Genomic DNA, 121,896 nt, shown 5'->3' on the forward strand with positions numbered 1-121,896 from the left:
CTTGGTAATAAACACACATAATGTAAAGGTTAAAGGTTAGGTTATAACTATTACCACAGTCTCATTCTTGCCTGGAACACATGTATTTCAGTGCAATCATCCATGAAGTGTCCTTGTATAGATGTTGCTTTAAAATCACATGCACCTTCCAGTCATATATAACTATGACCTCACTAAAACAGCTTGGCGATCCATATAAATAGATTTAGTTCATCCTCTACACTCTTAACTCTGCATCATTTTGCTTCAGCCACTGCCTGCTTCCCAGCAGTTTAAGGATTTAGATTTATGTGAACTCAGCATGTTTGTCAATTCAGTATAAGATTATATCCATTTAACTGTACTGGATCTCTGCCATAGGTGTATTTAGCTTAGAGGAAAGTGTGTGTGCAGACTTTTCCTGGAGTAAGAAACAAATGTATGTTATTGTTGCAAAGAAAAATTGATGATGGTGTCTTGACTCAAATGTGTTTTTTTACAACTAAAGTGGCGATTCCAGCTGAACTTGACGGACATGTATGTTCTCTTGGCCTTAATTCAGTCCTTCTCTGCCTTCAAATTAATCACTAAGCTTTTTATATGTGTACCATTTGTCTACATGTCTCTCCTCCTAACATTTGAGTTATTCATTATTTTATGGAGGGTCAATATTGATTCATTGTTCATGGGTTATATGAAGCCCTTCGAGAATGCGTCTGTGATAAAGGGCCCCACAAACAAACTGACATTATCTGTGCTTGTGTTTGCATGCAGTCAAGTGTAGTTGAATATAACAGGTTTTTCCCCCTCAGAAGAAGATGTTTCCAAACATTTTTTTACGAACTTACGAAAATCAAGTTTCACAGAGTGGAATAATTTATTAATTTTAATAGGAAGCCTTTGTTTGGCTTTGCCAGTGTTTCTGTGTCCTTGTGAACTGTGTTCACTGTCTATCATTGTACACATCATTACACAATCATATGCTGTTATTTTACTGAAACTCAAGATGCAGCCTCCACCAGAAAATGATCCCTCAAAACTTGTTGTATAATACTTCACACACATTCATATTTCTATTTTTAGGGCATTTGTTGCTAAGACAGCAGTTAATCCCAAGCTGTTTTGACAGTGTAAAGTTTGTATTTTGAAAAGCAAAAAATAGAAACAACATTTATATATATATATTTATATAAATAATATGGTGTGTAACCCACTGTACTTCAGTCCAAACTGTGATCTGCTCTCATTCATTGTTATATTAACCTTTTAACATACAGTATATTTTCAGAAAGGGGATTTTATTTTAATTTTTTTATGTTATTCTCTAAAACCTGATATGAAAAAGCTGGGGTCTTTTCGCAACAGATACCGAAAAGTTTGCCTTGTGTTCCGGCTCAACAAGATATCCAACCGAGAGCTCTAGACGCTCAGATCCAAAGCAATAATATGAGATCACGTCGAATAATATCAAGCAAAACCAAATAAATGAAGAAGCCCTACTGAGGAACCCTGGCCAGAAAACACAATGAGCTAATGAGAGTAAATGTTAATTTACTAGTACATTTAAGTTTTTTTTTCCATGTTATGCTCCTTTAGGCCCCAATCAGCACTCTCAGACAGACTTTAAGCAGTTACAGCACCTAGAAACTTTTTTTTTAATTTATTTTTTACAGTTATCATCAAACCATTTAATCAAAACATAGACAACTTTTGTTTAAGTTCATTTATTGTTTATTGTTTGCTGGAGTAATAGGCTTCCTTTGTTCTACATACGCACCATGATTTCCTGTAGATAAAAGTGGAGGAAACTAAACACTTGTTGCCTTTGGGCTGTTAGTGGCATCAATAATAAAGTCATGTATTAAACAAAGTATTGGGGGAGGTGGGGGGGTGTTGAGTAACATGTTAGGTTGGTGTTTGTCAGTCCAGAGAGAATGACGCCTTTGTAGCTGTGTGCACGTGATGTCCTGCTTGACTTTAGTTTTTCCCATTTAAGCCTAGTTTCTTATTTCATAGTTTGTTGTTGACTTTTGTTGCAGGTCGGATTGGTTGAAGGACTATCCAATTGTGAACAGAGTCATTTGAACTATGCCTGTTGGTCACGCCTCTTGTGCAGAGAAAATACAGAGCAGACTCCCCAGACCAACGCTCAATCTCAAATCTATTGAGCTTGGCTTGGTCTGGTGATAGCCAGAGAACATGACACCATCTTCTTTCTAATAAAGCCCTGAAAAAAGCATAGACAAAAATACAGAAATCTTTCATGGGAAATACCAGTATAGGTTTAACATTAGCTGATTATTGTGTGTGCTTGCAGGACCCCATTGCTTATAATATAAAGCTGATTAAGACAATGGGGTTTTAGGGCCTTTAAAGCTTACCTCCACCTGGACGAGCTGCAAAATTAAGCTGCTGTTTACACGTTAAGGCATCAATTATTTAACACTCTGACTGCAGCCATTATTCACAAGGCATGCTTGAAGTACAACACTTTAGTACACTTTGCTGCAAATACTGTTACAAAAAACTAAATGCAAGGCTTTAACTTGTAATGCAGTATTGCTACTTTAGCTCACGCTAAACGTCTGAATACTTCCTCACCACACAGGTCTGGAGGTGAACTCACTGGCAGGGAATAGGATCCAGCTGCAGCAGCATGAGCCGGGAGTGAGCTGTTGACTCCCACACTTCAGGAGCTGAAATTACTGCAATGTTCACTTCTCAGGTATGCGCACAGGTATTTCCACTCTGCTGCCTTCCATCTATTGTGTGTGACAAGTGCTCAGGCGCTGGATTATGATGACATTGATGTGGAGCCTGAGCAAGTGACAGAGCATGACGCCCAATCTATCGCTCATCTCTACCCCCCCCCACATTTACACAAACACATGCACACGTATCCTCTTCATTGTCTTCCTCACCTAATCATCTGAAGTATACCACACCCTCATTTTTATCCCCAAATGGTGCCTTTTCCTCCATCTCCTCCTGTCACAACCAACCAGGCTCCCAGGTGGCTGCTGGATTGGCCTCTTGATTATGCTTTATGGCTCATGAATCAGGAAGAATATTACAATAAAATGCGTAGAGTCTTGTAAGTAATTTCACATCGGAGGGATTTATAACACAGTGGTGGATTGAGACAGATACCTGAAGTTTGCATTGGATATGTAAATATAGAGTCGCAAAGTTGGAGGAGACAATTGTCCCTGAATTATCCCTACTGTAAAGCATTTTGAAGATTTTCAATCGACACATGATGCTATTTTTCATGGATGTTGCTAGTTAGATACAGTAGCTTTCTATGTAGAAAAATGATGTCCGCATTCAGGATACTACGACTTGACTGACTACGTTCTAATTGAGTGTTTCCAACCAGACGTTGCAACAGTCAGTGGGCACAAGACCAGACCTATTTGAATCATTGAACAAATCATAAATGGGGGGGCAGCAATTCAGAGGTCTGGACCTGGCTATGAACTACCTGCCACCTAAAATTGTCTATGCAGGAAATGAATGTGACCTTTACATTTTTCCTCCCACGTTGTTACGGATACGGAAAACTTTTTTTAAACTTTTGTTTTACATTTGATGAAGATGTATTTCTACGAGTTAGAATCCAACATATTTTCTGACTAGTATTTGTGTGCAATGGGCATCAATGCCTGCTTGTGTGTGTTCTTGTGAGTCAACAAAAGCAGCTTCAAAGGAACTCCCTGTTCTCATCATCCTTCATGGCCTGAGTACAAATCCTGAATGAAGCTGGCTCTAACCCCGGCATACATCAGCTCGGCCAGACTTTGATCCTCCTGTACGATGTTGACGTGTTAAACGCTTTCCTATCAGATTGTGAACATGGGCCAGAACTACAGATCACTTTTCATATTCCAAACAGAGATGTCCTGGATGCCGGCATTACAGTTTTTTCCAATTGCTAACACACCAAAAGGAAATGCATGGCACAAATATTTAAAGTGACACACAGAGAGCAAACCCTCTTCTCAAGTCTCCAAAAGTCAAAACACATTTTCTGCTTTACAAACATTTTGCAATTCAAAATGACACTTTTTAAATGCACAGACCACGGTTCTCTGCATAAGACACAACAATCTGATATAAAGTCACGTTTGCCATTTCAAAGCACTGCCATTCAATTCAATGACACTATGTGAGCTAATTTGCCAATATATGTACCACCTGGCCAAACAGCTCAATGGGTAATTGTTACCACTTCAATCAGGAAGTAAGCACTATGAAAAGACCACAGGTGAGCATCTTTTTTTACAACAACCATGGAAGATGTTGCAGAGAGAAGAATAAGAAGAGGGAGGGTGAGAATGAGAGGCGGGGGGGGGAAGAGTGAGAGGTAGGGTCAGAGCTGGCAGAGGAGTTCACGGCCAAAGAAGACAAGAACTTTCAAATGAAATCTGAGCAACTTCTTTTTTTTATAATTATCAATTTATTTGTCAGGGACAATGCAGCGCACATTGTTACATACATAATTATTACAGTCAAGGCCATAACAAAATGTGTAGATGTGTTGCATAAAAGGTTTCTAGCCAATAGGCTAATTTCCAACCCCAGTCCCTGGTCAGGCCTTTCTAAAAAGATTATCCAAATATGATTATGAAAGAACCACATTGTGTGAGTTACACAGTCATGCAGCAAATACATTGTATACTAATATAGTTCAATAGCATTTTGTGTTTGTTTGTGTAGCTGCAAATATTTCTGTGCATGTGAACAATCTGAAGAATTTGAACCATTTTAGTATTATGGCAAAACATACTAAAGATGAGAGTGCTTTTCATTATGCCGAACAGTGTGTAGTTGGTTAGACAAAAATCCGGTAATATGAGTGAAGTGTGTGCCATTTGGTGCAAAAGTTAGATTTTGATAATGCTGTATGTAGTTTTGGTTGCAGTGCTTCATTTTCCAGAATATACGAGGTATTTTGCTGTTTGGGTGTGGTTTTGTGAATTGTGTTAAGTAGTTTGATAAAAACCAGCCTAGTTTGCAAAATTGTGTTTTAGAAATTAGAACAAATTGTAAGAACATTGTTTGCTGTCAAACCTCGCAAAGTTATAGCTAAGGGTGGAAAGTAAAAAGCCCTCATAAATTCCTAAATGAAAAGGTAGGGCGCCCTTAGAGATGACCAATGCTTGGGCGAATAGAGGTTTCTTGTGCTTTGGTGTTTCATCCCAAGTAATGAAAATTAGGTCCCTTAACACAGAAATGACCCCAAAGATGAGACAACCCTTTATCTCCTCCTTTCATCCGACAAGGATTATTGGTTCATGAATGTAAATGATCGTTCAGGGTTTGATGTGCCCTTGAAGGTAGTCTCTCTCTCTCTCCTTTGAATCTTTTATCCAGTCCTATGTTAGCTGCCATTAGGGGGGTATTCTTCCTATCCTGCAATATTCATACCGTACTATTTTAGCTTTTTTTCCCACCTCAATGGGAAATCCACATTTGTGAGCTGGCTCCTTCCCTTGCAGCTCTGCAATGTTGAAGGACATCAATGAATCGGATTAATTTTTTTTTTGTGCATCCATTGACTAATCTCCTAATAATAAGGTCCTATCTGCGGCAGTGGCAATAAGAACAGCACCGTCACTTTAATACTTGATCTTGGTTGACACAGACAGCCACATTCTAAGACTAATCCACTGTCCGATGTCACGGCATCATAATCTAATTTACCATTCCCTTTGGGGCCCAGATATTGCTGTTGCCAGTACACCTGTTGATCGCTAACACTGTTCTCCTCGTGCACCTGCCTGACGGTACACAACACACACATACACACACCCCTGTACACACTGCTCACTCTCCCTAAAATGGTTTCTCCCACATAGTTTCCATAGCAACAGTCCAGTTTTAGTGTTCTGTTGTTTTTCCACAGACGGAGAGTGGCTAATTTTTCAAAATGAGGGTCTTTGATGATAAAGAAAGCTAGGTTGTGAGATTTACATAATGAATGGATGCCACGCTAGATCAGTCACCACCTAGCACTGATGATTGCTTTTTGATGAATTTCTTTCCTCCATGTCCTCAGGTAGCTCAGCTGCAGCAGCCCTTTGTGTCCTAAAAGAGCAATACAACCATCCATCTATTTAGGTCAGTCTGTGTCTCTTTGTGCCATTGTAGCCTTACAATTGTAGTCAAATTGCACATACCCTTAGGGTAAATGTCAATGTGTCATTTGGTGCCATACACCAGAGTCTTTACAAGAGAAAATGGCCTATGAGTTTCTCTTTTATGATGTGAAGTTGGGCTTTTGAGGTCACACATACTGACTTTTTACCTTGGGGTAAACATAACACTTCCAGCTAACCTTTTCTCAGGCCTTGAACATTTCTTTTTTCTCATCTGCCTCCTGCCAAGCGCAAAGAGTGTGTTTAAGTGCATTTCTGTGTGTGTTAATATGTATGCGTTCATATATGTTTTGGGTGGGTGATGTCAAGGGAATGGGAGAATTTAATCACACCCTGACACATGTGTGCAGTGTTGATTTGTGGCTTTTGTGAGCACTGCTCCGGGCCCTGTGGGAGGGACACAAACCCCTCACTCAAAGCAACCTCCCCTCATGGTTTGCATCGCACAAACACCACGCTTTCCATTTATGTGTGTAAGCGCATGTGCGTGTGTTTTTTGGGGGGAGTTCAGAGGTGAACCCGAGGTTCTTGTTAAACCACTTCAGCACTCACAGGGGAAATGTATAGTTCTCTAGATGGAAAAGGTTGATTCTTCCCTCAGACAAAGCAAACCCTTCTAAATAACCAAAATTGGGATTAGGTACATGTTTCAGGGCACAACATATTACAGCAGCAGCTAGGGCTCACTGAAAGAATTCCGAATGGTAAGTGTTAATTGCGTGCATGTGTGTGCGTGTGTGTCTGTACGTGTGTGTGTGTGGTTTGTTCGCTACGTCACCTTCGCACCTGTGTGTATGTGGGCTAATCAGACGTTAGAAAGGGAATCATAGGTGAGAAGGGGATGAAGGAATTAGGATCTGGGAAGCCACACAGTTTTTCAACCTCAGCTTTGTGCGAGGGAGGTTTTTAGATCTCGTCTGCTTGTTTTTAATCTTTCACAGTCAGTCTTTTTGTATGCATTTATAAAATAAAAGGTTAACCTTTAGCCGATTGCGGACCTCATTATTTGCACCAGCAAGCATCCTGAGTATTTAGCCTGGTTAGTGCTGGCTTTTCCCTTATGATGACTGAAATTTCATGACCTCTAATGTGAACTGATGCCAGTGTGATTTGACTCTTCCTGTCTCTTCTGCATTTGTCTTTTCCATCTCACCACCCCATCATCCACACCCAAACACACTATTACTCTCTAGTGGTGCTCGCCTCAGCAGCCAGGGGGGCCAGAAATAAAAGCAAAAAGTGAGACCCTCCCTTCACCTCCTTGCTGCCAAATGGATCGGAGAACGGTACTGTGTTTACTACCGTGGCAAATATCCTCGTTAACACTAATCTATGGGGAGTGAGTAAAATGGAGAAAAGGAGGGATGCTGTTCAAAAGAGAGAATGAGAAGGGTGGTAAGGATGGAGAGTGAAAAGGAGTTTGGGTAAAGAGTAGAAGGAAGAACCAGACCGAGTGAAGGACCAGTGGACTCATCTTGTCACTTGATAACTTTCCTGATGGACTGTGATTGGCTCATTAACCCCTCCTCTTCAGGCTGGGTATACTGCATGCTCCCCTCATATATATTCAATACACACTCAATACAACACAGCTTCCCACATACATGCAAACAAATATGCTCATTAGCAAGCCAATGAAGTGGGCAAGCATCCACACATGATCTATTTCTTTATAAGACACACACACACACACACAGATTCAATGGATCATTACGCTAAGTATGTTCTCGGTCAAGCCTGAACCTTGAACAACAACGATCCCTGAGTTGTGCAGTGCCATGCAAAGTTCAGATTTCTACTCTCAAAAGATGGCCTCCGGGTAAGGTCTGTGGTCAGAAATTAAAGTAGGAGCTGTAGTCTGTGCAACAGCGAACGTTTTTTAACTTATCAGAGTGTAAAGACGCATCTGACAACTAGGATTTAGTAGGAAGTAGTAAAGAAAAAAGGCCTTTTAATTTGACTGAGCTTTGTTGATTTCAGAAATTGTCCATTTTGGTACAACACTCTATTTGTGTTGAATGTGTCAAATTCAAAGATGTTGAATAGCTTATAAATGCACACCTTTGATGGCTACAACTGTTCAATTTGATAAATAACACATGAACTTAAAATCACCACATTATGGTGCAAGTGTTTTGTAGCAATTGCAGACTGTCATGACTCATTGCTCGATTAAAATGATAAATGGCATAAACTGAATTGCTTGATCCTTAAAGGTCCCATGGCATGGAATTTTAACCTTATGAGGTTTTTTAACATTAATATGATTTCCCCCAATCTGGCTATGGTCCCCCAGTGGCTAGAAATGGCGATAGGTGTAATCCGAGCCCTGGGTATCCTGCTCTGCCTTTGAGAAAATGAAAGCTCAGATGGGCCAATCTGGAATCTTGCCCCTTTCTCTGCTTTGCCCACCAAGAGAATTTGGCTCACCAATGAGAGAGCGAGACATCATGGCTTTCAAATGAGCAAAGTGGCAGTTGGTCAAGGCCACACCCCCACCCTCCACCTTACTGCCCCCCCTCTCCTCTTCAGAAGCTACAGACTTAGAAATGGCACATACTAAGGAAAGCTCAGTGTGGGACTGGCTCTAGTGGCTGTAATTCTGCACCGAGGCTGAATTTTGGGAAAGAGACTTCTGTATTAGGGGACCCTTAAGGTCTATAGAAAAGAGACTTCAGATACAGTTTTAGGGGACCACTAAGGTCTATAGAAAAGAGACTTCAGATACAGTATTAGGGGACCACTAAGGTCTATATAAAAGAGACTTCAGATACAGTATTAGGGACCACTAAGGTCTATATAAAAGAGACTTCAGATACAGTATTAGGGGACCACTAAGGTCTATAGAAAAGAGACTTCAGAGACAGTATTAGGGGACCACTAAGGTCTATATAAAAACATCCAAAGAGCACCATGTCATGGGACCTTATAAAACTACTCCAAACGCATATGGAACTGTATAGACCCAGAATTATAATTTCATGACACTCTGCAATACTCAAACTTGTCCTAAGAGTCAAAGTGTGCATCTGCACGGAGGCACAAATGTCAGCGAGGAACACTGTCAACTTGACTGGTCCTCCGTTGTCAACCATTTCTCAAACACAGCCAAACATTTTGTTTTCCTTGTCTCTCCATCCTGATCGCATCTGTCCTGTCAAGACAGACAGCTATTATTCTTTCAGCTATGAATCATCCCTGCAGATCTCTGTCACTATTTCAAATAATAAATTGAAGTCTCGGACAGAAAATGTCCCCATGCAACCGTGCGCAATCATAACGTCAACATGACTGCGCCCATCTAGAGCATCATTTACTGTAAAATTCCCAAGCACGTTCTTACAAACTGGATACGTTACTAATGGCTCAAACTTAAACTTTGACTGCATGTTCAGTGATAAAATACACGTGCGAACATTAGTCACGCACATAGTCTATGGTCACGGATCACCACCAGAGCCTGCTCGTTTGCTTTGTTATGTTATTGTTGTTGATATTTTTGAGTGGCAAAAGTGTAACGAACAAGGGGTTAACATGGAAATCTGGTTGTGTTTTATGGTCACATTGATGTCAGATTTCTATTGTTCTGCACTTCAGATCGTGTGTGATCAATTACAAGGACAAGGGTGAAAATGTGGTTGCTATGTTGTAAACACTTTGCTGTGCTTTTTCTTCGGTTTGTTGATGAAGGGTCAGGTGGAGGGAAAGGGGTGCAAGTGCTACACATAATGTAGCTTACTAATTAGGCTGTGACATTTTAGGCTGTGACATTTTGAATTTTAGCTTCTTTTTTTTTCAGGCCATATACAAGACATTTGATATAGCTGTAATGCAGGAAACACAACTACCCACTGCTAGACTGCTACTAAAAACTTGAGTCATGATCTGTATTAGCCTTAATTGCTTGTTAACAACTTAATGAAGCATGTAAAACATTTGGTTTATTTAAGAATTTAGACATCAGAAACAGCTGTGTCTTGAGAAGTACAATTGGCCGTTGGCTAAACCTCTTTCCTCTTTAGCGATTGTACAGTCATAGCTTTGTTACCGTGAACTAACAGGTGATACGCTTTGGAGTCTTCTCAACATCCTAAATTGTATGTATAAGGCACTGAGGATGTTGTAATTTCTTGGCCTTACCACAACCACAAGAGCAAAAGTTTAAAGAATGGAGTAAACTATCTGCTCTACGGTAATCTTCACCTTATCATGTAGCTTTCAAAGTTGGCTAAGCCAACAAAACAAGGGAAAAGTTCATTAAATAGATAAAACAGACTATTTTTCTTCTAAAATTGTCTTGCTAACTTGCTGACAGCTGTAACTGTACCAGTAGTAGCCAAGTTTTACTAAGGTGGCCAAGGTGGAGAATTTACTTGTACATTCTGTATGTTATTGACAGATTACGTAACATCCACTTTTTTCTTTTCATTATATTTGGGGAGGGACCAATTGTTTCAAAATTACCATGAATTGTGAGCTACAAATCTGCCACCTAGCTTCACAGTTGTAGCAACCCGGTAACAACTGGAGAAAGGAGTAGGTCATTGTTTACTTGTGCATCTTGTTGGTGAATTAATAGCCTTTGTCATGAGCTTACCCTTTTAAAAGATTCACCAACATCTTCTTTGATCTTGACACTTGTTTCTTTTTCCTACCAGCACATTTACATTAGCGAGTTAGTCAATAAATCCATGGATATAGATTCAAATGTCACCCTGCTATGAGCTCCATTTACTCTTCATTTATTTCATATTCACTTGTTATTTTTATCTCATGTGGATCATTCGATTTCATGTCTCTCACTGATTTCTATTTAATGAACGGCATTGATTTGCCCTCATCAAATCTTCATTAATCACCATGAAACTGACTGTCTTGTGTGTTTATCATGATTACTCCACTAGAAAGCCTGCACACATTTTGGTCAACCGAGCAAATGGATAAAGAATATTTGAATAAATCTTGTGGCATCTCCTTTATTAGTCATTCACTGTATTTTTTTCCTTTCTGGCCAACCGCCTATGGATTTAAAACATAAGCATGTCCAGCTGTGTGCACATGCATGCATATTAGCATACATGCATGGCAGGGAATAAGCCTATGTCTTATTTAAGGCATGTGGGTGCATGCATACTGTGGCTGAAAAGCTTGCAAAACACAATTACTCTTAACAGTGTTTCTCATGCAGCTTTTCTGGGGGTAAAAGGCACTAGCAGAATGTATATTAAGCTTCATCTTTCATACTTTCACGCATGCTCCAACACCTGGAGAATCGGCCAAGCATCAGCTACAGGGCTCTGAGTCAATATTAATCTGCCAATATGAAAGACTGGATTATCACTGGGGTTGATTGCTCAGGCCTCATGTAAGAGCAGCATATAATGGGAGGGAGAGTTGGAAGGATGGAGAACGAAATGTACGGGCTGGAGGAAGGCAGGGGGAGAGATAGTACTTCCAGTGCTTCTGCATGGTAAACCTGGTTGCATGTCTCACAAGTGGAGCACCCTGAAATTGATTTGAATCAAAAGGAAAGAGTTACAGCAGAGGGCAAAATTACAGGAGGGGGAGGGGGGATATGAGCAGGGAGCCAAGGACACTGCAAAGGTGGCTGTCATCGCATGCATAGCATGAGCCCATCTGCTGTGTGTGTGTGTGTGTGTGTGTGTGTGTGTGTGTGTGTGTGTGTGTGTGTGTGTGTGTGTGGTGTGTGTGTGTGTGTGTGCGTGCGTACGTGCGTGCGTGCGTGCGTGCGTGCGTGCGTGCATGCCTGTGCGCGGAGAAGAAATGTTGTGTGGAGAAGGTTGAGGGAGGGGACAAAATATGATGTTGGCCTCAAGCCTTTGAGGAAAACATGCAGTCATTTAATTGCAATCGCCAAAGAAAAATCTAGAGGTTAAAACAAAGTTTCAGTACCATTTAAAGTTTTAAAAAAACAATTAAGAAATAACTAATGCTGATCTTGAAACCAATCACATGTTCATATAGCTCCACACCACCTTTGTGTTACAGTTAGTTAGTAGTTTAAAAAGTGTGCCTTTCCAGTTTGAATTGACTTAGTCTACATTCACGACGTTGCGCGATTGCTCCGGTGTTGCCAGAAATTCTGCCTGATGTCCCTCTTTTTGGCTGGATGTTCATTACCTTCTGCTTTGTTTGTGTTGGAATTTTAAACTACTGTCAATTTCTGAGGACTAGGGTTAACTGCTCGGATCTCTGCAGGGTAACTCCAGAGAGCTAGCTAGACTATCTGTCCAATCTGAGGCTATTTTGCAGCGGCACCGGGACTACAGGTAAGTCCCGGCTTGCCATTGGTTTAAAGACATGCCAATAAACTAGAGCATGTTTTTCTCTCATTCCGGGATGCTGTGTGGACTAGCCAGACCCTCGTAGGCAGCGCTGTGGAGGAAGGTCTGGCAATGCAAGACTAGAATGGACCTATTACGTAGGGCTTCTAGCAGGTCAACAAAAACAAAAACTATAAACCTTAAATTGCCCCTAACAACAATTGTTATGTTCCTTGGTCAGAATAAACATGTTTGTGCCTTAAAAAAATATGACTTAGATTTTTCAGTATGACTTGTATAAAATGTGATAGGGCTTGCTCGTGATTAACCCACAGAGAATTATTACCATTGCATGCAACTCCTCTCAGCTCTATCAAGTGTTTTAGCATCACTGTTTTGGCTTTCCTGGCATATTTACAATCCGACCTGATCTACCTTCCCGGCACCAAACAGCAGACAGATAAAGTTAGCGACCAGCTGTTGAACATAGTGGAGTATTTAGCAGCTATTGAGCAAGATATTTCCCTCAGGAGTTGGTGGAAAGCAACAATGGGGAAAGCTAAAAGGAGAGTGGATGTTGGACTTACATTTATCAGGTGGCCAGAGATAATACTTCAAGTGAATGCTAATTCAGCTCCATATCTGCTAGATGTGTAAATAGCCAACAGTAAATAGTAAATTGCCATAACTACTTAAAAGGTTATTATGTGTTAATGATTTTCTTTCTTCTCTAAAGTTCTCTTTCAAGCTCTTTTTTTCATTCATCACATCACCACTTCCAACACTTTACAACATATGTTCAACTGAGTACAGTGCTATCAATGCCTTTGAGAGATACTGTCCAAAAGTGTGAGCTGTATTTAAACAATTATCAAATCTAATCTCACATTATGAATGCTGATTTAATTTTTTTCCCACCATTTGGAACAGGTTTAAACGCTTTTGACGTGGTCACACAACATTTAGTATGAAGTGGTTTGTGTTAAGTACACGCTGGCCTTTAGCATGTGGAGAGAAAAAGGATGGACCAAAAAAATTCAATATTTATTCAATGTTTAGTTTGGCAGTTGGTGCTTATTTATTGCCTGCATGTGCACATCTGGGTCTGTTTGTGTGTCATCCCATTGTGCAGTAGTGGCTCTAAAGAGCAGTAAAACATTCAGCAGCACAGGCCGTATTGTGGCCTCCTTCCAGGCCTTTATGTCTCCACATCTCATTTCCCACAGAGATCACTTCTGACACTTTGTCCTCCTTGACCTGCTGCTGAACGACCCTTCCCATTATCCTTGTCCTACAGCACCCTTCCCCTCACATGCACACACTCCACACCACAGGCTGTGGTTCCCCCATCCCAGTCCCAGTTCTGCCCCGCCTCCCCCCCTCACACCTCTTCTGGGCCACAGATCCAGCTCTAGCTCCTCAACATCCCTCTCTGCACTGCGACACTTAGTTCCTGTACGTTGCCTGCTCGCCGCCTGCTAATCGGGATTGGTGGGGAGGAACGGATCGCTGTGAGACATGGCTGTCCTCTGGAGCCCACGAAACCAGGCCAAGGTCACTCACATCACTCTTGCATTACCGCTGCCCACAGCAAACAGGGAGAAGGAGAGAGCGAGGGATGCAGGAGTTAAAGGAAACAGTGATAAGACTGCTGCTGAGCAGTGCTTCGCAGTTGAATGAGGTCTCGTGAATTGAAGTGAACAGAAGTCAATAGCAAGGCAGGGGTTCATATTATCTTTCAAATTAGCGTTTAGAATGAAATCTTTGGAACATTATCATCATATCACATGCCTATTTACCCCTTTTGATTAAATATTCAGGCATGTCACTGTGTCTGAGGGTGAGCTTATAGGTAACCTATTTTCTGCTCTCCTTGATCAACACTCATCAATAATTCACTCTTGGCCCATTAGTTTTGAGAGAAATGCCGGGGAGCAACTTAAACTCGTCAGGAATTCATTTCTTATTTATTGTGCGCAGAAACATATGGCGCGAGCAGTTCTCACTGAGGATGTTTAGAGAAGCTGCGATGGGCAGAACCGTTACACTGCACACTTAAGGCAAAACAGCTTGCAGTTGACCCTTGACATAATATTTACATAAATTATAATCCAGTGCCACATCAGATTGTTGGGAGTGAGCAATAGAGCCCCACCCTGCTCTTTTTCACATATTTACAAGACACACTTACAAAACGTATCTCCTAAGATCTCGTGAGGAGTTGTTATGGTGTGCTGTCATTCAGTGGCCCATTTCCCCTTAGAGCTGACGATGAGTTTTATAGAATAAGTTGAGAGATGGATACTAAAGTGAGGGCCTATGTCACAAAAGCACACAGTGCTGTCATCAACAAGGCTGTTCTTTTTTTCCAGCCCATTGCCTTTGCTGTAATTTGCACTCTCTAGCATTCTCCCCTCCCTCTGCCACCATTATTTTAGACAATATTTTAGAAATCACAGCCGGTTTCCCGGCCAGTGTTCACACATTTGTCATTACATGTCAGCTGAGCCTGGGGATTTTGCTGCTTCACTTGGCAAAAAGCAATTGTGTGCGTCAAGCAGCGGCTCTGTCCTGAAAGCTGACACAAACCTGGAATGAAAAGGGCTTGTCGGTAAAGATGCTTCGGATGTTATTAGGCTGCGTCCTTGGTTGTGGAGTCCAGGCCATTTTACATGTTCCACCTGTGAGTGTGTCTTTTTTTGGCTGGCTTTTATCCACACATTTGTCTCTAAGCCCTCTCAAGGCCCGAGCATCCCCTCTTCTTTCTCAGCTAAAGCTCAAACCTTAACACGCTCTGGCTCTTTGCCGAGCCCTCAGCGCTGTTTCAGAAGCCCAGCTCCCAGGTCCTGTGATCTCCCTCTGGCTGTACACACTGAATTGTCAGAATGATTTCTGATTAGGTGCTTAAAATGATTGTATTTTACTGCTTAAAGAGAGTAGTGTTACATAATTAAGTACCACTGGACAGGAACCAAGGCAGCAAAATCTCTTATGTCAGAAGTTATGTCAGAGTTTAAAAGGAAAATTCTAGTTTTTTAAAACATTTTTTGCTTAGTTTTGTCATTTATTTTGGTTATGATAACAATGTCTTCACCAATGTAATTGATGCAATATGGGGACAAGGCCACATCTAACATCTCTAATATGGGCAATCAGAACTCAGATTCTTTACTTAAGCGGAGTAGCAATCCCATCATTTGAAAAAACTCTCTTACAAGTAAAAGTCCTGAAATCAAAACTCAAATGGTTTTTGTTTCATGGGATGAGTTTTGTTCACTTTTCTGGTTAATTTTAGTAAGGCTATACTGAGGAAGGCGGTTGTATATATCCATAATTAGGAATCAGTTGTGGGGAAATGCTGCAAAGTGCCAGTCTAGTTTGGACACAAGGCCTTGACATTTTGGAGCACTTCGTTTTGTAGCCTGAAAGTGTTCTTTAATTGAATAGTTTTATCATCATCGTCGTCATCATCATGATGTCATTTTTTTCTATTATTTATTTGAAGATGATTAGCAAAAAAGCAAATAGAGGCCATTATTCCTAAGTTGATCTTTTCACCACTCGTACTGTATGCAACCTGTAAGGTGTAATCGGCAATGTAAAACACATTTATATACAGTATGTAATATTAATATTATGTGCTGTGTGGTACAATTTGGGTTACAAGTATGCCAATGCCTAGGGGCAAACTTGATAATAGGGTGCCAAAAAAATCCAAACAAATATGTCAACAACACTACGTGGTACAACACGACTCTACTGGACTTGACTCACTCTTTTTTTTAGGTTTTCTATGTGCAAAAGTTGTGTCAAATAGAAATGTCACTAGCAGGACATGGGACATCCTGCACAAACTCACCATTTTTAAATAGCGGCCTCAAATATTTTGTATGTAAATGGAAGCGCTGCCAAACTGACTACACGTACACTACTGCGTACAATAGACAGAGTGCATACATCGTTGCCGATGACATGATCAAGGGAGTGTCACGTTGTAGGTGATGTCAAGCTAGTTTCCTGTGGAGTCGCTATGGCGATCAGCTACGAATCCTGCCTACACTGGGGGGTTACCATCTGGAATAGAAAACTAAATAGAGAAAAGCACCTGGTACCAAAAGTGAGTTGAGTCGAGCCGAACCATACAGTACATAATGAAGCAGAAATAGTTCATTGTTGACGTTTGTGAGAAGAGTAAGAGCCACACTCCCATCACTGAGACTGGTGCAGCAGTGAAGGCAGTGAACAGTTTAAAGAGCCCCTACATGGTGGGATTTCACAGCAGCCTCCCTTCTTGCTATTTTTTATACAACGCAGCTGTCAAATGGGCTGGATGAAAACTCTGTAGATCGCACGTAGGGGAGCAATCTGTTCCACTTTGCTATTAAATGCAGATCTAATCCATTACTGCTACTGAAAGAAATACCAGAGTAGTCTGATAACAAATGGAGCTGATTATTTGTAGAGTTACTCAGAATATGTTTGGTGGAGAAAATTGTATTTTAAATTGCGAGCACTTGGACGCGAACACAATCGTACACATCTTGAAACAATTGCTGCAGATAAGACTAATGAAGTTGCAGGTTGAAAATGGAAATAAATTGCTTTTCTGCTCTTCTGCTGTCTCAGGCAAAGAAACCCAAACATGAGTGAAAATGACCACATCTTGCCAGCAAGAAATTACAATTTTCAGCAGGTGATATTAGTCATGATTCTTAGTTGCCTCCCATGATGACACAAGCTTTCAAAGAGCAGGACCATGAGGCAGATCACAGACATGTCAGATCTTCAGAGTTAATTAGAGGCTTGGATCTTGCGTTGGTAGTGGACATCACTCCACCTACTTGTGGCTAAGGCAACACATTAATTGGGTCAGTAAAGGACTTGTTGTTGGCAGGGTGCCGCAGCAAACACTTTCATGTTCATCAAAGATCAAACTGTCAAAATAGAGTCTGTTCACACTACTGGCACCACACATTCACCTCTACAGAACCCAGACTGAGGCTGTTATCTACAGGTTGAAACCTTTACTTTATCAGCGGTCACTGACATACGCTCAAAGTCCACTTAACAAACCAACAGGAAGATAAGTGATGACTATTTAATGTAAAATGTCTTGTTTAATTTAGCGCCAGACAAGTACAAATTAAAATGGAATGGTATTAGTCACTTCACACACACATACATACATGAACATACGCAATACATATTTATATGCTCCAACCTCAGCACGATCAGCGGCCGGCGCCATTTACATTCCCTCGGATTTCCATGCACATGGGCATAAAAATACTGCCATTAACATCATTACCGCCATGGAAATATATCAACAAGTCATGTTGAATTAGTGTTAATGTGCCCGCTGACAGGGCGTGTGCACCCCTCCGCTCAGCTGAAATGCCAGCATGCTGTTTTCTGCTCAGCCTGGCTGGAGGCCTGCTTTGGCTGCCCACTCATGACCCTCAAACACTTGCTGTTGTCAGGGAAATGGATCAGCCTTTCTGGTGCGCTAAGTTCTTTTTTTTCAAATTGGATTAATTGGAGTAATAGGAGGTTGTCTTACCCTCCCTGCCATGCTTTTTATCTCTTGCTAATTGCTCTCTACTTTCCTGCCTCCTTCTGTCTCTCTACCTCCAGATAATATTCGTGCTTGGTGTCTCTTCTCCCCTTTCTTCAACTCTCTCCCGTCATCTCTTTGTCTTCCCTCTATCTGCTTTTTTTTAATTTATTTTTATTCTCTCTGGCCATTGTTTGCTCCTGAATGACTGCTCATTTTATGCTGGAAACTGGGCTTTTCAAATACTGGTATTCAAAGAGGTGCTTATCTCAAATCCCGTGCAGAGTGCTGCTCTGCCTCTGCTCTTCCAGCTCGGTGTGTTAACACAGTTCAGAATGACATGTGGACATTCAGAGCGAGACAGAAAGTACAACCTTACATACCTGCACACACTGTACAATACACAAAAACAAGACAGACACATGAGAACAATTCACACCCATAGTTTGATCCACAGGATGTGAAGAACTTGTTGCCATGGTGAATGCATGGATGTGTTAATCAGTGTTTGACAGTGGCATTTTCTTGTTACTGGTTTACATCCACAGAGAACCATCTTCATGTTCTTGTCTATCTGTCAATCTATTTACGTGAAGATTTAATATCCAGCAGTGTGTATTTCTGTTGAGATAATTAAAGTAACAGATGTCATACTCATGATTAGAATGGTCTGCATAAGCACACTACTGTACTTGTGCAAATCAAAAAATGAATCTGCAACAATTGTGATAATTGATTTAAATAAATTGTTGGGCAACAATGCCATTAAGTTGCTGGTTTCTGCTTAACCTGCACGGCTGTATTCTCGTAATATCACAAGATCAAAACAGCAATGGCATACCTGATAGATATACAGTTTAACCAATCACCTGCCAGGTATTAGTTTTGGACATTTCTTTGCTTTTTGCTTGTAGGTTTCTCTTTAGAGCTCCCCCTACAGCTTTGGAATAGATATTTGGCAGCTCTTATGTTTACTTGTGTCTGACTCCTTGCTCGGTCAGTCTTCCGTTTCCTCTTTCTCTTTTCCTCCGGCAATGCTTTTCAATCTTTCTCCTTCTTTTTTGCTGGCTCAGCCACGAAGATAGTGTGAAAAACTCCATTGCTACGTTGTTAGCCGCTTCCTGAATGGGCGTGTGTGTGCAGTGCCATGAAGCAATTTGTTACACCGCAAGACCTGATATCACGCTCTCCGGCCCAAAGTTGCAAGGGTGGTTTTTCCGCTCACAGGCGCAAGGGGGGAGCGAAACTACCGAAAAAAAGTCTTATAACCATTCCAATGACTCCAAAGCTTTTCAGTTAAGGCTAATTAAGCTAAAAAAAAATTGCATAGTTCCCCTTTAAAGGACTGCCCTTTCTCAAACAGTTTGTAATGATGGCTTCTCAGATGGTTCTGCGTAACAACCCATCTGGCGTGTCAGGTCAGGTTTCTGCCTATTAAGCAAATACTTTTAGTTTTAAGACATTTTGGGAAATGTGCTTGCTGAAAGTAAGATAAGAAAATCAATACCACTGTCACATCTGTCTAAAGAATAATAAGATACAGCCAGCAGTTGATAATCTTAGTTTAGGATTAAAACTGGAAACAGTTTGCCTGGCCCTGTACAACGGTAAACAAAAATCAGTCGACCACGTAAATATCTGCTATTAAAATTAAAATGCTTGCATTTTGGCGCCCCTGCAGTTTTGAAGTGGTACATACAAAAATGGTTGTAAATACAAATAGAGAATACTGAGCTAGCTTCTTCCTATAGTTAACTGGTGGTTTGTGACATAGTCCCAAAAAGCGTCATGCAATTTTCCACGTCACTGTGTCATCAGAATGATTTAGAAGCTGTTAATTTAAAGTTAGAAAGTTGTATAATGTTACTTTAATACATAGAAAAACAGCAAAGGAAAAATCACAATTTGTGGTTATGGTTAGCTAATCAGCTGCTGCCTCTGGATTTATACTTATTGGACAGACACGGGAGTAATATTTATCTTGTCATATAACTCTTGGCAAAAAAGTCAGTGAGCTTATGTCCCAAAATATCAAAATGTCTCTGTGAATGAGGATTGTTTTTGTTTCTCTTTGCCACATATGATAGTTCTTGGATCTATTTGGACTGCTGGTTGAACAAAACAGTAAATTTGAAGGTGCACTAAATAGAGTTTTACCAAGCTTTGAGTTAACCTACCAACCAAGGTCACAGTGACTTTTACGAGCACCGAGCCTTATCATTTAACCAAATTACTCGGCTAATTATGTTAACATGGAACTTTTCTGTGTGTAGCCACTGGCAACAAACGACAAAGTCCACGCAAGAACAGTTTAATGTTTCCATGTGCAGTATAACCTGCCGCAAGAGACAGGAGCATATAACAGAATAGTAAAACTCAAATCTAGTGGATAATATTACGGTGTCACTTCCACTCTCCCCTTGTTGCTTGGCTCTGTGTGCAGTGTGCTCTTATCCTATGTGTCTGGAGGTGGGAGGGGGGAAGTGCTTTATGACTTTAAAGTTTTTTTTTTTGCACACACACACACACACACACACACACACACACACACACACCACACACACACACACACACACACACACACACACACACACACACACACACACAGTCTCACTCACTTGCCACAGCTTGTGGGACAAAATTCATGTCCTGAGTATCCGTCACTTGGGATGGTTAAAAATGAGTTATACTAAATGAGTTCTAAGATGCTTACGTGCCAGACGGTCCATAAATCTCGGACTAGGCCATGTCACACTGTCCAGCCAAGCCTGCTCTTGCTTATTAATAGCAATTTACCCACCTTGTGTTTGATGCAGTGCGGCTCTGGCTGGCCAGTCCGCTGCAGGCCGCTCCCCTCTGTACTCCACTCAAGGTTCAATCCCCATTTCAGTCCGCTCCAGTCGGGCTTGAGGGCTACACTGACACCTGCTGGTTACTAGTGGTACTTTTGATGTAAAACTGCCTCTATCCCCATTAACCCATGCAGTGATCCTCATATAGGAGTGATGAGGAAAATGTTAAACAGCTAAAATTGCACGCCACGTAGGCCGCATTCATATATAGGTTTGACCATTAGTCTAGGACTTTGGATAAATGGCAGCCCATGATTAAGACATTAAATCACGTCCTACTTTCTCTGATTTTCTTTTGAATTACAGCATTGCCTTTCATGATTTACAAGTCGCGGGCAGTCCTCAGTGAGGTGTCCTACTCTGGTTATAATACACTTTGCTTTCTCTCTTTTTTAAACAAGCACTGGGTACTAGCTCACTGTTAAATATGGAGAATTGTATCATGACTGAGCTGCTTTCTCTTACTCTTACTTTCCTTGCTCTCCCTCTTTCCAATATCAGTAGTGTGTGTGTGTGTGTGATTGGGGGGTAATGTAGTAATGTAGGTACCAAAGTAGTTCAGACATATTTCGCCCCTAGGCGCTTTTCATCATTAAAATGTATTTTGCCCTCCCCATGCACCTCACCTAACACTAATTTCTCTTTCCCTTACACACACACACACACACACACACACACACACACACACACACACACACACACACACACACACACACACACACATACACAGACAGACAGACAGACAGGCAGACAGACAGACAGTCTCAATAACTCACTCACTCACTCACTCTCCAGGTAAATTAAAGTAATTGACTCTGAGGCAAAATAGTAATATCAGTGTTTGTAATAATATCAACAGGATTATATTGACGGAAAGGATTAAATTGTTTTACTCAGAAGATTATAAATCCTCGTAGGGGATGTGGCATTTTAAGTTGCTATTAACACTTAATGTAATCCCATCTCGCACTTAATGCATAGCACTGTCACCTCAGCAGACATTAATATACTGTAATGGTCCAGTGGTTGGAAAAATCCCCTTTCACAACAATTTCAAAGAAATTAATAATGAACATGCTGCATTGATCTTTCCATTGGGCCACCTTAAGCCACATTTGCGGTTTGCAGTTATATGAACAGGTTCAGGCCCTAATGCATGGATGCATAGTGCATGTAGTGTAGTTTATTGTTTATTAATAGGACATGCTCACCTTACATTGTTATTGACTTCATCCCATTGATTTATTTAGAACTGCAGAATGATCACTTAGTCTTGGCTTCATATTGATCTCCCTAATTACACTGCAGAATATCCATTTGAACAAGTGATTAATGTAGAACTTAGTATTAAAATCCACATCTATTCTTGGTGAAGCTCCTTTTCTGAATTGATTGAATTCAACAGGCAGATTTCCATCATTAGAGTAAATGACATTTCTTCCTAAAGAGCTTTGGTACCTTTTTCTGCAGCTGCAGCTTTTGTGGTTTGAGGTTTATTGGACATAACAAGATACTGACTATTTATTTCCACGTAATTGTTGCAATAAGGAAATTGTTGAGTCAGTTGTCTTCATACAGCTGTATGACCAGACTGCAAGTCAAGGCTGGGTCTGGTGCCTTTATGAAATATTAACACAAGGTGGTGCTCTTGTCCTCTGAAACGGTGCCTTTTCAACCTGATGCTGGTATTGTATGCCTGTTGGGAATGGGAACATTAACTGGCTTTTTTAAAAATTAAATAATTTAATTTAAATCTTGAAGTGGAACGTGAAAGTCAAGTGGTGATGCATACCAAATACTGACAATGTTGCCGGTTCGACTCTCTCTAGTTGGGGGAGTTTGTTGCACATTTCCCACCTTTTTATGTCTGTTTCTCTACCGTCACTATCAAAAGTAAAGACAACAACCCCAATCATTACAAAATATGAAAATATTATTATATGGTTGAAATTTCACAGAATAACCACAAATTCTTGATTTAGATAATCACATGACAAACAATATACCTGCAGTGATAACTGAGGTGTACTATTCTCCTGAGAGACGTTATTCTGCTACTGTTAATGCCCCTGGGAAATTGATTTCAAACCTTTGCTATTTCTTGTAACATTAAAATAGCCATTACTAAATAAACAACAATCAAATTTAAAGTGAGGAAAAACCACCCCACAAGTCAGCACAGTGTGGGTGTGTTTGATCAAAAATTCTGGTTGGTGTTCAAAAGTAGGTGGCATTACATTTTTCCAAGTGTTTTCCAAGTGCCCAAGCAATTATTTAAACATACCATGTGAGTTTATTTTTGGCAGAAAACTGTGTTCATGAAGCACCCCATCATTCATAAGAAGCTGATTGATAAAATTGGTTTTAAGGCCTTTAAGTAATAAACCTAGTTATTGCAGATGATTGTTATGATGTGGTAACTTGATAATTAAAGGAAATGTTAATATAGCTTTAAACCTAATCAGTGTAATGTAAATGTAAAGTTCTTACAGTACATTGACTTAAGTATTGTTTGATGAACTCATTCCAATAAAGTCACTGACTACAAATCCAATGACTGTGGCAGAATAACAATATATATTCAAAGCCCCAGAAGAAAATAATAATTATTGAATGCTATGACAATATTAGCTTAATAATACATTTCCAATTAGGTTAGGATAAATAAAGTGTTTGCATTCATTTCCATTAGGCTGGCAAAGCTCAATATTAGGACCCTGTGCATTATACGTCTCAGTCGGAACAGCCCTCGTTGAATTGTTTCGAAAATTGCACAGGGTGTAGTTGGAGAACAGAGGGAGGGGAGATGCTGTGCAGAGCTCCCTGCATCATCAAATTGAACTTGTGTGTGTGTGTGTGTGTGTGTGTGTGTGTGTGTGTGTGTGTGTGTGTGGGGTGTGTGTGTGTGTGTTTTGAAGAGGGCAAGCAAAGCGGGAGCATCCTATAGCTGTGAGTAAAGCAAAGACACACCCCTGCCCTTCTCCCCTTGCATCTCTCTTCCTTTCTGTGGCCCTCTGTGGTCTCCTGGCCATCCCCAAGTCATTTCAATCTAAATGCAAATTTCATCAACCTCCCTCTAAAAAGACTGATATTAGTATCAAAGCCAATGTGTTACGGCTGTGTCCTATGAACGTGTCACTCTCAATAGCATCTCCAGTGCGCAAACCTGCCAATCTTCCTCCACTACTGAGAATAGATCTCAGCTTTCTTTCTCTCTTTTCCTCTTTCTCTCTGTTTGTGCTTCTTTTTTCCTCTCCACCTCCCTCTCCATCCTCTCTCAGCCGCCCTTTCTACGGCTTAATTTTTTTTTTCTGGCCAATTTGATACCTCGGTTTTCTCTTAACTCCGCCCTCTTGCATGCCCTTATATTCAGCCTCATCTAACCTTTCTTCGAGAAGCCCTCCAAATAGAACCTCATTAGTCCTCCATATGTTGTGTTCCGCCTCCCAGAGCCCTCTTGCCCCTGCTTTGCACTAAGCAGCTCACTGGGACTCTGCACATGCTTGCAGACCAACAGAGAAACACAGCAGAAATTCACTCAGCTCCTCTCTGCAGTCACACACACACACACACACACACACACACACACACACGTGTCTCTCTTCTCCACCTTCCATTTCTTTCCCCTCTCCTTGTCTGAAAACATCCATCCTCCATTTTCCTCTCCTTTCTGTCCTCTCTCTGTGTTTGCAGTCAGGTTAAAGGTGGAGTTGCGTGATGGAGAGATGGGTGGAGAGGAGGTCTGCGGAGCGAGGAAGAGGATGGATACATGGAGAGGAGGGAGGTGGGAAAGCTGAGAGAGGAGGCAGAGCACCCCGGGGAGGCTGCGCTCCAGGGGTTGTTAACATGCAGGTTGCATATTTCTGAATTGCAGAGCAGCCTTATCTCACAGTGCTGGGTCACTGAAGCACTTCCTTTCTCACTGTTGTGAGCACTGTATTCCCGTGCAAGTTAGTCTTGCATGCATGTCTGCATTTTAGAGAGAGCATGTGTGTGTGTGTGTGTGTACGTGCGCATGCCTTCATGTGAATATGTGCATATGTGTATGCAACTGTGCTGGAAACAGCAGGAAATGTGAAGCTCTGATGGAGAGGGATTCTCTCCTCCCTCTCTTTCTCTCTCCCTTTTCTCGCACTGCAGCAAGAAACACTCATCAAACTGCAACACACATCTCGCAGAAGCCCTCAGATACAGCAGCAGCAGCACAGCCTGGGCCTCTTGTTAACACACAGACATGACACAGCGACAGCCAACAGCTTAACACTCTGCTCCCCAGCTGGCTCTGCTCTCAGGTGGGCCACCAAGGTCTGCCAGATAAAAGCTTGCACTGCAGGGTATTAGGCATTCTAGCCAAGGGGGTGACTCTCTGTGTTGCTGCCGGCCCCCCTTTAATATCCCGGTGTCCCTGCCAGCCTGGTGTAAGTTAAGGATTCTGTATGTCCTTGGGAGGTCAAGCTCTGTTTAAGGTTGTGTTGAATGCTGGTCCCATACATCTCCAACATGTACCGCGCTCTAAATGAGCCTCCCTTCTTAACATCTTTGTCACGATCCTCTCCATTTGTCACAGCGTGGCAGCAACACTATTTTCATACACGTAGCTGTCGCCATTATCCAATAATGGAGTGTCGTGCAGATATCAGAGTTTAGACTGCGAGTTGTGTGTAAAAGGAGGATCACGTAATTGTATGACGGAGATTGTGTGACTTCTGCTGAATGCACAATTAGCTCATTAGTTTCTATTTTAGCATTAGTAAAGTGTGTTTTAGTGCAACAGAGGGACAGTGTCAGGTAGAAGTATGCATGTAATAATGCCTTCATATTTGCAGATACCAGTTACCAGAGATACATTTCATCACAGGTTGCAGGTGTCTGTGAGCCCTCTTTCAGTCATTTTTAAACACCCGAAGAGTTAAAGCTATCCTGAATTTCTCATTTTATTCCATTTTTTTCTTCTTCCTTGTCAAATCCTGGGGCCTACATTACCCACAATGTAACTCAATTGCCAAGAGTTCAGACAGAGATGTAGGTGTGTTATGCTAGTAACAGCAGCTGATGTAGATGAGGAGCGGGTTGCAGAGGTTTGGTAAGCTTACTCCTTTCTAGCTCCACACCCCCAGATTTCTTTTCATTTTTAAATTTGCAGTTTGCAGTCCCAGCTGGCTGACTCCAATCACAATTATCAGATTTTTCACAGCTACCTCTGGAGCCACAACCTTTTTCACATGTGAAGTAGTACTCCCCAAGACCTGTAAACAGATTTAGATGTGTAAACCGGTGGAGTTCCCCATTGACTTGTTAATAATCGTTTGACCTTTCAGACATACAGCTTGAGACCTCTTGGAGAGTCCCAAACCCCATGTTGAGATAAATGATATGGACAAATCAAGTGATATAGAATATCATTGCTCTGTGGTTCCAACAAATACTGAACATCCAAAATTCATCTCTGTCAAAACAAGTCTCCGTCTGCGCTCATGCATGTGTGTCCAAGTGTGTGTGTGTGTCTGTGTGTCCGTGTGTGTGTGGGTGTGTGTGTCCGTGTGTGTGTGTGTGTGTGTGTGTGTGATGTATTTGCGTGAAGAGACATGATCAGGACGAATGCTGTGACCCGTCCCCTGGGGTCTCCGTTCATGACTGAGTGGACTTGCACTTTGCAGATTCAGGTTCAAAACCATTGCTTATAATAGACACACTTAAGATTTTAGCAATGACATTGCTCTTGCTTTCGATGCAGCTCAAGGTTGAATAGAGCATGTACTTGTTGAGAAATAACATGTCTGTGCTAAACTATGACATGTGCATCCTGGGTCCTTGAGGAGCACTCTACCAGAGGTAAAGCTCTCTACTCCTGCCTCAGCTGGCTCCATTGTTGATCTCTGGCCCCTGCAAACACAAATGCATTACAGAAATATGTTTGCCACATCCAGGCCAGTGTATTTTCTCAGAGGAGTCCTTTTCAGCTGCTGATATGGCTTAGCTTAAATCCCCTGGCTCTGTGACGACACACCAACGCAAATGGGCCAGACAGAGAAGGGTTCAGGGTTTGGAAAGCAAGGGATGAGTAAAGCTGTTAATTATTCTTGCCTCTTTTCTTTCTTGTCAAATAAAAAAGCTGTATCTTTAAATCACAAGCTTGAAGTGATTAGATTTGAACCAAACAAAAAATCTAAATTGGTACGTAATATTGGTGTCAGCATCTGTGTATCCATTACCCAGTATATCCAGTATCCATTCACATACTGGATAGCATTTATTCTTGCATGTTTGGGAAAGCTGACTCTTTTAGGATTAAATAATTTTAAAAATGATGTTTGCAAACTGTTATGTCAAATCTTTGATGCTCAATATCTCAGCATTTCACCTAGATTTTTGTATTGAAGCACATAAGAGATAATTGATCTCAAGAATTTCTTAAATGTTACAGATAAGGTCTCCAACAGAGGATAAAGAAACACTGTGAACCAAATGGGCAGATTGCACCTTTAAACTCTACTCTAAGTGTATTGTTAGGCAAATATTAAATGTGTCATGTATTTCACATCATCTTCTACCTCTAGATTTCCCTCTTTATCACCTTACTTTGAATTATGTGTTTTTATTGGTTGTGTGCCTTCCCCCTCTGCATCTTATCTCTTCTGCATGGCTGGCTCATTTTTCCAACTGGCCTGGGTGTGAGTCAGGGTTCCTGCGGTGAAATGGGAGACCATGCAGGGGGGCACCATGGGTGATAGCCAAGGGTCTGCATGCAAGCCGAACAGGAAGAGAGGAGCTGGTTGAAGAGTGGACCCTGAGGCCTCTCAAGTTATAGGAGCAGAAGATGAAAGGTGGGAGTACCTTGGCCAGAGAGCGATGGGGAACTGCATGGCTGATTTAGTGAGTGACAGACTGGCTAGCTGGCTGGCTGGCTGATTGGCAAGCTAACAGGCAGAACAAAGAGAGTGTGGGTTCACAACTCCAAGCTACTGCCAGCAGGCATCGATGCGGCTCTGAGGTCCACCAAAGGCCTGGATGAGTAATAAGTCATGTAGTGCTCACCCCCAGCCTCCCACCCTACCCTGCAGCACCTTCACTTGGGTGATGGAGAGAGGATGAGGAAGAGGAGGATGAAGGCAAGCGTGACCATAGGAGAGAGAAGATAGATTAAGAGAGAAGAGGGTACTGTGAGGGAAAGGAGGGAAGTAAGGAGCATATGTACTATACACTCATTTGTGTGTGTGTGTGTGTGTGTGTGTGTGTGTGTGTGTGTGTGTGTGTGTGTGTGTGTGGTGTTGCGCGCACATTGTTGAGGAGAGAGCTCTCTGCAGGAAATTGTCCGATCCAGTCAGGCTATGCCACTGATCCCATGCCGCCGTCTCTGCTCCCAGGCCCTGTCAGGTCCAGCTTCTCTCTCTCTCTCTCTCTCTCTCTCGCTCTCTCTCTCTCTCTCTCTCTCTCTCTCTCTCTCTCTCTCTCTCGCTCTCTCTTTCCCTCTCCTCCTCCGAGTTTCCTACCAACCTCCGACTCTGCCACGGAGCTGACAGCTTGGCCCCAACAGTGCGCTAACCACATTACCTGAACTCACCACAGTCATTATCTTGCACTGGACCCACTGGAGCTTGAAAGTCATTCTAACTTCTCTGCTGGTAGAGGTTAATAGGTGTGTGGGTGTGCGATTATATCCCAAAGGCTACGTAGCGCCCAGGCAAATCCAGGAATTCAATTCTTTCCTAGGGACAGCTCGGAAGGCGAGGTGCCAGAGTTTTATTTTCCTCTTTTCTTTTTTAATTCAGTTCATGCTTCCTGACTGCATGTCAGATTTGATGACAAGAGACAGCCACAAGTGTCTGGAACATTTCTGTGCATCTGAAAGCATAAATGCATCAGCAGTACACCTCCACTCTTGGAGGAGATGGTTCTTCATGGACTAGACCTTAAACAGCTCTTTACCTGTTTTTGAAAATTGATTATTGGTTTTGTATAGAACTGCATTTTTCTAGTTTCCATAAGATAATGCTACTTTTTATAGCAAGGAATGTACACCTGTACCTAGAACAAGTCAAGAAAAATGTGTTTTTCTAAGTATGCTGTTGCTACTATTTATAAATCAGTTTAATAGCTGCTATTTTGTGCACATCGCCATATCTTTGTATTGGACCATTTTCTTGCCAAACTGTTACAATTTGTTTAGTGTTTCTTGTCAGGGTGGAAAATGACTTAAACAGACCATAAAGAGACACATTAAACACTAACAAATAACATGTTAGATAGGTTAGCAGCTCCTTCACATAGGGCACACCACCATGGTTTTTAATGAAGTATCTATTGAAGCTTCTGTATATGTATATGAGCAAACAGTTTTTATGTAGTTTTAGTTAGTTATTAGTTATATTGGCAACATAACTGGCTGGTATCCAGTATTTCATAAAAAGAATTTAGTAGAGGTCTGATAAATTGGCAGAGCAATATGTTGGTTGAACCCCATTAGCCAGCTGATTAATAAAGTTTGAACTCTGGTTGGACTCGCATAGTCTGTATAAAACTAAATCAGTCAATTCAGCAAAACCTTAATTTTAATAATTGGTCCAAAAAGTTCAATGAAAGACATTGAAGACTTTTATTTATAGCAATTTCCCTGTATGGCTCAATAAAGAAACTGTAAAAAAAAATTGTTCTTGTACTATAGTGCCAAGAAAGGTTGTACAAATGAAACCCTCACTGGCTGGGTATCAGCTGTGGTGCTGCCTTACATACATTTCCATTCTCTATACTGCCAATTTGCTCGAGAATGCATGTAGCTGTCAAATGAGATGTGCTTGGGACGTAGCGCAGACATGATGTGCGAAGCCAGCTATGTAGCTACAGAGAGTATGGTTGCTTACACAAACATTACATCAGACATGTCACTATGAATAGGCAGAGAGGCAGAGATGGACGGACGTGTTACCTTCACTCCACTACAGTGCAGCTCAGACAAAATGAAGGCCAGGCTTGCCAGAAACACTGCACAAAACGAGACTCGATCTTCATTTAAAACACTTAAGTGGCCTTAGTTGAATTTGAAGGATGTGTCACGTTGCAGACATGCATACGCGAGAGAGAATTTGATGGATTTAAAAGGGGAATATCTATGCTTTCTGAAAGCCATAATTTAGTGATGGTCCTTTCCTAAACTTCCAAAAGTCCAAGCTGACTGATAGTCACCGGCAGGAATCCGGGAGTGCTGAGCCCATTAACAAGAGGAGATTTTTTTTGCTTTAAGGGCAGAAAATCTCTATGTTTAACTCCTCTGCATTAGGAGCCAATTACACGGCTGAAAAAAATGACCCGGGGTAGTTTGGTGTCCAAGGTTGTTTGTGCTGACATTCTGCTTTTCAAATGCCAGTCTGTTAATTATGCAAATGGACTACAAGACCCCTGTATAAACATATACATAAGTCCCTTTATGTGCACACGGGCCCATATATCCTGTGAGTTATTAGAGACAGCAAGCCCTTGTTTCAATATAATAATAAAAAAGTGAAATATGAAATGACCCCTCCAGCTGCAGCGCGCCTGCCTCTCCAGTATCCCTCTCAGACTCTCAGGCCCTCACTCTCCTCCTCCCCTGTCCTCTTTTTCCTTGTGGTGCAAGTCTTTGCGCAGCGATGCTATGCGACACTGGCCAGCTTCAGAGAAGGCGAGTCCACATTGCATTAATTCTGAGCACAGAGAAATCCAGTATCAGATGTAATGGGTTTGATTCCAAAGCCCTGGGGCGATGTTCTGCGTTGCTGTAATGGTGGTGGGAGTCGGCAGAGATCCTGCACTCACCAGAAAGCTGCCTAACATACACACACACGCTCTCTTTCCTCTAATGTCTGCTCTCTTACTCTTACCCTTCTTGTCTACTCTCTTCGTCTCTCTCCCTCCATTTTTCTCTCTCCTTGGATGACCAGAGGTGTACTCCACCCCGCTTTCGACTCTTTACCAACCTCCTCGCCACGCTGTTGCCTAATTACTGTCTCTAAACAAGGGGGCTTTGTCCCCAGCAGTCCCGAATTAAGTGTCTGCAGCTCATTCGCAGATGGATAATTGTTTTTTTTTCTTCCTCACTGACTTCTCCTCTTCAGCTGAGGCCAGATTTAGTCAGGTATTCTGGAGAAGCCATCATTGGATATTGTCGAATAAGCCCCAGGGTAAGTTTCCCTTCTATTTGTTTTTGCTGTTTGTTTTTTTCTTATTTTAATTAAAGAGCAATCTGTCATTGGGAGCAGGGCGCCCCTCCAAGACAACATATGATTGGTTAAAGGAGTGGCAGACCTAATTGTTTGCTCCAATCATTGCCATCACACTGTAGATGTCAGGAACCCTTGCACTCCATCACTTGAACAAACTGATATACTGTTGGTTAATCAAACACACTGAAATATTTGACTATTATAAAATGATGAGGTACAAACTTGAAGCCATAAAGAGATGTTTAACTTAGTGGAACCCTTTGAAACTTGCAGCTGCATGCTTTATCATGCATTTAATAACATTAGCCTGGTGTTTTCTTTTGAAGAATGGGGACAGGCTGGGGCTCATTTGGGTGGAAGTAAAGCTTTATGGCTCTTTGGTGACCATGTCCGGCATGCTTTATGACAATGAATGAATGTGCACCCTTTTCCCCTTTTACCCTCTTCACAAGTCCAGAAATATGAGACACAAGTAATAAAACCGCATCCAAAAAATATGTCCTGTAATCTCTGTTGTTGAATAACGTATGCTCCTTCTATTGTTTTTGTCTTGAGGATGACTACAGCCTGTCCTCGTTTCCATATAGTTTTGGGGGAGATTCCACCCTCTGCCACATGTTAAGCACCTCTAATGTTGCATAACACAAACACCCAGAACAAGTTGCTGTCCTTAGGCCGCCCCACCTCTGCTGCATCTGGACCCTTGGGGGAAAACGACGGGCTTCCCTGGGCACACCACAGAAACAGTGAAGCATATGTTTACAGCTCCCTCTGTCTGCTGGGGATCCCCTTATTATTGTGATGGATGGTGAGGGAAAAGAGGAGAGCGATGGCCCTTGCCTCCTCATCACCTATCCATGAACAGAGAGCCGCTCGACCGGCGGTGAGGTAATTACACCGTCATTATAATGTGCACAAGCATATACACTCTCACACTACATAAACACAGTCCTCTACACACCAGATGGGGTCCCCGATGTCTTCCGCCTTGTGCATCCCTCCCTTCCTCCTCCATCCATCTCTGCTCTACTATCTTCTCTCTTCAGCTCTGCCTTTCTGCACCAGCAAGGGAATTCCAGCCTTCCAGGAAAGCTTGCCAATTCTGGACCGGGGAGTGTGCCTGTGTGTGTATGAGTGTCCGTTTGCATTGTGTGTTTGTGCATGTATGTGCACATGCTCACATGCATATACAATACCCCTGTTCATGCTCAACATTAACACAGCCTGTTTAACATTGGGCCCTCACCATCATTGACAGGCTGACAGATGTGGATGCTGTTGTGGTGCTCCCCAAATGCCTTGCTTCGGGGAGCAAGATCTCGTCACATGCTGGGGTATCTTTCCACAGACATGGCAAACCTAAGTCCACTTTAAGAACAGTAGTAAGTTGACCATACACATTTTCTAATGATAAAAACATCTATCTTCTGATTGACTTTTAAAGAACAACTAAACAGCAGTTGAAAATGTTGTGACGTCCAGTGCTGCAGTGATGTAGAAGTGAACTGCAGGTTTGGTATGTAAGTACACAGTGACATCACTGCTGGGTGTGGTTACAGGTCTGAACCCTCCAAACCACTTCAGGTGCTACAGACTTGAAACATCCAATCAAAGAGAACACAAACGCATTACATTTCAACCTATATGGTATTAAAGGAAAAGTTCAATGTTTTGGGAGACACTTGTTTTTTTCATTGCCAAGCGTTAGACAAGAAGATTGACACGTTAAATATAAAGCTACAGCCCGGAGATTGTTAGGCTGGATAATGGCAAACGTTTCCTTTAAGTTACTCTTTAATTAATTCAGCCAATATTTGTAAGACCCATGGGTGTCCATGCAAGTGTGTGCATATATTTGTGTGGATATAGACATCCAATGAAATAGTTTGAATCAAGTTTTTTGAATGTGTGTATGTTTTTATGCAGATAAAAACATGTTTTTAATTAAACCCAGCGGGACGACCGGTACATAGCCTATAGGTTAAGAAACCAGTGTTATTTAAGCACAGGTGTAGATTCGAGGTATAGCATATACTGTACCACAAAAACTACAACGAGTGCTTCAATTAGCTAACCAGACCAGACTTTTCATGGTAAATAATAGGCCAAAACTTGATTGAAGGATTGTCTAACTACTGCTGTTTATATGATGTGCAGTATAACAATAGGCCATAGATACTGTAGGTTGTACTGGAGCTTATAGAAGGAAAATAAGATAAATTAAGTCAAAATGCATCTCAGGTTAAGACATCAGATAAACTTTGAAGGTCTATTTCATATCTTTGGCTGACTCACACCTCCTGTAGTTAATTGAAACACGATAGAAGAGGGAATTGGCTACTAGGCCTCTATAAAGTGTGGAAATTGTGTCAGTTCTTTTGGTTATGTCATTGGATACAGACATGTTGAAGCAAACCAGCCATGCTGGAAGCGTTGCCCCAGTTCTTGCCACGGCTACTGTGCTCATGTACGTGTGTTAATGAAATATGTATATTGATAGATTCCCAACAGTAGCTGGAGGATGGACATATTCTTTCCATGAGAATGAATAAGAGAAATGATACACCATAGAAGTGGGAATACGGTCTAGAAATAAAAGCTGTGTTGTTGTTTTTTGCCTGGGGATGTTGCATTTGTACAGGTCAGACTGTGATCTTCTTTTAGGCCTCTGCATTGGGACGTTGTTCTTAGAGGGGTAGGCTACTTTAATCTCTGAAAGCAAGGGGGCATCTAATGGAGATCAAATTAGTGGGAGGGGGAAGGACTTTTTATTATTATTTCAGATTAAAGAACTGATACTCTTATTTATTAGTGCAGGGGTCAAATGTGAAGTCCTCCGGGATCTAAAATTCCAGCTTCAAAGGTGGTATCAAATGACATGGGAAAAGTGAGTGGCGTCTGCAGACGTAGGCTACTGCTCGTCAGTCTCCCCTAAAAGCCTTCACAGGAAATCAATAATGGTCTCCATAAGACTTAATCTGGGATCCACACTACTACCGTGGCAGGCGGCCAGCTGACTGATGTGTGCGGTTTTAACGGCCCCCGCATCCTGCCCGCTTATCTGTAGGTGTCCTGATGACCGCTCGACTTTCTACTCATCTCGTCTGACTGTTTTTTTTTTTTTTTTGCTGTATCCCAGTCCTCCTCCATCTCTTCCTCCTCCTCTTCCTCCTCCTCCCCTCCCTTTCCCCACTAAGTTCGATGCGATCGGCTCTGGGCCCTGCCGTGAGTTCTCGGTGCGGGCGACAGCGCTGCTGAACATGGCGTCAGACGGGATGATTTTAACGAACCACGACCACCAAATCCGGGTCGGTGTATTGACAGGTAAACGCAGAAATTCTCATCGGCTCACTCACATTCTGCCCATATTTCCATGAATTCATTTCCGCTGGCTGTCCGCTCGGATCTTCATACATGTCGGCTGGCTTTTGCGTGGCGGCGGCTCTCGGTCTCTCACTGGCGTTTGCAGCCCCTTGAAGGCGACGCTGATTTAAAGCGGTTTATTTATTTATTTTCATTTTACCGGTATGCATTCCTGTCCATGCTCTATTTCATCCAGTGCTTATGCGGTGGAAGCGCTCGGCTAAATGTGGGCTCTGCATTGGTTTGTGCACGCTCATGTAGATTTCTTGTCGAGCCGTTTTTCTTACTGAAGAACAAGAGCTCAGTTTATGTGTATTGAATAATTCATGTCCTTATCTGCTTGTCAGAGCTGAAAATTACAGCTGACCGTGTGTTGCCTCGCTGCTAAAGATGCTCGGGATATAGATTGCATTATTGACACCCAGCTGACCACAGCGATTTTTGAAGTGTTGCTCACGACAGTTGCTGAAGGTGGATGTGGTGATGAGCGCATCCTTGGCCTATTAAGAGCAGTGGGTGATCTGAAAAAAAAAAATCAGTAAAAATGCGTGTAGATGTCAGATGTGGCTTATTTTGTGAATGATAGTGCCGGCCGAGGAGTTTACATGCCACATGATAACGGCTCTGGCTTGGTTTGGTGGGGTTGAACACACGGGTAAAAGCTGACATTCCTCTGAATGCAACGCGATGACGGCGCTTCTCTCACTTACCAACACTGGAAACGTTTTATGCGCTTGGATGCAATGTGCATGCGGCTATGAGGCGGCGGATGGTGTTAGATCTGATCGCCGCCGGCCTTCATTTTTTTCGTGTGTGTCTGTGTGTGTGCGTGCGTGCGCGCAGCCTATTGCTTTGTCATGTTTCTGGTCGTCAAGCACCGAGCGAGGCAAATCCAGCGGTTGTTGGCATGATCGGAAAGTAATTTTTGGACGATGTGAAGAGGGAGGGAGGGAGGGAGGGAGGTGGTAGGGCAGATGCACGATAAAAGCTATCCAGAGGAATACCCCCCACCCCCTTCCCTCTCTCTATCTCTCTTTTTTTTTCTCTCCTCTCTCTCTCTCTCTCTGTCCATCCTGTGTGAGGCTGGGTCGATCAATATTTCATGAAAGCCATGATCTCACACATACGGTATTCCTCCGTATGGAAATCCGGTACGGAGGAGGTGGTATGCGATGTGTAGCGATGGAGGAATGACTGTGTAGACCCTCTCCTGCAATCTGCCAGGGAAATCCCCAACACCAACAACACCACAGCCACCCGTCGTCTCCTTCTCCATCCCTTCTCTTCCTCCCCTGGAGCTGGAGAGAGAGGCAGAGCCAGTGGCAGAGCGCTGTCCGTGGTGCTGAAATCCAGCGTCACTCACAAATCAGTGCGGTACTGACCTTACCACGGTAATAAATACTGCATCAGATAGATGCACCCAGGGATGTAGAGGAGGAAAACCCCATCTCACGTCAGTTATTCAAAAACACTTTTTACTGTATGATGAGGAATTTTGAGTTTATGCGAAAGGAAATAGTCACAAACTGATGAGGATTTGGTGTTTTAAGCGGAAACAAATTGTCTTCAGATTTGTGGTGCTTGTCCATAGTCACCAACAAGAAGTCAGAATACAGCCATCATTTTTCATCAATGCCCACACCACATCAGAGGGGGTTCATTTCTCTATATGTCATCGGTCACTTGAATCCCCAACTGTATCTCTAGTGTAGTGACAGATTGCAAGATTGATCTAGCTTGGCAGTATTGACAATTCATGCATACATATGTCAATGTTGAGACGTGCCGGGACTCAACCGACAGCCTCATTTGTCTTTTTGATGTATTTGTGTGTGTGGAGTATGAGGGCTTGCACTGTCAGGGAAACAAAGCATCAAAGGAGAGAGAGAAAAAAAACGGGGAGGAAAGAGTGCACTGTGGCATTAAGTTGCCATGTTTTACCTGACCCTCGGCCTTTTAAGAATGTAATCGTGGCAGGATTACTCACGGCTACAAAGACCGCTGTGTGATTTTCTTTTTTTATGACATGATGCATTTTGACGGCAAAATGTCCCCTGTTGTGCTGCCACAAGGTAGCAAAGCTCCAAATATTAAGGTTGGAGCTCTTCTATAACGCAGAATCTTTGTCGCCACACCTCAGTCTTAAACATCCACTGTGTTCATACCGTTAGTCTGCTGTGTTATAGAACCTGTGTGAGGAGAATGCTAATAGAGTTTAGAGCAGTGCTCAATATCCCTCCTGCGAGGGTCAAAGGTCAGCTGTCCACTCCTGCATTCAGTCACCAGGGAGGAGATGAGACCTTGGCTCACTCCATCACTTAGCCCCACATCCCTCTGGACAGGTGACAGTGTCCAGGGGACATCTCTGTTTAGACACTGGACACACAGTGCATGGGACATGAGGCTGACATGGTCAACTGTGTGTGTGTGTGTGTCTGTGTGTGTGCGTGAGTGTGAAATGATTTATGTATTTTGTGAAATGTTTGAGTATGAGGTGGAGTTTATTTGCAAGGAAAGGGAGGTAGGCAACTTGAAACAGGATAATTGGGCTAAACATGCTGTCACTTGTCAAAGATGTCACACTGAAAATGTGACCTTTGTAAGAAGAGGATGAAAGCTTCTCATGCTGTGCTCAGCCTATTGTGATAAATGTATTTGTGAGGGGTTTTCTGTCTACCTGTTTGTACATGATTGTGTGCGTGTGTGTGTATTTTGAAGCATGGCTGCTCAGTGCCCAGTTTCTAGCTGTCAGTGTTTCTTCCTGTTGAGCATGAGTTTTAATTGTCCTGTGTCTCTCTCCCTGGGCCTGCCTCAGGGTCTGGACACACAGCTACACACTCACTCACTTCAGCTGAATATGTGTGCCTTAATTGCTTGATTTGTGTATGCGGAGACACAGTCGTAAATGAAGATGTGGTGAGTTGTGGCCTCAGGTTTGTGACAGGCAAAGGACTACACACTCCAAAGATAAATTGTGTGTTAAGACACATTCTGTTACTTTGTTGTAGATATGCTAGTCTGGTAGTCTGGCTTAGTATGATGCATGGTGTAAATAAAATAAAATGCAAACATCTCTCTTGCCTTAAAAAGGTGTGTTTCATATAGATGTTTCAAGATTTTTCTAGGAAACCCCCTACATGAGAACCAGGCAGAGTTGTACCACACATTGGGCGCACACCAGCTGAGCTTTTATGCATATGTATGTATGTATGTGTGTGTTTGTGTTTGTGTGTGTGCGTATGTGTGTGTGTGCCCTTTACATGTGTGGTATGTGCATATTCATGTGACTCTGCTCTGCTCTTTGTCTTTCTGCACTAATTCTCTGCTCTGTCTGGAAAACACAGCTTAGCAAATCCCTCCAGCCCCAAATATAGAGCTGTATGCATACCTTCTATGATCACACACTGAGAGAGAGAGGGAGAGAGAGGCTGGCAAAGAGAGAGAGCCCTATAAAAGACATTCAGTTTAATCTGTATAAAGCCAGTGTATATGTGTGTGACCATACGGTATTATTATACGGCAACTCCCCATGCACGAGCCGCAGATGCTCTTGGATGCGTGGCTTGATTTACAGCCCGTAGAAAGTCCCATTGATGCTGGCTGCTGAGAGTGTGTGGGTTAACTCCAGTCCTTCCTCAAAGAGATGTGGACACACACTCAGCACCGGGCTTCCAATGAGGAGGCATGGCAGAAAAGCTTGACTTTGCGACAGACAGCACACGTTTCCCTCTTCTCTCTCTCTATTTCTATATAAATCTCTCTCTCTATCTTCTATTTTTTAGCCTCAGTTGTAACAACTGAGAGAGGCTCAGGGATGTGTGGGCGGCTTTCTAAACTCACATGTCTATCAGAAAGACATGAATCGACAGCAGGCAGGCTACCCCAAACAAACACATTTAGATTGCTCTCTGAACCCCTTCTGGAACTAATTCTGCAACTCCCTGCAGAACGGATGTAAGTTTTTACTTTGGCGGAGTGTTGGCCCATTTCTTAATCACTTGTGGTCTGCATTTTGTTGGTCTCATAAAGAGGTGAAGGGTTTTCCCATAAAGCGGTCAGAGAAAAGAGTTTGGTACATCAATATGTCTAGTTTGAGACAACACACAAAAAAACGTATTGATATTATGAAAGAACTTGCGTTAAACAGTAACACAAACTATGCAACCCCAAACTAAATATGTGAATTTGTTGAAAACGATTCATCCGTGTGTGTGTGTGTGTGTGTGTGTGTGTGTGTGTGTGTGTATACATATGTGTATATGTGTGTATATATATATTGCCTTTCTTTGTTATGTGTTTGTGTGGGTTTGCAAACATGTATGTGTGCCTGCTCATGTGTGTACGTGTCTTGGCTGCCGATAGGATAATAACTATTTAATCTGCTTTTCCACATAACTTTAATCTCTGGAGTTTGTCCCAAGCTCACTTTTACAGTTCAGGCACTAAAGAGGCTCACTAGAGAAACAAGAGTCAAGTCAGCAAGAGGCGACCTAAGCGTGCCAGAGCACCTTGACCAAAAGTAGGAGACGCCGTCATCTGTCACCAAATGGCGTTGGTAGCTGTCAGGTTATGGAACAATCTCCTCTCGCCGTCTCTTTCTGAATTACTCAATCTACTGTCTGCAATGCAAGCCAATGGTTTCACATCATCAGACTGGGACATTTAGTATTGCAGAAGCCCCCCCCATCCTGCTATGTCTAGCATTTCCGCTTTGTGTTTCACATGTTGTGAGACTTGATGGCAGAGCTATTGCACTGGATGACAATGGATGCAAAATGCAATACTAATGCTATGATTCTCTTTATTTTATTTTTATTGCAAAGTACACCAAAGTGAGATATGGTGCAGAGTTTTATATGATTAAAATTGTTTTTAAATTTCTCTGCTTTGGTACCATTAACTCGATTGTTCATTCGAACTAACACACTTGGCCATTTTTGCTGGTGGGAAGCTGTTTAGGGACCATGTTCCTGTGTTGAACTCCTACTTGTTGGCTTAGGTGCCTACTTAGGGGATAGCATGAACAAGGGCTTGATGATAATTCAATATTGTTGTTTACTGACTTTATGTGAAAAAATGTGGTATAGTTTGATACGGTTCTGTTATCCAAGTTAATTATTAAAAGCATATTGTAATTTTAAAGCCAACAAAATCAGGTTTTTTTATGTTTCAGTTAGAGAGTTCATAAATTTAGAGTGGTTTCACAGTGGATTGGGTTAATTGTGATAAACATAAAGTTTAATTATATCATAAATATGTAACTTTGCTTATTATTACTTTACAGTGATTATATATATTATATATATATATATATATATATTATATATAATATATATATATATATAGCGAGAGAGGGATCAGAAAAATATGTTTTGTTAATATTGTGTTCTTAGCGTAAACTGCACATGTATTGAGCTCCTCACTTTTGTGAAATGAAGAGCTGACTACAATTACTGGCTACCAAGCGCATAGCTGTGTACAGGCTCTTTTAGCCAACTGCATTTAGATTTGACAGGGAAACATAGTAAAGAAACTTTCAAAATTGGGAGAAAAAACTGAAAAATCTCTCAAACTCAAATTGTTGTACTGGTAACATCACGTTGTCTACATTTTGCCGGTTATCCATGGGGAAAGACAAAAATACACCATCAGACTATAAAGCAGACCCTGAAATGAACATCGAGTAGATGTTATTTTGACAGCGTTCAAGTGTTTTACTCGCTAATCCGACAGGATCTAGAAAGATGTTGAATGAAAGATCAGATAGGAGTGTCACACCCCAATGTGCAGATTTGAGTCGCGCTTGCTCAGATTTAAAAGGTTTACGGCATAACGTGTCATAGTGAAATTTGTGAAATCTATGGAACAAAACGGTTTAGCTATCTATGGTTGTTTGATTGCTAACGTTAGCTCAAAACGCCATTTAACTGACAACCTTGTTGTGTTTGATTGCTTAACTTGTAGCCAGCAGTGAACAACCTTTGTTATGTAGGTCCATTTTTACTATATTGACATTACAGAAGTCTCTCGTTAGCATCTTGTATGCTACTTGTCGCAAAGTGATGCATGCGCAACTTAAATCTGTACTCGTCTAACATGGGGGAGTGACAATGAGTTTAAAGATACTTCAGCATTGAAATGACCAGAATCAACAACCAGGGCCGTGCCACCACTCAGCCTAGTGTGAAAGCATTGCTAACTCCCTCTTAGCCATTAGTCTGTCTGTGCTTTCATTAGCATTACAACTTTATTATTCCTGCCCCTTTTCCCCTCAACGCTGAGACAGCCAGACGTAATATCCTGACATAGCTGACATCATGACTGGATAACAAAAAACACAAAATAGATGTTAACATTCGGTTCACTGAAGATATAAAGATACGTGGCTTGGATAGGAATCAAAGAGCCCCAGGCGCGTGTCTACCCAGTAGCATGATTTTTATTCCTCCTTTTTCCTGCTTTGACCCAACTCTTTCTGTGTCTGTCTATGGTTGAATCATCTCTAAGCTGCTACTGGGGTATTCCCTTGCAACAATATGTGGGCATCTGCTCAACAAAATGCTAGTTTGAAAGGGATACACTTGGAACAGAAGAGCTAAACAGCACGCACACACATTGGGCATTGACTTGTTCCTGCCTCCTTTTTGTATCCAATTCCCATATTTTTAGAACATCTTTACATTTGAAGAAGTATTTAATACAGACTGTCATAAATGTTGCCTGTATTAACCTTGATATGTCTGGTTTTCAACAGACTCTGAAATCAGAAATATTGATAACATTGCAATACCACGGGCCATGAAGACAACATTGTAGCATTTTTAGAGATTAAGCAAGCACCTGGATGATTTGTATGCTGTTAGTTTGACTAGAAATATAATTGAACTTTAGGTTTGCATGTGGTCAGCCAAGGATTTATCTTTCGTTTGGGTGCGGCTTATACTGTAGCAGCTGATGAAACACAGACTGACCCTTCACTTGCTTGTTCTTTCTCTCTCTTTTGCTCTCTCTCTGCATCACACACACACGCACGCACGCACGCACGCACACACACACACACACACAAACACACACACACACAGTTGGGACAGTGGACAGCAGTAAGGCAGGTGGACTACATGACCAGACTAGACAATATTGGATCAGGGACACGAACACAGAATGAGAATTAAGTCTTCACTGCAAAGAAGTTATTTTCAGCGTTGAGTAGTGGAGAGTGCATTGTATGCCAGGGCGGGACGGGGGTGGCTCTCCCCTTTTGCTCACAACCCTCTTTCTCTCTCTTCTTTCATAGCTCATGGAAATTATCCTCCCTTACTGTAAATGGTCTTTAATTGTGATGCGAGGAAGAACAAGAGGCAGACATTGGACAAGGAGCCTCCACACTTGTAGGCTCTTGTCAGCTCTCCAGAGAAGGGCTCCATTGGGCTTGCCTGGAAAGCTATTCCCAGACTGCATGCGTAGGTGTCGGAGAGTTGGTCCATTCCCACTCCCTCCTGGCCTAAAGCAGAGTTACAATCTGTCATTCATTTGAGGTGATGATCACATAAGGCTAGCATAGCCAGAAAATAAACAAAGGGAGATTTTGCTTGATGTTTTTGGGAGTTAGCAAAAGAGATGCTGAAGCATTTTAGTGTCAGCACTTATCTTGTTGTGACAGAAAAACTTGCATCCGACATGCAGAGCTTCAAGCTATTGTTTTATATTTTTGTAAGCCTATATGGTGATAAACAGGAAAGGCTGTTCTGAAGTGAGTTGTAACACCTTCCGGCAAGTGTTTAAATGGTGGTAACGTAGCTATGTCCAAATTCTTAGATTCATATGATGTGCTACTCCCCCTGTCGTGACAGGTGAAATTCTCTGTACATCCCAAAAGCTATTAATAGGAGTAAAATGTTGTTGAGCAAGAGGAGTCCTACTATATTTCTCTTATGTGAATAATGCATATCCCAAAATCTAGAAGCTTTAAGCGCATTTTTAGTTTAGGGAAATTTAACATTTTTTTAATATATATCTACACGTGTTGTGGTGACCATCAGACTGCTGGTGCTGTCCAATTAGCTTTCTATGATTAACATATTTATACTGTGTACTGTTGGCTAGCAAAATTATCCAAGCTTTCCATTCTAATGGCTCGCTTTCATGCTCAGTCGCACAGTCTCCTCCCTGAAAGTTATGCTGACTGAAATGAGAGAATGCCTCTGCCTCACACAATGTCTACACAGCCTGCATTGCAAACACAGCACAGTCGCTGAGTATCAGCAGCAGCTATAGTGCTCTGTCAGTGTCCACACATGTTGCCTTCAGGCACAGTACTACTTTGTGCCACCTGCGTTTTGGCAGCTCTGACCACTCAGAGCCCAATACTCAATCACTGTAGTTGCATGTGTAAAACAGAAGAAAAACATCTTAAGCATAAAAATATGCTTGGGGTCGCAGATTCTACCACTAGGGAAGGCGCCAAGTTCAGAAATGTTCAAATTCTACATATTCTTGTTTTAAATGCACCTCCTCAAAAATATGAGTTTCTGGTTGGCTGACAGTAAAAAGAAACATGGAGATTAGAATGATGCTAATACATCTTCTGAATTATCACAGTAGTAATGCCAGACCTGCATTTTTTCAAAAGTTGTAAGCTACATCTATTTAACATCTAAATGCTAGGTCCTTTTTACTAATTCATTAAATACATTATTTCCTGTTTTCACATAATTGATACACATAGTGTGCAACTTAGCTCCGTAGCTACAACACTGCAGCTGTTTCAGAGAACATTTTGACAAAAGACTTTATTTTTTGTTTACACTATTCTAGGAAGACATCAATTGCCCCCCCCCCCCCCCCCCACCCCCACATACACACACCCCTTTGCTTGGGTCGGCCCCTCATGATAACCTGGGAAAGCAGAGTAGCTGCTGAGTGATGGCGATACAGATCGAGATAAAAGATACAATGGTGCGTTTTAATTAATGAGTCACTTTTGTGGCCTGCTGCTTCTTTATCCAGCGTCCTGGCTTGAGGTGTTAATTATGGCTGGAGGGATGGGGGGGGCTAAGGATTCAGGAAAAACTGAGAGAAAGTGAAAAAAGTCATTGATTCACAGTCTTTATCAGTCCTCATCTAATAGGTGTCTAAAACATATACCTCTCTCATAATTCACTTAGGGAAGGAGGTCAGCTCGCCTGTATCTAGCATCTATCACAGGCCGATGGGGTGCTGATGTCACAGGGAGCTCTTTATTGAGAGCAGGGCTAAGCTAATAATGCTAAGAGTAATACTCTGTAGTACAGTGTTACCCTTTTTAACCAAGTTACACTTTGTTAAAGTGAACACACACTTTAAGACAGTGACATCACACAAACTTTAAGAATTGAAAACACATTAGATTTGGTTTATTTGGTTGTTTGGTTTCTTAGTGATCCAAGCGGTGCATTATGCCAATGGTGCGTTCATGCCACCTGGGAACATCAGGGATCGCCCTCGTGATTACATTGTTTTTCCAACTGCCAGCGTTCACATGGTGGATACATCTTCTTCGTCTTCTTCTGCTATATCGGCGTTTGGCATAACAACTTGTTGCATGACTGCCACCAACTGTTGGACGTAGCCTAGCGCATCAGGTGTGTGAAAACATGGAGGCCGCAATGACAAAGATTTGCTGCTGTTTTCTTATGCAAACATACAAACAGCACATCAACAGGTGTTTGTTTGTGTTATTTGCAGGACAACAAACAGGAAAGGACACAGTGTTTTTGTTGTTTTTTTATACATAGGTCTATTTATGAGTAATTGAAACATGTTATGTCTGTGTATGTTTCTTGGCAGAGGCGTTTGTCCACAATAAACAGTTTATTGTCATTTAAATATTTTCAGTGGACCAAAGTCACCTACATCAAACGTCAGTTGTCAACAACGCGTCACCAACAGGGAAACTCTGTTTCCCACCTCTTATTGCCGCATGAAGTGAATGATGATGTTTTTACTGGGGGGAAAATGTTTTTCCGATGCCCGTGAACGCACTGCAAGAGTAGCCCTTCCTCCGACTTGTCTCCGCTGTTCTCCCCATAGGAAAACAATGACACAGCCAGCACAGAGCGGTATTACCCCAACACATGTGTAGGTGGCTTTAGTGTGATCAGATTGCTCTTTAGCCTACACTTGACATCTGTCATACTTTACTAATATAGATAGAATTTAGCTGGGTTACACTTATACTTGAGAGAGTCAAATATGTCAGACATAAACATTCTTAATCCAGATGTATCTCTTTTGCTGTCCAAAATGTAGACTGCTGTAGTAGCGACATCCTGACAGTGAGCATCGCACTTCGTACATCGCACAGCCCATTGCTTGCATCTAATTTTTTTTTGACAATCAGCTGTTTGATTTCCTTACATCATGGTTTAATCCTCACACATCAGTGTATTGTAACACTTTTTATTAGCGATCTGTATGGATTACTTAGTACTTCCAGAGGTGGATGGATCATCAGAACTTTTGATGGCTCTAGGATACGTTGGATTCTATGTCCCGCTGTCAGATCTCTAACATGTTACCGCAGGTGGCGAGAGAAGGCAGGTTGACAATCAATTAGCGGGGAAAAGTCAATGTGTTGTTTTGTTCACAGGGAACTTGAATTCAAAATTGAGCGCTACTCAGCCGGTGAAAACAGTTGTGTACTGTAACATCTTCTACACCTCCTCTTCAAGTCTGAGAAAAACACTCAATCGACATCACTTGAGTAATCTTGGTTTGGATATGGATTTTTTTTTTTTTTAATTATCAAAAAGCCTGTGCTACAAATGCTGGACTTGGAGTAAAAAGGACATGGACATACCAGGCAGGGGGGGGCTAACAAAATATTCTATTGAGTTGCATTATAGGAAGGGTAAAATCTTGTTTTTTCTGAGAATTGACTCATAGTAAGGGCTAAAAGTTAGGTTATCTCAACCTGTGCTCTTTTGATTTTCCCACCGTTTTATCTGTTTCTTACTTAATTGCCCATCTAACACATCAACACACTTTTGGATTGGGATCATCAGTGGTGACAAGAATCAGGAGCTGAGTGGGGGACTACTTCTCAGATCTTCCATGTAGTGCAGCAGCTATTAAATCTGGCTCACAGCAAGAAGAGAAGGGGAACTTCATTTATGTCAACATCACTCAGGATTTCAGGATTTTGACATTTTGCTTTTTTGCCAAACAGAGAAAGAGAGTTGGGTGTAGTTTGAAGAGGGTCGGGGTGGAACACGAGAGAAAGAAGAAACAGAGCTTGTCAAAGTGAAGCTATGCACAATATGTGTAGCTTTTTCCCCAAAAGGTGTACATGACTGCAAACTTTAGCGCCTTTTAATTTGCAATTAAACACTCAATGGAAATAACACAGAATAGAAAAGTTTGAGGTTAGGAACCGTCACACACCGCATTATATAATCGGGAATTCATAAGAACAGAGATGAGCATCTTTACCAAGAAGATGGAAAAGCACCGCTGGGAAGAGGTGTAGCGCTGTGTGACTTCTGGCTGTCACCCTTGGCAACGGCCCTTCCACTACTTCTTGACAGGCTGCCAGAGTGTCCATTGGCTTGTCACTTGTTCAAACCCTTTCCCTCCTTCCCTCTCTCTCTCCATCCGCTCTTCCCAAGGCCTACAAGACCGGCCATGTCGAGGTGCGATGCATTGATTGATGTGCGTGACACATGCTTCTGGGAACCATGGTTGTGTAGAAATGTTTCTATTTTTGTTGCATCAAATGCAAAGGTGACATGCAAAGGAGGGAGGATATTTGGAAAAAGCTTCCAAAATCGACATTTTGGTTGATGGTTCCCAAATTAAAAAAAGCTTCTCCCTGCAGTGTCTACAGTTGCAATGGTGTGAGCGCTACCATAGCATTTATAATTGACAGTAATTACATCAGTCATTGGCTTGCTCACACATTTATATTCACATCACTTTCATTAATCAATTCCCTATCAATGATAATTGAAATTGAGTTTGATGAGTGTTACAAGACTTGGGACTTCAGAGATAAATATAACCATTCGCTCTCTCTTTCTCACTTGTACATGACATTTTATCTCAAACCATCTTCCTTTTTCTCGCTCGCTATTTTTGTCCCTGTCTCCTCACCTCTTTCTCCGTCCACCTTTCTCACATTTTTACCTTTGCTGCCTGTCTGCCCTCAACTCACTCCATCTCTCCGGCAAAGCGAGGGAGCGAGCAGTATGAGGGGAGCATGTACACGTGAATAATGGAGGAGGCCAGCTTCTCCCTAACGAGGTGTGTTTGATGGCTGACCTCTCAGCCCTGTGTGTGTGTGTGTGTGTGTGTGTGTGTGTGTGTGTGTGTGTGTGTGTGTGTGTGGTTGCAAGGTATTTTCCATTCTCCTTATATTCAGCATCAAGCCTTTACCGTTTTTACCACAGAATCCTTTCAGATCATAGCAACTGGGAATCAAATGTTAATGGACCCCCCCCCCCCCCCCCCCCACACACCACACACAACACACACACACACACACACACCACACAAGCTCGAGTTTGATTGACATGATGTGGCATGGCTCAACAGCTTTGTTGCCCTTTTACATCATGTATTACTTACAACAGGCATGACTGGTGGTTTTTCAATTTTGGCACATGCTGCGTACCTTTGAAAGAGTGAGTCAGAGGGGTTCTCTCTCAGTTTTCTCTGTTCTGCTTCAGTGCTCCACCTGTTCATCTGTATGTCTTCTCTTATTGTGGCAGGAGATTTATGGAGAGTAATACATCTCCGTACCAGTGACCCACTTGGAAATTCCACATGAATGTGCTGAAAACCCAGACGTCAAAGTTTGGCAACAGCACTTAAACATGTACGTACGGACGTTTGAAAACTAGAGTGGATGATTAGTAGATCTGTCAGCAACTGTTTTGAAAATGAAAATGAATGTTTGGCCATTTTTTCAGGCAATAAAGCGCTCTCTGTTTTTCTCTCTATTAACTGAACATCTTTTGGGTTCTGGACTTGTGTTCGGACAAACAAGTAATTTGAACATGCTGCCTTGGGTTGTGATGGCACTACTTTCTGATTGTATTAACAAATGTGTTAACTAAGTAATTGAGGAAACGCTCTACAATGTATGATAAAAATAGTTATTAGTTTTGGCCGTAGTTAAAACTCTGAATCCAAATGTCAGTAAATTCATACGCCTGGTGATTCATGCTTGCATATTTTGAGAAACTGTAAATAAGTTTGAAAACTGCTGAAAATGTTATATTTATTACATCCATGTTGAAAATATGCACGTGTAATACACAGCATTTATTCAAGTTGGGTAAGCATTCATTTGTAGATAGGAAAGCTGGAACAATTGGTTGATTAATTGATTTGTCAATTGACATAAAAGGAATCTTCTATTTTTAATAATTCATTTTTAACGCAAACATTCACTCATTCCAGTTGCTGAAATGTGAGGTTTGCGGCTGTTTTTTGTCTTATATGAAAGTTTTGGACTGCTGGTCAGAAAGAAAAAAAAGATTTGGAGATGTTATGATATCTGGGAAATCATAATTGACATTTTGATTATTATGGAATGATTAATACTTTTTTTTGAAAAAAGTAATTATTGGGGCATGCCTTTTAGGACATAGAGAGATGACATGGAAATGAGGGGAGACAGCAATGGGGAATGACATGTGAATCTAAAAAAACTAGATTGTACCCTTTCTATAAGGCAGAAAATGGGGTAACCCATTGTGGTTCATGGTTGGAGGCAAACCCCTATAGGCAACCAGGGCGCCCCCAACAGGATTCATAATAATAACCAAGAAAATAATCAGCAGATTAAGCAGTAAGGAAAATAATCATTAGTTGCAGACCTAAGGGAAAGAAAGCTGCATTTGTGATTACCATAATTTATCTACATGTCATCATATACAGTACATTTCTATAAATTTGTCAGTAGTGAGACTTATTTCACTCAGTAACCATGATTAATAAATAGAGGTCACAGTTTCAATTCCTGTGTGCGTGTGTGTGCGCGTATGCATGTGCGTGTGTGAGCTCTGACAGTGGGAAGCTGCAATGTAATTGCTGACACTGTCCAGAGGATTGAATGTAATGAAGGTAGCTGCTTACAGGCTGCTTCATTAGTGTAGCTGGGCCCGGGGCACTCCGTGCGTGTGTGGGGGGTGTGTGTGTGTGTGTGTGTGTGTGTGTGTGTGTGTGTGTGTGTGTTGTGTGTGTGTGTGTGTGTGTGTGTGTGTGTGTGTGTGTGTGTGTGTGTGTGTGTGTGGGCATGTAAAACGCTGCATCCTGGGAAATAAGGAGAGTTGAATGGTTTGCATACACACTGTATTACCACCCACCCACTCACACATTAAAAAACACATCAACAAGCGATGGCAGCCCATAGAACGTGTTGATTCTACCCTTAATCCATAGGAGTTCATTTCCTCCATGTGTTTGCCTCTATAAGTATGTCTTTCTCAACAAATGCTGCACTATAGAAAATATTACTGACTATATATCAGTACCATATAGCAATACTTCCTGCTAAAGGCCTGTTTTACTGACACTGCATGATTGAGGAAGTCATGCTGGATGTGTTGGGGGGAAAGGGAATAAAGGATGTAGGGCTGCAACTAACGTGTCCAACACTGAGGCAATCTACCTGATGGAGTTGTTGTTGGAGTTGTCACTTTTAACCTTAAGCAAGCAGTAGCAGGGAGTTCCTCCATACGAAGCCACAGCTGGGTACACCCTTAGCTTTGTGCTGCCTGGTGAGCCGCTGCATAGTTTTCGGGTGCCGCAGAGTTCCGCTTTGCATTATTTCGCTGATTTCACGATGATCAGCGGCACAATGTGCTAAAGCTGCAGCTGTGCTGATCAGGCTTTTGTCTTGCCATTTTGGAAGTGTGGCTGGCATGAAATGGGATTTGTGGGCTGGGAGCTGGGGCTGGTCATGTGGAGGGTAGCCGGTGGACGAGATGACGATGAGGCTGCCGTCTTTGCCACATTTGAACCCTGTGGAGATGCAGTTTAAATTAACTTTCCACTTAGTGGACAATGTGTCATTTACAATCTGGTCATGTCTCCAGCTCCAGAAATTGGCTTGACAGCTGCACCTGACAGATGTGTTGGTCCCAATCAGGGTTGTGGATAGATGTGCATTTGCTTCACCCATCAAACCAGTCCCCTGGTCGGCTTGTGTGTGATCCCTTAACTTTGATCAGAAACCTGCTATTGATTTTGAATGACCATCTCCCAGCCTAACTTTGACCTGTCAGACTGACTAGTCATGCCATAAAGTATATACCTCTATCTATCCCTCCCTCTACTTCTATTCTTCCCTCTCTTCTTTTCCTTGAGTGAGAGATCACAAAGAAGCAGAGAGAACATTTAGGCATCCTCTATGAAGACCAATCAATACTTGATCTGATTAGTCCTAAGCACATATGTTTTACTACAAACCCTAAAAGCCAACAGATAAAGAGCCCCATTGCTAATGTTAGCCAATAGATATCCATTTCAAAGCCTGTCCACTTTCCTACCCTTCTATCTTTAGTCATATTGAGTAAAGTAAAATGAATGAGCTAAGTGTTTTCCATGCAGCTTCACCCAGCTTGTCCTAGGATGCAAACTGGAATGAGCAGCTAAGCCGTGGTTGTACTGGTGCAGCCCTGGGTTTCCCTGCATCAGCAGCTTGGAAGGATGAAGAAGGAGTGGGAGGAGTTGGACGGAAGGGGTTAGACGAAGGGACTTAGAGGCAGAAGGGGAGAGGAGGGAAGCTTCTAACAGGAGGTATCAGAAATGTGCAGCTATAATGATGCCAGTGTAAGCATATTTCTATTGAAATCAATAGAGCTGCTCTCAAGCTCATTTTGGCTTTTAACAAGAGAATGGAAACTGGCTCTCTAATGGAGCAGCCATAGATAACACTCACCGAAGGAGCTGATTTTTTTTGGGGGGGGGGGTAGAACAAGCTGGTTAGGTGTGAACTCATTTATTTATTTGTTTTTCTGTCAGCCCGTAATGATGTCATCCTTGTTGTCTCTAATATGTTTTACCTGAGCTGCAGAATTCTGTAAACCTCCCAAATTAAAGGATCAGTTCACACAAATTACACACAAACGGTCTTTTCTCTAGAGATATCTTGCTTTGCAAATAGTGGTTTAATTTTTACCAGATTTTTGAGATACGTGTTGTTTAGATTTCTGCCTCCACACTTTTTCTTTCGGTTGGGTTCCCCTGTTTACAATTGACGCAAATTCAATAAGCTCTGGCAATAACAAATCACTTATCGAATCTCGTCTGGTTTCTTTCTATTAGTAAAGAGCAATATACAAAACCTTTAGGTACATTATATTCGCTATAGCTAATTAAAGTTAAGTTAGTGGCTAAAATTCCACTTGCTATTTTTCTATCAAGTTTCTAATTTAGGGTTCATGTCCTCTCTGCAAGCTAGTGTCTAGTGTGTCTGTGCTCAGCCAAAGATTGTTTGGGAGTGTTAAGACACACCTCCATGATCATAAGTGTGTTTTTGTAGTTCAACAAGATTTTTGTCACATCAAATACAGGAGAGTCTCTTAAACCTTTATGCATATCATATCAATATGATCACTAACTTGCACTCATTTTTAGGCTTAGCAAAGCATTGGTTGTTAACTAAGCAGACTTGCTCCCATTAGTAAATTGATGTGCTACAAACATACAGTACATGTGCGACAGTATTATCTGGAGATTTTTATGACTTCATTTATCTGTATTCTAAATGTTGAACTGTAAATAGTTGGTCTGTATTTTAATGTGCCATCTACCTGCCCTGGGACTGTGGGCGGAAATTTGCAATTTGCTACAACCTGGCACAAGACATCTATTAATGTTTTTTGTGCACTGTTCAAATAAATAAATTACAATTGCAATATGATATGATCTCAATATATCAATATCATATCTGATATATGATATATGAGCTAATGAAAGGTCATCAAAGATATTTGAGTTTTGTTCATTTATAACTTCAGTTACTTGAATGTTTTTAAAACAAATGTAATTACTAGAACTAGTTTCAATACTGGATTTGATTTTGATTAACCCTATCAATTCCCAATCCTAATTTTTCTGGAAAGAGAGACAGAGGCTGCGGATGCTGTACAGATTTTAAAGCCCCTTGGGCAAATTTGTGAATTGTGATATGTTTTCTTACCAAAGAGTGCTAGTTTAATTATAATGTGTACTATTAAATTCTACTTTTATGTTTTGTTCTATTTTGCGCTGACTTCAAATGGCATCTACTATGATTTTGTAGTAAACTGCATCATATGAATGGCTGCACTCATGCACTGCATATACAGATCATGCACTCATGTGTTCAGAAAACAGTGCAGATTAAGTTTGTGTGTACAGTTTGTGTGTGTAAACAGCTGTTGGAAATGCCACGGAGAGCTGGCTTGCCGAGGGCCCTCTGCCATCGAAATGTCATGCTACACAGCCAAAAAAAGCTGCGATACCTCTTCCACCCACAGCCACACATCCGCCCAGCCTTCGCATACTACATGCACACTCCTGCCTAGCTATATGATAATGCCACACCAAGCCACAGACGCATTCATCACGCCTTTCATCATTAGAAACCAGACTCAATATAGAGCCTATAATTTAGGATTAATATTCACAAGGGGTGTGGCGGATTGTCAAGCCCCTTCAAATTCATTGATTTCATTGAACAAGAAACACATAGAAGCGCAGCAAGATGGGGGCTGTTGAGGGGTAAATGTGTGTGTTGGGGGGGGGGGATGTTGAAGCTGCAGGGGGATTCCAGTCATAGCGTGGTAAATGAGATGTAGAAGAAGTAAAGTAGATAAAGGGGTGTTGGAGGCCACATTCAAGGTGCCTGTATTCCCATGCGCTGTAAATTGTCTCTGGAACTTCTTTTCTGTGGCTTCATTAGTAAGTGTCTTTTCAATATTTATGGCCGTGTTAATAAAACATCAATTCAAGAGGCCTTTGTAGAGAGCTGCAGGCTGTTGGGTGCTGCAGTCTCAGACTTTTCACTGATATTTGGATGATAAAGAGAGGTTCAGGTGAGTGTGCTATGCAGAGTGTGAGAAGTGACTGAGAGTGGGCTGACTAGGTAGATAACGAAAAACAGACAGTTGACAGTTTTTGGACACGCACTGTATCATGGAAGGGAAATTAAGTTCATATCTAAAGAAGGTGAAAACTATATTTTCTGCTTTGATTGTTGGTGATTGATGTGTTGATTGTGGGTGTGTGTGTTTTTTTGATGGGCAATATTGGTTGCTGACTAAGTATGGTGGTATTCGCCGTCTCATGTTTTATTTATTCTAGTAAATTGCAGTAGTAGCAGGCCTTTGGAACTGGGGTGAACACTCAGGGTCAGCACAATCTTTTTCCTTAATTCAATGACTTACGGCTGCATTTATTGATTGAATTTCTGGTTGATTCATCTATTAACTAGTTTTTTGTCTATAAAAAGCCAAAAATACCCTAATGTTAGTTCTTAAATTGCTTGTCTTGTCCAACCAAAAGGGCCAAAACCCCGAAGATATTCAATTAACAATAATATAAAATGGAGAAAAGCGGATATTTGGGTGGCCTTGCTCAAGGGCACTGGTAAAAAGAAATGAGATGGTGGTTATACTGTGACAGGGGAATGTGTCCTAAAAAAGACAGCATTGTTCTCAGTGAAGCAGTGAATGTTTGCCAGTTAACTGAAATGATCAATCAAGTATTATACATTGTTTTCACTCAATTTTCTGTCAATTGACTAACTGATTAATCATTTCAGCACTAGTCAAGTGCACACTTTCTACGTATGGAACCAAAGGCCTATTAAAGCCATTCCAAAATAACAAATTAAGATCACATGTTAATGTCAGGTGCAAATGGTGTATTAATGTTTCATATTTCCACATCTATATCTCTATCCATGACCTTTCATCTTACTCTGTTTTTGATTTGAATTGTGAATTCCCCCTTAAACTTTTGCCCATTCCGGTACCTCTAATGTGAACGGCAAAGCGCCTAGCTGGTGAAAATATATCTGTATGCCATTTAAGAGGAGGGGCTCAGCACTCACTGAACTGACTATGGTCTGCACGGGTTCCCCCATCAATCCCTCCTCTTTTTCTATTATTCCCCCTTTCTCTGTCCTCCCTCTTTGTCTTCAGAGTATTCCCAGCGCTGCTCCGCTCTGTCCTCTTCTCTGTTACCCCTCTCATCCAGTATGAATTGCTCTCTTAATCCTGTCAGGGTTCCTGCTCACCCTCCCTCAACTCCACATGTCCATCTTACCACCTCTTTTCCTCATCTCCATTCAGCCTGAAGCTGCCTCTCCTCTCTGGGGAGACAGTGACAGGGAGATAGTTTGGGGAGCCAGGCCCATTGGTGGACCCTGCCTGCTTGGGACACAGCTGTGAAGTGCGGATCTGTCTCTCATCTTTCTTTTTCTGCACATCTGGTGTGTGGGGGGACTGGGCCATGTTGTGCTGTGTTATTTTGTCCTTGCCGCAGCATGGTTGCCGGATTTTGGCCTGGCTACACTGGAGGTTTGGATTTGAGCGGATCGGCCCACTAGTGTACCCACACGGATGAGCCGGGCTCCTTTGGTGTAGTAGGCGATGGTTATTAAGCTGATAGAGTAATTATTAGCTGCAGTAAAGCGTGGGCCCAGTGCATCTTTTGCCAGTGCATTTTTTTGGGCTTTTTCCCTTCGTAGTGTTCTTCAATGACTGGTTCGGCAGTAGCAGGTGGAGTGTCGCACTCCTTGCATTATGTAACCCCACCCCGATTTAGATCTTACTTCAAATAAATGAAAATCAAGCTGCTGGTTGGCTCCTTTCCCCGCGGATATAAATAGCATTTTCAAACCTTATCTAGAAACAGTGTTGTAGTGGGGAGAGGCTTTGAAATGCAACCCGACGATTAGGATCCCATTGTTCCGCTCCACACCCCCTTCATTCTCCCGGCTGCTTACAGTAAGCCTGAGGATCTGTGTGTATGTGCCTGAGTGTGTAGCCCTGCACATGTGTATGCATTAATCTGCATCTCAGTGTGATTGAGATAGTGGCTAATGGTAAGATGTGCGTGGTGTCGTGGGTTTGAGAGAGTAGAGAGAGTGTGTGTGTGCGTGTGCGTGTTGCTGCTGGGTGTGTCTTTGATGATGGTTGCTGTGCTTCTGCTCCTTACCCCACTGCTGCTCTCAGAATTAACAAGGTTGCTAAGATACAGTGGTTTTATATTAGATTAGGTTATCTGATGTTATTGCTGTTACTATATTTTACCCAGCACCATGAAGCCTTTATTAATTTGGAAATGTACCCTGCCATGGAATGAAGATCCTGGTTTTGTGCACCACTGCTCCTTTCCTCTCCTCTTCTGGCTAGGAGTGGGTTGTAGTACTGAAAGCCCCCTAGTCAGATGTCTACCCCACCCCATTACAATCTGGAGGCGGGTCCTTACCTCTATTCATCATTAAGCCCATTTAATCCACGGCCTGGGGCCCAGTGTTTTCATTTGACACAGAACAAGCCAGTAAAATGGGAGACAGGAGGCAGTGATATCACTTTGGTTGAGCCTTATTGGTGTGCAGAGGTGTTGTCCCTCCCACCAGCAGATGTCAGCCCAATCCAGTGTTTGACCTCAGTAGTAGCTTCTCCAGGGCTGGAGGGCCATTGGCACTCCTGTTAGTGGATACAGAACAGGAAACAATGGATATACTAAATGGGCTGTGATGAAAAAGGCGATGTGCTGCTATCCCTCCATTGGTGGATTTGCACATTTTCCTGCACATGTATAGATGTATTCATAAATTTTTTGGACAACATGAATTGAGCAATTTAGTCAGGAACTACATTTTAACTGGCAGAGCATGTTTAAACATAATATAGTTTTATCAAAAAACACCCAAGACAGCTAGATTTCTGTATCATTTAAAAGCAGCAGGGTATAGTGCCATAATGATGGATAATTGGGCTGGAAACCGACTTTGGCACATGCAGCTTTATGCACTCTGTCTTGCGCTGTGATTTGTAGTGCATGTTGTGTAAAATTGCTGATCCATGGCTTGGTGACCAAGGCTGTGTGGAGGTGTGTTCATGTACTTGAAATAAAAGTAAATGAGACATTTCTCTGAATATGTGTAGAAATGCATACACACGCACAGAGTGCATGAAGACATGCTATAAGGGAAAACCCCATTAGTGTGGGATCCCAGGGAGATAATGAGTGCTGACTGCTTTATGTCCTGGAAATGATTGAGTGGAACTTTAATGTGGAACAGTTTATGAATCATCTCTGCTTCTGGCTAATAGACCAGGAACAGACTGACAGCACAAAAGCCTGCTAGCTGGCTAAGCTACTGTATTACAAATGGACTGCACCTAGCCTGCTGTCTAACCTAGATTAGGCTATCCGTATCAGAAAAAGACACCTATCGTGCATGCTAACTGCACTCACTAACTGCATTTGACTGTGTCCAAGTTGCTATGTGTTACTGGATAGTGACTAAATTAAGTATGCTCAAAAAAATAAGTATGCATGTTGCTTAAAAAGTGTGCTGTTAATGTCCCATAAAGCAATGTAGAGAGCAGGAGCGACTAGCAGTAGATGGTGGTGAAACAGCTCCTGGAAGATTTGCATTCTCTTTAGGTTTGATTTGCAGGGTCATCCCAAAGTCAGTTTAATTTATATCTGTTTGCACACATATTGCATCACTTCTTGTTCTACAAAATGGTAAAGTACATGTATTTCTTTAGTAACCCGGCTACCTTTAAGCTAGCAAGAAACTTTCTAACAAAGCTATCACAAAATATCACATAACCAGTAAGTTTTTTTAACTGTCTTTTAGCTTACTAACAGTAGAATCACCACCTGTTGCTACCCTCTATCACCTTTCCTCATTTTTTTGGTTAAAATGTAGCAGGAACAAAAAGTTATTTGTTACGATTTCCTGTAATTACAAACCTTGCTTCAACACTGAAACAGTAATGTGACCCAACATTCAAAAAGGAGCGTAGTTTTGAAATAAAATTAAAAAAACATCTCATCAACATCAACATCAACTTGTTTCACACAAAGGGCTAGCCTTCTATCTAACTCAGCTAACTCGTAGTCTAATTACTTTCATTACTGGAGCTTTACCAAATGAAGTGGCTGAGTTTTCTTCTGACTTTGAGTTCCCACCTTTTAACAACAACATAATTTGTGGTTGGAAATTACACGAGGGAACAAAATTGCGCCACATACTTTTCTTCAGTGGTGGAAGTCAGATCGTTTACCTAAAATACTCCACTACTAAGTACAAGTCCTGCATTTCAATCCTTACAGCAAAAATATACTTAAAGTTTTAAAAGTAACAGTTTTTGGATTAATACATTGGTGCATTAATATGTTGATGATGCATTTTAAGGTTGTGCTTAACTCTTTAATATACTGTTCAATCTACAGCAATGCATTATTTTATAAGATCATCATTTATATCTCACGCATCTCTAAAAACATTTCATAAACTCAGAAAAAACAGTTGTTTCCAAACAGGGTTGCTTTATAGTTTATTCAGCTTAAAAAGTAGCGGCATTTTTTTTAATCCATAAAAGAACACTTTATCCTTCAGTTTTTAGAGATATTCAAAATCACAAATTTTGGACATACAGTACATGTTTTCAACTGGACAGGAAAGGTATGAAAAATTGTAAAATTTAAAAGTACCTAAAGCTGCCAGCCAAATATAGTGGTGTAGAAAATACAATTACTTTTACATGAGTAGAGTATTTCACAAATATACTTTGTTTTGTTTTGTTACTTTATTTTGTCTGAACTTATTATCTCTTTAAAAGGGCACTAGGATTAGTTATTTGAATTAAAAACAGCACTTGGCTATTGGTTTGTGCAAACAGCATTGGTTTTACACTGAAGAGCCAGAACAGGGAAGCCGCGCTTCAAAATACTTTTACTGTAAAACATTTTTCTTTTCCTATTAATTCTTTCTTCTTTTTTAATTCCTTCTGTGAGTTTCCATTCATGTTCACTCTATATTGACATTTTTCCTCTCTGATGAGTTCTTTGTGGTGCCTTGATGCCTTCCCCAGTGTCCCGATCTCTCCTGCTCTGCCATGGCTTAGTGATTAACCCTTTAGGAGCATGCACGTGTGTTCGGTGTGCTCATCTAGATCCCATGTGTGAGTGGTGTTGCCCTGCATAATGCTTCTGAGGCATAGGCCTCCTGCTCTCCTCCCACTGCTATAGCCTGCGGACTTCCTTGCTTTTGCACTCACACACTCACAGTTGGAGGCAAATATGAGATGATAGGGGTCGATAAAGGCATAGGCACCAGAAAATAGATATCAAATTGAAAAAAGTATAACAATTACAGAGATGCCAGATATGCCTATATGAATGAATACAGTGTGGCTTAAGACATCAAAATACTCTCAAACACATAAAGTCAGTCAGAAAATCCCATTTTCTTTCTTAATTATTGCAGTTATTTTTCACATTTTTCTCTTTTGGACTTTCGTTATTGTAATTTTAAAGCAAAACCCTTTTGTAGCATTATTTTTTTCTCAACGTGTTCATCCATGACCTTGGAAACAATAGTTTGAACAAAAAGATCCACTTACTGACTTTTTCAGTAGCTTTCAACCACATCTAATTATTACTGTTTAGCACACACAATTAAAAGCTAATTAATAAAGGCAAGAAAATGAACTTCCCGGAAACTAAATAAGGCAAATTGGAGCTAAGGTGTGCAGTTTCAAAAGCAGTCTTTGGTTGCACTCAATATCAAGAGTGTCAGATATGAAAATAGAGAGAACTGGCCTGAATCAAAATTTAATTGCCAAGATTTGAGCATCTACTAGTCTTTATATGTTTGACCCAAGAATAGCAGGATGATACTGATGTCCGTCTGGCCTTATAGTAGCTGTCTGGAGCTGGTTGTCCAGCCACGTAGAAGCATTGACCTTTAGCTTCCTGTTTTGTATCTACCACCAGGAATAGCACCTTCTGGCGTGGGACGCGGTCACTGCTTCACTTTCGATGTGACCGAGGACTAGTGGCGGCTTAGGGATCAGGTTTGACGCCAAACTAGTCGGAGGTCTGTTGTGATAATTAAATCCCTGGTGTCTCCCACGTGGTTTTAAGGACTGACACCAGAGGTGATGCAGTCCACAGCGATGTTTTAGGAGAAGGAGAGTACACTGGGGAGAAAGTTACTCTGCAGTTTTACCTGGAGAAAGGTGCATGGGTGGAGATGGGAAGGAGCAAGCGTCATAAATTCTTGCACACCTTTTTCCCCTCCCCTCTCATATTCTTCTTCCATCCTCCCTCCCTCTTCCCCCAGCTCTTCCCCTGTCTTCAGCTCTTGCACAGGATCACATTAATATTCCTTTGAAGCTTGTTTCAACTGCAGCCAGATCTCCCTCTCTTCCACTCTAACTCCTCTCCTTTTTTTGTTTCCTCCCTTTTCTCCCTCTTACTTTATGAGTCTTTTGTCTCCCATTGTTTTGTAGAAAGGACAGCTTTCCCACTATTTCTACTAACCAATGCAGCAGGGAGGGGCAGATCTAATACCTTTACTCAGGAGTTCTCGCTGTCACTCCCCAATGTAAGTCGAGTTCAGATGTGAGTTGCGCATGCGTCACTTTGCGACAAGTAGCATAAAAGATGCTAACGAGAGACTTCTGTAATGTCAATATAGTAAAAATGGACCTACATAACAAAGGTTGTTCACTGCTGGCTACAAGTTAAGCAATCAAACACAACAAGGTTGCCAGTTTAATGGTGTTTGGAGCTAATGTTAGCAATCAAACAATCATAGATAGCTAAAACATTTTTGAAATGATTCCCATCTTCTGTTATGTTTGCAATGAGAAAAGTTTATTATTTCATGGATTTCACAAATTTCAGTATGACATGTTATGCCGTAAACCGTTTATATCTGAGCATGCGCGACTCAAATCTGCACTTGACTTACATTGGGGAGTGACACCCCTTGTTGCATACAGAACATAGACACACACACACACTCATACACACACACATATAAAGGGGTGGTGGGTACCGATGGCTTTGACAGAGCGTGTTGATTGGTTCAGAATGGTTGCTGCCTCTTGTAGGAGAGTGGAACGGCTATTTTTAGATCAAGGGGTAGCTGGGAGAGAAAGACTGAGGAGGGCTGTGTGTTGTGTGTGTGTGTGTGTGTGTGTGTGTGTGTGTGTGTGTGTGTGTGTGTGTGTGTGTGTGTGTGTGTTGTGTGTGTGTGTGTGTTGTGTGTGTGTGTGTGTGTGTGTAATACTGCAGTCTTGAAAGAAGTTCCCTCTTCACACACACATACACACATGCACTAATGCAGCAGTGCCCCTTCTAAAGCCAGGGTGGTGTGTATTCCATGTGCTTGCTCCCCTTTTTCTCTCCTCCCTCCCTTTTTTCTTGCTACATCTCAACCCCCCCCCCCTGCAGTCTTTCGTCTCTCTTGTTTCCCCTCTCTTTCTCTCTTTCTGAGCTTGCTCGGTGTGCAAATGTCAGCACTCTCCCATTTATTTGCCAAGCCCAGAGCAACGTCCTGCACCCTCTGTTTAGCTCTGTCTTCACAGTGCTGCCCCATCGCTACTGCTTTTCTCTTCATAACCCTTCCACTCCTCTTTCCCTCTTAAAAAAATCCTCCTGTCCTATATCCTTTCCATCCCCTCTTCTACACCTCAATCTCTCATTTTCCTCACCACCATCCCTTACTCTCATCCATCCATTCTCCAGCTCTGTTGCATTCCTTTCCTTCACATCCCCCCTTGCCATCCCACTTCCATTTTTTACACCATTCTTGCTTCACCCATCCCCTCACCCTATCCCTCCGCCCCTCCTCTCGTTCATGGATCATGGCACTTCATTGGAGTAACATGACATTTCCAGTCTTGTCTAAAACTAGCATATCAAGTTTTGTGGATTAAATCCACTGCACCACAACGACCACCAACATTGTAAACCCTCCGGTGCTTCGTTTTGCATCTATTTTAGGACACAAGCATGTCCGTTCCAGTTTGGCCCTGTCAGATCACAAAACACCTTGTCCCTCTCGTCATCCTTCTCGTTTGTCTCTTTCTGTCTCCTCTCATTTTTTCCCCATTTTCCTCTCCCCATGTCTTTGTCTTTCTCCCTGTCTTGCTCTATCCGTCACTCTATCCGTCTGTGATCAACATTGATGACTCATGTGGCTTGCACCTGCTCTGCAGTTGAGGGGCTGCCGTGATTTCATAGGGAGAGGTTGGAGACGATGAAGGTGTGGCTTCATATAGGCTCAGTGTGATCAAAAAGTGTGCAGGGTGGAGGTGATGTCAGTGTTTGCTTAATTCACATCGTGGCCTTATTTGATTTGCAATATACTTTGGGAGGAAAACATGACACAGAAGACACAGTAGCAGTTAGCCCAGGTATACTTTTTATATACAGGTACATGTGTGTTAGTAAATTAGAAACTGACAAGTGGGACTGCAACAAATAAGAGCATCCTATCCTCCCTAGCTTAGATGAGTCCATGATACAGTTTTTTTTTTTCACAGATGTGAAATGTGGATCAAAATGTAAGAATGAATACAGAAATGTTTCCAAAACAGCACAGAACTATTCAAGGTGTGCTTGTACTGGATCACCTTGGATGTTGTCATCTAGTTTTCATCATCTGATCAAAGAAAGATCATTTTGGTGTGTTTCGTCATTTTCATCGTTTGATAACCAGTTTCGGTCTCCTACATGGAGTACACAAGGGGCCAACCATGACACAGTTTAGACAATCAGAAAATAGTCATTCATGATACCTTTTCGCTTGTAATTGCTCTCATTTATGAGAAAAAAATCATTTACTATTTGGAAACGGCCTGTGATGTAACGATAGAAATTTGTGCTGAAGCCCTTCGTGCATTTCATTTTAGAATTCTTAGCAATTTGTGTGCTAATTTAATTTTTCTTTTGTCTCTCCCTGTCTATCTAGTGAGTGACAGCTGTTTTCGGAACCTTGCAGAGGACCGCAGTGGCGTCAACCTCAAAGATCTCATCCATGATCCCTCCCTGTGAGTATTGGCCTTTTTTTAATGACAATTCAACTCACAGAAATTACAAAAGAAAACATCAGGCGTTACTTTTATGTACACAATCGTTTAATTCCAGAGTTAAGTCGATCAATTAACTTTAAAGCCACGACACTGAGAAATAACAAGCTTTTGGTGTGTGTTTTTGTGCACTTGAGCGTGCAAGCCATCTTCTTTTTGTGTAGCTAAGAAACTAAAAATATCTCTTCAAGACAACATTGCGGGGCTCGGTGTCGCCCTGTGGAGAGAAATTCCCAGCATGCATGGCAACAACAAAAGAGCTGCAGCACTCTGTTTAAGGATGACTCTCCGTAGCTGTAAGAAGAAAGAAGCTAAAGGAGGTGAAATCAACATTTGTTTCCACTAACAGGGATGTGAATAGTGACAACTGAGCACTGAGAATGCACAGGAAAACAATTATCTCCATCACAATTGACCTTTAAGTGTATGTCCAAACAAACTAAAATCCTGAAGAAAATCTCCCTGGGCTAAATGCAATCAAACATTGTTTTTGCACATTTGAAGAAGGTTTAAAATGTGTTGGGTTCTTTCTATGCTCATTTGGCTTATTTCTGGTCTAAACAACTCAGGTGGTTATGGGGTTTTCTATTTGCTCCAGTCATAAGAAATAGCAAGTGACCAAATAAATTCTTTAACTTAAAAAAAAAGCAAACTGTCTACAAATCTATGAAAAGTGTGAAAGTTAAGAAGGACAAGCTATTCACTAAAATTCATTAATTACCTTGTAAAAACAAGCACCCCCTAGAAGAGACAAAATGTGGCCAAAAGTATGCGGACATTGCATCTTTATGTGATTGCTTATCATCCAAAACTATAGACACAACAGGCTGCTACAACAGACTCCACTCCTCTAGGAAGGCTCTCATTGAGGTATTGGACCCTGGCTGCAGGGATTTGCTCCAGTTTAGCCAAAAGAGCATCAGTGAGGTTAGGGACTGATGTTAGGCAATAAGGAACTGGTTCACATTTCCAGTTCTTCCTAAAGGTGGAATTCTTTACGGTTGAGATCAGGCTCTGCGCAGGCTAGTTAGGTTCATCCAGTCAGAAAAGTAAAAGGATCCTCCACATACTGTTGCCACAAAGTTGAAAGCATACGATTGTCTAAAATTCTATTAATTTTGTCTTAAGCATTATTACTTAAAATGGAACTATGGATCCGAGCCCAAACAACAAATGCACACCTGTGTCCACATACTTTTGGCAATATGATATCAACTGACTATTTCAACCGTAGCAGTCCACAGCAGAAAAGAAAGGAGGCTACGTTTTTATGTCATGATGATTTTGTCACTAAGATTTATCAGAAGAGCTCGAGCAATAACTTTTTTATGTCAATGCACATCACATGTTGCCTTTCGAAATGCCGCTTCAGCCTGTGACTCGAACACTACGTCCTGTGACACCCAACATGCAGCCTCAGACCCGCTTCTCTAGACATTCGAGTCATTCTCCATACAGCCGTTGATTTGCTGAAACTCCCCTGCTCCTTTGTCACAATATCACCACAGTCAATATCACTGTGTGTCACCAGTTCCCCCGCTGTGGGACCCTGGACTGATCCACGCTTGTCATGTCCTTTACGGTATGTTTATTTTGAGGCTGATGTGTAATGTATGTGTCAAGTCTGTGTAAGAAGGCTTGTGCAATTATGTCATGTGCGTCACGCTAGACAGAGTTCCAGTGATTAGGGATCCATTGCATGCTTATTTGTACAGTATGCCCTCTGGGGAACATTTGGAGTTGTTCTGTATTATGTTTATTTTTTTTCTTTTATTTTGTGAGTATCTGTCCGTGCACACGTGAACAAGCTTCAATTCATGTCTGTGTGGCTCTTTTTTTTTTACACATTAATGTATTCTATAAGGTCATGTTTGAAAAATCTAATCTTCAGGTTGTCCAGTAAAATCTGTAAGGACCAAAAAAGACAAGCATTGATTTGAAGTAATTTGTCAAGCTTGTGATAACATTATTATGGCACTTTTTTGCACATGTAGTTGTGCTTGTGTATGCTTTATGTTTTTGTGTATTGCAGTTTGCTTTATTTGCACTGGTATTTGACATTACTTGTGTGCAACATTGCATGTATTATGACATAGTGCTAGATTACATTTTTACCAACAGAATAAGGAAGGTTTTTAAAGTATCTGCAAAGCCTCAGGATATTCGTGCAGCCTTTCCAGAAACAGCCGTTGACAACATATTACATTTTTTTACCCACAATACTGGCTTAATGCAACTAAAGCATGATAAACACATTAATGTTTACGTTTAGGCAACTCAAATCACTTGATCTTGGTTAAGTATTAAAAAAGTCTGAAAACACGAGACAGGATGAGTGTACATTTTTCAATACTTTTTAGTGATTAGCCCCTAACCCAACTTTAACCCAATGGTATCAAAGACCTGGTCTTCTACCTGTACACCTACTGTACCACTCACCCCAAATTTCTAGGATCACCAGCATATGTAAGCTCTTTAGTTGACTAATCTCCACTCTCATTTAGATTTACAAGTTTCAAATTGCCACTAGAAACAAAAAAGGTGGAATTATATAATTTAATATTTGGATTCAAGTCATGGCAAGGTCTGTATGCTTTGGATTCCATGTTAATGTCACCACTATAGTTAGTTATAGAGAACTATTGCTTTATCCAGTGGTTAAAATCAACTTATTATCAGTTTTACACTTTTCCTTTCTCTCTCTCATGGGAAATTAATAGACTTCCAGTGATGGCTAGTGGTTTTGCTCAGTGTGGATGCAGAGTTAAGGCTCTAGAAGGCACCCTGGAAGACAGTGTTGTACACCAGTTAACTGAGAGGGTTGGTCTCGGTTTAAACAGAATGCTGTTTTAATTGGACATGCAGACAGGCAGGCAGCGTTAGCGTCCCTGTCTGCTCTGCTGTGTTGCGGTGATGGTAGCTGATGCAGATGAGCTTTGGCTGACCCCCTCTGGCCTGAACTCCTCCATGCCATGTTAACCCACGCCACACTACAAGTCAGCGGCTCCATCAGGTTGACCAGCTGGAATGCTGTGCCCTCAATGTGCCACCGCTGCTGTGACAGAGATACATAGACAGAGACAGAAAGAGAGAGAGCGCGGATGAAGGATGGAAGGAAGGGAGGGAGTAAGGGGCCACAGCAGGACACATAATATAAACTATAATCACAGGCACACAAACTCACACACACATTGGCACATGCAATCAATCAGTGTGCTCAGTTTGGCCTTCAGGTGCATCCAGAGGTGTGTCAGGTAGAAAGAAAAATGATATGTGGCAAAGCAAATGATACCTAGACTCAAGGACACACAGATGCAGCAAGTGTAGATTTGTGTCTATTAGTTTGTTGTATGCATCTTTACCTTTCCAGTGTTAGCGAGTTCCATTGTTTAAATTGATATATTGTGGCGTGTCATGTGTGTGTGTCTCTGGGTGTTTATGTTTACTTGGTGAAGGCTGAGCAAGCCTTCCCCCCGAGTTGTTGAGCCAACTTTGCTTCTCTGCCTTTCAGCGACTTCTGTTGTAACAACCTTTGTCAATTTTACAAATTGTCACAGCTAAGAATAGCTAGGAGTCAATCAGATGGGTGATAGTGGGCTCAATTTTACAGTTAGGACACAGTCAGGGGAGGAATACACACACACACACACACACACAACACACACGCACTCACTCATAGACCTATACTCCCAGAGATCTACCACCAATAACCATCTTATCAGCACATTTCTACTTGGATTGACTTTTTTATCACAGACATATTTTGTGCTTACTATGTGAGTCAGTTGTGTGACAGTAAAGTCTCAACAATTTCTGAGACTCTACCGGCAGACCTAAGCAAAGGTGTTGTTTACATTGCAAGTAATTGAACCACATATTTGAGCAGTGCTTGCTTTGCCACAGATGTTAACTGTGTTGTTTAAATATATAAAGTCCATTTCATATGTGGTGTAGCCGGGACGGTTTAGAATAAAAAATGGGAGAGGGACTTTCAGCAATGGCAGATCTGAACCAGGGTGACATTTATTCTGTAAATAAATAGAACGCTTGTGGGGTGGAGTGGTCTGCAGAATACTCAAGTGTGTATGTGTTTTGAGGCGGTGTGCATGTTTAGTGGCTGTGAGTGGAATCATGAGAGTGGAACCCCTCGCTGAGCACTCAGACCTCTCATCATGGTAGGGGTTTGAAGAGGTGGGCAAGTCCATCCTCCTCCTCCATCCTTCCATCCATCCTTTCCTCTATTAGCTAACATGTTGAGAGGTGACCCCTTGAGAGCTTTCCTACATATGGACAAACCAACAACCCAGCTGTAATGGGCTTGACTCCATGCTACTACTGAAAGTGTGTGTGTGTGTGTGTGTGTGTGTGGTGTGTGTGTGTGGTGTGTGTGTGTGTGTGTGTGTGGTGTGTGTGTGTGTGTGTGGTGTGCGCGTGTGCGTGTACGTGTGCGTGTGCGTGTGTGTGTCAAAAGAAAGAGAGTGGGATTGAGTGCCCTGTACAAAGAGCTTGTATTATTAATGAAATCACCCTGGCAGATGGGTCTTATTTTGGAAGTGTCCCACTACCACCGAGATTTGCAGCTGGCCCACAAGCACCCACGTACACACATACTTTTCCTCTCTCTTGTTAAGTATGCCCCTGACAGTCTATCCCTCCTTTTTCTCACTCTTTTCACTCTGTGCCACTCTCTCTCATCCCGTCTTTCTCACGTTATCCTCCTCTATGTCCTCGTCTTTTATTCATAGAAAGATTTGGCTGAGGCATCCAGGCTTTCAGGCCAAAACTATGCCTGCCCCCCCCCCCCCCCCCCCCCCCCCCCCCCCCCCCCCCCCCCCCCACACTTCCATCCCTTCCCCCTTTTCATTCCTTCCCTGCCTGAATCAGGATTGTCCACACCTCAAGTAAAAAAGCCTTTCTTCCAGGCTGACTACCTCTGCCTGCTGTTTGAGGACATGCAGTAGAAATAGACATAGATGGGTGTTAGAGATTAAAATGTTGCACGCCCTTTCCCATCTAATAGGCTTCCCTCAATTCAGAGCACACCCACCCAAATACAGCCAAACACTCTATCTGCAAAGAAGCCAGTCATGCTGAAACACACATTTATGCACATACTCATATACTGTATGTATACTTTCCCATTCACATCTGTACATGGAGACATGCAAATGTGCTATATATGTGCACACTCATGCACAAATATACACACGTGTGGATACAGTATGCATGTACGTTCAGGTGACGATGTGCAACCAAGGTCCCGCAGGTGCAACTGAACCAAGCATGTTGCAGTTATATGGAAAGCCAACTTCGTTATTTCTCTAAATCATCTACAACAACTTGTGTCAATGTCATCCATTTTTCTGTCGCTATTTTTTTTTTTACGGATGTAGCTAATTATCTAGTTAGCTATGTAGTAAAATCCCAATTCCATTCTTATTCCGCCTACAAAGCTCTGATAGGTTGATTGTTTTCCTGAGGAAACATCTTTCATCAGTGGTGACAACATCAGGCTTATTTGAATTGCTGAACTGTCTGGTACTAATTCAGTACACAAGCATCCACATACAGTGTACTGTACATGTTTTTGTGCAAACATTATATTCACACAATTATTCAGTACATATTTTAGCTTTTTGCACAAACACAATTTATTAGGTACACCTACCAAAAAGCATTACAGTCAAATTCAACAGTCTTTCAATAAATCCTATTTTCATGAAGTTATGATGTTCAGTTTTTTCTTGAGACTGTTTTAGGGAGGTGTAGATTAACATAGTGTAAATTTAGTCTTAGTGGATGCTGTAGTTTGTGCAGCTGTTGAACTGAATTGCGTTATACTGACAGGTGTTTCTCTTGTTTTGTCACCGTCTTGTGAAACACTTTCCTGCTCTGCCCCCACATGCAGTACATGCGTGAACACATATAGTATACCTACAATGATCCATATGGTACTGTACATACATACTGTACATACTATATACACACATATACATATATAAATCCATGAAGATAGATACATTCATATACATAAATAAGAATACCATACATACAATACATACACAAATATACACATTTGTGCCCACTTGTAGTGTGTACCACAAAACTCATAAAAAACATACAGTTTACAAATACTGCAGCTCTTATACACTGTATAACAAACATGTCTGAATACATAGATACATTTTGTGTTTGTTGACATGGACATACACACATGAATACATAAGTTATACCTCAAAGATATTTCCTGAACATGCAACACACTCAAAAATGTCCAGGCAACAACATATTGCTGTCTTCGCACAGAAATGGCATCCCCGATAGTGACAAAAAAATAAAAACACAAACATCACCGGCACACGCAAACTCTCACACACTCACGATGAACAACACAGCAACTAGAGGCTTCAGGCAGAAGGGGTTGCCTAGGAGACGGTGGGAAGGAACCCTAGTTATTTGTGTTGAGCATATTTTCATTTGGGCTGAAACAGAGAGGCATAAAAACCCCAGGAGAGGGAGAGAGGTGATTTGTCCTGACAGCTCCTTTACTCTCCCGAGGTGTAACACAGACACACACAAACACATAAACGGACGAATGCACATGCATGAACACAATCACACACACACACACCCACACACATACACACACACAGACATATACAGAGATGCCAAAATCCCCCCTCCCTCCCAAGCACATCAAGAGAAGTAAATCACTCGTGCCATCTCAGGAATGTCAGCAGGGGTGTGTGTGCGTGTGTGGTGCGTTGTGTGTGTGTGTGTGTGTGTGTGTGTGTGGTGTGTGTGTGTGTGTGTGTGTGTGTGTGTGTTTCATGAGAAATTACTTAAATGATTCTTTCTGACTTTTCTGCCTTTTTTGTCGGAACCAGACAACTTCCCTCATCTCTATGCATGTTAGCTGCAGTAGTTTGGTGTTGTCTTGCTTAGCATGTCTCTCTTGCCGCTCCATTGCACAGTTTGAAAACCGAGCAGAGTCAATGGATTTGGTAAATGGTGTTTCCACAGTGAAGCATCTTCTTCTTCTTTCTTTTTTTAATCTCAGTGTGTGAAGAGTGAGAGTTTCCATGTGGATAAAATCATCATAGAAGCAGAAAAAGTAGTGGATGCTTAAATGTTCACAGAGTTCATGGGGATTTGTCTAATGAGAGGGTATCATGTTGTCTAAATGGCTGACACGAAGGGGAAACATGATGCAGTAGTATCCCAAATATAGTGATTGTTTAAAAAAAAAAAGTTACATAAGGGGTGTCTGTGCAGAGTCTTCACCTTGAGCCTGGGGTTGTTCTTTTTTGGGTGTCATGCCTGGTCTGGCCACAGGAGGTCGCTATGGCTCGGTGTTCAGCAGCAACAGCAGCAGCAGCAGCTCTGTCCTTGTCAGAGCTCCCTCTTCAGTGGGCCATCCTGAGGAAAATCCTTTCAGGAAGGGATGTTCAAGGGCATTCTCTCTTTCTCTCCCTTACTTGCTGTTAAACCACAATATCTCACTCTATTTCCTGTCTCTTGCTCAACTGTCTTTATGTCTCTCAAACTTTTTCCAGATCTTCTTCGTCTCTGTCATCTGTTTTCTTTCCTGTCCTTCTGTGTTTTCCTAGGCCTGCATTGTCTTAAATGACAGGTGTAGGGTTGTTTCCTGTGAGACGAGGAACTGAAGAACAGACTTTTTTTTCAGTCAGACAAACGTCACATTTACAAGCTTTTGGGTGCATGTCTGTGTCTTTTGTTGAGGGGTATTTTCTGCTTTATTACTTTGAGAAATATAGTGGTGAGCCCACAATATCCAGGTCTCTTACCTGCTAACCCACTTGGATACTCCACTTGTGGCAGCAGGACAGTGCATATAAGCCAGAGAGAGACTTTCCTTTAACTGGTCATCCTGAGTTTAAGCTCTGCGCTTCTGCTGTTTTTTTAAAGAAAACACTGATTGAGGGTCCACACTTCCTTAGTTGACCTTTTCGACCTCCCTGTAGAAAAGTAGCCAAAAGAGGATTTCTTTTTTTTACTACAGTGATCAATGAAGTATCTTGTCTGGAATGTAAACCTTTAAAAGTGTATCTGTAAATGAATGACTTTTTTACTTTCTCAGATTGGGGGGTATGATCACAGCCTACAAGATAGTGCCAGATGAGATAGATGAAATCAAGGTATGTAATCCATCTATCTGTGTATACTCGATCTGTCTGTCTGTCTTTTGGCCTTTTTTTTTTTACCCGTAATGATGATTTTCCTAATTATAATTAATCGCATGTTTGTGTATGTGTGTGTGAGCAGGAGACTCTGGTGGATTGGTGCGATGAAAAGGAACTTAACCTTATCCTAACCACCGGAGGCACCGGCTTCGCCCCAAGAGACGTTACACCAGAGGTGGGTTGTTGAATACATCATGACACACTCTAGTGTTGGAACTGGCTCAAAAGAGTGACAGCGAACAGTGTCCTCAGTCACGTTTTATTTTTTTCAGTATTTCATAAGGATGCAAACTGTGATGATGATAGCTTGAGAGTAAAATAAAGCCAGAAACATGTTACATAAGAATCAACAAGAACAGCTTGGGGTGAAATATGGACGCTGTTTTGTTGAGAGGTCAGGCGGATGGAAGTAATTTATACAACTTCAATAGAAGTACGATGGCTGATATGTGTCTAAGAGGAGAAGGCTGTTGAAAGGTAGATCTCTCTCTTTGCTGCCTGTGCTTCATTCAGGGAACCTCAGCCTGTTTTTGCTGATTAACACACGTGTTGCAGCACTGATTACCACACAGTGTAATAAGCCCCGTGGTCACATGGGAAATAAAGAGGCAGAAGTTAGATCCTTATTGATTCACTTTTATGAAAAAGATATGGGTAGCACATGTAACAAGCTATTAGGAGATAATGGGTGGCAGGTGTAATGGAATTATAAATAAACTACGAGAGAGGTCAACACACACTCAGATTTCCAATTTCTTTATTGTATTGGCGCGTTTCCAAATTGTTCACAAAATAACTTTTTATTCTACTTAGAATCAGATTACTAAATATTTCAACCTCAGATCATAAAGGTTGTGTACACTGTTCTATCTTAACCAAAATTATTGTGGGGATTTTTAGGTAGTAAACCTGCAATCACCCCATGTTTTCTACTATATTTGAATTTATATTTTTTAAGTTACATACGATATTTACTTAAGTTTTATTTTATAAAGGACAACATACATCAATTAACATTTCTGTAAATGTGTTGGTGCTAGCCAGCCGGCTAATTTTCAACTGTAGTCCTTTGGCCAGATGTTTTTAGACCAGAGCAAGAGTATTCATTGTTTCTAGTTTCTGCCCCACTAGGTCAGTGACAGGGGAAACCCTAGGGTACATTAACATGAACATTTTTATTTTAAAGTTACATGAAACATATACATTGTCATTGCTGGCTTCTAAACCTGGATTAATGCAGTTGTGATCTAGTTTCACATAATGTTAGATTAGGATTTTTTGGGATTTATACAGCTATATTCTGGTACAACCCCTTCTCACACAGTCACGCTCTCACACACACACATATACACACACACACACACACACACACACACACACACACACACACACACACACATACACGTAAGCAATTTGGCAGGGGATGAGCTGTGGTTCTCAGCAGTAACATTGGTCCTCATCAATCATGGTAGACAGCAACCTTCCTGGGAGGGGGAAGACACATACACACTGTAGTCACTGATAATGCCCGCTATCTGATTCAACCCTGTGTGCTGGAGACAACGATATCTCACTGTCTGTCCCTGTGAGTTTGGAGGCCAAACAAGACACATATGACTGTATTCTGTTTTAGCTGAAAGCAAACAGATTATGTGTCATGTCTTTACTCTAATCAAAGAGCTCTTTGTATACTCTCTGGAATATAAATGTTGCTTTAACTTAATTTGCCTTATTGTTCTATTACAGTAAGTACAACATGTTGCTGTATTTGACCTTGAATCTGTTGACAAACCCTGTTGCAACTGTCTGAAAGTCCTTATCTGACTTGTGTCCTCCCTGTCTACATTACCAATCAAGATTGATTTCATCTTTGAAGTTAGTTTGTATTTTTCTTAGTTACTCCGTGCAATTTAACAATTTAATTTTAAGTGCTTCTGCAACTTGGAATTTCCCGTAAAGACCAGATGTCGATCATACCATTATTTTGGATATTTGTCATTACATATCAACCAGCGGATTCAGAGGTGGTGGTTTTGTCTTTTTTTTCACTCTCTTTGCAGGCATATAACCAGCTGAAATGTAGTGACTTACCTTTAATCAACATTTGAATGGTTTGCAGATGCCTGGAGTTTTTTCTCGTGCTTTATTGCTTTAGTAACAACTACAAGTAATAACGTCCATTCCTACCACACATCAAACTTTGTCTCAGAATTATATGAGATTCTGCTGGTTATCTTCATCATAAGACATATGTATTTTTCTGTGCAGCTGATATTTTGGTGTTAAGTTGCAAAGTTTTATACAGCTTTTACTCTGCCATGAGTGAAATTGCTCTTGTTTTGGTTAGACATCAATGTACACCCCATGTAAACCCATAATATGGCATTTTAGCTTAATCTCTTTCCGTTAGTTGCCATCCAACGGATGTATTCTTGGATGATTGCTTTTCTCATGCAAGTACATTAAATTCTGACGATTAGCCCATGGCAGAAGAAAGGATGTATGGGAAATGTCTGCTCCAATGAACAATTGAATAGGACTAAACCGCCCTACTTCCTTTTACATAGGTGTAGCATGCTTTCAGAGAGAAAAAAACAAAAAACATGAATGAACAACTGAATTCGATTGCTTCACTTGACCAGTGGAGGACTTTTTCTGATCATATTTTGTCATATTTCATCTCACACACTGACAGTCTTCACCCTTCTCTGACCCTAATCATACATATAATAGAGATCCTTTTTTTCTCCAATAACCCAATCATATTGCCCCGGAACATAGTCTGTCTTTTACACTTTGTCCGAATGCATGCCTGTTGAATCAACCCATCTCCTTTTTCTTCCAATCAGTGACTTTATATGATGAGGTATAAATCCAGCCTTACCCATCCCTCTCTCCCTCCTTCCCTCTTGTTTCTCTCTCACCCCTCCTCACTCCCTCCCACACGCTTTTCCTTCTCCTCATCTCTCTCCCCTCCCTCCATCTCTCTCCTCTCCTGAGTCCAAGCCCACAATGCTCATCAGTGGCTCTCATCTCTTTGAAGTCTTTTCTCTCCTCTCCCTCGCTAATGGCGCATTTGAAGTGTCACTCAACTCAAGGGCACCCAACACACAGCTGGATGAGAGTGCGCTATCTTCTCCGCTATCTATCTGTCAAGAAAGTGCCGCTTCAACCGCAGTCCCACAAATGTATATACACTCGCACCTGTACAAGTGCATTTGTTGCATGTTCCTGCAATTGACAATACCACCATCCCTGGAAAGCATATGTACCCTGCTGGGATTTATTCAACATTTAACGGTTTAATTCCACAGGCCGACCAAGAAAAAGACATATTTCTGTATTGATTTCAAAGATTGAATCAATCGTGATTGCTGATGGGAGTACTGAATGGGGAGGAGACAGGTCAGATAAGTATTTTTCAGCCTTCAGACAGCCTTTAGAGATGGATTGTGCAAAAGGGATTGTAAATCAATATTTTAAGGGCAGTCCAGATGTTCAGAATCAAGGCGTGCATTTAAGAGGTTGTTGTAAAAGTGTTATCAGTTATCAGTATTTCCTGGTTATCTGCCTGACAGCTCTTTACCTACCAAGATCTTTTTAATGAGCCATCATTCTAAGGTGTTGATTTCCTGTGATGTTGTTAGTCAAGTATGTTCCATTGTTTTTCTCTATTGTTGTAGTCATTGTAAATCATTATTTTACAGCCTTGGCTAAAGCCACAAATGTCATCCTTTCATGAAGTGACAAAAAGTACATCTGGTATCCAGTATCCAGGTCCTTAAAAAATGCATATATTTTTATTTAATACCTTAAATGTTAAAGGTCTTTTTCATCATAACACATAAATACACAACAGATAGGTAAAATATTTAAAGAATATGGCTCATGTAACCATATTAAGTTAGTAAGTTAGTTAGTTAGATAACTTTATTTGTTCCACAGTTACAACATAAAACACTACTATTAATACAGTACAATACAGTAAAATACAATACAGTACATTCACAATATAATACAAATGTACTTGCTCTTTGTAACATGCTTCTGCAACCAATGGAAAAATTGATGTCCTGTTCTATTGTTTATATTGACATTTGAAGTGGCACTTGTAAAACATAAATACAAGAAATAGTCATGCACTAATGAGCCCTTTTATTATGTTAGTCTCTAAATTGTTTTCTTTTAATTCTAGCAGCAAAATGGAAAGACTTAAACTTAAAGTAAATTTAAATCTTTCTCCCTGAAAGATCCACTATTTAACTTTCTTTCATTTCCTCCCATCTTCTCTAGATTTTGTCATAAATATCTTCTAAATGACTGAGTCAGATATAAATTTCCGCACACACTTGTCACCTCTGCATTGCTTAACTTGGTCGTCAGTGTTTTTCTCACAAGGTCCTTTCTCAAAACATGTAGTAGATTACTACTAAATTAAAGTACCTGCAATGGAAGGATGGATGTTTTTCAGTGTTCATTTTGTTACAGTAGCTTGTCTAACCATGAGGAATTGCTGTCCATCAAATGTCAACATCAATCTATTTATATGACCCTGTCCTGTGATTAGGGTAACCAGATGAGAAATTTATAATTATTTTTACTCATGAATTCATTTGTCTGTCATGTAAACCCAAAAACACAAATAAAAATGTTGGTCTGTACGGTTGTGCTGTTAGTTATGTAGTTTGCTGCTAGCATGCAGCCTGACGTCCAACTCCAAAACTAACGTACAGTAAAATCTACACACTAATGACCCTCTCCCCCCCAGGCCACAAAGGAAGTGATAGAGCGCGAGGCTCCAGGGATGTCTCTGGCAATGCTGATGGGATCCCTCAACGTCACACCACTAGGCATGCTTTCCAGGTCAGACACAGTCTCATGTATGACACAACCAAAGCACACATACTATTATTGACATCATTTTTATTGAATTCCTTTATTTAATCCTTTATTTGAACAGGCAGCCTCATTGAGATCAAGATCGAGACCCGGTGCTCAGGATTAAACATGAACTGTATAAACATAGACAAACACACAATCTACATAACATGCGATGTATGCTGAAGTTAAAATGTCATGTGACCTGACATTACAATCATTGTGCTACTGCTGCCAGTTATTCCAGTAGAGCCTTATAGATAAACTATGTACAGTGTGACTTCCTTCTGTTGGTTAAAGAGGATCAGCCCACCTTTTGGTGTTAGACAAAATGGTAAGTTAATTTATCACCGGTGATTAAGCGCAGCGCATTGTGATACATTGAATCAAGGCTTTAAGGTGGAGGGAGAGGCATATATTACCATAATCAAGCATACTTTGTCGCACTTTCTTCGTCTCTATTAATATAAACGTTCCTCTGTGTTTGTGCGTTGCAGACCTGTGTGTGGTATCCGAGGGAAGACGCTCATCATTAACTTACCTGGAAGCAAGAAAGGCTCCCAGGTAGGAAAAACTGCAAAAAATGTATCAACATCTCTGTTTTTCTCCTGTGTATGTGAAGATGTAAGCGAAGATAAGATAGAAAGAAACCGACCCCCCACCCCTTTTCTCTCTCTTCTGCATAAATAAAATTGAATTGAATTAATAGATTCACCTGCTGACTAGTCTCGCATTGCCAGACCAATCTCCACAGCTCTGTGTCAGTGCTGCAGTATGGTCTGGCTACACCATCTTTCTATTCCCAGATAGGGGGTGGGGAGAGAGGGAGTGGCTCGTTTGTATATCTTTAAACCAATCGAAATCGTCCTGGGCGGAGATAGCGACAGGGTAGGAAAATTGTGAGGGACGCGCCTTCATGCTTTATCCCAGCAATCCATTAAAGCCAGACTACCTGATGACAGATCAGGTGCAATGTTTTTTTTGTGATTCAAATAAATAATAGTGCTGTCAAACGATTCAAATATTTAATCGAGAATATTCGCATTAATGTTATAGTTAACTCGTTATTAATCCCATTGTAAGGGTCCTATCAACATGGAAAAGTGGATTGGCTTGCTTTGTGCAAACGTAACATACTCATTGGGAGCAAATAATCTCTCACACAATGTAACACTGTCCATCAATAAAAGGGTGAAAAAAATACTTTGACGAGGGGGGGCATTAGCTGTGTGATTCAAGTGGTATTTCAGACTAGACGTGCTGCAATGATAGCTCAGTTCACAACAACAAAACACACAGATCACTTTGGTCTTGTCAATGAAACCATTTGGCAACTTTTAAAAAGTAAATTTTCCATCCAGAATGTTATTGGCATCCATTTCGGCGCTCGCCATCCACTCAAAACTTAACGTTACTACTCTTTGGCCGGCTCGCAAGCCCAAGCAAGTGTGTGCAGCGTACCTGTTGTTTTGTTTCTGGTCTAGCTAGATCCGGTGTGGTATTGTAGTTTTTCTAACGTTAATAGTTGTTGCAACAGCATGTGTCCCTGAGCAAGACACTAAACACCTGATGGTTAGGCCAGTGACTTGCATGGTTGCTTGATGCCATGCAAGGCACTCTGGAACCGTGACTCTGTCGTCAGTGCTGCATCTAGTGTAGCTATGACCTGTTTGTATGGACAGCATTAGCTTAGCATTGTGCTAGTAACATGACTCCTTTTGGTATGTTCAACTTCTATTTAGATTCTTTCCTGCACATTGTTAGTGATGTGTAACTTAATCCACATGGCTTCGTAATCCGTGTGTATGTGTGAGCAGGGCCGTAGCACAAAATTCTGGGCCCTGTAGAAAGGACTTTACCATGGGCCCCTCCCCACATCCACAGCTATTCATTCCAGCATCTTTTTGGGCCCTCCTCACATGAGGGTCCTGGGTCTTCAGTCCCCTTTTTCCCCCCATTCCAACGCCCCTGTGTGTGAGCAGCATGTGTACGGTGTCTGTATGGATCTGAACGTGTGTGACTGAGTGTGTGCCTCTATGTGCATCCATTTGAACGATTAATTGATGATGTATGTGCCTACAGCATAGATCTGTGTGTGTCCTTTGTTGCTTTATGGTACATTTGTTTGTTTTGATGTGTTTTGATGTATTTCTTTCTGAACAAAGGAGTGTGGTGTGTGCGTGCGTGAGTATACGTGTGTCCACCCACTGCTGTCTCTGTGTCCCCCTCCATCTGTCTACCTCTCTGCTGTGCTGACCTACACATCTGTCTCCATCTCGTTACGCGCCTGCTTCTCCTGATCGATTTTAGTATTTCTTTTAATCAATTACGCCACCTCTCCCCCATCTGCTGCCGTATTATTGTTTCCCTCATCAACCCCCAGTTAAAGTTTACTGCACAAGCCGCCCATTGCAGGCTTCTATTACGACGATCTCCTGTCATAAAGATAACGGTGAAGTCCAGCTGATCCAGGGCCTTATGTCAGAGTGTCGGCTGTGCTTCTTTTAGCTGCTAGTTTGTCTTTTTGACCTCATTTACACTGCAGATAAAATACACTCTATGCTGTTCACAGCTTTGTGTACTTTTGGCATTTAATATATGTCCTGATTGTTTGCGTTTTGTCTATATTGTGATAAGATCTCAGTTTTTAGTATAGGAGTCCTTGTACATTTATAAATTGTGTGAAAATTAAAATGAAAAGCACTTTTTTGGGGGGCATTTTGGCTTTTTATTTTTGACAGGACAGCTGAAGACAAAGGGTAGAGAAAGGGGGGAGTGACATGCAGCAAAGGGCCACAGGTCAGAGTCAAACCCGGCCCGCTGCGTCGAGGAGTAAACCTCTATATATGGACGCCCGCTCTACCAACTGAGCTATTTGGACGCACAATTGAAAGCACTTTTAAAGGGGTACTTCAAGGTAGAATTGTACAAACATAGTTTAATTAAGTGTCGGGACTCACCAGAGACAGATTAACAATGGTCAAATCGAAGCAGCAGAGGAAGAGATATTCTGAATTTTTGTCAAGGGTCAAGTTCTGCAAATACTGGATCCTACATTTCCAATAATGCAACTCAATAGCATATGTTGTTAAGCTTTTGTTGCCTGGTTAATGTGTACATCTTTCAAACTCTATGCCCCAAATTCACAACTCAAACTATCTGTTATAAATGTGAAACCTCAATCCCAATCTGAGATCATTCTGATGACATTATCCAGGTTTTTAGAACTATTATTATACTATTCACTGTTGACAAGGCTTTGTATTACATTATATATTTACACTGCTATTCTTGTTCCTAGTCTCTGATTACTGTTGCAACTAGATAAAAGGCCTAACCTGTGTTTTATAACCTTTATTTGAACCCACTACACACACACACACACACACACTGTCAGATGGTCCATAATTAAATTGTCAATTTGAAAACGGCCCTGTGGGGCTTTTGATGTGAGGGTTTCAAGGCCCTGACTTTTGCGCTTGTTATTTTAGGTTTCTTACAATGTTAGTGATCCAGAAATTAAAGCATGTTACTGGCTATTTATTTTGTTTATTTCTTTCTCTCCACTGCCTATTCTCTACTGTCCTTGTTTCAGTATTTTTCTTTCTTTCTCCTTCACTTTTTATGTCCATCTCACTGTCTTTTTGTCGTTGTTTCTTTTTGCTCTCTCATTGAGTCTCTGTCTGTCTCTCTTCAACTCTGTCTCTCTTAATCTCTCGAGATCTTATCCACCCTCTCTTTCTCTCTCTCACTCTCTCTTTCTCTTTCTGTCTGTCATCCTCTCTCGTCATCTCCTGCAAGCCCCTCTCTCAGAACAGCAGTGCCTTTCCCTTTTTCCTCCATCCTTCTCTCTCGCTTGAGTTTCTCATCCGCTGGCAGTATATCTAGGGATTCTGCTCTTTAGTGTTTTTGACAGTTACTCTCCTCTAGGACAAAACAGAGTATAAGAACAGAGATGTACCTAATAAAAAAAAAAGAATTCACGGCACGCAATGAATGCACAAAACAGGAAAGGAGGAATGTCCCCAGGCTCTTGACACCAGCCCCACTCCTTCTTTTCCTTCCCCACATCAGCCAACCACACCTGACCCTCCTTTCCAGCAAAAAGCATAAACAGTCAACTGTGTGCTGATTGGTTTGGTATGTGTATGTGTGTGAGTGAATGGGGAGGTATGGGGTGGAAAGGTTAGCTTTCGGTTAAACAGCAGGGCCAACGGGTGTCCGGCTGCTCTCTTTTTGGTATTTTTTATGCTCACTGGTGGAGGATGCTATTCCAGCCATGCATGCATCCTAGTGTGGATCTATGGGATTTTAAATTCTGTCAAATCAAGGTTAACATCATCATATTAAAGCCTGTGCTGTGCACACATAAAATGGGATAAGAAGTGGAAAGGTTGCTCCGAAAGCCAGTTCGCAGCCAGGGTAGATAGTGTAAAGCGTGGGAGCGATAAATAATGTATCTTCTCAATGCTTAAAATACACAGGAAGATAAATAATTTCACAGATTAGTGCTTGTCTTGGGAGTGAGGAGAATGGAGCATTTAGCATTGTCGAGGAGCCCGCAGGCACACAGAAAGACACCAGAGAGGAAAACAGAGATGGAGGAAAGAAGGAATGAGCACAAGCCAGAATGAATGTGGCCAGAAGGAGCCGCTGTGATCTGCTGAGGTTGAGGAGGAAATCTCTGCTTTGATTTTACTGCCTCAAGCAGGGTGTAGGTGTTACATAGGACTGAGTGCATGACAGCGTTCATGGTTATAGTCGTGTACTGCAATGTCTTCATTTGAAACAGACTTACTGAATATTAGAGAAAGTCCTTTATTTCTACTTGTATTAAATATAATTGATCATGTTTTTGTGAGATGTTTCCTTATCTTCGGATGTCCTTGTTGCCTTGATAAATTCAGCATAATCTAAATTTCCTAGCACTTATTCCATAGTAGTGATGTTATACTCAACAGTTGTTGAAACTGAAATATATTTTTTACTCCCTAATTATATCTAGTTCTTCAAGGGTTGTGAGGCTTTACATGTGAAGCAACTGCAGAAAGTGTTGAGTTTCACTGACAGTATCTCTACTTCAATTAAAAAAAACAAAAAAAAGCTAGTGAGAGAAAACAACTTTTTGGTCGACAACAGACACGGAGTGGTAAGCATAACATGAATTTTATGGAAGACGTGCAGTGGAAATATACATTGTTCTAAATTTAACTTGTAATAATAACTTGTAATAATTAGTAATAATTAATAATTTATTTAGTTCATGCTGGCTGCTATTGTTTGAATATCGACCAAATCCCTCTTACTGATATAATCTCCCTCCTTGCACTCCTCTGTCCTTCTACCCTTCCAGGAATGCTTCCAGTTCATCCTGCCGGCGCTGCCGCACGCCATCGACCTCCTACGGGACGCAGTGGTGAAGGTAAAGGAGGCGGCCGACGAGCTGGAGGACCTGCCGTCGCCACCACCACCCCTCTCGCCACCGCACAACAGTTCGCCCTGCCGCCAGACGGAGGACAAGGGCGTGCAGTGTGAGGAGGAGGATGAGGAGAAGAAGGACAGCGGTGTGGCGTCCACCGAGGACAGCTCCTCCTCCCACATCACCGCTGCGTCCATCGCTGCCAAGGTACTGGGGCGTGGGGGAGGAAAGGGAAAGGGGAGGGTTCGCTGTTGGAGCTGTCATCTGACGCCATGCTTTTTCAACGATCATCTATACGCGTTTATGCGTGTCATTCACACAAGCATATGTTAATATATATATTTTAGCATAAATAAGTAATTTCCAAAATTGTTGTAGTCAAGAGTGATGAAGACTTGCAGCATGTACAACACACAACCAAGTGCCCCTCCTGAGACAAAATGTTCTACTTGACTTGACAGTACATCGCCTACATTGAAATTTACAGATTAGATTACATGACAAAGCTGGACTATAAAGATGTGGTCACAAAGGGATAGTACAGTTTTTACAATTTGTCCTACTCATACAGAACGGGACAATTCAAAGGATGCATTGTGCACAATTTAAAGTTATTTTGACCAGTGAGACTAGTTAACAATAGTTCAGATACATATAGAACATGTACAAAGAGAAATACACCATCTCCAACACTAAGGGTTTAATATTATGTATTTCAGTAGGCCTATTTCTCCTGATAACATCACAAGTAGGTTGACAGGCAAAGTACAAAGCTACTTTAAGTTATTGTTTTGATCTATGGCAGATGGTTCTACATGTTTACAGGAAGTTACTCTACTGTAGATTGGATGTTCGATAACACTCAAATTATTTAAATTTGTAAATTAATTAATAATTGCTGCTAATCCAGGCTGCTAAATAGGCTGTTGTGATATTATTATACCAAAGGTACACCATTACAAAACATATTGATGTTTAAAAATGTTACAGGTAGCACCTTTTAGATGGTAGATTTTTTTTTAAACCCATACCCTAATAAAATGGTTATACTGGGCAATCATGCAATCATAGATCAGAATCTGTGATGAATAACTTTTTTTAAAACCGGAGCTGAACACATTTCCATTTCTCTGACTGGCTCTTATAAATAGACATCATCCTGGGTCTTGTCACCAAATGAGTCTTGTTTGTTTGAATTTGCATGTGCACAGGTTTTTTGACTTTATTTCTCTCGGCTACATAATAGCATCCTAAGTTGAAAAAGAGGAAATCTTTTCCTTAACATAAATTTGTCATGTATCTGTATACCATATATCATGACTGCGTGTCTCTACATACATCTGTGTGTGTGAGTGTGTGTGCGTGTGTGTGTGTGTTTGCGGGTGGGTGGGGGTGTGTGTGTGTGTGTGTGTGTGTGTGTGTTTGTCATGTCTACTGTGTGAAGTCACATATAACATCAAGTATCTCTCCATACCCATCATCCTATCCTGCCCTGTCTGCAGCCTGGACCCTGCTTTATAACTCTGTTGTCAGGGTAACATCCCACTTCATTGTCCAGTCACAGAAGGAAGTTGGTAAGACTCCGCCCCTCGATATCTCATTATTTGCATCATCATTTCACATTTTTAAGGTTGTTGGTCTTTCATCTGCATCAACCCCTGTGAGTAGGCGCATAGTAGTAGTTTAAGTTTAACGACACATTAGAGATGTTTAAATATGTGTCCTCTCGGCTGGTTTTTGTGTTTGTAGCGTGTATGTATGTATATATATGTATATATATGTATACATGTATGTGTGTGTGTGTGTGTGTGTGTGTGTGTGTGTGTGTGTGTGTGTGTGTGTGTGTGTGTGTGTGTGTGTGTGTGTGTGTGTGTGTGTCTCTTCATGGATTTTTAATATCAGTATGTGCTGCCTATGGGTATATGGTGTGTTGTGTTTACATGCACGTGTGTCTGCGTACGTTTGTGTGTGTGTCTGTGTGTTATCTCAGATCCCAGACTCCATTATCTCACGGGGTGTGCAGGTGTTGCCCAGGGATACAGCCTCTCTCAGCACCACGCCATCGGAGTCGCCCCGCGCCCAGGCCACATCCCGCCTCTCGACTGCTTCCTGTCCCACACCCAAAGTGAGTACACGTACAGTAAACACACTCATGCTTGTACATTTCTTAGGACAAACACAAATTTATCATGGTTGTACTTACATATACATGGTTGTTCTATATCCCTGTGAGGACTTTACCTTGTCAATATTTATTTCCTAACCCTTTATAAACTCCAACACAAAGTTCCATTAGCCTGAATCAGTGGTACCCAATCTGGTTGAAAAATAAATCTGATGATTCAATTAGTTCTTGTTGCCAATCTAAAGCTACAAGTATGCATTTTAGTGTGATGTAATGTGCCGATTTAATCTTTAATGGTCTTCAAAGTACCCTTACATCTGATCCTAATTATAAATGTAAGCCACAATCCTAAATCAAAACCTGCCCCAATAAAAGAGTCAAAACAGAACAGGATAGAAGTGCAAGAAAATACACTTCCAGCAACACACATACTGTATAGCTTATGCTTTCACACACACACACACACACACACACACACACACACACACACACACACACACACACAAAGCCTGCCCTAGTCCATTTTCCTGTCTGCTCAGCCCTACTGTTTGTCTCCCACAGCTCAACTGCGTTTACTTCCACAGACCATGGTTATTGTAGCTATACAGTTTGCTATTTTGTGCACAAACATATATGGTTTCCAGTGGAATCATTGTTATACTCAAAAGACAAAGATTTCTGATTGTAAGTTCATTGTTTCATTTCAGTTACTTGGGGGGAGAAAAGTTTTTTCTTTTAACTTGCCTTTTGCATGGTTGAAATGTGTTTTTTATTTGTATTTATGTCTTAATATGTGTTCAGGGTATTCAGGTTATTAAAATCACACACACGCACGCACCCACCCACCCAACAGTCTTGACCGATGTTCTCTTTCAGTGTCTCAACTTCGCAAAGTGTATGTTTTGTGTCTGTTTCAATGTGTTTTATATGTAAAACCCATGTTGTTTGTGTGTGAGTGTGTGTATTTGTGTGTTCATGGAGACAGCAGGTTGTGGTTCTCATGCTTGGATGCTTATGCCTTCAGAATGATTTCCCAGGTTTAATTCAACACATTGGAATTTTTTTTACAATATACCCTGAGTCTGCTTTGTCTGTCCCCGCTTTTAATGGGATACTTTAACATTTTGTCAACTTGTGTCCTTTTTTTCCCAAAAATGTTTTTGTTGTCACTCTCAGCACTCATTTTGTAGCCCATCTGCATCACATGTCGACAGCAACGGTACCTGTTGGTTATAATGAGGAGTGCTAACTTGTTTTCTGTTTAAGTGACATAATTCTTGATGCTAAAAGAAATTCATTTTATCATGAAATGTCCAAGTATCCCTCTATGTTTTCACTCATCTCTCCTGCAGGTTCTTAAAATGCAGAATGGCGTCAACTCTCTCTCTCTCTTTCTGTCTCCTGTTTCTCTCTCTCTCTTTCACCTCATCTGTCAGTGTCACGTCTCCATGTGTCTCCCGGACAGCAGGCAGGTGCTATGGGAATGGATGAGGGAGTTGCCATGGGAACAGGGGGATGGGATGTTAGTGGAGGAGGTAGGGCGGGTGCATAGGCGAGTCATGAGACAGAGGTAGCAGTCGGAGGATAACACACTTGTCTCTCTCTGTCTCTCTCTCTCTCTCCTCTCGCTCCTCTCTCCTCTCTCCTCTCTCTCTCTCTCTCTCTCTCTCTCTCTTCTCTCTCTCCTTCTCTCTCTCTCTCGCTCTCTCTCCTCTCTCTCTCTCTCTCTCTCTCTCTCTCGCTCTCTCTCTGCTCAGTGTTAGCAGAGTGATGAGAGGTAAAGAGTCCGCTTAACCCCAGCAGCACATTTTTAAAAGTCGGTTGAAAATGTAGATATTATGTAGATATATTGTGCAGTTTAGTCATATGTAATAACAATCTGTCAAGATGTAAAGAACTTAGCAGCAAGTAATGCGATGGCACAGAGAGTAGGGAAAGTGATGAATTCCCGGGTTTTATTGAAAACCCAAAATGAACATATTAGCTTAACGCTTGAAATGACAACAGCTTAGCAATATTGTTTCCGCTCCAGCTCTTGTAAAAAACTGGTACTGATTCTCCTCTTGGTCTTAAATCAGTTTAGGATCTGATTTGCAGTCAAAAAGAATCTTTGATGTTTTCTTGATTTGTCCCAAAAATCAAATAAGAACGGCAAAACACTAAGATTTTTGAATGTGGTTGTGGCAAATCCATGAACAGTGGCGGAATTGTGTGCTTGTTTGAACCATCGTTTTCTGTAGAGAGAGCAATGACGCCGAACATTGCAGCAACGCTACCTTGGGTGTGCCTGGGTTTTCTACGTTAACAGTGCGCTGAAAGTTCTTTCAGTTAAACCTATGACCTTGTCTCTCAGTGATGTTTCAGTGAGTGACCAATAACCTGAAAATGACACATGACAAATATAACGAACATGGTCCTTTATCCCTTAACTTCTTTGCAGTCTTTGCCTCTGCAGGAGGATAATTGCTGGTGTTTGTACTAAATGGAAATATATGATACTTCACTTTTTACTTTTCAAAAATCCCAGCGCTTTCCAGCCACCCGGTCCATGTTGATGACCTAAACCGATGCATCTTTTCCCTCGACACTGCTCTGTGCCCTACCTTGCGGTGATCACAGCTTGTTTGACTGCTCATTGTTAGAGAGCCTCAGACTTAGCCAAGATGTTGTTGACCTCAGCTGAGCTACAGAGTGTGGAGCTGTAAATAATTAGACAGTGGGGAGCTTTGTTGCTTCTGCTGTTGTCCCAGTGCAGCTACTGGCTTCACTGATGCAGTGAGGTAGTCCTGTCCCATCCTTTTTATTGCCCCAACATACAAAAACACACTCACACCTGTCTTTGCACTGAAGCCTTTCTTTGTTATTGACCCAGTTTGAGCATCGCTAGCCTGTCATGATCACATGCCAACCACATTAGTTAGCGTTTGGGTCTGATTTGCGTTTTTGGACATGTGTGTCTTTGTGAATGGCAGATAACAGACATTTAATGGCTTTTCTAGGTATAGCTCTTAGCTTGTTTAGATTCAGTCACAGGCTGTTTCCCAGCGACAAGCTGCCATATGTTCTTTGAAATTCCCACGTTGCAAGCGGCTGGCGACAGTATGTACACAATGTCCCTGGAGCCAGAGCCAGAATGGCTCTGTTCACTGATGCATTTCATGTGCCACTGTGGCTGTGTTAGTTTGTTAGCTGGGTCTTGTTGGCAGCGCGAGTAGAAGGTATATGGAGTAGGTCTTAATCTTGTCACCGACAGAGCTGCTGCCGCGGTTCCCATACAAGCAGGGCCGACACCACAGGTCACAGAGTAAAACACGAGCTAGGAAACACCAGATAGAAACATGCATAAATACACACACAGGTCCTGTATCAGCACTTCAGTTCCAGTAGCATTTGTCAAGTTACGGCACTGGATGTGTTTTCAACTGGATGGCATATGACACAAGATAAGCATTTGTGAAAATGTGTGTGAATGTGTATATATGTGTATGTGCCAAAGGAGCGCTATAGTTTCTCATAGGTTTTGCCATTAAGCATAAAGCCTGTGGGTGTGCCTCTACACCAAGGAGGAGGACAGACTCCCAGTTAATGTCCGTCAGTGTGCAACAACTGCAACACAACACAAACAGATAAGCACATACAATAAATTTGGACACACAGAGTCATCCTCAAAGGAAAAAGTGACTGTCTTACACACACACACACACACACATACAGCCCACATACACCCCACAGCCCACAAATGCAAACCAATACAAAAGGATTCCAAACTGAGCAGCTCTACAACCATTCATGTAACCAGATTTTTCGCTCTCTGTCACTCTGTCCCTTACTTGTGTATGCACACAAGAAAACACACACGGGAAGACGCACCTAGAAACACACATATACAAGATACAGACAGTGTAGTTGTACCCTTCCACTCCTATGAGCATTTAGTACAGTTATGTAATGCTGAGTTTGGATTAATGAAGCATATGGGAGATAGGGCTTTGACTCTGAGGATGGTTGACAGTGTGTGTGTGTGTGTGTGTGTGTGTGTGTGTGTGTGTGTGTGTGTGTGTGTGTGTGTGTGTGTGGTGTGTGTGTGTGTGTGTGTGTGTGTGTGTGTGTGTGTTTGTTTGGTGTCTCCTGTTCCTATTTTTTTAACACACAACTACAAAAATATTCTTGCCTTATTTGGGTGTATTATATATTATAAGATGTAGGATTATGTCATAAGCTAAGAATATTTTTGGTTGCACATAAAATGAATAGTCCAACGTTGATACAGGGAAATGTTCACCAAGCAATATTTTTGTTCATTGACTGAGTTGTCCACTTGAAGCTGCTCTAGCTGCAGATCCACAATAACAGGTAGTTAGGTCAGCTAAGTGGATGGTGGATCCTAGGGGTCCAAAGATAAATCTGTTTTAATCATCACAAATCATCATAATTAGTTAATGAAAATAATCTTAAGAGAAAATGATGTGGATTTTACCAGTTTTTATTCTATTGTGTGTAAAATCCTTTAAATCAAACTGTATTAAAAGTAAAACATAATTTTGTTTGGAAAGCGCTACAAGGGTTGTGCTCTTTGTTCTGATTGATGTTGTTCTTGGAGCAGGCCATGTTTTCCCAAACTACAGTGGAGGTAATGAGTATACATTTTATCATGACCAATAGAGAAACAGAGACGACAGGTTGACAAATACTTAAGTTAAGTTTGATTATTCAGATATTTAATTATTCTGCCATTATTTAGTTACTTATTGAATACCTTCCTTTTGTCAGTTGATAAGTCAACAGGAGACCAAGCAAATTAAGTTTTACCTCATTTTTAATGTGAATTTAAGGCCTAAAATAATAATGCCTCTTAAGCCTGACTGCTGTATTTTCCATCGGCGCTTTCACCTTGAAGCATCAGCAGGTGCTACCAGTATTTATGCTCTGACTATACTGTTCCAAACATCCCATCAACTTGACGGATATTGGCATTTATTTTGATTAAAATATTCAATGTTCTCAATCTCCCATGATGCCATTGGACAAACTCTGTCAGGTGCTGGCTATGCACCTAGAGGACACTGCCTCTCTCGGCATTGGTCCTGTAGCGTTTTGTTTTGTTTTGATTAATGAAGTGATGTATGGCTTTGGCGCCAAGGCCAAGGCTTATGGAAATCAACTTCTCCTTCTTCACTGGAATGTGGGAAATGAATCACAGTGCAGTCGTGCAATTCAGCACACGCCACTTCCGTGACCTTCAACATGAATGTATTGGCATTCTGATCACTACCGCAAGTCAAAACCAGACCATGTTAACATGTACACATCCAGCTATTTGTACATGCATACCAGACTTATAAAACATATTAATGTAAATAAAGAGCATTTAAACCTGCTTTCAGTATGTGGTGGAGTGGGTAGTATGTTATATAATGCTATTATTTTGGTAAATGTAGCATGCTTTTCTGTGATTGACTCATCTGACACTATCTGAACTAGGGCCTAAAGAAGTATATTTACATTATCAATTAATATGCCAGGTGTTTTTTTCATTAATTGATCGCCTACTCAGAAAATTGTAAAAAGAAAAAAACTTTTTGAGAAGAACAGCAAATCCTCACGTTTTGAGAAGTGAAAATATAGCAGATGTTTGGCGTTGTGCTTATTAAGGCACTTGACATGTAATACATAATTTAAATCGTTGCTGACTGAATTATCAACTTATTTATTATTGAAAACGTTTCAGCTGACTTCATTTTGTAAAGCTTAACCACCTGCTACTTAAAATAGATTATGGGCACAATGGCACCATTTGCTCAAAGTCACAAGTATAAGCTTGGCTATTGGACAGTTTTCTGTCCCTTGCAGGATTTTACCAGCAGTCATAACTAATGGGATAGTCATGGCATGTGAATATTGTACATGATGTTTGGCTTGAGCTGGATCGGTATGCAGATTGCAGAATCATCACTTGCAAATGAGTTTTGACAAAGAATCATTGACAGAGTGAGATGATCAGATGGAGTGAGATGAATGATTTATGCCCTGGCTGTACGTGTAAGCATCGTTTCAATGTCAAATCAGCCAGCTGTAGTGTGATGGACCAATGCTCTACAGCCTGTATAGAAGCTTCTCTTCCTGTAGCCCAGAACAGAATAGGAGAAATAATAATTATTATTAATACTGGGCAGTTGAACGCGTACATGTGTGCGATCATGTAATAGTTTAATTTGCCTTGTTTCACTTCTAAGGCTGTTAGGAGGATAATGCCCCCCTCCCTCTAATTGGTGATACTTTCAGCCTGAGAGGAAGATAGCAGGAACAAACTCAGGGCTTCTCCTCTGCACTTTTTTGTATGTAAAAACAAAAAAATCAATGAATTAATTGTTTATAATCAATAATTAACTACAAAGATGCTATAGTTAAACATCATTCGAAAGTACAGGAAGTTAGTCAAGGACAGTACTGTCTCTGTGCTCTTTGTAGTAAAGATGTATACAGGCCTACAATAGTATAACTATAAGGTCTCTATTAGTGAAAGCAAAATGTGATTTTAATTGGCATGAGTGTAAATAATACCGCAGTGAACATATAATTTCTCATTCATTTTATGTATTAGAGTGCCATTACTTTGAAAAGCCTGATAACCAGATAAAAATAATGTTTATAGGCTAGATGAACGCAGAAAACAGAATTCAGATATTATACAGTTCTTTGTTTTTATATGTCATTTGTGAAACCAAGCCAATGCTTTGCATACTTTAGTAAGAGTATTAAACATTCCCATTCACAAAGGTTAATCAAGATGAAAGTGATGTGACCGTTGTGGCCTTGCAGTCACCTCATCCCAGCTGAAATTCTATGGGAGATTTGTAGCAATGAGTTTACACGTGTTCTCCGCCACCATCATTAAAACAGCAAATAAAGGGAATATCTTTTGGAGGAATTGTGTTAATCCATCAACAGAGACAAGGACTTTTAGGAGGAAGTTGAAGCTGTTCTGGAGGCTCACGGTGGCCCAGAATCCTACTGAGACACTTTATGGTGGTTTGTCCTTAAGGTAAAGGCTCACATGGTGGTTTGTAAAAGTAATCTGGATGTTGCAGGGTCTAAGTAAGAGAAAAATGTACTGAATTCTTGTGCTTTGCCATTTTCTCTTTATTTCCATGTCACTGGACTGTGTTTGTGTGCATATATTGCATTGAGTGAGTGTGTGACTGTATGGTTTTGTTGGTCTGTTCCGATGAGGACATCGTAACCTGGCGCAGTGTAACGCTCAGGCACTTTTTTACAGCCTGTGTCGTCATTCCTCGCAGGTTTATTCCCCTGTGGAAACGATAGATAGGACTTGTTATATGTTTTTGTGTGTGTGTGTGTGTGTGTGTGTGTGTGTGTGTGTGTGTGTGTCCAGCAAGCAGCAGCAGCCCTACTAGATATGTCCTCCAGTGCAGTAAGGCTCATAAAAGTGACTCCTCGTCTCCTGGCCCGCTGGTGGTGTGGAGGATTTATGATGTAGTGAGTGGGAAAGAAAGGCAAAGGGATAGAGAGAAGTAGAGTGGGAGGGAGTGAACGTGAGAGAAAGGGAGAGAGAGCTAATAAGTTAGAGAGGACAAGGGAGTGAAAGAGAGTGGGAGGTGGGAAAGGAAAGATGGATATAATTGAAAATAAAGAAACACACAGGAAACAGAGGACAGTTTGGCTAGCCAGTCCTCTATCTTTCTGTCTGTTTGTTTGTTTATCAATATGAAGCCATCTGTTCATTCCCGAGAGCGAGTCCTGTAGCTCACCTCACATTAGTCCTGATCTCCTCCCCCCCCCCCCCCCCCATGAGAGAGAGAAAAGTAAGGGTTGGAGGGATAGGAGAAAGAGTCACATCCATCATTTCCCACACACATACCCACACAGACATGCGCACACACAAACCTCAGTCATGCATGTATGATTTAGCGCAGCACCATATGTACAGCTCCATACCCTCCTCCTCCTTATTGTCTCTTTGGCTGTTGCATTTCCTTGCTGCTCTTTCACTCTCTTGTGTGTCCTTCTCACTCCAGCTTTCCCTTCTTATCTTATCTCTCTCTCTCTCTTTCTCTCGATTTCCCTCTTACTCGCTTGCTCTTCCCTTGCTCACTCTCTCCCAGTTAGTGAGTGTGTATGTGAGTGTGTAAAGGGTGTGTGTTCTTGTGTGAATGTGCCGGGGAGCTCATTCTGTTCCGACTCCAGGCAGAAGATGGTAAGTAATGTCTTTCCTCCTGCATATCTGAGAGAATGTTTACAGTTTTTTTAAGAGTGTGTGTGTGTGTGTGTGTGTGTGTGTGTGTGTGTGTGTGTGTGTGTGTGTCGTGCATGTGTGTGTGTGTGCGTGCGTGTATGTGTGTGTGCGTGCGTGTATGTATGTGTGCAGAAGTAAATTGTGCGCCTGTTTAATAAGTGAAGAATTTTGTATTATTAGCTGAGTGGAAATGGTGGTGGATGCATTGCGTGTACAGTGTGTGTTTGTATATATAAGTTCAGCTCTTGCTTACATATTTGGACATGTGTGTGCTGATGATGATGAGGATGAGGATGATGAGGCCTGAAGGAGGAACGCAATCAGGGCATGAATGAATTTAGGGGGTAGAAGGGTGAGTAATGAAGTGATGGGACTGTTGTTGACTAGCTTAAACTAGCTAGGGGCTGCAGGGTGAGGAAGAGGAGTGAGGGTGAAGGGGTTTGTGTGCCTGATATTGTGGCCTTGGTGTTTCTGCAGTGTTAGAAGGTTGGACATTACACATTCATAAAAAGACAAAGAAAGGAGGATGAGCAAGTGTAGCAATCTCACAGGACTCCATCAGTATTTGAGTCAAGCTTGTCAGAAACAGAAGCAGCTCCATCCACATTCTTTTTACCCAGAGCACCTTACAGAAAAATTCCTTAGAACCCCCTTGATCCCAATGCCTACGTTGTTGTTCCTTTTCCCTGGGGTTACCATGTGCTTCCCTCCAGTCACCAACTTAGCAGCTTAGCTGAAGCTCTACTGCAATGGAAATGAGGGCAAAATGGATGAAGCAGCACCTTCAAAATCCATGACGGCTCTAAACAGCTGACAAGGAGAAGCAGCAGGATATTGATGTAGCCGTGGAGACTCTACCATTGAAATGTCAGGAACAGCAATACATTTGCAGCATGATCGATGCTAAGTTACACAAAGGTTCCCACCATGTATGAAGAAAAGATCTAAAAAAAATCTACGCAGGGCTAGTTAATGCCTTTTGTTCCCGTTTTCACTACAGAGTTTTCCTGCTGTTTTCCACAGACACTAGAAATAGATGCTCTTAGGACAGGCCAACGAAATATCATTATACTGCCAAACATTTACTTTTCAAGACATTTCTGTTTATAACTTCTCTCAACATTTAATTTTGTTAAAAGAATAGTTTGACATTGTGGGAATTGTGTACGCTTATTTATTTTCTTTGCATGAGAATATTTAAGATTAATACCACTCTGATGTCTCTACTGTATTTAACTAATTGCCAGCAGCTGGTAAGTGTAGCTTACACAAAGACTGGAAACGGGTAAACAACTACCCTGGCTCTAAAGGGGAACAAATACACCTACCAGACCTACCAAAGCTCATTGGCTAACATCTTATGTAATGAGACAACTATTGGCTGAATGCAGCGACTTTCTGGAGTTCTTGCTGGTTTTCTCAACAACAAAAAGCAGGAACTGAGATATAGTTTGTCACATTACCCCCAGTAAAACCACAAGGTGTCATTTTAACACATTGTTTGTTGTACAAATTAAACAAATGAGATATAATGTGAATAATTGCGAGCTTTGGAGGTGTTTTAAGTAGATTTTGTTACCCTTGGACTAGTCTCTCATTTCCAGACCTTCCCCCACAGCGTTGTGGAGGAGGGTCTGGCTAGTCTACGCAGCATTACCGGGATGGGAGAAGAACATGTTCTGGTTTATTGGTATACAATTGTCTTGGACGGTGCTAAGAGCCGAGCGGAGCCACAGCACTTCTGCAAAATACAACGCGAAGAAAGTGGAAGGTAACGGGACATCCGAAAAGAGTAACATCTGGCCAAATTTCCGTCAGAACGATAGAAATTCCGTAAGTGGAACGTTGTGGATATAGACAACCTTTGGACAGACCATTTTCCAGTTTTTGTGCTAAATTAAGCTAAGCCGCCTGGTTGCTGGTGGGAGCTTCACATTTGCCATAAAAAGAAACACAACATAGAAAATATACCAAAAAACAGTGGTATCAATCTTCTCATCTAACGCTAAAAAAAATTAAATAAGATAATTTTGAAAATGTCCAACAATCCCTTTAAAAATATATATTTTAGAAAATACATGAAACAAGCACACAGGCATTGGAGACTTAATGCTTTAAAGCCTTAACACAGAACGACTTCATACGGACATTTTTGCAGTGTACCAGTCTTTTTTTTCCCTTTTTGAAAATCTGCTGAGATCTTCCCGATCTTTACTTGGCCTGGGGGTAAATATAAACATGCATGTCAAGCTGGAGCGTGTATTCTCCTCTAAGTTAACAAGAGAGACAACAGCTTTCAATCACTGGATGGAAAAGGCAGCTTGAGCAGTGAAGAATGATCCTACCCTATTGAATGTCAGGAGCAGAGGGATGGCTGTGGTGGCTGCTAGATCGTATAGGACACAGGATGTTTTATAATTTGTGTGATAGATTGTTGCAGAGACCAGATAAAGGAAAGTGTTCTTTTGTCTCTGATCAGCCGCTTCCCTTTCTTTATTTGCTTGTAGCAGCCATAGACCATTTGGGTCAAGTTGCTACAGGCATTAAGTCAAAAACACTTCAGCGGAGTCCAGGGTGCTAGTTCATGTGTGTATAGAGTGTGTGCACAATTTAGGATTTTTGCTTTTAAGATAAATGCTGTAGCTATCTACTTGCACAGTATACAGTGTCATATGCACATACTGTACTTCCCCCACACATGCCTTATGTATCTGTATGTGTGAAGTTTGCATGAATTGTATGTGATATCATATTTATCTTAAATTACTCATGCCCACTGACTCAATGAGTTTGCCTCGAGGGTAAGGGAGAGAGAATGGAAAGAGTACAAGAGAGCTTTAAATAGCGAGACAGAAAGAGACAGATAGACAGACAGACAGAGCGGAGGAGGAGAAGATAGACAGGAAATGAAGGGCAGTAAGAGGAATGGATGAGACTGTCTGAACAGCTGTACTGAGTGTGCTTATTCACCATGTGGGCTGTTGTTGAGGAGTGGGAAGGGATTGGGGGTGGGGTTGGGGGTGGGGGTGGGGGCCTGTCAAATCAGCTGTGTTAGCTCTCACTCTCTGCCACACTGGCAACTCACATAATAGCTCATTAATTTCTAATTGATGGAGACGGACATAGGAGGGCAGTGATGAATGACCAGGGCTGGACAATAGAGCATGCAGCACATGCTTCTGGTCAGCTGTAGTTTCTGGTTGTTTGGCTTTTTACGGTGTGAATTCTTTCATTTATTCACAGGGGCGACGTTGGGGAGCAAGTCTGTTTTCCTTTTCTATAACTTGCTGCTTAAAGCACTGATAGCACACAAGTTTAATTTTACAGCAAAAGACAGAATCCTGCAGTCAGAGTGTGTGATATCATTCAAAAGATGTTTTCGCTGATCAAACTGAATCTATAATTCAGTTAAGATATGCGGAATCTGTAATGTAATAACACATATTCATGACTGTGAGGGTTTTACATCATTATTATGTAATATTCAAAAGACTTGGTACTGGGTACTGTTGGAAAACAGAATACAATGTTGTTCCTGTGCCAGTTTAAGGAACATTCTGGTCTATTTTTCATAATTGTTGGTTTTATCATTCCTAATTGAGGCCAATTTTACTATGACTCCTGTTGACTTTGCACTCCGAACCGCCATTGTAGAGATTTAGAAAATACAAACTCAAGCAAAACAACATATATGTGGTGCAAGCAGCCCAAACCAAAGTTTTGTAAACCAAATTAAAATAAAAAATAAAATAAAATACAATTTACATAAATTATTCAGTCAATCTAAGATGCATCTAACTGTATATGGATCTACTTGCTACAGCTACATGCAAAATACTTAAATGTAGAATTTGTAGGATGTCAGTTTCTAGAAATCATGTAAAGTAATGTAACTGTAAACAAAATATCTTGTGTGATGAGACTGGAGAGGACAAATAGTTTCATTCGATGTTGGTGAGTTGAGTTTTTTCTTTTTTCTTTTTATTTATTTATTTATTTATTTTTTGTACACTTTATTGATCCCACAAGGGGGGAAATTAACTTACTTAGTTAATTAATTAACTTAACAGTGTGCTACCTTGCTGCTACAGTGTTTAGGAGATTCTTGTGTAGTTCACTCCTGAGTTTCCGTTTGTGACCTCCCATAATTTCCTGCCACTGCCCTTTATCTGAGCGGTGAGTTTGATGAGGGCAGCTACTGTGAATCTTTAGCATTTCAATGATTGGGGATGAGATGCCCATCCCTTGACAGCCCCACTTTAAAAAGGCAATTTATTATATAATCTCCAATGTTATTGTTTCACAAGAAAAGACTGGGAATAATCTAATGACTTAAGTAATTATTCGTAGTGAGCTTGGCTTTCATGCAGGCCATTATTTTTATGGGAATAGATGTGATATCTTTTAAAAGGATTTCCCAGTGAGTTGCCATTTCAGAGCTGGACGGCTCTTGGAAATACCACATGGATGAAATGCTGTACAGATGCTGTCTTGGACATGAATGAACAGAGAATTACTCTGCCTTCAGTAAATGAAAAGCAAAATGGTTATAGTTATTAAGCAAAAGTCCAGATCACCTCCAATATCTAATGTAACCGTTATCTGCGCATCAGAATTAATATGTGGGCAACTTCCTGATAAAGAGGCAGAAACATAACCACTTACCAACCTCATTAGTGTAGATAATAAAAGTCTTAATGTGCCTTTTGGTGATGGCATTGTTATTAGAAATGCCTTAGCATAGCATAAATGAGAATGCTCCAATCATGGCTGACCCCTGTAAAGCAATAATAGGTTGTACTGCTAGAAATAGATTCCATTGTGCTATGTATTTTGGGCTACTATACGTAAGATCCGTAGTGAGATACACCTGACAGATTGTGGGCAACTTTAGCCACTGTGGTTGGTGTTAGCTATGCTGCTTTAAAGACATGCTGTTAGGATAATAACCGGTTAGCATTCTGGGTTATCATTGTTATATATAGTAACATGAAACCGTGAAGAATATAACACATTGCATTTCCCATGTGATTTCTGCTTTACATGTTGTAAAGATGTTGTGTTAGATGTCGTCATGATTGTGAAGAAGGGATGTTCAGATGGAGACATTTTGGATCAATGATTGACACCTGCATTGATTGCTGGGCTTACATACAGTACTGTGTTGTAGTGAGGCTTGCATCCTTAATCAGTTTTTAATCTGTATTTGTGGGAACTTCAAAACCAATGGAAAGTATGAATTTCATTCATTGTATGTCAAAGTGGTAAATACTGATGGAAAACTGTGGGTATTCTGTGGTATTGTAATTTGAAGGCATGTCATGTTAGGCCACTTTTGAAAAAAAAGAAAGAAATTAATATGTGTAATAAATTGATACGTTAATCAGGACTTGAAGCACACATTTTATTAGCGAGGCAGCATACTACACATGATACAGACAGTATGTCTTCCAGATTCAGATGTTTGAGCTAACAAGGAGCGCTTACATCCTGGATTAGGATAAGAACATTCACAAGAATGGGATAGTATAGTGGAGTCGCTAACAGTCAATTGAGCTCTCTGTGAAAGGACTCAGCAGGAAGATGCTCCTCCCATTAGGCTGATTTTCTATACCTGTCTTCTTAGAGCTGCAAATGCTTTGATGTTCCGGTATAAACAGAGGTCATGTGGAATCTATTTACCACTATCAAGGTCTCGTGAATGTAAACAGACACACTTGCATATTTAGGCTGCATTTGACAAGCTGAAGAATTGACGCAGTGTTCAAATTGTGTGATGTTTCCTGTGAAACCTGTTCTCCCATTGTTCTGATGGGGAGTGAATCCCCATGCATCTCCTACCTGCTGTCCTGTCCGGTCCGGTCCCCACCCTGTCCCCGTCCTGTCCTGTCCGTCATGCCCTTGGCTGCCTTGGCCCATTTGAGACAGTCACACAGAGACATGTCATGTAGATATCCTCCTGAAAGACAGATTCCCTCGTTAGTCTCTGTGTAACTCTGTCCCCCTGCTCAACCCAGCTTTGGCTCTGTTAACCCTTTTCTCTTCTCCCCTCCTCTCTCTCGCGCGGCACCAGGCCCGGCTCCCCTCCTGTTCATCCACCCTAAGCATTGCTGAGGTACTCCTGCATGTGTTCTAATGCATTGTTGACGGCCGTCATCAGCATCGATTTGTACTCCCTACTTCTTCAACCGCACTTCTTACTTCCCGTCTGAAATGATTGCTTCACCCCCTAAACTTCATATCCTTTCCCTTGTGTGTGTTTGTGTGCCATCCTGCCTGCTGCCCTCCTGCTGTCTCTCTGTGGTTTTCAACACACGTTCTCCGTTCCTCCTCTCTGGTTTTGTCTGGATGTGGTCTTGTTATGTTTTGCCTCAACATGATCCTGTAGTAAAATGCCCTGTTGCTCTCACTCTGAAACGCATACTGTATCTAACCCTCCACACTCACACACTCTCCAAAATAAACAAACCATCATCACTTGGCATCTTCCTCGACTGCATTTCAACCTCAGAATTGAAGTTGAAAGATGCTTGAATTATGCATTTGAATGACAGTGATATTGCTTGCACAAACAATGTGTGTACACACCTCAGATCCTTGAACAGGGCCTCTCACTCTTTCTCTCTCTCTCTCACACACACACACACACACACAAACAGCATCTTGTAAGAGAGAAAAGGACTGATGAATGTGCTGTTAGCCTTTGCAGCTCTCCTGTGCTTGTTACTCTGGTCAGGCCCCAATGACTCTGATCTGTAGTGATTAAGACGGAGCCTCAGTGCAACGGCGTGGAAGAGTGCTGACACCTGTCCAATGTGATATCAGAATCTATTGATTACCTGTAATTATGCAGTAATGAAATCTGTGCACAATGTGCAAGAAATCATCTCTTTTCCCCATAGGAATTGTCATGCAGTTACTGTCCTGTGTTTATAAATACATTTACAGAACTGCTAGTGTTGTGGTTTATAGTTTTCTTTCGTTGTATTTGTTGACATTGGCATTAGGCCTGCACGATATTGGAAAAATCTGACATTGAGATAGGTTTTTCCCCTGCGACATACGGTATATTGCAATATGAAAAAAGAAAAAGTAATTTTTAAAAGATGACATAAATAGCTCTATTTGGAAATAATAAATCATTCTCTACTACTGCGGTGAGTGCACCTACATAGAAGAAAAAAATGAAAAAGGATAATTTCTAAGATTTTTCTTAATGTCAGAAAACAAATATCAGCTTATGTGTATTACTATCTAATTATTTATTTAGTTTACTCTTAAATGTTGAATCAGATTGGCCTAAAAATCCAATATCAGTCAGGTTGCATTTTAAGTGCCATCACATATGTTTTGAAACTAGTTTTATTATTCTATGTCTAAATAATAATGGCAAAGATATGGCCAAAAGTCCAAGCATTGTCTATAAGTATTTCAATTATAGTGCTCGTAGTAGTACGATTGGAAGTTCAATCACTGTAACTGGATTACTGTAGTGCCATTACTTGTACTCTGTATCCTCCTGCCAGCTGTTGCCAGACAGAGACTTTGGGTACTGCCAGGGGTCAAGCACTCACTTGGGTTCACTTCTTAACTTCCACTTGCACACACAGAGAAATGTGACCACAGCAGGAACACTCTACTGAAAAGTCCACTAAACTGGTTCTGTTCTTCATCCATCTTTGGTTTTATTGTGTTGTTGGTGGTTAGTGTTTTCTAGTTGTTTGCTACCACTTTTCATTTAGAATTTCCTTTTGATTTGATTGCAGAATGTGTGTCAGGTTAGAACTGGCTTAGTTCTGAGATGTGTTTGTGTGCGCTTTTGGTGCGTTAGTGTGTAAAATGAGCAAAGTGATCAACTGTGTTTTAAAAGCACCACTAACTGAAATGTTGTGTGATCAGTGTGGGCGTGCATGCCTGTTGACTGCATCAGTGGGAGAGTGTGTGTGGCATGAAGGTGAGTGACTATCCTGTGGCTTCCCCCAGGCCTCACGGAGAGAATTCAGGGCTCACCTGGATGAGGTCATCACGCTCAAGTCAAGGTACTCTACCTTGGACCAGGTAAACCCACTAACTTACTACCAGCCTCTTATCTACCGGCATGCAGGCCACTGGCATCCCACATAGCACCTCACCACACTAGTGACATACACGTACACACAGGCAGAGAGAGGCACACTTTACATTTGAGACAATATCGTATTGGGCAACCCTTTGCTATTACATGTAGCACTTACTCTAGTTTATCATCTTTGCTGATATTCCAATAACAACAAATATGATGATGCACAGTATATGGTGGTTTGTGTTAAGCTGTAGTGGGAAATACAGGATCTAGAATCCCCAAAAAGGTGAAGATGTCACAGTGCAAAAGATCAAAGCAGGGTGATACTGGTAGAGTAGACCCCATTTACACGTGGTATTAACATGTGATCTGTCTGGATATTTTACATTCATAATTGAACACACAATCCTTTTGTTAGCAAATGAACAGTTTTAAGTATTTCATATTAGAGATTTCTGTCTGTGCTGTATTTTCACTGCTCATCTTACTGGTTTAAGGTAGTCATGTGTACTTCCATGCACCTCTAAACATTTAGCAATATTTGAATCAAAATAAGATGTCTACTGTGGGGTGGTTTGCCTATTTAGTCATGTCACAGGGAAGTAAGATTTTTAAACCAAGCTTTTAGAGGCTCTAAGAAAATAAAGTGCACCCAACAAGTTTAAAGGTCACCTACAATATACCCCTTACAGCAGCATCCTTTCCAGCAGGTCCTGCCTAATTAACATATTGAGATTGGATCACAATGTGAGCAAAATTTAAAATAAGAATGCTTATTGATAGCAGGTCTAAATGCAAAGGCCAAGGTGAAATCATTATCCAGATTGCATGTTAATACAATGTGTAAATGAGGTCTTAGTCTTGATTTTGCAGACACAAACACACATTTTACGCTTCCTCATATAACAGATTTCTACAGGGGGAGGTGTGTAGTGCTGGGTTCATCCAGAGATACGTTTTCTAGTTAGTGTGGTGTTACACATGGCAATAAAAAAAAAAAAAAAACATGATTAAAAGTCAAAAGAAATAAAGCATCAATTGAGTTGGACAGTGTTGCCACTCAGAGTTGCTCTAGAATATGCCCTGTGTATCACCACCTTTAGTGGTCAGCAGCATCCCTCCCCATTGCCTCTCTCTCAGGATCTCCACCAGCACTCATTCTCTTTCATTCACCACCCATCTGATCATTTGATGTGATTTGTTTATCAGTGGATGATAATACTGTAGTGATTTGTTTTTGCAGAAAAGTATGTAAGGATCTGTGTGCATGTGCCTGGTCTGAATTTGAAGTGAGTGTGTGTGTGTGTGTGTGTGTGTGTGTGTGTGTGTGTGTGTGTGTGTGTGTGTGTGTGGTGTTTTTGTGTGTGTGTGTGTGTGTGTGTGTGTGTGTGTGTGTGTGTGTGTGTGTGTGTGGGGTGTGTGGTGTGTGCGTGTGTGTTTGGATTAACAGATGATCCATGGGACAGTAATTACAGAAGCCAAGATTGCTCGGCAGTCAGTAGAGAGAGCAGAGGCCTTTGCTGAAACACATTTCCTCGCCGCTGTGTCACTCTCTTTCCTACTGTTGATTCCCCCCCTCAGGCTCTTGCCTCCACTCCCCAGGGAGGAGGGTTTGGCTCTGGATTGCCACAGTAGCATTTTGTCCTGCCCTCTACCACTCTGTCGCTATCACTCCAGCGCTTTGTCCTCTGCTCCATCTCTCTCCCTTTCTAGCCACGTCCCGTGGGGCGAAGCGGTTGAAGCCGGTTCAAACGAGCCTCCCTTGCCCTGTCACAGCCCTCTCCTCCTCACGGCGGACGGATAAATCTTCCCCGTTTTGCATAATTTGTGTGACAGCTCCTTTGTTTTGTGCTGAGCTCAGCACCGCAGCGGTTGCATCCCATCATTTCCTGGAGCATCTCCTCAGCCAGCTGGTTATTAGCCCCATCGATTTTCCCCCGGTGGGCTCGCAGCCCTCAGAGCCACGTGTCTTGCTGACCTGGCCACACTCACTATTCTGTGTCTGTAGACACCACCGCTGCTGCCGCCACCCGCTCCCCAGCCCAATGATCTTGCTGGCAGATCTCCATGACAACCCGTCGTCAGACTGTTTCCGTGGCGACAGCGGGGTTGGCAAGTCGAGTTATTAGTGTTTCTGGCGTGGGGGCCACGGTTTATTTTTTTTTATTTTTGTGTGTTTTTATGCTTTATCAGCATACTAGGATGTGCCATTAAAACGAGTGAAGGTGTAAAGCCCAAATACACACACTTTCAGCTTTCACTGACTTTGTTTCAATTTAATTTCATTTGTTTTTGCTTACTAAGGGAAACTGCTCTCTTTGTGTGTGTGTATGTGTGCGCGTGCGTGTGCGTGTGGGTGTGCATTTGTTTTGCATCCCTCATTTGAGCTCATTCCATTCTTGAACTTGTTCAGTCTCTCACCAATAACGGGGGGATTGCGGTGAAGGTTAGATTAGAAATGAGTGTGAGAGTGTTTGAAAGTCTGCTTTTATGTCTCCTCCAACCTCACTTCCCCCTATACAACCCAAAACACCCCATTCTGCTTCTGCACTCATTCTCTACACACTCCTCACTTCCTAACACAGACCTTCCTGTAGCTTTTCCACTGTGTTCATCTCCATATGCAAACTGTCTCCCCATGGCTCTCTGATGGTATGATCTTTTCTACTAGCTAATTTTTTTGTCATACTGACTCCACACTACATTAAGGTTTTTTAGCTGTTTCTTAGTTAACGGTGACTGTACACTTACTGCATTAACCTTAGCTGCAGGACAGAATACTACTACAATAGAGGCATGTGTAAAACTGGTAGTAGAAAACTTGTGATTCTTGTGGTTCGTCTGTGTGTTTGAAGAGACTAGCTAGGTAGTACTTTCTGATGTAATTGTTGTGCGTTATTAGTGTCTTTTTTATAATTTTAGATGTCTTTTGCAGTTCTTTTTTAGCAAGGCACACCTTGTATAAAAATGTCCTAGCTGTCGATTGTTAGTTTTCATATGTGCTTTTCAATGTCTGCAAGTTTGATCTATGTCTTGCTGTAGCTGTATTTAGCTCCCTTAATCCCCACCTTTGTCCTTTTTCTGTCTCTTTATTTTCATTATACTTCTCCCTCTCTGTATATGAGGGCTGTGCAGTTGTGGCACAAATCTCCTAGCAACCACATCTAGCGCCATCATGGAGGTCCACTGGAAAATAGGCAGTATATAACAAATCAGAAATAACAACTGCGCTAAAAGAACAGATAGCAGATTTCAAAATCCCTATCATTCTCATACATATATACTTACCTGCCACACACGTGTTAATTTAGGTTTAGTGAAGCTCTGAGGAGTCTGAAAAGTTAGATTCATAGTCATGTCTTCCTCAGGTCTTCTTCCTTCTGTATCTCGTTTCTACTCAAAGTCTCAAACTACATCTCAAAGTAGTTGTAGTTTGAGTAGCTCAGTTAACCTCAACAAACATCTACCTTTTGGTAATGTCAGCCAGCTCACAATGCTTATTAAAGCACAGTTACTCTTATTATAGAACTTCTAGATGCTACAATGCTTTAAGCAAATGTGGTAGCTAGTGCTCTAATCAAAAAGATGTAACTGATCTGGACTGTGACATGTACTTGGTCAGCTCATCTACTTGACAACCCATGCACTACCAACTTATATTTAGAATTAGTATTCGCAGGCGAAAAAATAACGGTACAGTTAGTTATACTGCTGCCATCATGTTAAATGGAAAAATATAAGGCATATTTTCACTTGAACAACTTAATTGCAATAATATCATATTTGGAGTAAAAAAATAAGGCATTATTGCATCTTTTTGTCTCATTGATAACAAAAGTTGCCTTTTAATACCTCTGAATTCTGCCACTTTCTGGTGGCATTCAGTTTTATTATTTCACAAAGATGAAAGTACATTTATAAAAATGTCCCCTAAATAGTAATTTCTTACCATAAACTATATTTTTCCGCTCTGGAGCATTAGGATTGTGTATCTGGGATTGGCATAGAATAAACAGTGTGTGTGTGTGTGTGTGTGTGTGTGTGTGTGTGTGTGTGTGTGTGTGTGTGTGTGTGTGTGTGTGTGTGTGTGTGGTGTGTGTGTGTGTGGTGTGTGTGTGTGTGTGTGTGTGTGTTGTTCATGGTAATTGGGAACATGTCAGCCCATGCACCATTGTGGCTCACTGATGTGTTTATAATAGTTTTGGGGCCACAATGGAGCTCTATGCACAGAGAAATAATCTATATGAGTCTTTGCGGAGGCAAGACTTGTTAGTACCAACTCATTGGGTCAGTCCATTTGTTGGATTTGTTGGCTATAAGAAAAAATATCACCAGACTTATTATTTAACCAGTGACCAGATCATTATCTAACTTCTGTTATAACTTCTAAGACACAAAAAAGAACAAAACTTTACCTCTGAACACAGAACCATATTTTGGGGGGAAAAATTCAAAACGCTGTTTATCTTTTTAGCTCATAGGGCCTCCAGTATGGCTGCCGCAGGGTGCAATATGCCACCTAAAAGCCCACTGCCCTTTCTTTCCTTCTATCTTTTTCTCTTTCTTTCTATCTCAGTTCTCTCCTTGCTGCTCCCTTCTGCTGCTAGGGTTGCTTGTCGTAGTGGATGCCTGTTTGTCTGTTTGTCCCTACGTCCGTCTGTCTGTCTTGTCTGTCTGTCTGTAGTGTTGTGGTTGCCGGTACAGATGCACTGATGCCTGTGATTCGATGCTTTATCTCCACTAGCTCCAGTGTAGGTTGGAGGGGCTTAAAGATGATCGCAGGAGGACCTTCAGCTCTCGAGTAACTATCCCGCCCCCCCTCCCTTCCTTTCCTATCCCTCACCCTCCTCCGAGGAGCGCGCAAAACAAATGCCCTGCTCTGTGCCCCCCCTCCCTCCTTGCTTGCCTCGCTATCTTTCTAGCTCTCGCTCACACTCTTTCTCTGTTTGTCTCTCTATCTGTCTGTTGCCGATGGTCTCTTTCTCGTCCTCAATCTGTCTGTTGTCCACTGTCTCACTATTTCTCTGTCTGTTAGGAGTCTTATTAACTCTGTCTCTCACGCACACTTTTCTCAGTCTGTTTCTCTTTCTCTCCCTCCATCTGTCTGTCTGTCTCTGTTTCTGTCTTTCCGGTTAACATGCTCTGCTTTCAGTAGCTATGTCTGGTGTGCTGGATGTCTGTTAAGTAGATGCCATCAGGCCGTTCAAGTGGTCTTTATTGTTTATGTTCTTTTCCTCCTGTTTTCCCTTCTTTCTGCTGTGTCTCGGCTCTGTAGTTTAGTGAAGTCTGTCTAGTCCGTGCTTCCTGTTTTTGTTTGTTTCTTTTCTTTCCGGGCTGTGGGACCACGTAATGCTGATCCTCATCCTTCCACCCTTGTCTCTTTCTGTCTACCTACCTGTTTTTTCTATCTTTCTGTCTCTCTCCATCCCTACCTCCTCCACCATCCCACTCACCTTGCCCCACCTTCCATCTCCCACCCTCTCACCTCGGCTGTTTGGTGCTCAGTGGTGTCACAGTATTAGCCTAGTAATGATGGCGGTGAGGGAGGGGAGGAGGGAGAAAGAGGTGGGTGGCTGGGCAGTGGGGTAGAGAGACCTTTCCCATGGGTGCCCACATCCAACTTATGTGTGTTATTGAGATGCAACAGTTGCAACAAAGTAAAGGAGGACTGCCAGTAGCCACACATAGTGAAAGACATGTGAGGGCAGACGGAACATGACTGACAATTAGTGATGTCAGTCAACACATGTGAAAAAAGGTACATGGACAGGCCAGCTAGACAAATGGAGAGCTAAAAATTCCCCACAGTCAAGCCCAACTTAAAACTGTCCAAAAGACATTTAAGTTTAAATATCTGCCATGATTTTGCCAAGACTGTAAAATGTTGGCATCAGAACAGATTTTGCCTAGATTTCTGTACTATTTCTGTATATTGGTTTAGTTTTATACAGGAATACTTTTCTGTGCCAATCTTGACGCCTAATAACTTGCATCTTGTGATTCTCCTTTCCTTATTAAGTCCTTCCCTAAAGCTGAGCTTCACAAAAGCATGGTCAGACTGTAACACAGCATCTTCTTTACAAGAAGTTGAATATTGTTTTAGTGCTGTGTAGCATCTGTAACAACAATGCATCGGTGCTATGTTCGTGTTCTAAAAAATACCATTAACAAACAGCATGATCACTAGGAGGTTTGCTGATTCTGACAGCAGAGGTGAAATGAAAAAGTGACCACTGGTATGTTCATGTTCCACTTTTGCTTGGCAGTTGCCACCTGTCGTATAGACTCTTTTTGTTCTTGCTTTCATTTTCCGCTAATTGCATTCCCCTGTAAATTATGTGCGAGCTGGTTAGATTCCATCAAGAAACTTGTTGCCAGGAAATCTTTCTTACCATATTAAACAAGATGATGATAAGCTGTGTTCCAAGTTTGATTGATGTCAGTCGGTGCACTTGCTGCATCAGTTCCTGTTTGTACAGAATGATAAACTACATTGATTTCTTGTAATTGTAAAAAGCAGTATACAACTGTATGGCAACAAGTATAGTTCACACTACTTCACACTTTTAGTATGTTTTACGAAATTGGGAAATATTATTCATGGCAGATGTTGGTCCATGGCTTAACTACCTCAAACATGTTTAAAAACTCAAGAAATGGCGAGTTCCAATATCCTTTTTTTGACTAGAAGAAACAGGGTTTATTGGAAATGTGGTCTTTATTTCCAGAACTGCTCAAATTAGAAATATAGAGGCTACTAATTGTCTCCAACGTGGTTTCCTTTTGTTGTACTGTTGCAATTAATTTGGCAAACATCTATCAGTTACAAACAAAACCGGCACCACTTTCAGTTTTATTTGTTCTCCATTCACTCACCATTAACAACAGTTAACAGTAAAAGTCTCAAGATGCTTTTGGGAAGCTCAGCCTAGTTTTAACCTACTCTGCTCTCCTCCCCACCTTGCCATATATTACAGGTAAAGTGCTAGTGCAGCTATCACGCCGCATCAGCGATCTCCAGAGAAACCTTACCGTCCTGCACCACATCTGAACAGCCTCTATCTATACTCGACACTACATTTCCACTGCATTTGATGTTACACCGTAGCACAGTGAATACATCTATTATGACCTTGTGATATAATATTGTCACTCTGTATGTTTTTGCCTTTGTCCATATATTCCCTTTTAGTGCTTCAATCTAATGTGACATGTCAGTGTCTTTATAAGTGTGAATATCCCCTGTGATGTGATGATGTAGTGCACAGGAAGTGATGATAATAGCAATGCGGGAGATGCAGCCATCTCCCAACAGCAGGACAAAGTGCACAGTGTAGTGTGACATGGCCTTTGCCGATTCTTCTGAATGTTGTTTAAATAGCTTCTCATCTCAAGCATGTCAGAAGAGCAGCCCAGTTTATCTCAAATTACCACTACCTCTGCCCTCTCTTTCTCTTTCCTTTTGCCCTTCGTCTTTCTCCCAATTGCCCTCCCCATCTTTAGGTGCAGTCACGATGCAGCAGCAAAGAAAATATCCTAAGATCAAGTGAGTAACTCAGTTTCCAATTCAAAAGCTCTTTCCTGTGTGTCATATCTGTATGTCACCAAGTGGGCTCTCAAACACGCATAAATAGATTTTAAATGAGCCTATGATGTGACAGTGGGAGCGCTGTTTGCGTGTTTGACCATGTGTAGCTGCTGTGTGTGTGTGGTGTGGTGTGTGTGTGTGTGTGTGGTGTGTGTGTGTGTGTGTGTGTGTGTGTGTGTGTGTGTGCCTGCGTGTGTGTGTGTGCCTGCGTGTGTGTGTGCGATATTTTGCCTGAGGTTGTTAAGCCTCATGTTAAGCATTAGAATATGCTGTGGATGCGAAAGTGTATGTTTAAAGGAGAGAAATTGGGTCAAGGGACATCAAAGCACAGCAGGGCCTATTCTTCGCTGTAAGGCAGAGAGAGATAAAGAGAGAAGGAGAGAGAGAGAGAGAGAGCAGATTACATATTAGTTACACCTTCTTTTGTACCTTCTACCTTTGGAATTATTAGATAGGTATTATTAGACCAACATGGCTGCTATCGAGCACTTCTATCATCCAGCTGGGTTCCACAGCTTCTGCAAACAAACAGGGGTATTTCTTGCCATCCCTCCTCATGGTTTTTAAATTGTGTTATTGCACATATATATGGATATGCACTGAAGAAATAAATTAATCCAGTTATCTTGGTGACAGTGATATGGAAACACATTAGATTACATATGTTTTCCATGTATTCATTATCATGTCCTGAGTTTTGGAATTCGACCTTTACTGCTGCAAACCCAGTGCGCTTAGATCAGTTTTAATTTCTCTACAGATTTTTATTTTAAGGTTTTTCTGTGGCTCTTGTGCCACAAAAATAAAATCCTTAAAATACAGCTTTGGTCTTCAGAGATAGTTGAGTGGTTCAGTTCCTTGCCTTTGGAGCTACGTAGATGCCTCCACTGTCTTGGGATTGAGTCCCAGCAGAGTTCTCTCTTCTCTCCCTCCCCTCTGTGTTTCTCTCAACTTTCAAACAGTCTAAATCAAGAATTAAAATGCTTAAAAGGGTAAGTGGTCTCAAGTTTTTTTTTCGGATTCAGGCTGGGCTAGGCTTTAATTTCAAAGCTTTGAGATACGTATGTCTGAAGTCACTCTCTGTTCTCTACCAAATGCACATTATTTACTTTACGCCATTTTATGTCTGTATTCGAATTCTATGTGTAAATACAAGCGCTCCGGTGTCCATGGCATTCACATTAGTTTTTCCTTAAAATCCCGCACTGCAATCCCTTTGAAGCAAATAACAGAAATGGGATAATACACCTGCCAGTGATAGAAAATGATGACGTTACATACGTTATTCTGATTAAGTAAAATTATTGAATATATTTTTTTAATTGCAGTACAGAAATGCACATGTAGTTTAAAAGCAATCTTGGTCAAAGCAATTTTAGGTGATCAATATCAAAAACTTATATTAGTCAATATATTGTTATTGTATTATAAAATATTAAATATTGTTATCTGCCCATTATATGTGAGCTCTACACTGTACTAAGTGTTTATTATGTTGACAATACTGAATAAATGAATGTAAATTGTTTCGGACAGAGCAACCTCAGTACTGTGCCTGTTTTGTGATGAGATTTGATTTTGCAACAACCATTTCATGACAGTGTATGTAATGTCACATGTCTTCCCAGGTCACAGTGCAGTGGACATCACCAAGGTGGCCCGGAGGCACCGCATGTCCCCTTTCCCCCTCACCTCCATGGACAAGGCCTTCATCACTGTGCTGGAGATGACCGCCGTCTTGGGCACTGAGATCATTAACTACAGAGGTGAGGAGGACAGAAACCCTGCAGCTCGAGCAAATCTGATTCACACCCACTTAAATGTCCAAAATGTGTTAATCTCACCCCTTGACATCTCCAGTTCACCTTCCCATTATGCCTGCTGACATCAGCCACTCAGCATGCTGGGATGTGAAGGTGTCACACTATTCAGCTCGCTACGATTACAAAACAGCTTTTAAACACTCTCTGTCCACAACTGGACACCTTGCTGAATCAGCCGTCTGTGTCTGCATGTCACGGTGTCACTAGCACACACAAATGTACTTGGCTACACACACAACAAGCAAACCAATCCTTACATTTACTGCTACCTAAGATTTAAAAAAAAGGTTATTTTCAATCCAACATTTGACTTTTTTCATGGCTTTCTATATGTTGAGAGACATTTGTTAAACAGAGTGGGAGTCACTTTAGGCTGCTATATAGCAGAAAAGAAACTATTTGTTCATCACATACAGTTCAATGCAGTGAAATTCAATATGTGCATTTAACCCATCCCAAGCTTTAGTAGCGATGGGCAGCCACATGAGGTGGAGCATCTTGCTCAAGAACTCTTCAACATGCGGACAGGAGGAACCTGTCGAACTGCCAATCTTATGGTTGAAAAGGGGTCGCACTGAGTGACAAACACTGGGAATTATTACCTGACTGCAGTGTCCCTCAGCTCTGAGGAGCATTTAAGCATCTTTCAGATTATTGTTTTGATTCTATGGCCTGCAACTGGACTGTCGTAGTTCACTGTCATCAGGTTTAAAAAGGGAAATAGAAAAGAGTTCGGATTCACAAACATTCTTTAACGTTTGTTTTCTTAATTCACAAAGTTGTTACATGTTTTACAACACAGGGTTGCAAAATGAAATGTATGTTGAAGTACCTACACACACAGAACATCAATTAAAAATGAAATTACAATAGAAACAATAAAATCAAACAATATATACAGTTACTTATATATGAATATTCTTATTATAAGGAGATTTACTGCATGTTTAAATGCATATTTGTAGCTGTATTTATGAATATGCATGTCTAAACAGACACAGACACAAACGTACACAGAGACGTTAGTTTAGCACATGTTGATCTCGTCAGCCTTTTGAAAGAGTGGCCTCATCGCCAGCGGAGGGTGATAAAGAGCCAGGCTAAGGGCCAGAGGGGAAAACACAGTCTTTAATTCATCTCTAAAGGCAGGGTAGCAAAGATTGGGGGAAAAAACACCCTGCGGGGCACATGACGTCTCGATCAATGATGGTAGAAGGAACACTCTTTCTTTTCCCAGGTGTAAAGTGATGTTTCATGTTCTTGGAGAGGGGAGGGATTTGCAGCAGCACAGCTGGGAGGACAGTGGGTATGGGGGAGAGGAAGATGAGAAATGGGAGATGAAATATTTAGAGAGACAACAGCTGGAGCAGCTCCCTTGCTTGATTTAGAGGTGTGTGTGTGTGTGTGTGTGTGTGTGTGTGTGTGTGTGTGTGGTGTGTGTGTGTGTGTGTGTGTGTGTGTGTGGGGTCTGTGCGGTGTTGATAGTGTATCGGTTGTGAAAATACACCAGAATATCTCTGATGAAATGCTGTTGACTAAAAAAGATGTAAGGAACGGACACTTCCAACAAGCACGCGTGTCTCTCTTCTACAACTGAGATGCATTATTTACAGCAGCTCGTTATGACTGTCCTCTAGTAAGCTTAATGCATGCATGTGCGTGGGTGTGTGTACTTGCATATGTTTCTCCTTCAACTCATTAATATCAAAGCTTAGATCTTCGTATTAAGACCAACATAATCATAGCATATTGGCTCTGAGATAAGCTTAATATAGCCACACAGCAGCTTAAGGTATTTTTAGTACCAGGATTTTTCTCCTCCACCCACTCTGCCTATGTCTTTTTCTGTTTTTCTTTCCTTCCCTCACTCTCTCTGAGCTATTGTCTGTCTGCAGAGTCTCTGTTCTTCCTACACAAATGTTATCTGAGTGTCTTTAAGTTGTCTGGCTGGTGGAAGTGGTTAAGAAATTAGGATAGTGACACTTGCAAGCCTCCACTTCGTGAATTTGAATCAGTAAAGCTAAAACAAAATAGGTGTGCGTGCGTGCGTGTGTGCGTGCGTGCGTGTGTGCGTGCGTGCGTGTGTGCGTGCGTGTCTGTCGTCCGTGTGTGCTGGTCAGGTGGTGAGTCATGCAGAGAGATTCTGATGCGTGGTGTCACACTCTGTCTCTCTTTAAAACACACTTGAACATATACATACACCTCCGGCGCATATGCCTCTCTGTATCTTCATCTGAATCAGATGCACTGTCTCCCTCATCCTCTCTTCCTCTGTCTCGCTTTCTCTCCAGCTGTTGCTCTCTCCTTCCATCACCCTTTGCCCAGCTTCTCCTTCTCTCCTCATACCCATGTTCTTCCTCTTTTCCCACAGATGGGATGGGTCGAGTCCTGGCTCAGGACGTTTATGCCAAAGACAACCTGCCACCCTTCCCTGCCTCTGTCAAGGATGGTTATGCTGTGAGAGGTAAGTACCGTACATTATTGCAGGTGATTTGAAATATAGTCCTGTCCCGTCCATCTTAGATCAATTGAATTATTTGCTTTTGGCATTAGAGTCAGTTTTGCTAAAACAGTGTAGTTAGGTTGCTAAGCGGAGCTGTTAAAAGCTGTGACTCAACCATTTAAATATTCAAAGTAGTTTTCAGGCCTCAAAAAACATGTCATTGAAAAAGAAATTGGATATTTTTAAATTACATCAGGGCTTGAAGCGGCCAGTCCAAGACAGGTTAGCCAGAGAATCTGCTATGGATGTTCAACTTCACCTCAGTAATTTATACCCTAAACTAACATTTACGCAGTTATATGTAGAGCCCATGTTATGTTCATAAGGTAAAATAATTGTTCCCTAAATCTAAAATAGAAAAGACAATATTCATTATAACACTGGGCCTTTTTAGGTCTTTTGGTCATTTATGGAACACAGTGGAAGCTCTGCAGCTGGTTGCACCTGCAGCTGTTCGTAGTTATAATGTATCTGTGTTATAACGTATAAGTTTAGTACTGTATGTTGAGATTTGCACATTAAAATAGGTTTCACCAACAAATTAGGTCTAACAAAGAGATTAGTTGGTACGGGTAATTGTCAGGTGTAGCTGTTGCGTAACAAACAGAACCGGCTAACTGACAGAATTAAGGTTAGATTGACATATGAACCATTTGACTAAAGAGTAAAAGAGGTAATATGGAATATGTTCCACACGTCCTACCTCACACTTGATTAAATAATAATACATTACAAATATTTCATGAAAATAATACAATACCGGAAATTACTACTGTACATTTCCTTATTCTACCCTATGCTAATATCTTAGCATAGAGAACACAGGAAAAGACACTAACAAAGTGATAGATTATTTATAAATTAATGGAGCGACCCATTCTAGTCTACCCTTTCTTGGGTTTTCCTAAAAAGGAAGTTGCAGAACCTAGATAGCTGAAAAACTAAGCAGGCCAGTGTGTCTTTCCTTCTGTAATAATGACCCGATTGTCCTAGTTAGAGATGAAGACACTGGGGCAGTAGAGAACGGCCTTAGGAGCCATGTATATGCTTCTTCTACCAAGGTGAACTGAAGGCTTTGCATTGTGGGACATGAAGGGGGCTGGCCTCCATAGCTGCCAGGTGGAGACAAGTGGCAAGACATATGGAGTTATCTTTGCTCAGAGAGACGTTTCATTCGAATGGCTCCACCAACTCCTTAGAATGGGGTTTTTAGGTGAGATCCAGGCAAATTGAGTTGACTTGTTTTGGTCAAGAGATCAATGGCTGGGTGTCCTAGAAAGCATTGAGGGCCTTGTTAACTTGGAGAGCAGGGTAGCAGCTTGTTGGCTCCAGGCAGCTCAAAAACTCTTGCATGTAACATCTGCTGTTGACTCTTGTTGATGGAGTAGGAGGAGCAGAACACCACAGGTCTCTCTGGATATTATGCATCTGTCCTGAGGGCCTGGCGTCCGCTGAGCCGTACAGGTGCAGATTTTAGAGGTGGTGATGGCGCAGTGGATATGACCCATGTCTTTGGTGTGGGAGACTTGGGTTTGAATCCCACTGCATTGCATCAACCAATGTGTCCCTGAGCAAGACATTTAACCCATTGTTGTTCCAGAGGCGTGTGACCTCTGACATATATAGCAATTGTAAGTTGCTTTGGATAAAAGCGTCAGCTAAATTACATGTAATGTAATAGAGATTTTAGTGCCTAGACTATGGGTTTGGAAGGAGCCAATAACCTATTGCTTAACCAGAATACAGTGTGTATTTTTGCTCTTTTACAAACCTGCAACCCCCCAAAACTAAGACTGTCTTAGTAAGACATCTGGTTCTCTGGGTGGGAAATGCTAAGATAATCACATTTCCATTGTGACAGTTTGTGAAAAATTGAAAAAGAAAAAAAACAGAAAAATGTAGTTGTTTCAAACTCAACAACAGATGTTCATTGTCACCCAATTGTGTTTGCCAAGTGTTTCACAAGGAAAAGTGTGTCAGGTTTTCTTATAGGGAAGCATTTAATTCTTTAGTTAGGATTGCATTTTAAACCACGAAATTAAAGTCACAGGTTTTTCACTCACCAAGACATTTTGCAGTGTCAAAGAATGTTTTAATGAGCTTCCTTCTTAGTCTTGTGTGTTTGGTCTGTAAGAGAGCAGAATAATAAGGGGGAATTTTCAGTTTTCCCATCGGCTGAAGTTGGCTATTTGGCTGTAGAAATGCTGAAAGTGATGTTTTCTGGACACATCAGTGGCGAGCGGCATGATTTGCAGAAGGAGAGGGTTAATGTAAACTGTGAAACCTGCGAGCATTGAAATTACTTTGTATGTCTGTGTTAGAGATATTTAATTAAAAAACATCAAATGTTGATGTCTCTCTCTCTCTCCTTCTCTTCATGTTTGTTCATTCTGTAGGCCACTGTAATAAAATTACTCAACTAAATGACACACGCCCACACACACACTCACATTTTCAGCTGCACACGTGTGAATGCTATTAAATCTTTCTTTTATTTTAGCGGCTGATGGCCCAGGCGACCGCTTCATCATTGGAGAGTCCCAAGCTGGAGAGCAGGTCCGCGCCCACAATGACACTTTAGACACACACGCCTTTTCCAGCTCACAAAAAGACCTCTATACACACCTACACAACCTGTATATGAAAATAAAGTACTTCACTTTTGTCCTTTACCTCACACCTTGACTAGCTGTAATAGCTCACCAGTGTGTGCCAAACTATAAAACTGATTAGAACTCTGAGACAAGAGTAGGCTACAGAGATTTATTGACTACCTCTACCTTCTCATCTTGAACAAAATCAGCACATATGCAAACACATACGCCATACATACCCCCTTATATTGTTTATTAGGCCTACACATTTTTTACATTAAGTTTTGTTGGGTTTTTACTATAATTTGATCACTGTTTTGGCCCAAAGCTATCTTCAGTTTGTGAAAGGCTTTTGTGGAAATTTGGGAAAAAGTGTGTAAGTTATCTGTCATTTCACTTTATTCTATTTTACTTTAGGCCATTGTGTGAAATGAGCCACTATATATGAAGACATTGCACATTTACATTTTTTTCTCGATAGGACAAAATATATGACTGAAGTTGAAGGATAAACCATGACACCATTTTCTGTTTCCGTGTCTCTCTGCAGCCCACCCACACAGTGATGCCTGGCCAGGTGATGAGGGTGACGACGGGTGCCCCTATCCCATGCGGGGCCGACGCTGTAGTCCAGGTGGAAGATACAGAGCTGCTCCGTGAGTCTGAAGACGTAAGTCTGACTTCTGGTCTTTTACCCGATGAAGAGGCAGGGAGATGTCAGAATCAGGGCTGTGGTCAACTCAACCCAACCAGAGTTTACCCTGTGAAGGGCATCAATAACTTACAACAACTTGTACAGGTATTACATAGAGTCTATACCAACACCATAGCAACTAAAAATTGATTCTGGTTGTTTTAAATGTCACAGAGAGGAAGTTTAGCCCAGAAGTGAGCAAAATGCACAATGCATTTTGGTCTACTATTAAAAAAAGTGTATCTGTTCACACTGATGGCTCTGACAGCTGGTTTGTCTTTCAGGGCACAGAGGAGCTGGAAGTACGAATCCTAGTACAGGCTCGCCCAGGGCAGGACATCAGGTTAGTGTGTTATTGTGTTCCTATTAGGAAAACCAGAATGGCCATTTTATTGATCAAATACTGTAGATTTGGTAGACAGTGTCAATCACCCTCCTGCCTTGTTGTTTGTCAGCCTACCTCTGATACACGTTAGTGTGAATAGGGTCTTCTAAATTAAAACTGAAAAGATTGAATGCATTATGAAACCACAGTTGATTTTTGGTTTTTTTGGTTGGTACCTCATTACTGATTATGGCAGTACCGGTACTTAGAATACACATGAAATTGTGCTACATTTTGGGTCTTTGTTTGGTTTCTATTGGGCCTTTACCTTCGACAGTAAGGTATATACAATATTGAATTGAAGTGCATTTTTCAACATTCTTCCCTTTCTCTTCCTCTGAACCACCGTCTTTGCTGTCCTGCCATAGGCCCATCGGTCATGACATTAAGCGTGGGGAGTGTGTGCTTGCAAAGGGCACCCACATGGGCCCGTCTGAGATCGGCCTCCTGGCGACTGTGGGAGTCACAGAGGTGGAGGTCCAGAAATTCCCTGTGGTGGCTGTCATGTCCACAGGAAATGAGGTAAGGAGTTAAGAAAAACGTGCGTGCTTTTGTCAAGAAGTTTTATTTCCATTTGGGATATTTTTACCCCTTGCACTCAACCCACACTGTATCTGTATTTGCCAAAAAGGTTCGGCCTCAGCTGCTAAAGGTAACAATAACTTGCCATCTTCTCTGACAGCATACCCCGTTCATATTTATGCACAATCAACATTATTTGCTTTGACTGCGGACACCAGAACAACATTCAGAGCTGAATGCGCACTCAGCCGTTGCATGTGTGCTTTCAGTTGTGAAGAATGTTTATCCAGGTGGTTTCTTTTAAACGCTGGGATCATATTTGTGCTTTTTCTGTGTGACCGATGTGCAGTTTAAATTTCATAGGGTGTTTAACCTTCATGGAGAGCCTCAGCAGACTCTAGATACCCAAAACACCTTGTTCTTGGTGCTAGCAGATATGTCTGAATTGTGTAAATCAGCCGTGAGTCACCTACTCCATGGCCACATTGCAAACCTATGAAGTGGTAGATTGTCCTCGTTGCCCCTCTTTTGAGCAAGTCTGAGGAAATAGAGGATTTGTCTTCTCAGTTTTACACACTCTACCTGTAACAATGTTAATTTCACCATCTAGATTTTGAGTACATTTGTACTCTGTACGAATGAACAAAAAATTGAAATATCTGTGCAGAGCTTGCTTTTACAACTGAAAGTATACAGTATGTCTGCCCGCAAACCCACTGTGAACCTGCTGAATTAGATGCATGTTCATTTGTGGTGTTGCTTTCCTTCAATAACTTTAGTATTCAGCAGTGCTTGTTGGCGTTTCCTCACCCCGAGGTCTCCTCATCCGAGAAACACAATCTTCAGATTTGGAGTTCAAAAGTAGGGAGGTCAAAATGTATCCACAAGACCTGCAAATAACTGATGTTGCAAGTTGTTCTTGGTTTTCTCTGAAAGTAGGACTACAAGTAATGATTATTTTTATTTCATATAAATTATCTATTGTTTTTTTCAATTAATCGATTAGTCATTCAGTTTAATGTAACAAATTATTAAAACGTACTCATCTCAAGCTCCCAGAGCCCAAGTTCTTCAAAGTTCTTGCTTTTTCTAACCAACGGTTCAAAATCCATTCGAAATGCCAGAACCAGAGAATGAAAATAATTTGAACAATTCATTGATTGTCAAAATGTATGGCAGTTCATTTTCTGTTAATCGACTAATCGATTAATCATTTCAGCACAATAGCACAAGCAACACCAAATGATCAAATGTTCACTTGAAACTAGTGTTACCTCACTCAGTCACCTTAAAATATAATATTTCTTTAAACCAAGTCAAATTTCTGGCAATTGCTTTATGGTCCTATTATTCAGATAATAGATAATGGATATACCAACCCATTTGGTACTAAGAGCAGGCTAAATATAGTCATAATATGAAAGTAATAAAAGGATGTTTGCCAACAAGAGTTTTGTCTTCCAGCTGAATAATTATATCTATACCCACCAGACTTGCTTCCACCCAAAGAGATGCTAAGAATATTTCATGTAGCTTTTAGGCCATATCTGGTTTTTACTTGTACCGACTTAAAAAAATAACAGCAATTTAATGTACAAGGAGGGTTTCTAATGTTTCATTTCTCCCCATTTTGTGGTAGCTGCTGAACCCGGAAGACGACCTCCATCCTGGGAAGATCAGGGACAGCAATCGCTCCACCCTGCTGGCCACCATCCAGGAGCACGGCTATCCAACCATCAATCTGGGCATCGTGGGAGACAAGTATGCCTTTACGTATATTCTATACTTGTTACACCTTCAAAATAATGTTCATCATCTTGCTATCCTAAAAAATAGCTTTCTATTTTCCTTTTTCCTCCATTAGTTCCTCTCCTGTGAGTTGATGGTTCACATAAGTGTGTGTGTTTCTCTGTGCCCCACAGCCCCGATGACCTTCTCAACGCTCTGAATGAAGGCATCAGCCGTGCTGATGTCATCATCACCTCAGGAGGAGTGTCCATGGGAGAGAAGGTATGATGGCAGAAAACATCCTCAATGGTACTGTCTTTCACTGACACCCTGTGGTGTAGGGGGGAATGACAGTCTTTATTTTAGAGGTAATGATAAAAATACTAAAACTAACAGATACTATTTATGGGTTGTCTGAGTTAACTTAATTTATGAGATTGATATAGCAACAGAAATATAATATTGCTCTTCTGTAACTGTAATGTCTTTTTTTAGGACTACCTTAAGCAGGTGCTGGATATTGATCTTCATGCTCAGATCCATTTTGGTCGTGTTTTCATGAAACCAGGGTATGAAAATGAACCTACTTTATTCTCATCAACTTTTCACGGCACAGTTATCAAATGCTTAACAGAAACTTTGAACTAGAGTTTTGAGTTTAAATATCAGATGTACATTTACAGCAGTGGTGCTAAAATATACCAATAAACTAAAATGTTGCTCTTCTTTTTCAGTCTCCCAACAACATTTGCCACCTTGGACATGGACGGTGCTCGCAAACTTATATTTGCCCTCCCAGGTAGTGTGTGAAGTTGAGAGAAAGAGTGATTCATTCGCTGTTTCTGAAGAGGTGTTACTCATATATTTTTCTCTCTTTTTTCTGTTGTCGCTGTCCTCTCTCTCGCTGTCTGTCTGTCCTAGGAAACCCCGTGTCCGCTGTTGTCACCTGTAATCTTTTTGTCATCCCTGCCTTGAGGAAGATGCAGGGCATTTTGGACCCTAGGCCCACCATCATCAAAGCGAGGGTAGGATGCACAGGGAAACCAGGGAAGCCTGACTCTCTGGTCAAGACACAAAAAGTCAAATTTCATCATCTGTTGTGGCATTGGTGGTTACCAGAAGTGGATTTTTTTTTCTGTTGAATGACCTGACACAAGGTCTACACTGAGGATGAAAAAGGTAGAAAGACTAGTTCCTATTTGCCAAAAGATACTTTCTCCTCCCTTATGTGAACATTTGAGTGTAGATGCAACAAACTGCAACAGAGAGGAAAACATGGGAACATTACGATTAAGTTTGTACTAAAGTTCCGGGGTGAATGATTGCAGTCCATTGCATCTTCACTCATGATTTAATTCTATTTTCATCATCCACTTGATACATATTTATGAACACCATGTTTTGCTTTGACTTGGCAGAGGAACCAATCGCGGCCCACACTGACCTGAAGGCCTGGTCCCTGCTCATGAATATTCATAATTGTAGAACAAGAAAAATCCTGATAATATCACTCACAATGAACAGCCGCTGCTTGCTAGCATCATCAAGTGAGAGGTCTGGTCCCCTGCCATCATAAATGCTGTCCAGAGAGCTATGCTCCATCATTTGCAGTTAGAAATCAACTTGAATGTATTACTGACACTTAGTAGTGGGACTGATGGCCTGGAAGCACAGATGTAGCCAGATAATTTCCCTGAGCAGATGGCATCAGACCCAGGTCAAATAGTAATCTGGAAAAACTTTTACCTTTGCCAATTAAGGTGAAACAATGTCCACTGCCTTCTGGTTGCCATAAAAAGTTTGAAAATGTACAAAGGTGTGTGGCAGAATTTGGGTGGGCAGTTAGTCTTTTACCCAAGTTAAATTATTTTATTATAAATTATAAATTATTTTCGGTGAAGGTTCAGATCTGGGATTTGTGCTATTAGAAGATTTCCAATTTACTACTACTGTGCTGCATTAATGTGCTGGAAGGAAAGTTCAATATCTAGGACCTCCCTAATTCTGACGGAAAAGTCAATCCTTGAGGACACATGCTAAATAAACATGAAATGCTCCAAAGATGTGTAGGGATTATTTCTGGCACCATTTTGCCTACTTCCAAGGTAAATAGACGAATGCAACAAAGTCTGAAGAGCCCAAAACTCCAGGTAAAGTAGTTTTATAAAGAACAACAAGCGCAAAGATTTCCAAAGATTTACCGGTCTCCTGTCAAAGTTTGTGATAGTCTGCACTAGACCAAGGCTTGGTTGGTGGCTTCGTAAGTGCGAGAATAGTAAGGGTTTGTGTCATCAGACAATAAAAAGAGTGCCAGGATTCTAGAAAATGATCTGAAAGCCTTTTTAGTATGTTACTACTCTATATGAAATGTATCTGAATTACAGACAAATACCCACGGTGATGAAGAGTACTTGTTGACATCCGTCATTATAATTTCCGCTGTATGTTTTTGTTCTAGTTGTCTTGTGATGTAAAGTTGGACCCTCGCCCTGAATACCACCGCTGCATTCTGACATGGCATCACCAGGAGCCGCTGCCGTGGGCACAGAGCACAGGTACCAAAGCCAATCCAAATAATGATGTGAAGCATTGTTTGGTAAGCCACGCATTCGAATAAGGCTCTTACTGTTCACTACTTGGTGGCATAATTTTTTTATTTATCTCTTCATGTCGAGCAAGGAACTCAAGGTTAAAACAAATAATAAATATAAAGAAATACAGTTTTAAATACTCAAAATAAACAAACTCACTCACTGAACTGCAGATCATTTATGTAACATCATAAATACATGTTTTCATGCAAATATGTGGTATATTTTGGGATATTTTAAAGTTAATATCATCCAGAAAAGAAAACATTCTCCAGACACAAAGTAAAGTTACTTTAAACGCCTTAATTCTAGGCATAATTGCACTTGCAACGTCAGAGGGAATTCATCAGGGCAGAACTAATAAAGTAGATTGATTGCATCTGTTAATCTATAAAGACACTCTGGAAGTAAACATTATTCTACACCCCAACCACCTCAGGTTCCCCGTATTTACTGATTTACATTAGTTAGAGCAGTGATTCCCAAAGTGGGGGTCGGGACCCACAGGGGGGTCGCGAGCCAGAGAGGGGGGGGTCGCAAGTTGATTTCCAGAAATAAAAAAAAAATTTAAAAACGATTAAAAATAGCATATTTTAGCCATGATTTTAACACAAGATAAAATTATTGTGTTATTTTGTGTGTTATTTTGTGTTGTCAATATGCTCGTGTTTGGATACGTCCATAGTGTGTGCGCGGTTGCGCGCAATGTTTATATACGTTTATAGTGGGGGGATCGCAAGTCACTTGCACCGTTACTTTGGGGGTCGTGGGCTGAAAGTTTTGGGAACCCCTGAGTTATAGCACTGCCCTTTTAGTCTGTTAATGTACAAAATAAAGTCACAATGAAGTAATGAATCATGTTTAGTTTCATTATGATGGGATAAAACAAAAAAACTAATTCCCAATTTCTTTCATGGGTTAGAACCTGATTTAAAGTATTTTGTTCTCTTGTCTTCTGCAGGGAACCAGGTGAGCAGCAGGCTGATGAGCATGCGCAGCGCTAACGGGCTTCTGATGCTACCTCCGAAAACAGAGCAATACGTGGAGCTGCACAAGGGCGAGGTGGTGGACGTCATGGTCATCGGTCGGCTATGATGTCATCACAGAGGGACGGAGCGTTGGCGTTATATAGCAAGGGATGGAATGGGTGGTTCACGGTGCATGTCCACATATCATTGACTATTCTGTAATATGCAACGGCACAGCTAGTTTTTATTGATTTGGATAACGTTGAGGTATAGTCAACATCTCGATCACAATCTAGATACATATGAAAAAAATTAATTTAAAAAGATTATAGTATTTCAAACAAAGAAATATAACTTTTAATGAAAAAATCTAATTATAAAAAGAGATTTATTCTGTAATATATTATTATGATTATTCTTCTTATTATTATTATTATTATTATTATCATTATTATATTAAGGCATCTTCGTTCTTTTCATTGCAATTGCTTTGTGTGTTCAATGCTAGACCTTATCTATAGCAGTAGCATTTTAATAGACAGCTGTAGGTGCCTGCCAGGACAAAAAAAGAAAATTATTATTTTCTCATCTTTAGTGGAAAAAAAAGAATCTGTTTTTTGAAAATGAAGAAAACATTGAGGATGACTCCAGATTTCCCACGGTGCTCAGCTATAAGGAAGAGGGGGCACAACAAGACCACTTCCTCTTTTGAGCGTCCATCAAGGTGACACTTCTGTTTTTCTCTCATTAGTATGCATCATAATGGCTTCACAAAGAGCTTTGCTTGTTGTTTATCTTGTGAGTCTTGTTTATGTGCGCAGTGCCAAATGCCTGGGCAGGGAAGAGGTAATGTTGGGATGGGGAGGTGGGGGGGCACAACCCAGTCTGCCCAGACCCTGAAGCTTCCTTATTTTCACAGTGACCGGGTGTAAACTCTGCCCCAAACCCCCCCAGGGGCGAGCTTAACCTGGGGAAAAATAATCTTTTATTTGATCAACTATTTAAGAATTTAAAAAGACAGAAAGAAAAGAAACAGCTTCTTTAAGTGCTGACAGCCTTTTTAACCAACTTCACAAAAAATGTACAGAAAAAATAAGAACCATATTGTACAGATATATGTGACCAGCACTCCTAAGGAAATTATTAAGCAATGAGGAGACATTGAACAACGCTGTACTATAACATTTTCTGTAATGATATGAAACTGATGAAAGAGACTAAGATAATAAAAATCCTTGATCATTATGTAAAAAAGTTCTTGTTGGGTTTCCTTTTTTAATAAAATATATCTAAAGAAAATAAATGTAATTAGTGATTTTCTTCTTTGGTGCTTAAAGTACGAACCATTGTCAAGGTCCATGGGAATACATTTCCCAAATGTGAATGTGTTTAACTGCGATAATATGAAGGTTTTCTGAGATTTACTCAGCAATTACAAGTATAACTCAAGCACTGTAGTAAATACAATTTCCATGGTTTAACCTTATACATTTACTTGTCTATATTTCAGAAGGTAGTATTGTATTTTGACTTTGCTACAAGTATTTCCTAGCCCTAGCTACCAGTTACTTTTCAGATTAGGTTTTCCATAAAAAGCTTATAAAACAATACATGTTCGAAGATTAAACCAATGATTCCCAAACCTTTTTGACTTGTGACCTCTTACAAAAAAACAGCCTCCAGTTGGGGCCCCTTGTCATGTTTCAGGTTATTCTGTCAAGGAGTTGTTTACAGCTCCACCTTCCCCTCTAAACTCCTCAACTGGTTTTATTTAAATAACTGTTGAGTCCCAAAGAGTTAAAATCATCCAATATTAAACAAAAAACATTAGCAGGAATGAATATAAATTTGTGGCGGAGAACTTTGTTCTTTCTTCCCCCATTAATATTTATCTCACAACCTCTCAGATTTGTCTTGTGAATGTTTGGAATGGGCTCATGTCAGCCAGCTATAACAGTAAAATGCTACTTACACATTATTATCAGCATAACATAATCTAATATTGTCACATATATAATTTAACAGTCAGTCACAGGGGCTATTTTTCTGCAGAACAAGTACTTTA

General features: G+C 41.3%; 1 protein-coding gene across 17 annotated transcripts; it reads left to right on the forward strand.

Moving 5' to 3' along the window:
- Positions 1-34,166: 34,166 nt before the first annotated feature.
- On the forward strand, positions 34,167-120,893 carry gphnb (gephyrin b). 17 transcript variants are annotated; one of them, XM_032542679.1, is made up of 26 exons: positions 34,167-34,350; positions 61,376-61,454; positions 63,025-63,075; positions 69,595-69,652; positions 69,780-69,872; positions 74,466-74,560; positions 75,073-75,139; positions 79,929-80,201; positions 81,985-82,119; positions 96,447-96,488; positions 98,357-98,431; positions 103,180-103,236; positions 105,939-105,981; positions 107,652-107,789; positions 110,218-110,310; positions 112,850-112,905; positions 113,494-113,742; positions 113,922-113,980; positions 114,391-114,544; positions 116,184-116,305; positions 116,467-116,554; positions 116,768-116,841; positions 117,007-117,074; positions 117,194-117,297; positions 118,731-118,827; positions 119,825-120,893. In XM_032542679.1, exons 1-26 carry the CDS (start codon positions 34,287-34,289, stop codon positions 119,956-119,958), a joined length of 2,568 nt encoding a protein of 855 aa, XP_032398570.1. In that variant the 5' UTR covers positions 34,167-34,286; the 3' UTR covers positions 119,959-120,893. The 17 variants fall into 17 exon arrangements, with proteins under 17 accessions (XP_032398570.1, XP_032398571.1, XP_032398579.1 ...); XM_032542680.1 differs by having other exon boundaries at positions 117,007-117,071; XM_032542688.1 differs by having other exon boundaries at positions 113,494-113,613.
- Positions 120,894-121,896: the final 1,003 nt, after the last annotated feature.

This window comes from Etheostoma spectabile, chromosome 18 (assembly GCF_008692095.1).
Source record: "Etheostoma spectabile isolate EspeVRDwgs_2016 chromosome 18, UIUC_Espe_1.0, whole genome shotgun sequence".
Classification (NCBI taxonomy): domain Eukaryota; kingdom Metazoa; phylum Chordata; class Actinopteri; order Perciformes; family Percidae; genus Etheostoma; species Etheostoma spectabile.

Coding starts and splice junctions, on each gene's coding strand:
- gphnb (XM_032542679.1), top strand. CDS start 34,287: ATGGCGTCAGACGGGATGATTTTAACGAACCACGACCACCAAATCCGG. Junction 96,489..98,356: donor CCACCCTAAGCATTGCTGAG/GTACTCCTGCAT, acceptor GGCTTCCCCCAG/GCCTCACGGAGAGAATTCAG. Junction 107,790..110,217: donor TGAGATCATTAACTACAGAG/GTGAGGAGGACA, acceptor CTTTTCCCACAG/ATGGGATGGGTCGAGTCCTG.